Here is a 140,188-nt window from a genome sequence, read left to right as displayed (position 1 = left end):
TCTCAAAAATGTTGTTGATGTGTTTGTGGAAAAGCTGGGCGATCTAAGGAAACATTTTCCACATTTGGTATTTCTGGATTACGTGGTCAAGGTAACTAGGATAGAGGGTTTTAAAAAATAGTGGATTTGCATATTTCTCAATTGCTAATAACCATTTTTAATAACTCTGCAAATAGTGGGTAAGTTTCAAAAGAGGTTTTAGGTAAAGAGCAGAAGAAAAACAAACTCCCGTGTTTGACAAGGGTAAATGAGACACTTACAGACTTTCCCGTGGGCGACAATCACAGGCAAAAAAACCAAATAGCCGACCGGTAATTATCTGTGAGGCATCAAAGGAGGTTCATCAGCTCAGGTTTATGGAAAATAAGTGTTTTAAAAATAACCTGCTCTGCTTTTTGCTCGGAGGAGCAGCCGGATGGCACAGACCCGGACCCAGGGCTGAGAAACTTGGGTAGAAGTCAAAAAAAATGATGTTGTGATCAGAAAGTCTCACGCGATGGACATTTGCAGACAAAAGCAAAGCAGAAGCAGGACCGGGAACGTATCATTATCGCTGTACTTGGCAATTACACGAGTGCAAATGGGATTTTGTGTCCAGTCCTCACAGCCATCGTTCCAAAAAGATGCGAATGAGAGATTCTGGAGAGCGGCCACCGGAGGATGAGAGACGGGGAAACAGCAGCAAGAACCTACAAGCCAGGCTGGGGAGAGTCAGCCCAAAAATACATACAGCCCAACAAGTACATATGTTCAAACCCAGAGAAAAAAAAGAAAATAATAATAACAATAACAATAATAATAATAATAAAAACAACAGCAACCAAACTGGAAATTGTATCTAGGATATGGGGGATGCTTGGCCTCTGGGGATTTTAAAGTTATTTTAAAAATAATAAAAGACAAAGGGACAATCTAGTTCAGAGACGACAGAACTGAAGCCGCCCCGGTGACATGGGGATGTCACCGGCGCTCAGCAGCATCTACCTGGTGTGTCTGGAAAGGCTGCGCTCTGAGGAGGCTTAGAATAATGCGGTTAAAACCTTGGATTTCAAGGGGGTTTTGGAAAATCACCTTGCAGAAATGCCAGACGAGAATTTCTATGGGCAATAACTGGATGTTGGGTGGTTTCGCTTGCCCGGGTATCCGAGCTGCCAGCTCCCCAGGACACGTGGGCTTTGCGGCTCCCTCTGAACGAGCAGTTGCATAACAATATTTTTAAAACTCAGCTAATGAGGCTAAGGGGAAAATCCCCCATTAGTGTGTGGCATGGGAAGAGGGCCCAGGCGCTGGGCAGCTGCTCGGTCCCTTCTGCACCTCATTCTAAACCTGAGCTCAGCAGCCGGGACAGCCGGCCTCACCACAAGGGAGGACTGGGATGTCCATCATCCTCGTTACTGTCCGGCTGTTTGTAACACACTAATTAGTCTGGCTCTCTCTCACAATAACTTTAATAAAGTTTTATAACAGCTTATGCAGAGCTAACAATGTTTTCCCACCCGGTATTTTTCTCTAGCAATCCGTGCTGCCCTTGTTGTTCCCTGGCAATGTTTCCATTTGCTGCCGAGAAGCCGATTGTGTTCTCTCCTTTCGGTGTGTCCCGCTGGTTCTCTGAAGGGACAGCGCACTGAGAGGGTGCGCAGAGAAAACCTGCATCATCAGCTGTTAGTCATGTTATAAAGCAAAACCAAACCTCATTTTCTAAGCATTATCACTTCACCTTCTTCCGCATTAGTTTCCTAGGACTTTCCCTACCGCCGCATTTATGTCTCAGATTTTTTTTGTTGTTGCAAAATGAATTTACTTTTACCAAAATGAGTCCTAACTTTGCTATTTTCTGTTCACATGCTTAATCTCTCAAGTCCCCTGCCTTGCTTTTCCTTCTGCAATGGCTGATGTCTGATAATTTTCCCCCGCAATTAATACAAATGCTACCAGGACCCTCCAGCCTCTCTGGTTTCCCCTCTCCTGCACTCAGGGGTTTCTGTTCTCCCCCAGCCCGGCCTCTCCCGCCTCTTCTCTCCCGTCTGTAGACTACAAGTAGGCAAAGATGTTATATTATTAATCACAATGTTATGGTTACAGAATTACAGCAGTCTAAGGGAAGCTATTTCCTTCTGATTACTGAAATTAAAATCAAAATTATTATTGCTTTTGGGGAGACAAGCTGATTGACAATGTTCTTGTTCTGTCATCTGCAGTGAGGTAAGGAAATAACACGAGTGGAAAAGAAAATGATAGGCATCAAAAAAATGTCTTACATCATAGGAATGATCTTGGTGACAAGAACACTCTGCTCTACAAAATGCCCTGGAAAGTTGTTTCTCCCAGGCGGGAGCCCAAAAATGATGAAGTCCCTGGTAATTTAATTAAAGCTGTAGCTGCAGGTCAGGGTGAAAACACCCAGGAACTGCATCTTAGCCTCCGTTTCCTCCTGATGTCCGTGATGCTCTTCACTTCATGGCTGCAGATTTAGGAAGAAAAGCCCAGAACACTCTCTTCCCCACACAACCACAAGCTGACGGGTATTTTCTGCAGTAATGAGGTGTGCCTGGCTGGGAACTGTCCTGCCGCCAGGGCGGGAGGCGGCAGCGCTGCCTGGCAGGGGCACCAAACGCTTATTTGGATGCAAAGCCACTCAGGAAACCCATGTGGGGATTTCCAATTCAAATTCAAATTGAGATGCTGAATGTTCTTGGGTTGCAGAACAGAAAATTCCACCGTGAATCATCAAATTAGTTCAAAAGCAAATGCACACCCAAATGAGGAGGTACCCACTGTGCAGTTGGCTGAGTTTCTGCCTTGCCCTTCCCGAGCATCACTACAGCTGCAGGCATTGCCCGCCGCTGTAGCACATCTCAGCCCCAGCACATCTCTGTCCCCAGCACATCTCAGCCCCAGCACATCTCTGCCCCAGCACATCTCAGCCCCAGCACATCTCAGCCCCAGCACATCTCAGCCCCAGCACATCTCAGCCCCAGCACATCTCTGCCCCAGCACATCTCAGCCCCCAGCACATCTCAGCCCCAGCACATCTCTGCCCCAGCACATCTCTGCCCCAGCACATCTCAGCCCCAGCACATCTCTGCCCCAGCACATCTCAGCCCCCAGCACATCTCAGCCCCCAGCACATCTCAGCCCCAGCACATCTCTGCCCCAGCACATCTCTGCCCCAGCACATCTCAGCCCCAGCACATCTCTGCCCCAGCACATCTCAGCCCCCAGCACATCTCAGCCCCAGCACATCGCAGCCCCAGCACATCTCAGCCCCCAGCACATCTCTGCCCCAGCACATCTCTGCCCCAGCACATCTCTGCCCCAGCACATCTCAGCCCCAGCACATCTCAGCCCCAGCACATCTCTGCCCCAGCACATCTCTGCCCCAGCACATCGCAGCCCCAGCACATCGCAGCCCCAGTACATCTCAGCCCCAGCACATCTCTGTCCTCAGCACATCTCAGCCCCAGCACATCTCTGCCCCAGCACATCTCAGCCCCAGCACATCGCAGCCCCAGCACATCGCAGCCCCAGCACATCGCAGCCCCAGCACAACCCACCCGAAAATCAAATCCACAAGCACAAAAGCTGACTAGATCCAGAGAAACGCACCTAAAATAGACACACAGGAGATGGCCCCAGACGCCTGGCGGCAGGGGCAGCGTTGTGCATCTGTGCTTTGAACTCATGGATTTGGTTCCTTTTTTGCAGGAAGCACTGGGTAAATTTAAAAAAAATAATAATTAAAAAAAAGGTGAAAGAGGATGTCCAACATAAGCACAAGGACTTAGAAGGAGAAGGATGGGGACAGACTTTCTAGCAGGGCATGTTGTGACAGGACAAGGGGTGATGGTTTAAACTAAAGGAGGGAGATTCAGGCCAGACATGAGGAAGGAATTGTTGTCCTGAGGGTGGTGAGAGCCTGGCCCAGGTTGGCCAGAGAGGTGGTGGCTGAACCATCCCTGGAGACATCCCAGGCCAGGCTGGACGGGGCTCTGAGCAACCTGAGCTGGTGAAGATGTCCCTGCTCATGGCAGGGGGGGCACTGGGGGGGCTGGGAAGGTCCTTCAACCCAAACCATCTGTGATTCTATGAAATATTAGAGTTGCCTACCCGGGAAGACCCTTCTGGATGGTGATGTCCAACTTACCCATACAGTCATGGTCACACCGTCCTCGTCACGGTTATCTAAATGTTTGGTATCTCTGAAGGCTGAAAACGAAAACTGGAAGTGAAGCTTTGACCCCTTTGAAGCGCAAGGCCACTGACTGCAGCCAGCGAGGGTGACCGGACATGCAGGAGATGAGCGTTGCTGCTTCTTAAAGAGCTCTGGGAAGGGGCAGTATCCTAAAATATAAATCACAACTGATGTTAATTCATTATTTGTTACACGGTTTGTTTGCAGAGTCAGGGAGTCCTTCCAGGGCCTCGGCAGAGCCCCCGCCGCCCCCACCACCTGCAGCGCTTCCAGACTCGTGGAATTCTGCTGATTTCAGTGCATCTACTGCTGATTTATGTCCTACTAATTTATAGCAACATCGGGCTTCAAAACTTTGAGCTGTCAAATGCAAATGGCCACAAACATTATATCTCCCCCCCTGCTATTCTGAAGCTAACGTCAGTTTTACGATTACTGGTAAAACCTGGAAAATCCAGAATGCCTTACATTCAACTTTCCAAAAACTTTGCCAAATGAAAGGTTTTTTCTGCGGAGCGCAGGGTGCGGGACACGACGGCTGCTGTGGCCTTCGCATCCCGCTCGGCTCTGGTTTACTGCCCGAATCTTCCTTTTTGGCCAACAGAAGTGGATGGTGAGCGGATGGGACGGGGTTTTTTCCCCATCTGTGCTGCTTTCATGCTTCATTTTTTCATTTTCTCTGCTTTAATGATCAATGCCAATTTGCTGCTTTGTTCTCCTGAGGTCACATGTAGACTGATACCCAAATGGGAGAAATAAAATTAAAATGGAGTGTTTCTTCACATGCCAACATTCCCACCCTGTGGGGCTGCTCACAGGCTATTGGGGAAGCTAAATATATATATATATGAGTTCAGTAACAACGGGGGAAATTCAATGAAGATCCATCCATCCCACCTCCAGCCGCTGCTCCAGTGGATGCTCTATCAGCATTTTGAATAATTGTTGCTAAATCCCATTTTCCCTGCCCCTCTCTGCGTATGAGCACTGACCCCAGCAGAGCTCATTCCTGACTCCAAACAGTTCAGCGCAGAAGTGGTGCCAGAACAACCCTCCCCGAGGAATCGGATGGAATTGCTCTGGCAAAGCGCTGCACTGGGTGTACACACGCTAATTACCAGACAGCATTAGGAAATCCATCTTTCTCCCAGCGCACTGCGCTTGACCTCCCTCGTAAAGCCAAGATACAAGTCGCCGGTGGAATTCTGACAGCAATCATGGTTTCTGAAATGTTTTCCTCCCTGTAAAAAGGGCCGTGTCTGTCGTGCAAGTTCTTGAAAAGCTGCAGCCGGTGTCTCCGCCAAGACTGGGGCTCGAGGCTGGACCAGAGAACATTCAGCACCCAGCGGCTGCAGCGGGTTCCAGGCCGACCCACTGATGAGGAAGATAGAAGCGAAGTTATTAAATCTATAGACAATAGCACATGTTGAGGCGGTGTGAGAAAAGTGAGGACAAAACTAGAATTTAAAATGCTTTGACAAACGGAAAAAATAATTTAGAATTGTAAAAATAAGTGCAATTCAGTAAGAAGAAATTCAAGGTACCAGACCCAAGGAGGAATAAGCACCTTCAAATCAAGAGTGCAAGGGAAGAGTGACTACAATAGTCCCATAAACGAAAGCAAGCACGGCATATACTTACAACTAACTCAGGTTTAGGGCAATAGTTCACCAAGATGCACAGGTAAAGCTGGGAAGTTATAGAATAATATGGCTGTGTTCATCAGAAGATGAAATCAATCTCTATTTCAGACAAAGAGTTAAAGCAGAAATGCAGCAAACATCTTTCTACAGAGAATAAATGGCTATTAGCTGGAGATAAGCACTCACGCAGTCTCTAAATTTCCCATCTGTGCCATTAGCAAACTAGCATTTTCCCCACTTTTCCTATAAACCGAGTGTAAATCATGACAATAAAATGCCATTGCTATCAGAAGTGGTTACTGGGGCTGGAAAACATTTTCCCTCCTGTGGGTTGATGGGCAGGGGCTGCAGCTCAGCAGAGAGCCCCCACCTCCCCGCTCCATAAATAAAGCCCTGCTCGGCACCCACAGGGACAGTCCCACCAGCACATAAACAGGAATCCCATTTATTTTCATCTTGCTTTATTCCCTCTCCATCATAAAGAAGGTCCCAAAGATGGGACTCGGCTGGATGGGGACCCACCCATGGGGGGCTGCTCCCCCCATGTCCCCACCAGCCTCGGTACCCTCTGCTGAGCATCATCCCCCGGCCATGGCTGGAAACAGCTCTGTGTTCAGCCCTTTTATCTCCCATGGAGAAAACAAGTCCTGTCAACGGCACAAAAAATAGAGGAAATATCTTAGTAAAGAAAGACCTGGGGTTTCCTCAGGGAAAAAAGCCCCCAGAAGAAACCAAAAATCCCCCAACCAACCAAAAAAAACCCCAAAACCCAACAAAAACCCCTCTGGAGGTTGTTCTTTCCCCGCTCCAAAGATGTGATGATGAGTAAAGAAAATTAAAAGTATTTTAGTATTTTGACCTGAAGAGGTCAGGCGGTTGGACCAGATCGGCATTGTAGGTCCCTTCCAACTGAACTATTTATTCTATTCTATTCTATTCTATTCTATTCTATTCTATTCTATTCTATTCTATTCTATTCTATTCTATTCTATTCTATTCTATTCTATTCTATTCTATTCTATTCTATTCTATTCTATTCTATTCTATTCTATTCTATTCTATTCTATCCCATCCCATCCCATCCCATCCCATCCCATCCCATCCCACCCCATCCCTATTTCTATTTCTATTTCTATTTCTATTTCTATTTCTATTTCTATTTCTATTTCTATTTCTATTTCTATTTCTATTTCTATTTCTATTTCTATTTTTGTTTCCTGGTTTCGGTGTGAAGACGAGCATCCTTGAGGAGCCCCCGCGATGCAGGGAAGCCCACAGACACTGAGACAGAGAGACAGGGATGGGACCCCTGGGACAAAATCAATGCAAAGTGCAAATAAAGAAATAGCGTGAGAAGGTGGTAAGGGGATCTCTGCTCCTGGGGGGCGCGGGAGCCCCGAGCAGTGTGGTAGTAGTCACTACACTGTGTATTTTTCTTCCAGTAAATTAGTTTTAATTAAAGAATCCTCCTGTCTGCTTTGTATGGTACTCATCCCTGGAGTGAATGAGGGAGGTCTGCCCCATCCCAGTATTTTGGCGTGTCTGGCCTTCTTCGTTCACCAAACCTTGAAAAAAATACCAAACCCTTTAATTAAATCAACAGACTGCAGTGAAGGCAAGAATGGAAAAAATACCTTGTTCCAGTATCAGAGCAGAAGCTCTTCCAGTGAAGCAAAAGGAAGGGGGAAAGCAAAGACAAACTGCGCAGCATTAAAAGAGGTTGGCAGCTACAGCTGTTCATTATTTTTATATTTTTTTAAAAATGTGATCCACTTCCACATCAGCACCATCAGCAGCAGCCTTCCCCTGCACTGCTCCCTTCGTCTCAGACTCTGGAAGGTTAATTTGTATTCTGCTGTTCACCCAACGTCCTATTGCTGCCTATTGCAAAGCTTTTGCTTTTAATGCCAGGTCGAGATGCGTCCACCCTGGCAGTTAAAGAAGCGATCACAGCCTAACAAAGAGGGCTGTGCCTTCCTCCAGAACATTAAATTAATGGCTACAGCATACGGCACTGCTGGGTAATGAATCAGGGAGCCCCAAAGCAGGATTTGCTTGTCTCCGTGTAACAGCATCGCTGGGAGCACCGGGGGCAGTAACCGCCTGGAATTATCCCTGGGGCTCGACCCACGGGCAGGATGGCTGAGGGACCACAGACTGAATAGTAAACCTCTAATATAAGCTAAATTAGGTCACGCAATGAACAGCCGTGTGTGTAAAAAAGAAGGGGTACATAGCCTTGGTTTGCTTGAGATTAAAGATTATTGGGATATTTTAAAGCCATACTAAGAAAAGTGTATTATAAGAGCTCATGTTCCATTAAAAGGAGCTGATAAGAAAGATGGGGACAGACTTTTCAGCAGGGCCTGTTGTGATAGGACAAGGGGTGATGGTTTAAACTAAAGAAGGGAGATTCAGGCTGGACATGGGGAAGGAATTGTTGCCCTGGGGGTGGTGAGAGCCTGGCCCAGGTTGGCCAGAGAGGTGGTGGCTGAACCATCCCTGGAGACATCCCAGGCCAGGCTGGACGGGGCTCTGAGCACCCTGAGCTGGTGAAGATGTCCCTGCTCATGGCAGGGGGGGCGCTGGGGGAGCTGGGGAGGTCCCTTCAACCCAAACCATCTGTGATTCCATGAGATAACAGCACCAGACTGTGGTCACTGTTATTTCCCCCCTTTCTCTGGTTCCTCCTGTTCTGCTGGGGCTGCTGGTCCTGCTCTCCCTCTCAACCCTCCCACCACTCGTATTAAACTTTGCACGACACAGTGGGGACATTTGACAGAGCAAAAAGATTCGCACAGGCTAAAAGAAAGAAAAAAGCATGTGTGTGTTTCCAGCTCTTCCTTCATAAATGTTTTCTCAAAGTTTCAGTGCCAGAGAGTCAACCCTAGGTCATCTATAAGCTTTTATGAACTTCTTTTTGAAGTCTTGAATCGTTAATTCTTCCCCGAATAAACTCACACCTTGCGAAAATGTGCAGGTAGCTCTGTTTCTGCTGGAATGTAGGCAGCTAAAAATATACCCAATTATTTCTGCTTGAAACGTCAGCACAGACAGGTCTGTAAATTATTCTCTTCCCATCAGATTTTAAATAAACCTGTCTAGGTGCCTCTCCTGGCAGAAAGTTTTATCTGCTCCTGAAATCTGGGAGAGCAGTGGATGTGAATCTGGGCACGGGGCAGGATTCTTTGAGAAGTTCAGGAAGGAGGGGAAAGAAAGGCTGAGCTTAGGGAGTTAGGCTCTGTCCTAAGGGGGATTTCTTGAGCTCCTTGTGCTGCAGCACTTCTGCGGCTGGCGAGGATGGCCTGCGTCAGCATCAGAACACCCACAATGTTCCTCACAGCCAGAGCAAAAACCACACACACACTAATTCCTCCAAAACATTACAAATATATCTATTAAATATATATATTCTCCAGAGGCGCTGCTGCTGCAGGAAGACAGGTGCTCTCCCCTGGCATCAAAACTGCTGTGCATGGGGAAAGAGGAGGGGTGATCCTTTATTTCTGCAGGAAAATCGTTATTCTGCTTCTCTCCATCTCCCCAGCATTAATGGGTCCAGGCTGTGACCTCCCTGCTCTGCCGCCATGTCCCCGATCCCTGTTCTGAGGTCGGGATCAGGAAGATAATCCAAACCACCAGAAACATCGGGCTAAACGTGGCTGAAAACCTGATCTTAGAGCAGCCTGAGGAAGAGCTGGCGCTGGTTAGTGGGTATCTGTGCTCATCTCAGCAACTTCATTCGAGATGGAGAAGCTGCCCATTTCCATTCTAGGAGGCACGGCTTGTTTATGGATCCTGCTCTGTTTAACATGAAAGCGATGCTTCAACTTAAGCCTTCCATGTTTAATTTATATCTAATAGGCATTTTTCAGCATTTCTCACCATGTAACACCTTTGGGATGCAGTTTCTAAAGCCTACAGAAGACAGTGAATCTCATGCATTGTGCCTCAGTTTGCCAGCTGAAAAGTGGTGTGTTTTATCTGCTTACCAGCTGAAAAGCAGTGGTTTTTATCTGCTGGCGGTCAAGCCCATTGCCTGTGGAAGAAATGGTACTGAATGTGCTGCTGTGGGATTCATTGTAAATTGTAGCGAGCAGCTCCTTAGGGCTGCGCAAAAGTCTCTCTCCTCCAGCATCGATTTAGGCTGCTTGAAATACTCCTGCAGCCGTTTCTCTTATAGAATCTCCCAGCTCCCTTTTTCCTTGCTCCACACCTCATTAGCCCTCCCAAGGAAATAACGCCACGCTAATGACTAATATTGCTTTTCATGGAAGATCTGAGGCTAAGTTTACTGTAACCCAGAGCCAAGTGGCCACAGCGATGGCACCGCAGCAAGTCCCTGGTGCCACCGGGAGCCACAGCACTGCAGAAAACCACAAGTAATTAGCAGAAAACTGAAAACGTCCTCGCAATTGCCCTCGAGTTTAAGAAAAAACACCCCAGAAAGCAGCTCCTGCTGCACCTCCAAGGAAAGCCTGCATCCCGGTTTTACCAAGCGCTGTGCATCCCGTGGTTATCCGGGTACCCGCTGGCTGCATTCGCCATCTGTGCTCAGTCCGGAGCCCCGTTATTCCACCTGCCCGCGCGTCCTGTCAAGATTTTCAGCTGCTTCACCATTCAGACAATTATAAACAATATGATTAGGACAGGGAACTGCTGGAGAGAGTCCAGCAAAGGGCAACAAAGATGCTGAAGGGAGTGGAGCATCTCCCTTATGAAGAAAGACTGAGGGAGCTGGCGCTCTTTAGTCTGGAGGAGACTGAGGGGTGACCTTATTAATGTTTATAAATATACAAAGGGTGAGTGTCAGGAGGATGGAGCCAGGCTCTTCTCGGTGGCAAACAATGATAGGACAAGGGGTAATGGGTTTAAACTGGAACATGAGAAGTTCCACTTAAAACTGAGAAGACACTTCTTCCCGGTGAGGGTGGCAGAGCCTGGCCCAGGCTGCCCAGGGGGTTGTGGAGTCTCCTTCTCTGCAGACATTCCAACCCGCCTGGACACCTTCCTGTGTAACCTCAGCTGGGTGTTCCTGCTCCATGGGGGGATTGCACTGGATGAGCTTTCCAGGGCCCTTCAACCCCTGACATTCTATGATTCTATGATTAAAAGTTGGTGATGCTAAGAGTGTGCTGGGGGTGATCCATTTAAAAAAAAAGGGGCCGGAGTGGAATATTTTCTGGAAAAAAAAAAAATGGGATAATCTACAATTTTATACAATACATTAATTAGAAAACATAATTAGAAAATGGCAAATTGACCTTGCTTACGCAGCCTGGGTTTGCTCCCCCTCCTCTCTCTACAGGGTACAATGTTAATTTTAATTACGAGCTCCCGTGACGGTTTGTTCCCCACTCCCGGGTTTTTGTGCAGCGTTTCCTTCAGTGCTTTTGTCCCTTTCTGTTCAATTCCTTGCCTCCAGCCTTATTTACTGCACATAACTCAAGCTTTATTCCAGGCAGAAACTATACATTTCCCTCTGTGTTCTCCTGTCACGCCTGCCATTACGTTATCAGAGCTCCTCATAAAAGCTAATTGTTTTTTCCCAAATCCCTGGGAGGCAGAGAGATTTTATCTTCTCCTAATTTTACAGGCTGGAGCTTAAGACGGAGGGATTGAGTTCAGAAGTATTTTGAGAGCCCCATTTAAAATATCTGTCGATGGGATCTTGTAGCTCTTTGCGCTGTGTTGCATTGGATGTGTTCAAACAAGGGCCGTATCGACCGCAGCCGCCGCACTTCAGCCAACGACACTGGAATGCGGCAGCCCGAGCCAACAGAAACACGCAGGAAAATAAAGTCAGTTTGCTATGGTATTTAAAAGGCTGTAAGGAAGCAAACAGACCTCTAAAGCGCGGAAATGACAATACTTCTGAAAACACCAGCAACGGGACCCGCAGCCCCCACAACCTGCGCACACATCAGCACCTCCCAGGGCTCGGCACTGGAAATCCAGGTTGTTCTTCTCCAAAGAAGGAAAACAAGACGCATGGGTTTGTTTCTGGCATCGCTTCTGAAGGGCTCATTAGAATATTAATGTAGAATCTAATTTGAACATCTTGTTCCTCCTTCATTTCGTGTCTTTGCCTGGTGCGTCTCATTCATTCTGCTTTGTAGCAAAGATGCAATTTGTATCTGTAACATAATTTACTTATAGTTACACTAGCTAACTTTAAATAATTCAGAACGTTTACAAAGGCATTTTACAGCTTACTTGCACTTTCTATATGTCTATATAGGAACTAAAGAAAATTCAGTATTTGAACTGTGAAATCTAGAAGATTCCAAATCATATAATGTCTTTGACCAAAGGAGGAACTTTCACCTGGCTTTTCGCAATGGCCTCACCAGGTCAAGGTTTGTGAGCTCTCCAAAGCAAACAAACCAAGGAGGAGATGGGGACTCCAGCCTTAGAGACTTTAGGACTGACTCAAAATCACTTGCAAATGAAATGGAAGAGGAAAAAAAAAGCTTCTTTGTACTATCTCCACATAAGTGAGGGGAATGGAATTTAAAATGTACTGATCTCTTGCAAGAATAGTCTTGGAGTACTAGAATAGATGCTGAGACAGCACTTTTCCTGAGAAGCATTTCCAAGAACATCACTGCGGTGAATAAACTCACCTGCGAGACCGAGGGCAACTTGATACTGAGTCTTCCAGCTAATGTGCCAGAGTTCTCCAAATCTAGAGCTGATTCCTCTTTAAAATGCATTTTGCTCAAACACAGGAAATACGCGCTGATGCCCCCGAGCCTCCGCGCTACCAGCTAGCCTGCCCTTTGCTAAAATGATCCTTTCTTGCATAAAAATCTCCAGTTCTCTACGGGAAGGCACTACCAGTTGCTTTTAAAAGGCAGAGACACGCAGGCTGCTGCTCAGACTAAACCCGGTGGCTGCAAAGCCGGACCCAGCGCCGGAGGCTCTGTTCCCAAAGCCTGGCTTCCCAAAGCCTGGCTTACACCCAGCACCCGCAGCACTAACGCAAATCGCTCGCACGCCACGAGCGATATTTAATGGGGATTTGCGACTTGGTGCCAAACCAAATAGCTAATTTATTTCTCTTCATTAATACTGCGCTACAGGGCTAAACAGAAAGGGAACAGCTGGGAGTGGAACGTTGACAGATGAGGCAGCGACCGGCACCGCGGTGTGTCCTCCCAACCCCGGTTATGCAAACTTGGGATGAATATTCACATATTAACAGCTCTTTCCTTGGGAGGGAAAGGTTTGCTAAGCATTAAATCATTATCTGGGGATCTGATGGGCGGGATGCTCCGCTGCACCCCCGCATCCCGGGGCTGCTGTGCTGGAGATGCCGGACCCCGTGGCTGAGGGTCCCGCACGGCTGAGCCGGCAAGGAGATAACACTGTTCTTTCGCTAAACTCTGCTGCTTTTCAGAATTAAATCATTTAAGAGCCATTGCCAGGGATGTTTTCATGCAATATTCATAAGACTACTTATCTCTGAATTTGCTGAAAGCAAAGCAAGTCACCTGCGACGGTTACACGAGCAGATTCCCTCAGCTTTAACTTCCTTCAGTTTGACCTTCAAAACAAATTCCAGTGAATGATGGCAGTGTGTATAAAAAATAAAATGTGAATACAAAGCATAATTAACGCTCTGACTCCCATCAGGCAGAATTAAAGGACCCCAGATCCATAAAGGCCTTTTCTATTGTAACCAGGGGTATGGTGATACAAAATAAATTCTGTTCAACCTCACTTGACTTCCAATGTTTTTCTTTTATTTAGATTATACGGGGCTAATTTATTACCATGCACATCTTATTTATTTTTTTATTTTTCAGGAGATAAGAAAGCACAACATAAGGAAATACCCCAAACTGACTATGATGGTGTTCACAGCCATTTCTGACCACCCCAGTCAGAGGCTTTAACTGATGTAGAAACTCCTCTGAACCCGGGATGGGTGAATACGCAAACTGTCCGACACCCGATGGGTCCCAAAGTCACTGCATCTCCAGGAGACCCCGAGAAAGGGAGAGAAGAGAAAAACAGCTGTTTTGTTGCATGGAAATACACCATAAATCACGCAAACCCTGGGTGAGTTGGTGCCTGGGTTTGGTGCACAGGAGTGCTGGGACTCCGTCCTGCACGCCTCAACATGGAATGTAATTCATTTACGCTCCAGAGACATATAACTCCACTCTTCAATATTCAGGCTGTCTTTGCAAAGAAATAGCACTTTTTAGATAAAATAAATGGCCACTAGTTGTTATAGCAAGGCAGGAATTAGGAATGCATAACCAGATAAAATGAAAGGATAATTTGGATGTGAAAACCAAACACTGCACCCCAGGGCATCTGGTGTCTCTGTGCTCAGAGCAAGGCTCGGGCATTTGGAACAGGGGGTTTCCTCGTTTGCACAATTTACCTGCCAGCAGTAAGCTGGAAACTTCAAATTAATGTAATTAATGTGTGCAACCAGCTCTCGGGCTCCGCCAGCTTTCTCAGACAAAACTTTTCCTATTTCCTTTCAAAGTTACTGAGAATACGTGGGGTATCTATCTATCTATCTATCTATCTATCTATCTATCTATCTATCTATCTATTATCTCACTTTATCATGTCCATTTTATTTAATAGCAAATTATATTCCATGTTCCCTGACTCAGGACAGAATGAAGAGCACAATCAGTGAAACAGAATTCATTACGGTGAAGAAAAAAAATCATCTTGATTCACAGGGATGATCAAAAGCTATATGTTTATCAAGAATATATAGCTGTATTTATATTTATTTATATAATATATTTATATATTATATATATTATTTAATATATATATTTATATATATAATTATTTAATATATATTAAATAATATATTTATATTAAGTATGCTGTAACAACAGTACCTTTTAGAAGAAACACAGTCTGTGCATTAGGACGTGCTCTGTGTGGAAGGTTGTTTTCTCACCTGTACCTAACGCAGCATTTCTGGGACATCAATGAGCAATTCATTACACCTGCGGTAAGAAGGAAGAGCTTAAGATGCAGGGATTTCTCTTTTCCTTTCAGTTTAAAATTAGGAGTAAGCACTGACGTGCAAAAGCACAAGGAAGGAAATACCTGCTTTGTTACCTCCTTTTGGTACTCATAACTTCATAGCTTTCAAAACCATTTGTTCAGTTGTTTTAAATGCATGGAATATAAATCCTTCCGTTCTGCTGCTGCACCTATTAAATGCCAAAAATCTTTACTATACTTCGAACAAAACCCATTTCAAATACATTTTTCTCACATCTCAGACCTGTTCTGGAAATGTACAGTTCACCCTGCAACTCCTGGGACTTCATAATCGCAATAAATGGCTATTCCTGTATGTATGGGTTTGATTAAAAGCAAGGGAAGCCAAGACCTGTCACTGCAGAAACCAGAAAACCTGCTCTGGGTGGGGGGATTGCACTGGATGAGCTTTCGGGGTCCCTTCCAACCCCTGACACTCTGGGATTCTGTGAACATCTCCTCTCCATCAGCTCAAAGCCATCGCCCCCTGTCCTGTCACTCCATGCCCTTGTAAAAAGTCCCTCTCCAGGAGGGATTCCTCAAATTGAATTTATAATGTTAAGATTTAAAACGTTTGTATCAAAATATCCCAAACGGAAGCTCTCTAACTGTCCAGGTTCAACAACCAACAGAAATATAATTAACTCACAAATCTAAACTTCTTGTATCTGCTCGACTTCATATTCCCTGCAAAGAAAACACGACATGCGAAGTTTCCCTGTCTCCCTGATGAAACACGACATCGCCAGTAGCATCCCTGGAAGAAGCCCACGGCTGGTTATGTGTATGCATTATATTACACGTATGGATGGATGAATTCCACCCTCTGTTCTGGGCAGAGGAAGCTCTGGCCGGTCTGCGGCTGGTGATGGGCAGGGGCTGTGTTTGGTTTGATTTAAACCCATGTGGGCGATAGTCACCTCTGGAGATAATTTGCCTATTTCCATCACTACCTGCAATTATGGAATTCCAGCACACAGAGCCACTTCGGGGGTCAATGACAAATAAAATGATTAAGCTAATATTTATGACCCAAATTCACAGAAATAGTCCCCAAACCTGTGCTATGCAGTCCCGCTGCCTGGATATGGGTTTTAGGGCAGATCCTCCCACCCCTGCTCCGCAAACCCACATCCCAGTTCAGGTTTGAGATACCAGTTTGAGCAGCGGCGCCCTGGTGTGGGATTTGTCCTCGACCCCCAGCGAGGCCCCACGGGGCTCCATCCAAAAAACCCTGAAACAGACCTCGAGAGATTAAAATACACACATTTTTTAAGGAAAATAAGATGTAGGTTGTTTCCCTCACCGTAATTTTAGCTCTATAATGAGTCCTAATTATTAACATTTCTGAGAAATGCAAAAAAAAAGGAAAAATACCTCCATGGCTGCATTCATTACTCACAAATAGGTTATTTTATGATTCATTTAAGCGATTCACATGCTATAATTAACACAAGCTCTACAGTTAATTGCATCTTTGCAAAATAGTTTAATAATCAGAGTAGAAACTTGACAGTCAATTTTTTAATCGCACATACACGATCAATGTTTTGTATAAACTGCAGCTCATCAGAAACAAATACACAAATAGATGTTTCTCTGAAGACAACCTGAAGCAGGTAAACCCCGATAAAAGGGCTTTAAATTTTTCCCCTCTGTAGTTGCATGAGCAAGGATGCTGCTCTGGAAGAATTAATCTCATTAAATGAGACATTAACTGGTAGCAATTTGTAACTGAGCTGATCAAAGGACACTGTAACAGTGCAGAAGGATGAATCAGGAAACTAAAATTGCTGTTATAAACAAAATCATCATCATTTTCAACGCCATAATTTCTTTGTCAGTAACTCCAAAGTAATGCAGATCAAGGGGCACAATCTTCTATCACTCATAACACTCTTATCACTTCGCTTAACTTTCTGTAAGGCTTGAAAATTGAAACTAACAGTAAAATCTGAAATAATTCAACTTTGGCATATTATTTCTTGTGCAAAAATGTCTCAGGAATCATGTTCACTACACCAATGAGATGAACTGACCTCTCGCTCTCCTGAGGATTAATTTTCATTTATGTTCATAACTATTTTGTTTTTAACACACTCTTCCCCCTCCTGTCTCACCAGAACCCATCCAGCTGCCTCAGGATTCCAGACGCAACTCGGAAAAGGAAAATCCAACCACCATAATAAGACTAAAACCCTGTCGCTGGCATCACGTATTGTCTATCAGAAATAATTAGATTATTCCTTTTCTTTAGAGCTCCACAACCCTGTGCCCGCAGCACGGAGAGCTGGAGCAGGATTTAGATGGAAACCACTTCTTTCCCCCTGAATTATTAGTTTGTTTCCCCCAAACACAGATGGTTAATGCGGCATTCGGACACTACCCAGCACAACCGGGCAAACCCCAGCAGTCCAGCTGTGAGCGGCAGACCTGCGCTGTTTCCTCGGACTCGGACGTGTGGCCAAGCTTGGTTTTCTTGCACAATGATGTTTTGCAGGAAGTTCTGGAAAATTGAGCCTTAAATGCCAATGGACGGACAAACACACACGGATGGGTCGACCCGTCCAGCTGTGCTGCCGTACAGCCACCCCTCCATCCGCACACAGCAGGAGAAGCTCTTCTGCCCATTGCTGGGATCATATGTGTAAATAAAGGACCTAAAAATACAGGGGCTGTAGCAGAAAGTCTGTTTTTTTCACCATAGAAAAAATAAGTACATAGAGAAAAAGACAAGCGCACCAGAAGAAAACTAAACCAGTATATTTTAATACTACAAAAATGTATAAATATTTAAATGTACAGCAAATAGTACCGGTATACCATTCAATAACTATTAAAACATTGAAAACGTGTAATTTTTTAGCCACAACCTACTTTTATAAATTTAACTTATATTTGTGACCCCAGCACTTATTCAAGAGCCTTTGCGAGCGCATCCTCTGAACCACCACACCTCAGGCTGCTACTCCTGCTTTGGAAAGCACCCAGCAAATTCTGGTTTGAATCTAATAGAATTTGTATTATCTCAAGAGTACCGCGAGGCATCGCTTACCCAGCTGTCCTGAATAGGTGCTTGCAGAGAATAAATAAGAATAAAATGGGGGTGGCCATATATTGGAGTGATGGTTCTGGCTGGGTGTTGCTACGTGTTGGAGAATGAGTATGGGAAGCCACATCGAACCATGTTGCTGGTGTTCATACAACGGCTGGTACCTACTCGCAGGTTACACGTGGTGTGCTCTCACCAGCCATTAGCCTTTCAGCTACCCCAAAAAATGCAAACGGTGTCGTATCAGAGAAGATCTCCGTTTTTAAATAAGAAGAGCAAAATCAGAACATGGAGTTGTACAGCTTTTCTTCAAAGCGCTATTCATATTAGAGCATGACAAATAAATAAATCCTCCTAGTGACTGGGAAATACTTATCGGTAAAGAAACCCATCTATGCTGATTGGTGCAAATATTTCAGTTCTGGGCTTGCAGTGGTGTCCCCGACCTCCGTGGATCAACCAAAGGCGTCGGGAGATACAAAGGAACGCGGCTTTTTACAGCAATTTACGGTTCAACTTACTCTTCAAAACATTCATTTTGCTGGTGCCACCCAGAATTACAGCTCACTCTCATTTCATCAAAGCAAATCCTAAAAAAATATGAGAGCCAGCAGCACGCTCCCAGTGAAAACAATAAATATTCAGCATTTGTAGAGTTCTTTACATTTTAAACGCGTCGCGCAAATAGAAGTCAACCCTCCCAACGCCTTTCTGAGATGATTTTATACACGGGGAAACAAAGACCAACCGATGATTTTTGGCTGTGGGCACTGAACTCCAGACACTCGCCCACAGAGGCAACCGAACAAGTGATTTTAAAGGATTTTAGCCCAAAGGAGTTGTCAAGGCAACAGCTGAGCTCGGCGAAGGGCCGGGCCCAGGCGCGGTAACTCACGTCCCATCACCAAACCCCATCGCTCCCGATGCTGCGTCCGCGTTGACGGTGCCCTCGCCATCACCACCTTGCTCTCCGTAAATGGGGATTGGGGTGAAATTCCTCAGGAATGAGACCCGTGGGGTTCTGCATCCTCACCGGGGGGTAAATCCAGGATCTGGCCCCTCGGAGCGCACGGAAATATCCACCGGGACTGAATTTAACAGGTATTTCAGTGCTTTTTTCTAGGTCTGAGCATCATTTCCAGGCATCAAGTCACCCTGCTGGCGTGCAGACCCACAGCGATACCTGTGTAGGGACCACGAGGGCTGGTCCACCTGCTCCTGAATAAGTACAATCCTACCCATTGTTTTTCCATACCCAAACCCTGCCCGTTTTCTCTCTTAGAATCACAGAATTGTTTGGGTTGAAGAGACCCTCAAGATCATTGAGTCCAATCATTAACAAATAGTAACCTTTATAGTAACTCTGAGGAGAAAAATATTCTTCATCTGTTTTTGCGATTGCACCTCAGTTACACGTTGATTACACCATGTCATCACCTCCTGGCTACGACATCAAGAAAACCTCACGGGGTGGCTGTGCATGTGGCAAAAGCCCTTGGAAAGGAGATGAAGAAACCATTTATTATTTTATTTTCCTGCGTGGGGATTGGTGTTTAAATTGTTTGTGATGTTTGCATGCTCTTCCCATCAAGGAGAATTACAGTTTTGTGAGCTTTTAAGCCATATTGTGTACTTCTGTGGCGGTTTGAAGATGAGAACTGGAAGCGTTTGACCCACCTGAGAGCTGGGAGCCTGGACCAGTGACCTCCGAGCCCCAGTTAAACCATGACACTCCAGCTCCCGTGCATGCACACCAATCACTTTTCCAATTTAATGTCCTTCTGTTTTTCATTTAATGATGTGTATCAAGAAAGTATGGACGATCTATAAATTTATAATACGTACATATATACGACACTATTAATCCATAACAACCAGAGCATTATACAGAAAATACTGTCATTTTTTCATGACCTAGTGCATAAACAGACCTTGTGAGGAACTGTGAGTGAAATCATGGGAAACCATTTCTCCACTTACCTGTGCTGAAATTACACTGCGGCTGCTGCCCTGTCGTTGAGGTCTCTTGAACCCTCTCGGCAATGGGAAATTAGATTAGTGCTGAAAACCCAGCCCGTCACGCCACGGGAAACAGGACCAGAACATATAGGAAATGTCACCTGTATGTATAGGGCACACCCCACACCCTGCCGTGGGCTGGCACAGCATTGGTTCCTGCGACGCCTCCCACACGACTGTGTGCCACCAGCGCTTTTGTAATAACCACGCTAACAAAATGGTTAAGCCACCAAATCATTAAAAATATAAATAAGCATCTGTCGTCGCTATGGAAGCAAGAACACCCGGAGCCCGAACTGAGAGCCGGTCCAGTCCCACCCACGTGCAGATCCATGTCTGTGTTTCGGACAGGATGCAGGTATAATACACGCTGGTGCTCGAGGGCAGCAGCTCGGGATGGAGTTCAGACCAACCCCCAGTCTCCCCTGGTCTGGTTTTTGGCTCCTCCATCCCCAGCTCCCAGACATCAGCCCCAGCCGCTCCTGTTCCCGCCGCAGAGGACATTCCAGTCTGCACTGCTCTGAGTCAGCATCACTCCTCCTCCTCAATCTTGTTCCCATGTCTCTTGCTGTTGCCTCAATTGACTCAATTCCAATTTCCAAGGGCAGCCTTTGGTCAGTTTTGCTGTTTTTCCAATCACCAGATCCCATTTTTTTCCCCAGCACAAATCACAAAGCTTTTGCTCTGTCTGGCGACTTTGCTGCTCCGTGTGGCTCTTCAGCGAGTCCCCCTCGACACCAGAGAACAGCAAATATCCACCACATCACCCAGAAAGTCCAGCACCAACACACCCAGCTCAGAGACGCCGGCCAGGGTGGTTCCCAGTGCCGCTTACTGTCATAAGGCATTTTATATCAGCTCATTTCTCCACGTGAGACACACAGAAAACACCCCCCATCCCAACCTCTTTGGTGCAGGGTTCATAGAGGTTTCTCTGGAACCATTTTTGAGAATGTTTGCGTTGGTAACAGCGCGTGTTTTGACATGTACAGGCTCAGATGAGCTTCTGTTGGACTGTCACAGGTTTTAACGCGCAGGTGAAGAGCTGCCACGTCAACGACTTTGCTCTGACAGCCAGGATAAGGAAAGAGCTCCGGTGCCGCGAGGAGAGGAGGAGGAGGAGGAGGAAGAGGAGGATGAGGAGCAGGAGGAGATCCCGGCTGGGGCAGCGCATCTGCAGCAGCTTCAAGCGCCCAGGGTCATGTTGCGCAGCAGCCACTGCTGGGAACGGCCGTCCCCGCACTCCCGCATGGTGGGGACCATCCTGTCCTCCTCCGATGGCTCGGCCAGACACTGGTTGCTGTTGACGTGCCTCAGGGTGAGCTTCTGCAACAGAGAAGAGCAAGAGCTGCGGCAAGATAAAAACCAGAAATGGCATTTGGGGTCTTATTGTATTCTTATTCTAGTCACTGTACGAGCCAGGAGACAGCTCCTCAGCCCTTGTCGTTGCTTATACGGCTCTATGAGACCTCAACCACGCAACCTGCTGCCCGCCAGGGTGCCCGGGGCACACGAGCGCCTCTGCTGAGCCCAGCAGCGAGGAACTGCAACAGGAAAGTACAACAGCAGTGCGGGGAAATGTTATTTCAAAGTATGTCGGATGAAGGAGCAACACGAACACATGTGCATTTCAGATCAGTGGAAATACGTTTGCTAAGTATTATATGAACAACAGGAACGTGCAAGTGAAAACTCTTCTGTTTCTTTTTTCTTCTTCAGGACACTCACCTCTTTCTGTTTCTACACATGACACTGTATTTCAGAGGAATGAGAGGGTGAGAAGCGAAACAGAGCTTATGTTGAAGAAATAAAACATCTTCTGCTTGAAAGCACAGGGAGAACGTGTTTACAGAGAGATGAAGGGAAGTTAAACACCAAGTTGTGTACTCAGATAAATCCAGGCTGGGCAGCAGCTGCTCCCTCTGGGGCTGAGCTGGGGGTTTTACACACAAAACCACAGCAACTGAGCACACACGGAGGCGCCTTTGAAGTTGCATTTGCCAATTTACTATTTGCAAAAAAGGTCTTTCAGTTCCTGAAAAAAAACAACTAGAAGTGTATTGTATGCAAATCGCATAGAGGATACGTCAGGAGCTGGGCCAGAGCTGTGGAACCATATGTCGAAACACACAGAAGCACCCAGTGCTCCCCTGGGCAGACAAAAAAGGACAAAATAACCCCCCGAGAGCAGAGCCCGACCCAAATATAACCCCAAATATAACCCTCCATAGCAGAGCCCGACTGCCTGGTGTTCAATTAAACAGCAGGGAAATGTTAACGTGGCCAGCAAACGATATAGTTTTATTATCCAAACACATACCTGCACCACCATGCTGTATAATTTCCACTGCAGTTCACACCAGGTCGCCACGTCACATATTAACACTCCCAATTTGTATTATGAATATCCTTCTAATAGCTCATCCCTAGAGCTTCGCTCCTCAGTTTAAAACAAACTACTACGCAATTCTCAGAGAAAAGCCTGCAGATATTATCACAAATCACCGAGGGGCCGTTTGATATGCATTCAATGATGAATAGAAGGCATTTTTTCCTCTAATTACAAGAGGAAAGAATTAGTAGAGCTAACAGAAGTAGCTTGTTTACTAAATAGCACTGCTCAAAGCATCACTGATTCTTCACTTATATTGTTTTAAGTGCAATTAAGCTGCTATCATTTTCTGCTATAACCAGAAACGCAAACAAGTCTAAAAATGCTGCTGCTGCCTTTATCAGCTGCTCCTTTTAATTCAGTGTATAATTTCATGCTAGTCTACCATATCATCGGCATTTTTAGCCATCTCATAAATTTTTTCTTTCTGTGTTCTATCATTATTTATGTTATTAACAAAAAAAGGTCTTGTTTGCTTGGAAAACAATTAATTACAAGGCAATATGATCCTCGTACAAGCCAGCCTGGCATTTTTATTTTACTGAAATGCGAGAACACACAGAACTAGCTGTACAGACATGCAGATGCACAGGAGCAAGCTCCATGGTTTCCCCGCTTATTAAATATATGCAAATAATAGCTCTGGTGAGTGAAGATTCTGAATATGTTACAGCCAAATGATGGAGCGCAGATCCTGGGCTCCAGCATCGCTTTGCTGCCCCATCGCTATCTGCTGGATCACCTCGCAAAATGCTCTGGTTGGCACAACACTTTGATTCCTTCAGTGGTAAATGCTTCGAAAATACGTGTTGATGATTTGCAGCTATTTGTGACCAATATCTCCAGGACTCAATTACTTAAGCTTGGTAATTTTCAAAATGAACGCTTCTGAGAAACAGCACTCAACCGGCATTATTTCTATGTCTTGGCAGAGGGACCAAATCTCCAGCTATTGCAACGACTGTGTTGACATCAATAGATCAAGGTAGTTGAATTCATCTAAAATTAAGAATAACTAACATTGAACATATATACTATCATATATCTATATATATATAGAATCATAGAACCATTTTGGCAGGAAGGGACCCTCAAGATCATTGAGTCCAACCATAACCCACTCCATGTCTCTGAGAATCTCATCTCCACATCTGTTCAACCCCTCCAGGGATGGTGACTCCACCACTTCCTATCTATATCTATATCTATATCTATATCTATATCTATATCTATATCTATATCTATATCTATATCTATATCTATATCTATATCTATATCTATATCTATATCTATATCTATATCTATATCTATATCTATATCTATATCTATATCATCTATATCTATATCTATATCTATATCATCTATATCTATTCCTATATCTATTCCTATATCTATTCCTATATCTATTCCTATATCTATTCCTATATCTATTCCTATATCTATTCCTATATCTCTACATCTACATCTACATCTACCTCATATATATGTGTATCATATATAATCACCTGAGAAAACAAGAAAGGAATTCAGCTGAGTTTAACAGGCTGAGAACAGAGAAGCATTTTTCTAGGAACAGCTTAAGCCATGATGTGTTATATTCATTTTTTTCATACCAACCTCCAACCGCTTTGTTACAGGAAATAATCGGTGGGGCTGTAAAAAATGTTCCTAAAGACCTCGAGCCTGGTGTAGTTCCTGAGCGCCCAGGCCTGCAGGGCGCTGCCGTCACAAGCCTCCACCGTGGGCCCGCGGGTGCCGTCCTCGATCCTGCCGAGGGTCAGGCACGACTGCGTGATTATGTGAAGAAACGTATGGGTCTGCACGACAGAAAAATGGGGAAAATAACAAACAAAAAACAAACAGCAAGGACGAGGACAAAGACAAACAAAGGGCAAAGCAACAGATGGCTGGGTAAGACAGCAGTGAAGCAGATGAAGCAGAGAGCACTCTGATGGGAATGATGGATGGAGAATTGTGCTTATTCATGAACTACGGTTTAATTTCACAACAAATGTTCTCAGTGCTCTGCACGGAGGGACTGGTCCTTTTGAGACCCACTTACTTTTGCAATTTAGATCTCAGTGTGTCTCTGAATCCTCCCCCAACAACCATGGTGCCCTGTTGTGATGATGGTTTCCCACCACACAGCGAGGTTTGGGCAGAGATGATCACAGAACCACAGAATGGTTTGGGTGGGAAAGGACCTTCAAAGCTCATGCAGTCCAACCCCTGCCGTGAGCAGGGACATCTTCACCCAGACCGCTGATGCTCCCACTGCACTAATATTCTGTACTAAACACCCTGAAGCTTACTCAAGCATTACTAAATTAAAAATATAATGAATTAAACATTTACCTATAAGGAGATAAGAATTTTTTTTGCCAACTACAATTTCAGCTCTTCCTTTTTTGTGCCAATACCTGGTAAAATGAGATGCAGGGGAGCTTTTTTTTCCCTAAATTCTGTCCAAAGGTGCAGCAGCCGGTACCTGACGATTGCAGGTGCTGCCTGTCCATCCCAGTGATGATCCTCCTGCATCCTGGGGATGCTCCTCCTGCATCTAGAGATGCTCCTCCTACATCCAAAGATGCTCCTCCTGCATCCCAGGGATGCTCCTCCTGCATCCAGAGATGATCCTCGTGCACCCCGGGGATGCTCCTTCTGCATCCAGAGATGATCCTCCTGCACCCCAGGGATGCTCCTTCTGCATCCAGTGATGCCCCTCCTACATTCCAGTGATGCTCCTCCTGCACCCTAGGGATGCTCCTCCTGCATCCCGAGATGGTCCTCCTGCACCCCAGTGATGCTCCTCCTGCACCCCAGAGATGCTCCTCCTGCACCCCAGAGATGCTCCTCCTGCACCCCAGAGACGATCCTCCTGCACCCCAGAGACGATCCTCCTGCACCCCAGAGACGATCCTCCTGCATCCAGGGATGCTCCTCCTGCACCCCAGGGATGCTCCTCCTGCATCCAGGGATGCTCCTCCTGCACCCCAGGGATGCTCCTCCTGCACCCCAGGGATGCTCCTCCTGCATCCCGAGATGCTCCTCCTGCACCCCAGGGATGCTCCTCCTGCACCCCAGGGATGCTCCTCCTGCACCCCGACCCCAGCTCTGCGCAAGGACACAGGATCCATCAGCGCTCGAGTGTTTCTTTTTGAAGCTCAGTGATAAAAATGTTCCAGATCAGTATCACATAATTACAGCTCATCCTAGATGAGGCTTCTCAGTGAAATCGTCTTAGAATGAATTGCTCACTTCAGTCTTTTTTTTTTTTTTTTGGTTTGGTAAGGGAAAAAGTAAAGTACATAGAAAGAGGCCACTAAAAATACCAAGAACAAATGTCCTTATACTGTCACTTTCAGTAACCAGTGTGAACATCAATGCTTGTTTTGGTTTCATTATGTATTATTGCTTCGTGTTCACTTCTGTCTATTATACTATTCTTTTAAGGGAAAACAAAGGTACACAAATAAAATACTTTGAAATGTAACACTCTCTCTATATTGCATGTTTATACTATATTAAATGCCTACATTTTTTGCAGATTCTTCACACGGGTATAAATAGTACCAAGCATGATTTTGGTAATCCGACCAGGCTTTTCTCTGGTACATGAGAGAGCGAGTTTGACTTCTGTAAATCAGCACCGGCTTTAGCAAATCCATAGTAATGGAAGTGAGAAATCGTTTGTCCCCTTCACTGATTATATCCAACATCACTTTCTAAGAAGGTAATAAAAAACCTGTGACGCCTTCCCTTCTCATTTTTAAAGAACTAAACCCTTTCAAATACACAGTAATAAAACTGCAATTTGTAGCAATATTCACATTATTGACAATAATCTCTTATGGTAAAGTTAGTTTGATTACATCAAACCTAGCTAGTCCCATAACTTTAAGAAGAGAAATAGTGACAAAGTCTGTAATGGCTGGAAGGACGCAGACCAGTAGATGTTGACGATACGACGTGTATTTACGTCACTTGTGAACAATTATTCTGGCCCAAATATTCTGTATGTAGCACTAACAGCCTGAGATCTTCTACGACTACGTGACTGAAGCGGGTTTGGCAGGTGGGGCGGTAGGTTCGGGAGGACACTACGTCGGGTCGCGGTGACACGGCACTGCTGGATGCTGGAGGAGCGAGCGGGATGCGCTACGGGCTGGGTACCAGTGTCACCGAACTTACCTCAAAGCTGTATTCCCATTTACCAGCATACTGATGGAACAGGATAAAAAGAAAAGGAAATTGGAGTCAAACAGTGACTCAAGAAACACTTTTGTGAAGAGTCTTGTCTCTCCAGGAAGGCAAATCCAACAGCTTTGCACAGACGCTGCGTTTGGTGACAAATAACAGCAGTTACGCAAGATCAAATCCTGACGTCGTTATTCACACATGACGAAATGAAACTATTTTCTATCAGATGTGATGTATTTACAGCGTTATTTTTTACCTGAGATCGTTCACGTGTCACAGGTCAACACGATTTCATCGCGCCAGAGGGACAGAAACGTGCCGGGATGTCACAGCTCAGCATCAACCCCAACCCAATGGACCCACTGGGCAGCCAAACACCAGCTCTAGTAAACCCTGCAAAAATATCTCCCCCAAGCCCAGGGCCCCAATATCGGGGGAAAACACACACACAAATCTCATCAGTAAAACTGGAAAACACGGTTGTATTAGATAAGCAAAACCAGGTGCTGAGGGAGCAGCTCTGGCTCCAGCCCATCGTCGTCCCCACATCTGCTGAGCCGACACCGCGTTTCCCACCCCCGTTCCCAAGCAAACAGCATTTATGCTTTATAAATACGTTATAAAACACCTGCCGGTAGGAAGCCTTTGAGAGCTGGGAAATTCTAACTTGGCACATCCCATCCATAGAGCTGATTTATAGAGCCGCCCTTGCACTGTAATGGGCAGCTTGAGAAAGGGCCAGGGAGCTTAATGTGCTGCTCAAGAAGTAGGAGCGAAAAGCATTAAAATTCAATAATGGAAGGTAATGGATTAAAAAAAAAAAATCCTGGCAAGACATAAAAATATTAAGGAAAAAAAAGTTTAAAAATGCTGTAAACTGCTATTGCCTGAAGCGTTAAAAGGCATTTTGCATTAGAAGTGGAGACATGCTCCTGGTGACAGCGGGTTGCTTTATGTAGTGTTCCCTTAAATCCAGACACCATTAACATTTTGTGCATGTAACGGCTTCTATTTAGACTACAGAAATATCAATATCAACGTTAAGCTTTTTTTTTTCTCTTTTACAGATAATATCTAAAGAACTCATCCTATTGGCTTCGGAAAAAGATGCAGCTCAGTGAAACTGCCTTGGAGGAAATAGGAATAGAATACAGGTTTATGCAACCCGGAGCCATTTGTGGGGTCAGAGCCTGTACCCCAGAGCTGCAGCCGGAATAGAAAACAGAATTACAGAAACACCTACTTAAACAACAATAAAATATCCCTTCTTGATGGTAAATTATTTTATTTCAACACGGACTTCCACTTCAAGTAGATATTAAAATATAAAACTTTACTGGATTATCTTAATATTGGGCTTTGCAAAGACAAAAAAAATCAACTTGTTTTCTAAAACTGATGTAAAATATCCTCCGTATTGCAAATGAAATAACAAGCAATCCAGAGGTTATTGACACGAAGGTACTCTGAGCAGCTTTTCCTCTTATGCCAACTCCCTCCATCAGCAAATCCCTGCGAACCCCAACTTCAGTGTCCGCTTTCTGCAAGGCGGGACTGGGAACCACAACAGTCCCTTCCGTGCTATCTAATCCATCTGCCCTTTTTAACTTTATAAAACCACGTCCTTTTCTTCAATGATGTTTTTCAGTGACGCGACCTGTGGCAATCTGCTAATATTTATTAGTATCTCCGCAGTCACAACTGCTTTTGCTTCATAGAAAAGTAAACCTGGTACTATTTAGCATCTCCTCAGTCACAACTGCTTTTGCTTAATAATTTTGCTTATTTAAATTCAATTAAAACCCCGATGGCAAGTACTGCCTTATTTATCTGACCTGCAAAGACACCACCATCATTTTAACTCTGTCAGACATAATGCAAAATACTCTGTTTCTATGAGATAACTTTGATAACACACTGAGCAACTGATTTAGCGCTGGTGTTGGCTGGTTTACCTCAGTTACCAGCCGGCTGATCTCCATTATCAGCTGATAACCAAGAGGTTCATCACTATTTTAACCTACACAATCCACGCGGGCAGACTTTTTAAAGACATCGGACACTGGGGAAACCGTTCCTGCACACCCCCCTGTGTGTGACTGACCCCTGAGAGCGGATCCGCTGAACAACAACACCACCACAAATCGGGATTTCGGACAGAACAGCAAAAATGGTGAATTCTGGTGGTGCGGGAAATGCTGCTTCTCCCCCCAGTCCAGCACAGAACTAGAAGGATATAACCCCAATGCCCGTATCTCCACCATGGGGCTATTTGGAGGGGTGGGGGAGTGATTAATAAATTTCTTAGAGATTAATCAAAATGATTAAATGAGAACTATTTCCTGCATATGAAAACCAGATTTCTTCCTACTTCACGTGGCTTTTCCCGGGGTAACAGCAGCCACTGCGCACAGCAACGTATGGGCTGCAGCCATCAGTGAAAATGTATTAATATACAGTAAAAATGTATTAATCATTCCAAGTGCGACAGGCGTTTAGCGCTAATTCAGACGCTTTTGGTATGAGAAAATGAGAAAATGGGGATTTTGGAACAGCCTGCTCCAAAGCGATTAAATCTGATGCTTTCACAAGCAGCTACGAAAACATCCGAGATTTACCTTTCTTATCACCACCAGAAAATCCCCTCAGCTCCTTGTTTCTTGTTTGAAAAGATCCAAGTGCTAGGAATATCTATGACAACTGCAATATTATTGAGGGATGTAAAGTCTTAGAAAAGACTCGATTTTTTGGTATATTATACATTTAAATAGCATAATCAAAATAAGCTAGCACATTTTAGAAAATTTAGTAACAGTATGTAAATCAAATAAAATTATCTGAAAAAGAAGAATGGATACAAATGCAGCCAAAGTGTTGCAACTGTTTGTCTGGAAAAATAAAGAAGTATCACAAGCCAGTTGTTTTCTTGGGAAAAACCCCTCCCTGGGAGGTGCGTGTTTCCTCCTGCACAATGTCAATAAATAGGAAGGTACATAATGTGATGGGATGTCCTTTACACATAGGACAAACAGCAAAACCATTGTCTCCGAGACCCCTGATATATATAATAAAACCTGAAAGGGTATTTCTTTTTTATGAGCTCCATCTAATGGCTGATTTTGTTTTTACACAGCTACTTAGAAATTTTCCATTATGCCCAACATAAGAAGACAGCAGGTTCCACTGTTAAATATAAAGGGGAGTGTATTTGGTTGAAAGAAATTCAGCTTTTCCTGCAGAAAGGTAAAAGCGGCTACTTCTATGCAACATTGGAAATACTTTTTAAAAGGCTGTATGTCTTTCGAATCTACCTGTATTTTTCTGGCTCTGCAATCACGGAAATACGCCCATAGTAATGCAGCATCTTGAAACGGAGAGGAGCGGAGCAATGTGACCACACACCCTCTTAAAACTGAAAATTCATTTGCAGTAGCTTGAGCTCAAAATATTCAAACAAAAGCAACTGGTAGTGTGTATATATATATATATATATTTATATATATATATATTTGTTTTGATCGGGAACCTGTGGCACCAAGTCCATGTCCTCAGCCAGTGATCAGCACTACACTCCTCACCTTCTACTTAAACCAATCTAAAACCAATTAAAAATCAATTACCCTCTGTTGCAGGAATGAAACGAAGGAGGATAGAAGACCTTAAATCTTCCGTGCAAATTGCAGGCATGGACATCCTCAGAAATACCTCTAAATTATCAAAATATTCATGCATTTTGTGTAAGAAGAAAAATGATCTTTGAGACAAAATTAGTTTAAATTCTAAGATTAAACTCAAGAATGTATCAAAAGTTACCAAATAAACTGCACCTCAGTGGTAAGTATCGTTGTTGTTCTGCCTGGCAGTTCAATATTATGCAATGGCAGGTTTGTCTGCTTTTTCCTTACCATCAAATGTTATAAAGATCCGATCCTGAAGAAAACGCTCATACCCCTGAGGGAATTGCACCGTGCGAAAATGCACTTCCACATCCCAAAGCAAACGCTTCAAATGAGTGCTTTAATTTTCATCTGCTGTTTCCTGCCTCACTTCAAAAGAAGAATTATTCAGGCATAAAATCCTGAGATATTTGCACATAGTTTTTGTTAATTTTACGCATTTTCCTCAAGCCGCCCAATTTCTTGAAACTGCGCTCTCAAAACCCAGAAAAAGCCGCTTCCCATCCCACGGTGACGTCAAACTCAACAATACTCATCAATACTTAAACACAAGGGAAATGCAGAGTTAATATCTTTAAGATATACCGGAAATAAAACCTGTAAGTGAAAAATAAACAAATCTTGCTTTTAACTTAAGAAGTGCAGAATAGTTTGAATTTTTAAGAATGCAGGACAACTCCAGCTACTAGAGAGGAGCTCTTTTTCAGCAATAATGGGGTTTTTGAGCCCCGGGTACCTCGGCATCGTAGTCCCAGAGCTGGTTCCCCCGCATGTGGTGGCACTTGAGCATGAGGACGGGGCCGTTGAGCCGCGACACGTCCAGGCACAGGTCGTCCGTGCGGATCTCCTTGTCGGCCGTGTACGAGAACACCTGCCACACAAAACAACAGCGGTCACAAAGAGTGAGCAACAGTCCGCGCCGGCTGAGCATCCGGAATACACAGAATTCTCGCCCCTATGGAGCAGAACTACGCTCTTCGCCAGCCACGGAGGTGGTGCTGCCTTGGGATGCATGAGCGTTTCTGGCAAGTCTCTCTGCTAATTATACTTAAGAGAAGGAATATCACATTTAAGAAAAGAAATTTTACAGGACAAAGCTCAGGCTTTAATGCCTGGGAGTTCAACAGAATCAGGGTCTTCTGGAGGAACCCCAGGTTCCAGTATAAGTTGGGGAATGACCTATTAGAGAGCAGTGTAGGGGAAAGGGACCTGGGGGTCCTGGGGACAGCAGGGTGACCATGAGCCAGCACTGGGCCCTTGTGGCCAGGAAGCCAATGGGACCTGGGGTGGGTTAGAAGGGGGTGGACAGTAGGTCAGAGAGGTTCTCCTGCCCCTCTGCTCTGCCCTGGGGAGACCACACCTGGAATATTGTGTCCAGTTGTGGCCCCTCAGTTCCAGCAGGACAGGGAACTGCTGGAGAGAGTCCAGCGCAGCCACCAAGATGCTGCAGGGAGTGGAGCATCTCCCGTGTGAGGAAAGGCTGAGGGAGCTGGGGCTCTGGAGCTGGACAAGAGGACACTGAGGGGGGACTCATTCATGGGGATCAATATGGAAAGGGGGAGTGTCAGGAGGATGGAGCCAGGCTCTTCTGGTGACAACCAGGGACAGGACAAGGGGCAGGGGGTACAAACTGGAACACAGGAGGTTCCATCTAAATTTGAGAAGAAACTTGTTGGGGGTGAGGGTGGCAGAGCCTGGCCCAGGCTGCCCAGGGGGGTTGTGGAGTCTCCTTCTGTGCAGACATTCCAACCCGCCTGGACACCTTCCTGTGTAACCTCATCTGGGTGTTCCTGCTCCATGGGGGGATTGCACTGGATGAGCTTTCCAGGTCCCTTACAGTCCCTGACATTCTGGGATTCTGTGATTCTGTGAAATTTCACACATATTTTAATACAACAGATAAACCAAACCCATCGTTGGAAAAAGCCAAACTTTCCTAAACTAAGTCATCATCTTCCTACTTGCCTGGTGTCACACTGTAACTGGAGCAAGAAACACGGCCAAATAATCTAATACTCTGAAAATCACTGATATAATTTACAGCACTATCAGAGTTGAGTCTGGATTCAAGAATCACTCATACGTTGTACAGATATTTCATCTTTTACTGTGCTCATTAGTGTGAGATTTATCCATTACAATTTATCCTGAAGCAACTTCTAACTTTAATTTTCAACTCATTTGTGTTAGTTTTTTACAGTAAACATATTTGCATTTTCTTCCAGCCTCTGAGACGTGTTTTTAGCCTCAGAGAGATGTTTTCTTCTGTGTTTTAGAGAAAGTAAATACTCATATTTTGAAATGTGTTTCCATTTGCATATTTCTTTTTCCTCTCATCTTTGATAATTGCAATACACTGTTCCATTATATCTTTTGAAAGAATAAGTCATGTCTGAATTAACAATTACAGAAGCTGGGGTTGAAAAACACGCCGTCTCAAGAAAGAAAAATGAACGCTAATTAAGACGATGTAAAATTATCAGGCCGGCGTTTAGCTTCCATCCATATTAATTATAGATATAATTATATTAATGCCATATAAAAGCAGAGGGTGAGGGACATGCTGCAGTTTATAGCTAATTAAGCAGCGTATTTCAGGCCACACATGGCAGCCCAAGGCTGGAAATGTTGCTCCAAACGTGGGGCTGGTTGCAAAGCCTGAGGAGCTGCACATCCCCATGAAAATGAAGCTATTTCTAGTTTTCCCTTTGCTTTTCCAGACAGACACAGAAATATTCCACCCTCTCCCGCTTTTTGTGGAGCCGAGCAAAACAAAAAGGTACCACGAATTTTCCACCAACATCTTGTCTTTTGTAATGCTTGCAATCCTGACACAAACAGATTTATTGCCTACACACAGTAGCAGGTTTTTATAGGAATGAATGCATTTTGCATTCATTTTTTGTTAATATCCTTTATTAATACATTTCCATACAGCGAGTTCAGAGGCAGAAGAAAACCCTATAAAGCCAAAAGTCCATCAAAGTCAACGCTTGAGACTGAGACGTTGGCCAGACCAAACTGAGACATGTCTCACGTATCACCAGTAATTTCACTACTTCTTCCATGTGAAAAGCAACTAACAACATATTCCTCCTGATAAACATCTGAGAAATAATCAGTTGGTTCAACACCAGCGAAATGCCAAGCAGCATCATTAACTGGAAATCAGTCGGGTGGTCAATACAGATTTGTAGCCATTTATATTTGTATATTTATATATTTATAGGGGCTGCAATAGCCCATGGCCAGAATTTTGCTCTCTTAATATTTGGTTGTCCTTTCCTTTGGAAAACAGTTCACCAGGGTATTTTGTCAACTCAGAAGAAGTCTAATACTGAGAATATTGTTCATAAACTCTTAGTTTGCACTTCATAATATGGAACTAAATCTTGAGGATGAGTGTGTAGAATGAAGGAAGAAGTCTGCCTCCAATAAAGACAGTTATACACTGGACATAACTAAGTACTGAAAAATCTAATTTATTCTGACAACTACTTTACTTATCTACAGAACTCCCAAAGGCTTATTTTGAAGTCACCTTTCATAATTGGTTTAAAATATTCTAATAAAAGCTGCAAGGAAAGTGCTTTTCCTCTCCTCCTGTGAGTTACAGAACAGGTTTTTGTTCTTGCTGCTCTCTCCGTTTCTTTTCACCCTGAAGGAATATATTGAAACTGCACCCAAACAAACCCACTACGACAGTGTATCTTCCCAGGAAGACACTAAATCCACTCAAGGGTCATTTCTCAGTTTACCGGGTGACCTGAAGACGTGCCCAGCTCCGAGCCCCTCGGTAAATAGCTCATGGGTTCCCCTGGGGATGCTCTGGAAGTCGAGATCAGATTTATTTATAAAAGAAGAGATTATACCAATATCTTCAATGCCATTGAAACAACTCGTCCCATCCCACAGCCGTCTAAACCCACAAACGACACAGCCGCTGCCAAGACAGAAGTGACTTTCCCATTTTACAAAGTTCATACTAAACTTGTTCTCGACCTCTAACCACGAGTGCCAAGAATTCATTTATCTCAACGCTCAGCCCCAAGGGGAGAACCCTGTAATTCCCAGTGAATCACCCTCATCCAGAGAAACACTGTAATCACCACCCACTGGCACAGCCTGAACTCAGTGGTCAGAAATACACCAAATGGCCAAGGTAAGAAAAATAAAATAAGACAGAAGAAAACTGGTTGGTGGCATCTCCTGGGGACAGGCAGAGTGACAACCCTGGGGACACCTACAGTTGCTGAGGAACTCGGGTTTATCCCATTCAGAAAAATCCCCAGGAACCACGCTGGTGTCACCTCGTTGTGTTGGTGCCACCTTCTGGAGACCCAAAGCTTTGTCCTCCACCACAGAATCCTTTGTCCTTTCCTAAACTCTTACTCTATTTCAGGTGCATTCAGCATTTTGCACAGAAAGCAAAAAAAACTCTTATTTTTAGCTTCACAGGAGTGGGGGGAATGTGGGGCTTTTGGTGTGAGTTTTGTTTGGGGTTGGTGGGTTTTGGTGGTGGTGGTTTTTCTTCATACAGGATGGCTACCCACGTATCTGCAGCAAAAAGCTGTCGCGGGTCCAGGTCCTCAGGGTGTCCCTTCTGCTGTGCCAAATCCACACTTCTTAGCAGGTCCAGCAAACACAGATTCTGCATTTTACCTACCCAGCCGTCATTACCGCGATGTTACCCACCTAATGCTACTCTTCCCGCATTCCCTGGTGACTATTTCTGCCCATTTAAAGAAGCAGCAACTCAGATTTTCTGTAGACTCTAAAAATAAGGCATTATTCTCATTCTGATTGTGCTAAATAAAAGAAACTCTTATTTAACATGCAGGCACGGCTCCTTTGCTCCCCCTTAATCCCAGTTATTTGAAGGATGCTGAAGATCCCTGAGCTCTGTTGTTCTGCATCCCCAGCAAATCCAGAGTATTACACAGGTCCTGCCCCAAGGTTTATAACCTCAGCCCATAAGAACGATGTGAACGCTGTAAGGGGAACCATATATTGGCACAATGGGCTGACAAAATATAAGCAATAACTGGTTTTATTCATAATGGGTCTGTTTAGAAGATGGAAAGCTACAGAGAAAGGCGAGTTAGGGAAAAGAGGAGATGGTAAAAGGTGAAAAAGGCAGAAAGAGCAAAGAAGGGCTAAGTTGCTTTCTGGTAAGCCCTTACAAAACCCAAGCTATTTCAACTAATACAATCAAAGCACTGAACTCGTACAGTCGGTAGTGGGTGCTGCGTTCCTTACCCAGCGAGCTCCCCATGGGGATAATTCGGTTTGAGACCAGCTGCACAGGCACTGCCCAATTCTGCTTTTTGTGCCTAACTCCTATCAGTCACCTGGAAACGTGTCTCATTGCCACTAAACCAACAGTTTTGTTCTTGTGCATAAGATGCTTTTAGATGACTTACTGAACAGCTGCAGCTGAGAAAGTAGCTACCTAAAAACGTAAAGTCTGACTCCTGCATTAGTTCTCTGTGGCCCAAGAGCTGCGGTCAGACGGCTCTGCTGGCATCAGATACAAGTTGGTCGCGCTTACCACCACATCTCCCTCCTCCTGACCTGCCTTTAATTTGACAAAGCCATCAGAATTATGGGGAAAAACAGAAGAAAGCTTTTTCCAAAGGTAAAGCAAACCAAAGAGTAGAGAAATAAGGCTCAACTACATTCAGAAAGGTGCAAAGAAAAGGAGGTTGCAGCACGTTCTGACGAATTTCCAGATGAAGCCAGTGATGGGGCAAAGGGAGATGGGGCAGGAGCACCCGCGGCAGCAGCGCAGGTTCGCATCGCAAAACCCAACCGAACCCAAATTCATCAGCTCTGCTGATGGGCATCCAAGGCGTTGGAATATGCAAAGCTGACTGTTACTTATACAGAGAGCAGGTACAGCCATCAGTGGTGCAATGAGCTCAGTGATTTTACTCCCTTTCAAACATACCCAAGCCACAAGTGAAACGCCCCACGCCTCCACTACTCAAATTTCCACTAATGAAACAACCTATATTTGCATTAATATTCTGCATGTTTATATTTCATACACACATTTTAGAAAGAGATTAATTCAGCCACAGGTCATGTAGATTCTTACCCATTTCATTTTAAAAAACATTTTTCCGCAATGCCAAACAATACACTAAAATTCATGATCAGATTTTCTAATGTCAGTATCTGAAACTTTGAATGCATTTCTCTGCACTCTAATCAGTAGGAATCTATTCAATATATTCACTCGGATACTCCACTGGACCTATGGATTTGTACCCATATGTTTCCAAAATCTGCAGCTGTAAATTGAGACAATGGCTTTCTGACCACATCTAAAACCCTTACGCTCAAGATCTCACACATTTTGGAATTTTCAGTAATATTTTTGCTAACTGCTGCTATTGTTTTTTATAGCGAAACAACACGTCTACATCTGAGCTGCAGGACCCAAGCACCACTGAAGAGATTATTATACAATACTCTTTCGTTTGATGTTACCTGATTTCCTCCCATGCCGTGGCAGTTGAAGATGCCGACTTTTTCATTCTCCTTGCGGCCCATGTTGTCTAAACACTGGTTGGTTTCCACGTTTCTAATCTGAAGAAAGAGACGAAATGTTCCTTGAAGAAAAATGGCTGCAAATGTCATGTTTGTGCAGAAGAAAATACATCATTGCAGGAGAAAGTCCATTCTCTGTGCATTCAACTATCTGAATATATTTTAACTTGCAGTTGGTAAATGTGTCACACTCCCGAAAGAAAATGAAAATAATTACAAAGAGCATAATGAGATTTTAAATTACATATTAAGCGTAAGGATGAACAGCACGCAAGGACAATCTCATTCAATGCCTTGCGTTGTTTTGTTTAACAAATACAAGAGGCTTTTAGTTCTAAACAATGCCAAACTAATGGCTTGCCCAAGATATGCACTTCCAGTTTCTTCCAGCAGGGTCAACTCTACTCCAAGAGGGAGAAACAGCGTCTGAGAGCGCCTGACGTCTGGCTTCCCAAGCACAGGATTTGTAAGCAATTAGAAAGTCCTTAAATAAAACTTCTCCCTCAGAATCTCTGCGTCCTCAGAGAAGAACAAAGACACTTAGTGAACATCTCTGCTTAAACAAACTGTTTCTATATAATTTGTCCGTAACGCAGCTGGGATGCGGCAGCTTTTCTGTGATATTATACAACACCCGAGGTGCCGAGCTCCAACGCATACAAACCCCGGCATGTCTGTAATACATTTTTCTTAACCTTCCTCATCCGTCCGTTCGCACAGTTGTACGAACGCAGCTCCCCCTGCTCCTCCTCGCTCCCCGCAGCACGGGCTCGTTTTCTATCATAATTGTGCAAAGCAAAAATGCATCTCTGGGTGACTCTTTTGATAAAATCGTTGTGAAACTCTATTTTGAAATATTTCAGCAGTACTTGGTACCAGTTTCAGTCGTCTGCAGTTCCCTGTGCCACCTTCAGAGGGTCACCAGGGCAGAGTAAACCAACACCTCTAGACTGGGCTTAACTCAGGGAAACTTAACTTAACTTAACTTAAAACTTAACACAGGGAAAACGAGATCAGATTAATGATGCTGGGGAACGGCAGCTCGGCAAAGCTCACATGGTCACTTCTTAATCTGCTCTAACGTTTTTAATTACAGAATCACAGGATGGTTTATGTTGAAGGGATGTTCCCAGCTCCCCAGTGCCCCCCCTGCCATGACAGGGACATCTTCACCAGCTCAGGGTGCTCAGAGCCCCGTCCAGCCTGGCCTGGGATGTCTCCAGGGATGGTTCAGCCACCACCTCTCTGGCCAACCTGGGCCAGGCTCTCGCCACCCTCAGGGCAACAATTTCCTCCTCATATCCAGCCTGAATCTCCCTCCTTTAGTTTAAAACCATCACCTCTTGTCCTATCACAACAGGCCCTGCTCAAAAGTCTGTCCCCACCTTTATTATCATCCCCTTTTAAGCACTGGAAGGCCACAATAATGTCTCCCCACAGCTTCTGTTCTCCAGGCTGAACACCCCCAACTCTCTCAGAGTCACACAGGAAGCAATCACACCATCTTGTTCTGGGGAGAAATCTCACAGGGGCTCATGCTCTTCATTGCTTGATCCTCCAAGAGCTGCCCAAGGAAGGAGAAAGGCCCCCAGTACCATCTGATCATCAACCCTCTGGTTTCCACCACTTCCCAGCTGCTTTTCAAAGAAATGGTCAGTGAAAGAAAGCGGTTTTCTGTGGCTACAGCAGTAGGTGTTCTTCTGGTGTCACCCATTCCACGTGCCCATGACCAGCTGGAGCATCGCTGGCAGCAGAAACGCTGCGGGCACAGGGGGACGGGACAGCAGATGGACAACCCTCCTCCTCTTCCCCAGACCAAAGCCATTGCAGTCCCCAAACCACATTCTAACGATCAGCTTAAATGATAATCCCAGCTCAAAGGGTCATCCCAGCCTTTTTCCTTAAATCACCTTTTTGGTAGAAACAGTTTTAAGTATCTCATTACATTTCCACCACACTGTATTAAAGAATAATTTTATCAGATTTATTACCAAAAGCGACTCTTAGGAGCCAGCAAACCCCATTTCCCACCCGAGGGCTGCTGGGCATCGTGTTCTTGGGGTTGGGAGGAGAAGCATGGTCACCTCCTGACCGGTCACCTCACCCCGCATGTCCCATCATGGACCAGTTGGGGACTAATGATCCCAGCTACACCAGCCAAGGCAGACAGTTTGTCCTACCCGAGCCTAAAAGCCTGCAGAAAGAGAGGAAAATGGCTGAGAAGCACGCCTCTGATGTTTTAAAAATTGTCCATTACTGCTGATGGTACCTGAGCTTCACGTCTAAAAACCCACTTTACCGCTCAACTGGCAGCTGTAATAGTCAAGTCTGAGTTTTAATTCAGTGATCCTGCCTGAACTGCTGTTTCCATAGAAACTGGGGCTGTGTTGGTAAAAAGAAGGTGTTTTAATAACTATTTTATTACTATCTCATACTTTTGTTTTCCAGTCTGACAATACCATACAAAACCTTATTATTTGACACTTGTTAGATGAGTTCTTTCCTTGCTGTAAAACCATGTTTCACTTTATTTTGTCATAGTTAAACTAGAAACCCTACTGTGGCCTTTATTTTTCACTACAATCGCAAGTTTCAATAGTAAATTACTTCTCTGGATGTAAAAAAGCCATTTGCTCGTTTGATCACTATTCTAGTTGCAGCTATCTTTAAATCAAGCCATTCAAGAGCTTTTAAAAGTCGGCGTAGGTACAACTCAATAGAATATTTTAATAGTGAATTATCTGAATTTTAAAGAGACTTCAGTTCTTGGTGACACTGGAATCACCGCGTTCTTAGGAACGTGGAAAACACAGCGGCCAGGAACAAACACATTTCTTAAAAAGGAAAATAAAAAGCTTTTTCTATTCAACATATAAGTGACAGGCAGCGACAGAAAGTCTTCTCCAACTACTGCATGGTATGTAATAATCTCAAAGTATTAGTCACAAACCTCACTTTGCCAATATGCTACTGAATTGAAAAGATAAATTTGTAATGGCGAACACAGACATTCAGAATAGCAATGCCCCCTTACTCAAGATTTAGAGAAAACATCACCTGCTCAAAATAAAGGATAAATAAGATCCAGAGAGGCACCCAAGCACTTCACTCCTTTCTCCAAAACCACTTCAACTTCTCAGCAGTGCCTCCATCTGCATCATTTGCTTATTGCTTTAATCTAGCAAGGGGAACGGTTCGTACCTCACCCAGCGAGTAATAGCGCCGTGGAATCTGGGAGTCGGGGTAGATGTTTTCCAGGTACCACGAGAAGGGTTTACACTTCAGGTTCTCCCTCAGCGCTTTTCTGACGGATACATCGCCGTAATCCACCTTAACGACACCTGGAATGGTGACGAGAACAGATGATCAAAGCACCGCTTCTGTAAAGCTGCAAAGCACAAATCACGGCTCCTTCTCCAGTTGTCACCATTGCCTTTTTATCAATAGCCATTTGCTGGAATTATGGTACAGCAAGACGTGAATACATGTGCAGCTGCCACACTGTAGATCTCTAAAGCATTAAATAATTAATTCAGCAAACTGAAATGCTTGGAAAATTATATTTTTTTCTTTTCAGATAATTTATCAAATGAAAGGCAGGACCACCGAACTCTTTGCTTTCTTCACATTCCAAAATATTAAAGAAAGGGAAACAGTATCCGTTCACGTTGTTACAAACCATGTTTTCCACAGCCCTGGGCAGCCTGTTCCAATGCCCCACAGCCCTTTGGGGAAGAAATTGTTCCTAAATCCAACCTCAACCTCCCCTGGGCAACTTGAGGCCGTTTCCTCTGCTCCTGGCGCTTGTTCCTGGGGAGCAGAGCCCGACCCCCCCTGGCTCCAAGCTCCTTTCAGGCAGTTGTAGAAACAAATACAGGCCACAAAAAAAATTAGAATAATAATCCAGGAGAGGGGAAATCAGTTGGAAATCCTCCCTATACAGTGTGTTCTTATTTAAATTAAAACAATATATGGTGCTTTCAAAACTTACAATAGCTATTTGAGCAATCTGGTTATCTGTTGATGCTGTATCAGACACACCATATTCGTGCCAAAGAAAGAAAGAAAATCATCTATTCAACTTCTTAACTATTAAAAAAAGAAGTATAACAGGCAAATACCATTTCCATATTCTACCTGCTTATCAAGCCGACTTTTGCAGGAGTGCATGTGACTTTGTGAGTTTAAAATAATATTGAATCAATAACGTGCAACATCCCTTTCAACACCAACACACAGCCGTGGTTCTGCATCACAGAATGGAACACAGGCCAGTCTTAAGGTGCCTGGTCAACCTGGGTTACTAAGAAAATAACCAGTAAACCAAAAAGCATGGCAAATACTCTCTGTAGCGTAATTTAATTTTAGATGAGAGCTGTTGTCCAAAGAAACAGCGGTAGGCAAAGCAGCAGTAACTGCCAGCACTCGGCTGGAATAGCCTGGGAGACACTCCAGACTTGTATCTGAAATCCATGCTGCGTTTCCACCAGCTTCTGCTTTCCATTATTTATGGGATCTTATTTTGAAATCGTCATAGAGGTGAAACTCCAAGGATATCAGCATATTTTGCTAGGAAACCATGCTCTAAAGCACAAGACGGTATCAATTTTTAGAGAAATTCAGTGCACAGCAGCAGTAAAACTATTCATTAGATGAACAAAAATTTTGGATAACCACTCTTCTCCGTATTTCCAAGACTGGTTACGTCTTTAATAAATTAGATTTATGTACCATTGAGGAATTGTAGGATACGATGTAATTCTAGATAATTAACTAAAATACAGGATATTCTCCAAATGATTGCTCTGGGCTAAAGTCAAGGCAGGTGCTCCTGGGCAGCTCTCCAGCCTGAGCCCAATGCTGGGGCGACGGATGCTCCATCAGCTCCGGATCAGATAAAACTCCTCAGAAACCAAATGTGCTTCGCTGGTGCCAAGAAATTAAGCGACATTTACTCAGGCACCAGGAAAGCATGAAATTTTAAACCTCAGTACACAGAAGTATTCAAATAAACCCTTCAACCGTAGCCTGCATAGAGAAGTTACATCATCATAATGTAGGGGATGGTGGAAAAGCGAAGTCAAACCCAGGTTAAATCCAGGTGGTGCCACCCTCTAGCAGAGGCTGTTATTTAATATTTTGCTTTTTCAAATGGCAATTTTTCTCTAAGTACAACTCATGCAGTCACTAGTTTAACTTATACCACCTAAAACACCCTCTGCTTCCATCCAGTCGCACCCTCTGGCTGTTCCGTCGCTTTGTGACTCTGTATTCACCACGAAAGGGCCAAAGGAGACCGACACTCGGAGCAGAACCTCTGGACTTGGATGGGCATGAACATGAGTTTTGTTGCAGAGAATCTGTCATATGTACGTCCCGAAACTGGAAGACCAAGAACACCTGCCCGCCTTGGAAAGCTCTCAGTGCAATGTGTGCTCCACAGGACTGCGCTGGAAACAACTTTGTTTTCAGAAAAGCGACTTTATTAAACAACAAAAAAATTATGTTTTATGAGCAAGCTTTTACGGGCAAGGGGGAGTGGGGGTCTGTGATTGCAGCCTCCTCCGGATAAAGAGATGCACACACCGCTATTATTTGTGCTACTCAACCCTTATCTATAATTAAGCTAATCTTCCTCATGGGAAGGCACTGGAAGCATCAGTAGAACAGCAGTATTTGGGGTCTGTAGTGCTTCATTCCGTGGGGATCTGATGAAGCTGAACATGAGGAAAAAGGATATTAACACTGTTAGAGCAAACAACGCGGCCTTCCCCAGCACACGCTCACACTTGGACATTCCAGTTACAATCCAAATCAGAAATACCGTCTCTCAATGAAAACAACCTGTGGATTCACTAAACACCCTGTTTCTGTTTTGCTTTACAGCTCTTCCAGGGATTTCTATTTCCACACTCAGTTCAACCCTGCAACTGCTGGAATAGAAAACAACAAACCTTTTTCCACTCAACCCGACTGGACTTCATACCTGAGTTTTCTGCAATTAAACAAACTAGAGCAAAATAACCTCTAGTTTTACCCGTTAATAAAACTCCGCCATAGAGACGGGGAGTCTCTGGTGGGTTGGGCATGTTCCCCTCCCTGGGGCAGGTTCATCTCAAGGCTCTTCAGGACTCGGGATCCCACCAGAGATGCAGAGACAGTGGCCACCGTGTCCCCCCCTTTCCCAAAGCTCCTCTGTTACATATTTTCCTCATTTTGAAGGAACTCGGTAGCATTTATTCACCTTCACATGGCGACACCAGCACACTCACCCCGCTTTGTCTTCACTCATTCGTATGGATCTCCAGCAAACCTTCACGTTCCCTTCTGCTGCGTTTAAACCCAAGCTACGATCAGTCAATACCTATTTATTGCCACTGCTCGCTAAATAATCAATGGGACTCGGAGGAAACATAAAAATAATTAATGACTAATCCATCTGCTTGCGCTTAAATAAGAAAACGCAAGTAAGGTGTCCTTGGGCGCAGGAAATAAATGAAACATCACAAGAAGCTGGAGAAAGCGCAGCGTGCAAAAGAATGGATGGTAATAGAGATATCTCAGGCCAGCAGCAGATGGTTTGAGCAGCAGCAGATGTGTTTCCAGCAGAACCAATTACATGGTTGCAGCATTGCATTACACCTGCATGTTTTTAATGGGCATTCCCCGCAAACTGGCGTACAAGGGCACAGTTTCAAAACTGGCAAAGCAGATATTAATTCGTGATGATAAACATGAACATAAAATTCACCTGCAACAAAGCAGAAATTGCCTAAGTGAAAAGAATCTTCTTTATGTAAGGATAAGGTTTTGAAAATTGGTGTCAGGGTGAGCAGGGACTTGCTGCCCCCATCCACGTCTCATTTATATTGCCAAAAAATACATGTCACTCGTTAAAAAGCAAAACAAACAAAAAACGTGCTAACTTAAAAAAAATACCCTCACCACCCACCTTATTTTAAGATAAATATAATCCTCACCACCCACCTTTATTATAAGATAAATGCAGGTAGTGGTTTCATAATATATAATATGGTATGAAGACTCTGAGTGAAACGTCAGCTATAAATGCCTGGAGAAAATATGCTTACAATTCCTAACATAAAAAAATCTCCTCACTCCAGTCAAGGGGTCAATATTGCCAATATTTCCGCAAATAAAGCATTGCATGGTTGCGTGTCGCGCTTTTAAAGCTTATTCTATGGCAAAAGATTAAGACTTTAAACGTTGCTTTACCCTATAAACACACCTGTGATGTGTGATATTTAAACACACATATTTTAGAGAGAAAGACAGAGGCGAATTAAACTCTTACACTGCCAGTTTTCTCCAGACAATAAATAAAACAATATCAATTTCAGTGCAATAGCCATCAATGGGAACATTCCTATGGATACAACTCATCCTGCACGAGGGTGTTTCTCCAGCCCACGGCTCAGGAAGGGTTTCAAGAGACGACAGAGTCGAAAATAAACTTCCAGCTTTTGCTTTAAATACCCAGCACCAAGGAGGGAAAGTTCAGCGGTAAAATTACTGAAATACTTGAAGAATTTTGACAGGTAAGGAAAACGGTTTTCCTGTGAAAACCATGAAACCCTGTGACATTATAGCCCTTTTTCAGACTAAAAAATACGGAAAATGCTGTTTTCAAATGTAAACATCTGTTTTCTATCACCATTCATTGCATTAAGACCAGACAAACAGATGAGCCATCAATCTCTACTTTCTAAGTATCTTAACCTGGTCGTAACTACCATTTTTATTACTTAGAGCGATAACAACACATTCCAGTAGAGTAACACCAACCACAAACGGGATGAGGGCAAATACTTTAAAATCAAGAATTAATTCAACCTTCCACTTTTGTTCCTTTTCAGCACTTGTCGTCCGGTATTTTAGGAGACTCTTGACCATTAAGCGGTGTTTGAAGAGCATTACTCATTCATATATCATTGCCTTTGATTAACTACATCACCTGGGTGAACCTGACCAGCCAACCAAAGGCTGGATACCAGCACTGTACATGCATTTATGTTCCAAAAATCCCCAATTCAGGACACATGTCAGAGCGTTGGCTTCTCCAAGCTCAGACACCTCCTGTGCAAGAACCTGTGGGTGTCTACACAGACACGTCATTTTTCCTTGAGAAGCTGGGCAGCAGTCAATGACACTACGCAGCACAATTGCTTTGAGTCAATAGATTTTGTGTTTGTTTTGTGCGGTTATGTTTGTGGTTTGGCTCAGTTTGGTTGTGTTTTTCCCAGTGTGGTGCAGTTTGTCAGTGTCCCAAGCCCGGCTGAGCACGGGCCCACGGCAGGGCCCGCCAACCACCCTGCGGGAAAACTTGTCCGCAATTTGCTAATTGCTTGTTTTTTAATTTATTTTCCCACTGCCTCTTTTTTCCCTTTTCCCTCTTTTTTCCTTTTTGTTTTCTTTCATTTTTTAAATTTTCTTCCATTTTTCATCTTTAAAAATATTTTAAAATTTTCTTCCATTTTTCCTTTTTAACGTTTTTTCATTTTCTTCCATTTTTCGTCTTTCAAAATATTTTTCCATTTTCTTCCATTTTTCCTTTTATTTTCCTTTCTTTTCTTCTTTTCCTTTTTTCCTTTCATAAGCTTCTGTTTTTCTTGTTTTGTTGTCCTTTTTACTTTTTAAATTTTTCCATTTTCTTTTTAAATTATTTTTGCATTTTCCATTTTTTTACATTTTAAAATTTTCTTCTATTTTTCTTTTTAATTCTTTTTTATTTTTCCTATTTTTGTTTTAATTTTTTTCCATTTTTATTTTTAAATTATTTTTGCGTTTTCCTTTTTTTTACATTTTAAAATTTTCCATTTTTCTTTTTTATTCTTTTTTCCTATTTTTTATTTTAAAAATTTTTCCATTTTTCTTTTTAAATTATTTTTCATTTTTTCCTTTTTTACCTTTTAAAATTTTTCCATTTTTCTTCTTAAATGATTTTTTATTTTTTCCTTTTTAAAATTTTCCATTTTTCTTTTTCCTTTTTCATTTTTCCCATTTTTTCCTTTTTATTTTCCCATTTTCCTTTTCATTCTTTCCATTGTTCTTTTCCCTTTCTTTTTCACGCCCGCTCTCCTGCGCTCCGATGCCGCCGTCCTGCAGGTGACGGGGTGGCCACACAGATGTCACCGTGGGATCACCCCCCCATTAAGTGACTTTTCTTTGGCAGGAGTGCCCTGGTGGCTCTCGCAACCCTCCAGCACTATAATGTTAAACAGGTAACGGAAGAGTGAAAATGTTTATCAAGAGCTCTTACTTCCCAAATTGATACACTCATTATCAGCCTAATTATATAATTACACTTGAAAGGAGGATTGTGCATCATCTGTTGGGTAAATCTCGGTAAAACACAAGCACTTATATCATAATCCCAAATTAAAACTATAAAGTATTATATTTAAATTCTCAATAACGCTTTAAATACGGCGCTTGGAAAACAATGTAACTTTGCATTTTAGCCTTATTCTAATAAACTAGGTAAGAACTGGATCGTCACTGAGTATGAAGACGATAAAGAGGTTTTGCAAGGCACTAAGTGTTCAGAGAAACGGAACTATTATGTGCATTATCTTTTTCAGCTGACTGTGCAAATGCAAGGTCTATTTGGAGCATGTAATTATTTCCATTCAATGATTAGATACGGTATTTTAATGCATAAATTGACTTAACTGCCGACATTCAGGAATATACAGGCTGAGTGGGATGAGATATGCTGAACCAACTTGAAAAATAAGTGAATAAAGCTGCCAGGAATATTGTGCTGGTGACGGGAACAGGCTGAGAAGGTCCATACATGCAAATCTATCCGGGTATATACCATGTATGTGCTTACAGGGGTTGGAAATAATTAAATAATAAATAATTTGCACATGAGAGACAAAGGTGTTGGTTTAGTAGCAAAGAACTACCTGGGGTGTGATCCTGCCCTGTTGATTTACATCAATTACACTGAGAATTCAATGGCTAACGGTGAAAAGAACAGAAAGCTGGTTGCTAAGTATACTAACTGAGACTAGTTAATATTAAGCTGTAAGTTTGTTTTAATTAGAGATGTTGATAAAAGACCGATACAGAGCAAAGGAGAGAGAATTGAAATAAAGGAATACACAGCACCTGGCTTCGTAGCTTGGCACGTTTTGCCTCACCGGGATGAGGTCGGAAAGCACTGATTTTGGGTACTTTGCATGCCCAAGGAGTCAGGAAAGACCATTTCTTGCAGTCAGGAAAGGGCGAGGAATAAGTGAATAAAGCTGCCAGGAATATTGTGCTGGTGACGGGAACAGGCTGAGAAGGTCCATACATGCAAATCTATCCGGGTATATAACATGTATGTGCTTACGGGGGTTGGAAAAATTAAATAATAAACAATTTCCTACCAAATTGGGAGGAAAGTCTCCTCTCCCAGCTCAGTCACCCAGCACCATTTCAACCTTGTCAGAAACGAGATGGGCTTCGGAGCCACGAACAGCAGAACACAGGTGACACGCAGCAGCTCCTCCGCTTTTCAGAATCAAGTTTTCTTATTATTTTTTCCTAAGAAAGGGAATTAATTCCATTTGAAGTGTACCCAGTATTTCTGAGACTTTTCTAAGCGCTCCTGAATTCTTTGGCTCTGATGGCTGTGATCACGCTGCAGACTCTCAGGCTCCTGCCAAGAAAAACTCTAAACTCCCTATCAAATGCAATATTTCTACTAAAACAAATGGGAAGTATTCCTTATGACAACTATACTTTGTGATCTTGCTCAGGTTTTCAAACCCATCCAAGCCTCAGCCGCTTTTCACTCCAAAACACACAGCGAAAACAAAACTGCATCGTTGCCCCACACACCAGTGAAATACCCTACAAATAGCGTATTTTTTCTACAAGAATTGTTCCTCCTCTTCTCACTATGCGGCAAATTAAGCCTATTTTTCAACTCCAAATGTTCTGCAGAGTATTTAATCTGTATGGGCTTCCTTTTTTTAATTTAGGTTAGATACATTCGAAATTCTGGTTCCTAACTCATCAGAGCACGTGCCACAAACAGGCAAGAAACAGATACAGAACAGCCCAAAACTACTGACTTTTTCTCTTATGCACACACAGCTTCTACAAAGAAAAGGGAAGGCAGCAATTTCAAATATGTCTAAGACCACCAAAAATGTCAGATGGGCTCTTTGTCAGTGGTGCTGGATTTTTACAAGCAAACAGCATCAAGAAAGCAATTTACAACTTGTTTGATCAAGACTTTTACCTTGAAATATAATTACCAGGCGTGCACCCTAATTATGCCAAGAAATATATTTAACACGACGCCACCGTGAAGAGCCATTGGTTCCTCCTTCTCTTAGGACATCGTCTAAGGAAGCAAATGAATCAGGTCCCGGAGGAGAACGGGGGAGATGAGTGTTGGCTGATAGGTAAGAGCTTCAGAGACCTAATTACTAAAACGCAACTTTCTTTGTTCTCTAACAGAATTATCTAGAGATCTGTACTTTTCAGATTAATAAACCAAGAGAAAAGCGTGCCAGACAAAAGGATAAAAACCCAGCTTAATAATACTGCGAAATTATTTCTGACATTTAGAAATGACCTATCAAAAAAAAAAAAATCTACTACTTCCTATGCATTTTTATCAAGACTTTTTTCGTTAAAATGCTATTGCCAACTTTATTTTCTAAAACTTCTAAGTACCTGTCTCCTCCATTTGCTTTTTAATCCTGAGGACCATCATCATCATCACATTTTAACTCTCAATGTAGCATATTGATAAATTACTCAAAAAAAGATGAGAAAATGTAAAGGAGACATACAATGAAATGCTTTGCAGTGCCTGAAACAGCAACACATTTAAAGTTTTGATTCATATAAATCTTGTGTTGCCAACATCACTGTTGATGATGACAACAGTTGATTACTGACCTAATGCCACCTTTCTCTTTCAATTAAATTTTGTCCATAGGTTCTCTATTTGAATTACATATCAAAATTTTGTGCAAATATGTACGCGTAAAAAAGAGACCACATTCAGAAGCACTAAATTTCTGCTGATCTGTGCCCATTTCAGAAGTTAATTGCACTTTGTTTGCAGAAGGACTCTCTGTCTTCTTATCTTCCCTCTTTTTGGATGGAGACGGCATTTTCAGAGCCACCTTGGTATCACACTGGTGTAAAAGAAAGTGCATCCCGCTGGATGCCAGACTTGAAAAACGGTTGTTAAAGACAGTCTCACATTTACACCTGTGCTCTGGAGCCTAAATTAAAATGGCCTGCGGAAGGAATTGGTCTGTTCAATGGGAGAAGGGATGTCTGCTCACCTCGGAACCCGGCTGATGAAACGCAGGCTAGAAAGCCTTATATTGGACATCCAAGTTAAAAAACATTGTTGACAAAATCCTCCCCCACTGCTCGCTGGAACCTGGGAAATTGTAAAGGGAGGCGCAAAACTGACTAATCAAAGTGATTTCAGAAGCTAACGTAACAGGGACCAGACTCTAGTGCTAATGAGGAAACTTCAGAACGCACATTCCTTTGGCCTCTATGTGGCAGGTGTCCTTCTAGACAGTTTCACCATGGCTTTGGGCATCAAAAGCATCGGCATGATTCCAAACATCCATTTCGGGTACTTTCTACCCAGCTGAACCGCAGATACTGGCCAGTCCAGAAGATGACAGGTCAGTATTCACCACTCCTCCAAACCTGGAGAGCATCCATCCATCCATCTACTCATCCATCCATTCATCCATCCATCTACTCATCCATCCATTCATCCATCCATCTACTCATCCACCCACCTACTGCTTTGACTGAAGAAGGCCATACCAAGTAAGTTCTACATTCAAACTTAACCTTTTCCTCAGTACTAAATTCCTCACTCCAGCAACTCAGAATAGCTCAGTAGAAATTATTTGGAAATAAAGGATTAAAAACCAAACAAAAACCAACCAAACAGGTAACAAAATCCAAATGAACAAAAAATCAAGGCCTATAGGGACTCCTGCCACAACCAAATGGACCCTTGTTTAGAAGCCCCCAAAACAAAAAGAAAAGCAATGGAAGAGAGAAAGAGTGAGACAGAAATAGTTCCCATCCAGGATTTGGAAATGCTGCATTTAGGAATTAGAAAATCACAACACAGCCAATTTGGAAGTGTTTCTTCACTGAAATATTAACACATTTTAGAAAAGTATCCAGCAGCAGTTTCATCTGGCACTTTTCTTAAAACTGAAATTATTCTACCATGTATTATATATCAATGTTCCTATCACCTCTAAATGCACTTTGCTAATATCTCATTTAAATTGTATTGTATTTTAAATAGCCCTTAGTACGGTACTTTTAGAGCTTCAGCTCACCTCAATGCTTCAAAGCAACTAACTCCTAATCAGCTGAGAAAAACCTGCTGTCAAAGCAGAATATAAAAGCACGGAGAGCGCAAAGTATTCACCACATACATTTTGTGGTGAATATATGTTGTTAGTATTTGCATGCCTCACGCTCAGATGAAAATGTACGCTTTCAGGGTAAATTATTAGAAATGCATTTCATTCAACAAAAATGCAATGGGAACTTGCTATTATGAGACTGCACAAAATAAGAACTTAATAAGGGAGAAGTGAATTAAGGAATAGCTAAGCCCATGTGATATATTTATGGTTTGAACTTGACTGCATCTTTCATGGGTTTTGAATTCACTTTTACAAAATATTAGACATTCATTTGTCAGCATCACATTTATTTTTTCCAATTTATTCCCTTCTTCTTGCCGAAGAACAGAAACCAATTATGTTACAAACAGTCAGCTGAATTTTCTGTCACACGCCCCATTCTTTCAGCTTTAATTGGGTAGATATAATTACCAATTATAAAGGGCATGATCCTGCCTATCTCACAAAGTTCAATTTCCATATTTAAGAGGATGCTCTCACCACGGTTGTTTCTCACTCATGGTATGTTTATCCTCTGCGTTTTGTTAAATCCAGTACAAGTGGAACCCATTGTGCACGTCCATCAGATGTGGCACGTGGTGTCCGTTTAGTTGTGACAAACGCCAGCAGCTTTCACTGTGGACCTGTTCTTCCACCTGACGGCAGCAACTCATCCTCATGGTGACTTGGAAGAAGCACTGACAGCAGAGGACAAACAGGATCTGGAGATACCAACAGGTTCTGGAGCCCCCGCTCTATAAGGGGCAATGGGTACAAACTGGAACACGGGAGGTTCCACTTAAATATGAGAAGAAACTTGTTGGGGGTGAGGGTGGCAGAGCCTGGCCCAGGCTGCCCAGGGGGGTTGTGGAGTCTCCTTCTGTGCAGACATTCCAACCCGCCTGGACACCTTCCTGTGTAACCTCAGCTGGGTGTTCCTGCTCCATGGGGGGATTGCACTGGATGAGCTTTCCAGGGCCCTTCAACCCCTGACATCCTGGGATTGTGTGATTGTGTGAAAGCACTTCTGCTGTTATGTCTCACTGGCATGTGCCATACATTTAACACTCCCTTTTTCCAGACAGCTTTAGAGAACACCATACGACCAGGAAATAATCTCTCACCTGGGGATATGATATAGAAGAAGTCCTTGAACTCGTCCATCCAGACCTCGGCCAGCCTCCTGTTATTCTTGTTGATGACGTGGCCGGTGCCCCCGGGGAAGGTGTACGGCGTGGCCTTGCGGAACACGTGCCCCACGTGCGAGCAGGTGACGATCTCCAGGGAGCCGCCGCACTGCCAGATCTGGAACCCAAACACGCGCGGAACGGTGAGCCAAACAACTAGGAAACACACCCAGCTCACAGCAATGCCCTGGGGGACCGGGAGCGGCTCGCTCCTGATTTATTTTCCCCAGGTCACAATTCAAACAGGGAATTTAAAGTAAAAGTTTATAAGGAAAGAGCAGGGGCACAACTCTTGGTAGCAATGGAAACGCTTTAACTGCAACGTGGGCGAATGGTTCACATGGTTCTGTGGCCTCACAACATAAATATACACCAGCATGGCCTTAGGAAGGAACCAGGCTGGAGTGGGTTAATGTTAGGGGAGGGATGTCATCTGTGTATTTGAATTTTCCAGGATTTAAAATTATTAATATTAATATTAACATTAATATTAATGTTAATATGAATATTAATAGTATAGTATATTCTATAATATTATTGATATTATTGATGATATTATTATTATTATTATTATTTCAAAATATGTAAAGAAACAGAACTTTCACTTTTGTACATATATATAAATATCTATCTGTCTCTATTTTTGAAAGCAGAGCGATGTTGATGCCCACCCCGAGCAAAGGTCCAGCAGATCTGGGTGAGCATCACAGACAGCGACAGAAAGCAGCAAGCACAGCTACTCCGAACATCACACAGCCACGAACATGACAAAACCACAGAGGTGAAGCACGGACACAAAATGTATGTTCTCTGGTTCCTATGCTGGTGAATATCATAATCAACTCAAAAAACCCAAAAATAGTTACAGGCAAAGAAGAGAATTTGATGAAGTTTTAGGTGCAAACTGTCCCTTTCTGCTACTGGAGACAAAATCTGTACTCTGAGTAATCTTGGTGCCTTCAAGATGTCTGCACAAATATATATATATAAAATAAAATAATTCTGGGCTATAAAACCCTGTTGATAACTGAAATAACCTATGTTCCTGTCAAATCACTAGTGTTTTGGTCTGATATGAATCAGTGTGCGTATTAACCACTGCTCTGCAACGTTCCGTCTCTCTGGGCTCTGAACAGAACTACGGAACAAGCCAAAGGCTGACGGTCCAGGTTTGCAGGACTGGAGACACAACACGGGCAACACAGCGAGGATTTCCATGGGATGCCCGCAGTGTTCGCGCCTCTGCTGTTCTGCCAGACAATATTTATTCCTCAGGATTCACTCCTCATTAAGTTTCACTGACATTTTTGGCACTCACCAACTGCCCAGTTCCTAATTTAGGCTCAGCCCACCCTTTCCTTTAGTCTCTTCCTAAGCAGCCAGCAGGACTGACATTTACAATACCTCTTGGTAATAAAACAGAGAGTTTAAGAACCATTGGGTGTTTTAAGCAGGAACGCTGGTACAGCCTTGTAATTAGAGCTCCTCCACACAGGCAGAAGTTACCATAGTAACTTAACGCAGATCTTACTTCATCAGGGCAAACCCTTTTATATAATTTCATTAGCATGCTAAGTGAAATACTCTGCTGGGATAAGCAACGACAACATCGAGATATCCTTGTGTTTAACATCTTGTGCTTTGTGGCTCAGTGACAACCAGTTCAGGTGAGACCTGGAGCTGCTGATGCTGAGGAACAGGTGACTGTGCCAAAAAGGGAACGTGCACCAAACTGCCATAGATGCTACAGGTTCGTTATGGCCAGGGCACTAACGAGCACATGAAATTATAGGAGCTTTTCGACCAAAAGCTCAGCATTTCCCCCAGGCTGCTCGTGCTCCCCACTCCGACAACCACCCCAGAAATCCCTCCCACGCCAGCATTGTTTTAAAGATTTGTATCCCTGTACAGTTTTTTAAGCCCACTTTTAGCTCTGATTGTACGATCTGCTATCTCCTCCAGTTGTCACAGGATTGCAGATGAATCTGCAACTCTGTTCACAAGAAAAGGGTTTTTATCTTTTCAATATTATTAAAAAGGCAAGCCAGCATTCCTCGGTATTCCCTGGGAAAACGACTCCTATCACGGTTCGGGATGGTGGGATTCCAGAGCTGTGTTCCAGCACAGAGCAGACACACTACAGTAACACATGTGATCACTCCCCATCACAACTATGCTGAACACCAGAATTGTCCCCGATTCTTTGTGACTGAAGAGTTTTTTGCAGCCAACACCACAGTTCAGGTATTTAATACCCACCAGCAGCTTTTTACTGACACTGCTCTGTGTAATTCTCCAAGAGTTTTTGAGAAAAACTGCCATTACATTTTACGGCGGTCTTTTCAATTTTAATATTAATAACATTTTTTAATCCAGTAAAATTTCCAAGAGTAGAATCTACTTGATCCAACAGCTTGGGAATCAGATTTTTCTGATGAACTGTATCTTTCCTCCAGCATGCCCAGATTTTCCGAACGTGGCAATGACTGTATGAATTATTGCTTTATTACAGTCCTTCTCATCATCCCAAAGTCCTTGTGTGAACCCCAGCCCTGGGGGCAGCAATATTCCCGTTCACCGACCTCCTTTCCACCATAATGGCCAATACAGGCCCTGGTGGTGACCAAAAGCACCGAAGGACTAAAGACAGCCAGGCTGCAAATATTCCTGCATGTGATAGAGGTATCTCATTAAAAAAATAGTGTGAACTCTAATTTTCATGCTGTTTCATGCTGTTCACCAACCAGTTACTGTCACATCGTAATTTGGAAGGTTGAAGGTGCCTCCCTTCCCCTCTCCTCTGGAGTTTAACCCTTCTCCTTCCCCCTGGGCGAATTCTCCCAAATCCACTAACCATGGTACTTCCATCAGACTTCAAACCCCTGTCTGTGTCTTCCAACCCAGCACATTCCAGGAGTTTATTCCCCACCGTTTGTGAAAAGTTATTCAGTGAAAATAAACCCAAATCCAGCTGCAACTTTCCAGTTCAGACACTCTGAGCGTGCCCTGTCCCCCGCCTGACATCTCAGCCTTCAGCATCACCAGTTCCCATGCATCTCTATCTCCTCCCGACTCGGGAGATTATTTCCAAAATGCCCCTTATTGAAATATTTTGCTGCAGAACATGCAGCAGATCTGCCCCATTTCCTCAGTCTGGAAAACGAGCAGTCAAACCCAGCAGGTTGTAATTGAACTTTTAATACGGCAACAGGAGATTAACTCATCTCCTACTTCTCTTTTTGCTTACAAATACTAATTCCTTCAGAGTTTGTGGTAAAACATTGCATGCCATAGAATTGAAACTAAGGCTTGTATTGGCCCACATAAATGATCCCTGTTTCAATATAGGCATGAATTATTTAGAACTACCTTTGATTTCACAGACATTTTAAAACCATTCCCATTACTGCATAAAACCACCGCATCAAACTGGGTCTGACCTCCCTGCAGCCCGCTCTCAGCATTTGCTCCTTTTCTGTTATTTTTGAACACTGAGTCAATGCCAGTTCCCGCAAATCTCAGAAATATTTAAGGCTAATAATAATTTGCAGGCAAATAAAAAAGAAACAACTTTGGGGCTTTACTCCTCATCTTAGAACAAGCAGTAAAAATACTCATGTAGCTCTGCCGATGTTTGCGTGTGTTTGGGGGGCTGGAGGTTTAGATCGGATATCAGGATAAACTCCCTCAGGTTACAGAAACACCAAAAGGAAATGCTTTACATGTTAATAATTCTATTTATGCCATTTTAGAAAATATTTTTTGACATAAAGGGGTCCTTTTGGTACACGAGTGTTTATTGACGATGGTGTCAGATTAAACATCTTGTGTACACGCACAGATCAAAGCTACAGTAAAACAACCCCAAAGACTAGTGCAGGCAGCAAGCAAGCAAACACGTACACACAGTTAGGTTAAATGAGTTAAGCTTGCTGGCTGCTATACAGGGATGCGTGAGTCAGAATGAGGAAAAAGAAAGAAATCCTGAAAACTGTAATACCAAAGATGTCTATAACGAAATCGACCGGTATATCTTGATTCCGTATAGAAACCCAAGAATCCTGACATACAGAAAAATTAATGCAGCCCAAAGGAAGGGAAAAACGTGTGCTTTAAATGTAAGCATACAAATGTATTTTGAGTACAATCTCTGAGCAAACTCTGCTCCTAAAGTTAGTTAATATAGTGAAACAGCTAAGGAATATTGAAAAGCAGAGAGAGAGAGATTTCCAATCTGCTTGCCAGGTGATTGTGATTTATACACCCCAAATTCCGCTCGCCAACACAAAAAATTAATGTCAATGTCAGGGTGAACTTCTGAAAACAATCTGGCATGAAATTTACATGTGCTAACATATCAGTATTTCCATGGATTGAATACTACACTAAGTTACAAGTGAATTAAACGTCCTTGCTCATTATTCATTTACTACAAGACTTCCTACGACAGTAAAGACAGACATTTCAGAGGTGGAGAACAACATATGAATAAACCACACCGCTTAGGAAACGTTTGCACACCCTCTTCTGCATTCCTACAGCTGCCGGAAAACCGAGAATACCCAGCAGTTCATTCCTGTTGGGGTAGAGTGGGCATTTCCTTTCTCCAGCCTTGCTTTGGCCTATTTGGATTATTCTAGCAAATAACCATTTTTTTATTTATTCTTTCTTTTTTTTTTTTTTTTCTGATGAACTGATTATTTTTAATCCCCTTTCCAAAGCTATTTGAGCTCCTTTCTGACTATCAGGTTTTCAGGGTATTCTCTGATTGGGAAAAAAACGCTGACAGAATTCAACAGCAAATTAGAACTGTGGGTTTGCAGGCGGCGGCTGGAGGAGCCTCCCCAGCCCCTCCATGCTCTTTGCTACCAATTTTCTGCATGTGTTTTACAGCAGATACATTTTTTAAACTCACAGGCCTTGGTGTTTTGTTGATCCAGCCATACTTGATGTACTCAACTATTTTGGTGATTTTCTTTACAGATGAAAGCTCTAAATACCAAGAAATTGCGTGGTTGCTGGCATTTCCATGGTCATCTCCTGGCACTGGAAGCACATAATTGTATTTCTGGTTTTGCCCTCTTATTAGGCTGATGCGCGTGTTCCAGGCTGGTAATAACTCTTGAAATTCAACTGGGAAAACCTTCTGAGCATATAATGTCCTCTAATAGTGCCCCAAAACTCATGCGGTTCTTCTCCTCGCCCCCTCCGCCTCAGTTCTAACAAATAAAATAAGAGCAGAACTGCTTCCCTGCTTTTATCCCTGGGGCTCTCTGTGGAGAGCATGGCAACCCCTGGTCTTTGCTTTTCCACATATTTTATACTGACATTTTTAATTTAAAGACAAAATTCAGATCGCATGACAGCATCCTCTCTAAATTGATTTAAGTTAAGCCCATCGCTGGCTTACTCACACAGGCATTGAATAGAATTCAAGTCCAATTTGAAGTGAGACTCAAGCAATGATTATTTAGGGGAGGAAAATAAAACCATAATAAAAACAAACCCTCCAAATATTATTAATATTACACAATCCCCAAATCATCCCACCCAGGAGCTGAATGACCCACACCAGGAATCCCGACAGAGCAGAACAGCATGAGATGAAGACAGAAAACCACCATTAAATTGCTAAACGTAAGGTTTTGCACATCTATTGGCATTATTCAAGCAAGAGCGTGCATTAAGGATATGGAGTTTAGGGCAGCTGGAAGCTGCAGATTTGCTCACATGCTGCTCTCAGCTGAAGATCAAACGCTTTCTGCCAAAATGAATCTATTACACCAGGGAGCACGAAAAGGCCGTGGAATTGGAAATTGTTTTATTCTGTTGCGCTTACAAGGCCTGACAGAAAAATGATCAATGCTCGTATCTTTGTTAACAAAAATAGCCCCTGCCAAAAGGAGCCCACAGAGAATCCACTTCCAGCTATTAATAAAAATCTCCTTGTTTGCCCCTTTTTATTAAAGCTGTTTTTTTCAGGGAGTATAATTTTGATGATGTAAACCCAGTGTTCTTCCAAAAAAACCAGTTAAATATTTTAGACCCCTCGCTAATGAGAATTAGGACCTTTAGCAATAATGACACAAAACTGGTCCTGAAAAAGTGACAACAAACGCCAGCTTTGAGATTCTTCCCTCTGCCAGGGTTTAATGTGCACCAACAATTCTGATCTTAACATTTCACTAAACTAGGTGAACATACTGCACGGAAATCACACACTTGGTGAAAAATAAGCAGCAATACACAGATTTAGTCTACGAGAGGCACATCTTTAACACTTTAAAGCAGTGCTGGGCTGCCAGGATCACTTCTAAAGACGTGCAAAACAAGCTTACTAAAGGGCTTAAGTTAAAAGTAAACTCCTACATAGGGGTCTACATACATCCGAGGAATATTCTTAGGGATCTCTACACCAAAAAATGTGGAAATCCACTGATCTAAGACGTTAATGCTCAGAAGAAGTAACTCTACCCTTCTGAACTATTACAGCTTACAGAAAATGGCCTGAAAATGCTTGCAAATTGTCAGTTGATCCTCTCTAGAAATACCTGCTTCATAAATATCTTCAAAAGAGCTTCTGTCCATAGAAAACAGTCCACAAGCCCAGCTGGACAGAAAATATGAAATAAAAAAGGAGGATATCCCCATGATGTGCTACGAGTGCTACATAGGCACACCAGGGTTTATTTCGCATATTTACTTAAAATGCATAAATTGTGACACATCAAAGATGTTCAAAGTAATTTCCAACATCCTTTCTAACAATTACTTATCAAAGGCTCAATTTTCCCATTCTCCTTTATGTCTGAAGGACAATGACCAAATGCATTTCACCCCAAGAGATTTGATCCTTGTCATGGGCAACACCCCTGTCCCCAGCGCAGCCCCTTTTCTGCCAGAACTTGCAAGTTCATAATGACATACACTTTCAAAAATTGCTGTTAAAATACATATTTGAATTTTTTAAAATTATTTTTATTTATACTATACAAATGTACATCTCGTTTAGGTCAGTTAGCATTTGCACTAGCTCACGGAAAGCCTCGTTTCTTTTATAAAGGTATTACTAAAATAGGCATTATTTTGAAAGTGTAAAAATCGCCAAACAGTAATAAAACATTTCATGCAGTAAAAAGGACCAAAATACTATAATGAGGCATTGCCAAATATCTGGAGGATTGACATGAAGCCATGACTTGCGTGACAGCTCAAGCAGAAGCGCCCTGTCCGCAGCGTTACAGCACAACTGTGGGGTTTGACAGAAAATGAAGGAAAACGGCAATTACCCTAAAAGACATTTCAAGATTCTCGCCACCCCAGATATCCATTCCTGCATCGTAAGTTCCTATCTCTTCAAAGTAGTTTCTGTCAATAGAAAATAGGCCACCAGCCATAGTAGGGGTCCTAGTTGAAAACAAAAAGAAAACAAAACAAAACAAAAGAAAAGAGGAAAAAAGAAAAAATACCTTTTGAAAGACACTGTGGAATTTATTCAGTGACACTACAGTACATTTCACTACCTCAGACATTTTGACTATAAATAAATTCTACGTACAGCAACTTAAACATCAGCGAGGAGCAAGGAGGAGGCTCTGGCTGCGCCCCGTGCTGGGGGCGGCAGAGCTCCCCGCAGCCGCCGCCCGCAAAACCCCATCTCCACAGCCACTTCAGGAGCACTGTCATGGGAAAGGGGATGGAATTTTGGCCTCCTGCATCCCCAACAGCAGTGCAAATCCAATCTGAAATGCTTAGCGGAGAGAGTTTAATGCCTCAGCTTTGCCTTACAGGGAGACTAAATGTGCATAAAATTACCAGGCGTAATCTCTCCTAACAGGATTATAAATCCTTACAACGGGCAAATCCAGTCAGAGTGCAACTTCTCTTTGTGTAAAGATGTCCTGTTTCCCTATAAATATCTGCTTTATGGTTCTTCTGCATTTAGAGTTGACATGAAATGAAAAGCATTCACCGCAGTTGGCAGGAACAGGGCTTGGAGTTACTGCACCAATGTGTGCCCACCAACTCACGGCTCTGACACACCATGTGCACACCAACTCACAGTTCTTACACACGAGGTACCACCAACCCAAAGCTCTTACACGTGATGTACCCACCAACCCAGAGCTCTTACAGACGCTGTACCCACCAACCCAGAGCTCTTACACATGATGTATCCACCAACCCATGTCTCTTACACACCATGTGCACACCAACCCACAGCTCGTACACATGATGTATCCATCAACCCACAGCTCTTACACGTGATGTACCCACCAACCCAGAGCTCTTACAGACGCTGTACCCACCAACCCAGAGCTCTTACACATGATGTATCCACCAACCCATGTCTCTTACACACCATGTGCACACCAACCCACAGCTCGTACACATGATGTATCCATCAACCCACAGCTCTTACACGTGATGTACCCACCAACCCACAGCTCTTACACATCAAGTACCCACCAACCCACAGCTCTTACACACCATGTACCCACCAACCCATGGCTCTTACACACCATGTGCCCACCAACCCATGGCTCTTACACACCATGCGCCCACCAATTCACAGTTATTATACACGATGTACCACCAACCCAAAGCTCTTATACTATGTACCCACCAACCCACAGCTTGTACAGATGATGTATCCATCAACCCAGAGCTCTTACATATGATGTACCCACTAACCCATGGCTCTCACAACACGTACCCACCAATCCACAGCTCTTACACACCATCTACCCACCAAGCCACAGCTCTCACAACATGTACCCACCAACCCACGTCTCTTACACACCATGTGCACACCAACTCACAGTTCTTACACACGATGTACCACCAACCCAAAGCTCTTATACTATGTACCCACCAACCCAGAGCTCTTACACATGACATGCCCACCAAGCCACAGCTCTCACAACATGTGCCCACCAACCCACAGCTCTTACACACCATGTGCACACCAACTCACAGTTCTTACACACAATGTACCACCAACCCAAAGCTCTTATACCATGTACCCACTAACCCAAAGCTCTTATACCATGTACCCACCAACCCACAGCTCTCACATGATGCACACACCAACCCATGGCTCCCACACGATGTACGGTACACACACAGACATGTTCAAGTGCACAGCTAGAGGGGTTGCCCCAAAGATGGGTTTTAAGACCAAATGTGTCCATGCAGAGCTCCATCACGCAGATGGGTGACAGATGAGCTGAGGTCTCAGCATCCTCATAACTACAAGCTTGGCCAGTGAGGACCTCTGGGGATGTTAACGTGGCAGTGGATCAAGATTTGCCAGTCAAGTATTGGTCATGTTTGTGTCCTCAGATTCAAAACCAACAGCAAAGTGGGTGAGGTTGGGTTTTGTAAAGGCTCAATGCATCAAGTACAACCACACACGAACATGTTAGTGGCCTTGGCCTGTCTGCAAAGGATTCGCTCACCAAAATTAACTCGTTTATTTGGTTATTTGGTGAACCTCTTGTGAAGCCTGCGCGGAATATCTGATGCTCAGGGGTCACATCAGGCACCTGAATCTCTGCAGTGCAACGTTCCCAGCACTGGCGCTTCTGCCCAGTTACAGCTCAGTTTCCGTGGGAGCTCCTGTGTTTGGAGACAGCCTTGTGCAAACACTGATCTAAAACAAGCTCCTGGAATTTTTCCCAAAAGCAAGACAACGGGAGCGGAACGGTTTGCGTGCAATGCAGGCAAACACCAGAACTGGGCTTCACGGGCGCTCCCACCCGTGGCAGGACAGAATCACTCGGGCACTTCCCAGATCTTCCTTGAGCGGCTTTCATGTGTCCTACACACAACATTAATTGGCTAACGCACACCGCTCTGCGCACACGTCATTACTGTGTCAGGTTATGGTTGGTGTGGGTGCTACACCCCTGCACACACACGGTGCAGACACTCAGACCCGCAGGACGGTGCTGGGCTGCAGAGGCTGAGCCCTCACTTAAACACAACAAATCCAGGTAATTTGCCTGCTGTGCAATTAGTTCCTCTTCTGCAGGAGCTGATTAACATTACTCCCAGAAAAGTAAGCGGTTTAGCAATGCAATAAGACCGGACCCTGAGTTTACCAACACTTCATTCCTATTTTTCTCCCTGTGCTCCCGGCACTGCAAGTTCAGTTAATTAGCTGTCCGTCATTTGGATGGGGCTAAACCTCCCCCGGTCCCCAAGCTGCTTTGCTGGGTTTCTGCCACAAACGATCCTGCGGGTCCCCTCAGCCACCCTGAGCATGGAGCAGGTGGGGACGCCCGGGTGCTGTGCCCTGACACCGGTATCGTGGCAGATAAACACCATCTAGTGTGGGCAGCACAACACAAAGCTGACTCTGAAATCTTTCGGAATGGAACTGTCCACGTGCCAGATGATTACCGAGGCAAAAATAGTGTATTTAAATGAAATGTCTATTATTGATTGTCTAGAAACTCTGTAAGTCTGTGCAAAACTACTGACACTGATCCCAAAAGCTGTGTCGGTACTGGGGTTATCCACCCGCTCGACAACCGGCCCAGTTCCCACAGGACTCTCCAAACATTTTGGAGTCACAGAATCATTTTGGTTGGAAAAGACCCTCAAGATCATCAAGTTCACCCGTTCCCCCACCCCTGTCCCTGCCCCATGTCCTGAGAACCTCATGTCCATCTGTCCAGCCCTCCAGGGATGGTGACTCCAGCACTGCCCTGGGCAGCCTGTTCAATGCCCCACAGCCCTTTGGGGAAGAAATTGTTCCCCAGATCCAACCTCAACCTCCCCTGGGCAACCTGAGGCCATTTCCCCTGCTCCTGGCGCTTGTTCCTGGGGAGCAGAGAACAGAAACTGTGATGAGTCCGTGCCCAGCGCTGTGCGAACAAACCCCAAATCCCAACCTCCCATCCTCACCAGCTACTGACGTGAGGAGCGGCACTGGTTTCAGGCAAAGAAAACCATCCCCACTCCTGTCTGCAGCAGGAACCCTCATCCGCTGCCTCCTCTCCTTCCTCCTCCTCCTCTTTTTCCCTGCAGGAAGAGTCTTTGCAAAATTTCCCATTCTTGCAAAGATTCAGCCTTAAGCGATTTTGGAATGAATTGTACACACAGATCTGGATTCTTCTGAAACAGCAGCTGTTTATGAAAAACAGTGTTTCCCTAATATTCACTAACTGAAATTAGAAGTGCTGAGTTTCATGCTGTAAAATGTAACTATGCACCAATATACACCACAGATTTTCAAACAACTGAAGAGTGGCGGGCAGCTACTCTCTGTTATGTAAATGTAATGTTCCACAAACAGATCTGCACAGCTCCCACTGCAAAACCAGCTGAAAAAGTAACATTAGAAAGTGTACAGGTCCCTACAGCTCCTTTCTCAGCTTTGTGCCTATTAGCTATATTTTGCCTACACGGAGTCATTCTAACTAATATAGTAATATGTTATGATTAACTCTAATCATCATTCAAACCCACTTTTATTTTGGACAGAATGTCTGCTTCTCATTCCTGTAATTATTGGCAGTAAGCAGGATGCCCATTCCCATTCCCATACACTTTTAACTCCCCATAGGAGGAGCTGCAGAACATCACAGTATCTCAGGAGCATGGGGCTTGCTGCATCCCACCGCTGTGGGGGGACAGCAGGGTGACGTGGAGCTGTTCCTGGGGGGTGCTCAGGTCACATCCCCAGGCTGAGAGCTCCCCAAAGCCACATCACGTCACAGGGACAACCCCACTAACGAACAAGATTGCTATTTATATAGCTTGGAATAAGGATCATACACCAGTTTCAAGCACTGATGTACATCATCCAGGCAGTGTTAAATGTAGTCAGCTCTAAGTTTAATCTGCCCTGGTAAGAAGATAAATACAATATCCTCCTAATATTTGTTCTTGTATTTTTTCTCTCAATAACTGATTTATACTTGAGAAAATATTTTTCTGGAAAAAAAAATACAGTTTTGTAGTATTTATAATACTAGCCTGGACTGTCTTCAGCTTAAACAAATAAAGGGCAAGTATAGAATCACAGAACAGATTGTGTTGAAGGGCTGTTCCCAGCTCCCCAGTGCCCCCCCTGCCATGACAGGGACATCTTCACCAGCTCAGGTTGCTCAGACCCCGTCCAGCCTGGCCTGGGATGTCTCCAGGGATGGTTCAGCCACCGCCTCTCTGGCCAACCTGGGCCAGGCTCTCACCACCCTCATGAAGAATTTCTTCCTTGTATCTCATCTACATCTCCCCTCTTCCAGTTTAAAGCCATCACCAGAAATAAGCCATGCAGAGCCTGTAAATGCCCAGCACAGAAACACTTCATGTCTTCAATACTGCAGATGTAAGAAGACAAGATGTTTGTCAACTGATTTTAGTCAAGTTTCCTGTTGCCGCAGGCAAAACCACAGAAGGAGAAATGAGTTCACTTGAAGACAAAGCATGTTTTGCCATATACAGATAATGTGCAAGGTTTTTCCAGAGGCAAAAGAGGAATGAAAGGTTTAGCAGGACCATTGGTTTTGCTGACCCTACCCATGAACAGCCACCACAGGACCGGCCCCAGCTGAGCGGGAGCTGCACTGCCCACATCCTCCCAACTCCAGACCTCCCCACATCCGCGGATCAGCTGCTGGAAGCTTCAGCTTTAAGCTCCACCTCTGCACAGGGCAACCATCCCAGTTTTGCACCCGGAGAGCCCTCTGGGAACAGAAATGGGCTTTGCACTTTAAATAACAGATTTTGGAAAGGTCTAATCATTTAGAAAGTCCACAAAGCCGGAGGTAACTCCAGTGACAGTGGAAGTTACAGCACTGACTATATGGGAACAGGATAAAATCCTGAAGTGCCTGAGGACAGCAATGAACAGCCTTTGCTATTCAAATGAAATAAAAATACATATATACCCAGTGATGTGAGTCCCTGGGGTTTCTGTACCCTCAGGGTAAGGAACATACCCCTAAAGCTACACCTGGCAGCTCCTCCAAGCTCCACAGCTCAGGTCACACCAGCACTCAAAGCCACAGTTCAGACTTGATTTCTGCAAATCCACCTGAAAAAAACACATTTCACCTGATCCTAACGAAGCCCACAGAACGAAACATTCGCCTTGACCAGCTCTGTCTCCAGGATCAACCCTTTCTTCAGGGATTTCTTCTAAGCAGCCCCTTCCTGTTCTCACCTTATAGTTTCGGTCCTAGCGAAGACACCTTGTGAAGTGAAAGCTCCCCAAGGTTACTTTTGCTTCTGATCATTGTGCATGTAAAAAAATTGTAGGTACATTTAAATAAATAAAAATCCAGTATCTGATGCCCACTGACTTCCATCCTCTCTTTCCCCAGGATGGGAGATACTGAGAAGGGCTCGGGGTGGAGGTCCAGGACTCGCTGCCCCATCAGTAAAACTGCCCAGCCTTACCCACCGCCTTTAAACTGGGACCATCTGCAAACTGGAAAGACTTTGCTGCCCTTGCAAAACCTGCGATTCTTTGGGGAAGAGCGACCATTTTGGACTATTGTGGGAAAGGTTATGCTCTCGTGGTGATCGCTGGCCTGAGAGAAAGCTACGTAAGGGAGGGAAAAAACCCATGAGCACAAGAGAAGGGATGTCAGACTGGGGTTTAAGAACCTGAAGGAGGAAATAAGGAGCAAAAGTGGCCGGGACTGGTGTGTGAAGAGCAAGAGCAGCATCCACACAGGAATCTGGGATCAGAACCCCACCTGCCCAGGGCAAGGCATCACTAATTAGGATGAGGGACACTAATTAGCATGAGGGACACCTCAGAATCCCCACCTTTCTGTTTGCTAAGAATACGCCAAGCAATGTCCCTTTTCTGCGGGGTGTGGGTAAGGAATCAATTCACCTTTTCCCTACTAAATCCAGAGATCCCAACATAGGCAGCGACTTGACTCAAATACCTAACTTGGCAATCTAAGAGTTCCTTTGGGTCCCTCAGCAAATGTCCGGGAACTGGAAAGAAATTCCAGCACCTTGTCATCTGAACTGAGCTCTCGGCCATGAGCCGTCCTGACCTTCGCCGCAAAAACACACCCAATTATACAGAAATAATACATCTGTATAGCAAATAACTCAAGAGCTTGAAAATGCACGCCTCAGGATTTTAAGTGTAGAAAGCAAAGGCAGGAATCTACGAATGTTATTACGAAAGAGAAATATTTTGAGTAAAACTTTTGTCAATCACACGGACTTTTAGTGTAACAAAAAGCAGAATTTGCGTGCAGCTGCTATATTACATATTTATGCAAACAAACACGTAAGCCAGTGATGTTTGTATATTCTAGACTTATTCCACTGATCACAAAGAAAGATACGAATAAGGACATAATCAATCTGCACCAGACTGAAATGATGATACAGAATGCAGAAAGCAACACGGCACGAAAACAATGGACTCACCAACTTGGTTCTACATTTTTGGTATGGGTTTGGCTTTTTTCATCCCCCCCCATTTTCTGAATACTCGGGTGGCCTGAGCTGCCAAAACCATTCCTGACTGGCACAAGGGATTCTCCCGCCTTCTCCTCTGGGGATGCAGAATCCGTGGGTGATTCTGACACCTCAGGGCTGATGGTACCTGGAGAATCCCAAAAAGGCCCAGACAATCCCCAGCCAGAAGCTGGTGGGGGAGAGGGAAAAAAAAACAGCTATTTTTTTGTTTTAATAATGTTAAGAGTCAATTCCATGTCTGATTCTGGATTAACTGTAAGTAGGACTCCGTTACAAGAGAAGGAAAGAAGAGGCGGGATGCTCCTGGGACCCTGTTTGCTCCTAACAAGAACCAAATCTAAAATGCAAAACAATCCAGCCCTTCCCCTGACTCCAGGCTGTGAAGGACATAAAATGACAGATTTTGGCTATTTTCTGGCATAAATGAGGTTTGAAATCATTACATCCACTTGTGAGAGCTTTTTTTCTTGTTTTATGAAGACCACAGAAGCTATTGGAGCTGAGCAAATAACCCATTGCAAGTCACTTATTCAATGTGCTCTGTTTCAGCTTCATTTAAAGATTCCCTAGAGGTTTTGTTACAGCCCTTGGTTTGAGCAATTAAACAAGTCAGGAACGACCAGAGGAATTCCGGATATACTCTTAGATCATTCTGAGTTTGCACGGTCATCAGTTTGATTTCCTGGGCACTAGACACATGCATTCAAAGTGTAAACCACCATAACCGAATACTTGGGTTCAATGTTCAAAAACGTGTATTTCCAAAATATAGTCTAATATTTGCCTTAAGTTATGAAAAAACAGTAACACACAAGGTCAACAGGCTATTTGCAGAAACAGGGAGAATTTAAAAAGCAGGTGGTATTTTAAATTTATGAATGTTGAAAAGAAGACATAAATGAGTTTTCTCAGCTCTGACAGCTACGTTGCAGCATTAAGGATGGTCAGACCTTGGTGTTCTCTGCCCTGAACAACGTGCCACAACTACCTGATGTGTCCTCTCCGATACCGCAGCAAAATCTTAGCTATTAAGCATTATTATCTACATAAACAAGTGCTCTTGATCTGTTGTCCTTACCTGACGGGCAAGGTCCTGTCTCCTTTCCTCCTGTCCATCTCCCGCTGGGGAACCGGGTACCACCGAAAGTTCAGTTTCCAGTTAAACCCCCCGTACGTCATATCAGACCCGGCCATGTACTCAAACGTGTCGTCGCTGATCACATCAATGATTGGGCACACAACGGTTTTCCTGTTGGAAAAAGAAAAAAACCAAACAAATAATTGGCTCTTTTTAAAACAAAATATTTTTTCATGTTATGCTGAATATTGGGCTTATTTTGAGGCTTCTCCGATGCTGCTATGCCCAGCAGAGCAAGGGCCGCGGCTGCTCGGCACCGCTCGGAGACACGGCCGGTTCCAGGTCTCACCTGCAGGGCCCTTTACGTGGAAAAAAGGGGGATATTGCAACACCTTAAGTAAGAGAAAAGGGAGGGGGTTGGGGAGAATAAAAGAAAAAGAACAAGGAAAGCAGGAAGAAAGAGAAAAGAGGAAGGAGGGAGGGAAGGAGGGAGGGAAGGAGGGAGGGAAGGAGGGAGGGAAGGAGGGAGGGAAGGAGGGAGGGAAGGAGGGAGGGAAGGAGGGAGGGAAGGAGGGAGGGAAGGAGGGAGGGAAGGAGGGAGGGAAGGAGGGAGGGAAGGAGGGAGGGAAGGAGGGAGAGAGAAGAGAGAAAACAAGGGAAAAAGAAAAAAGGAGAAACAAGGAAAAACTGCAGGAAAAGCACAGAAAACTGTGAAAAACAGTGAAAAAGGAAAAAAGTGGAAAAGGAGAAGCGAAAAAAAAGAAAACAAGTGAAAAAAAAAAACAAGTGAAAAAAGAAAAGTGGGGAAAAAGAGAAAGAGGGGTTAGAAAAAAGGGGGAAAAGGAAAAACGGGGGGGAAAGGAAAAACGGGGGGAAAAGGAAAAACGGGGGGGAAAGGAAAAACGGGGGGGAAAGGAAAAACGGGGGGGAAAGGAAAAACGGGGGGGAAAGGAAAAACGGGGGGGAAAGGAAAAACGGGGGGGAAAGGAAAAACGGGGGGGAAAGGAAAAACGGGGGGGAAAGGAAAAACGGGGGGGAAGGAAAAACGGGGGGGAAGGAAAAAAGGGGGGGAAAGGAAAAAAGGGGGGGAAAGGAAAAAAGGGGGGGGAAGGAAAAAAGGGGGGGGAAGGAAAAAAGGGGGGGGAAGGAAAAAAGGGGGGGGAAGGAAAAAAGGGGGGGGAAGGAAAAAAGGGGGGGGAAGGAAAAAAGGGGGGGGAAGGAAAAAAGGGGGGGGAAGGAAAAAAGGGGGGGGAAGGAAAAAAGGGGGGGGAAGGAAAAAAGGGGGGGGAAGGAAAAAAGGGGGGGAAAGGAAAAAAGGGGGGGGAAGGAAAAAAGGGGGGGGAAGGAAAAAAGGGGGGGGAAGGAAAAAAGGGGGGGGAAGGAAAAAAGGGGGGGGAAGGAAAAAAGGGGGGGGAAGGAAAAAAGGGGGGGGAAGGAAAAAAGGGGGGGGAAGGAAAAAAGGGGGGGGAAGGAAAAAAGGGGGGGGAAGGAAAAAAGGGGGGGGAAGGAAAAAAGGGGGGGGAAGGAAAAAAGGGGGGGGAAGGAAAAAAGGGGGGGGAAGGAAAAAAGGGGGGGGAAGGAAAAAAGGGGGGGGAAGGAAAAAAGGGGGGAAGGAAAAAAGGGGGGAAGGAAAAAAGGGGGGAAGGAAAAAAGGAAAACAAAAACAAAGAGAAAGAAAAGAAAGAAAAAAGAAAGAAGGGAAAGGGAAAGGGAAAGGGAGAAAAGAAAAAAGAAAAGAAAAGAAAAGAAAGAAAAGAAAAGAAAAGAAAAGAAAAGAAAAGAAAAGAAAAGAAAAGAAAAGAAAAGAAAAGAAAAGAAAAGAAAAGAAAAGAAAAGAAAAGAAAAGAAAAGAAAAGAAAAGAAAAGAAAAGAAAAGAAAAGGAGGAAGCACACATGTCAGAGAATATTAGAGGTCACACAGAGTTGTGTCTGGTAACACAAAGGGACAAAGACGCCCCTCAGGGTGGGGGACCCCCAGAGCTGGGGGAAATAAACGGCAGAAGTTGGTATCATCACTGGCATTAGTATTCTACTGTCAGCAACAGAAATCCTGCTGTAGGAACCAAAAGCTTCTGACACATTTATTTAGAAATCAGATTTTGTTACAAATATTAGATCTTCCCGATAAATTAAAAAAAAAAAAAAATCATTTTCAGGTGAAGGAATGATTTTACCGTCTGTTTTCCCGCCGCCCACCTGTCCTCCTGGATCCGCGCCAGCAGCGGCTCCAGCCAGCCCAGGGTGCACTCGCAGTGCGCGTCCAGGAACGTCAGCACCCGGCCCGACGCGGCCGCGGCCCCGCGCAGCCGCGCGCGGATCAGCCCCGACCGCTGCTCCATCCGCACCAGCCTGACGGGGACGCCCAGCGTCTTCACGTAGTTCTCCAAGGAGGCCTTCAGGAACTCTGCCCGAGGGCGGGGAAGGAGTCAAAAACAGGAAAAATAAATTAACATTGACATTGAAAATTAAACTAAGAATTAAAATAAAATAAAATAAAAATTAAAAGTAAAGATTAAATTAAATTAAAATTTAAAATTGAATTAAAAATTTAAAAAATTAAAATCTAAAATATAAATATAAATATATAAAAATATAAAATAAAAATTAAAATATAAAATAAAAATATTAAATAAAAATATAAAATAAAAATATAAAATAAAAAATATTAAATAAACATAAAAAATATAAAAGAAAAATAAAAATGTAAAATAAAAACAAAAATAAGAATAAAAATAAAAATTAAAATAAAATAAAATAAAAATTAAAGATAAATTAAAATTAAAAATAAAATTTAAGATAAAATAAAAATTTAAATTAAAATTAACATTAAATATAAAAATAAAATTAAAATTAAATTAAAAATTAAAATGACGGACCCCATTATTCTTAGCTAAGCTCAGCAACTGCCAAGTGCTTCCAATATAACAAGAGAGTCTACGTGTTGTGCTGGGCCCTCCCAGGACTGTCCTGCGCGGACTTTGCCAGAACACGGGAAACGTGTTTTGATACATTTAGAGGTTTTTCCAAGAGCGAGAGCTGCGCTGCTGCGGTTCCACGGGACACAGCCCGGACACACACACGCACACGCACACACTCGCACACACGCGCGCACACACACACACACGCGCGCACACACGCACCTGCTGGAGCATCTCGCGAAAACCTCCCAGAGCTGGTAAAAAGCCAGGATTGCTTTCCTTGCAATAACCCATCAATGAACAGTGAGCGCAAACTGATCATGCTTTTGCTGGTTTTTCTACAGTTAAATACAAATAAGTGTAGTTTTGACGAATTTCACCTTTTGAGCTGTTTAGGAACCCAAAACTTTGCTTTTAGGAAAAACTGTAGTTACTTAGGCTAAAGTCTTCACGGAGAAACATTAAGCCTCTTTGTTTCCTGAAGCAATTAAGAGTTTTGTTAACGATACACAGGGCAGAAACAGACGAGCTTGGCTTGCACCCTCTGTCTCTGAGCAGTTGCAGCTATATGTTTTATTTGCCATTATATACATTTGGCTACTCCAGGAAAATTCATTGTTCCATTAATTCCATTCCCAGAATGCCACGCAATTCCTCTGCAGGTAATCTCGGTTCTACCGGCAGACTGTTTGCCTCCTAAAGCCTGGGTTTAAAAGAAGAAAAAAAACGGCAAGACCAAAAGAAATGAATCACAAATATAGAGGGAAATTGGCTTGGTTTGGACATCAGGAAAAGCCGAAGCACAGAACGGGGGTTTGAAGAGACAGCGACAGAAAGAGACGTGAAAAAGGGACTGTCTTTTACGGTAATGTGAAATGATAAGCCACAGCGCAAGAAAGCATTAATAGAACTCTGGACGGGAGCACCGTATATATGATTTACAACCTGATAACCAACCTTTGGCTCCATTACTCGCTGTAAATGCATTTTAACCCCTTCTGTACCCCCCAGCCTGCTTGCTGCAGCCCCAGCAGCCATGGGTCCAGCCCAGCCCAACAAAAGCCACCGCAAGCTTCACCCTCGTCCCCGCGGGACCCCCAAAACGGCGCTAAACCACCCCAAAAACCCACCTCTCTCGCTGGCGTCGTCCACCAGGATGATCTCGGCGAGGAGGCGGCGCGGGGAGCGGTTGATGACGCTGTAGACGGTGCGGAGCAGCGTGCTCCAGGCCTCGTTGTGGAACACGATCACCACGCTGGTGTTGGGCAGCTCGGCGGGGTACACTTTGCTCTTGCACCTGCCACGAAATACAAGAACAGAACCAAACAAAACACGGCAGAAAAGGAGGGTTTCAGTTTCAGTTACAATTTGTCTAACTAACAGCACAGCAAGGCAATCTTTACCCATGATCTGTTTTCCAGACAATACCTTCACTTGAGCAGTTTAACACAAACTTTCTAGAGAATGCAGTTGCATCTAGATCAAATTATTTATTGTTTCCCCAAATATATCTTCTTATTAGCTGATCAACCATTTTATATCTTGTCCTCTTTCTTAGGTTTTTACTCCACTTTCCAGGATTTTCTGGCTCCAATAATTTCTTGGGAATCAGACTCAGCAAAACCATGGATAGCAAAATACTATGTGCTCTATCCTCTGTACTATGGATGTAAGGGGAAGGCTTTGTCTCAGTGATTCTAGGCAAAAGGAATTAATACACTCTAACCTGAATTAGGAAAACAAAAATGAAACAGTTCTCTAGACTGAACACATTTGTCCCTGGGTATTGCAACACATAATTTCAGTAATAATGATATCAGATTTTCTACAAGATTCTAGGTGCCTACTTTTAAAACAGTTTAAAGAGATGTGGTCCTCAAATACCACTGGCACCTAGCTACTTACCTTCTGTATACTTTTTTTGAAAATGAAAATTCTTTTCCTATGTGTTTCTATCCAAGTATACAGCTGGCATAATTACAAAAGTAGTAGTGCATGCTGTTAGTAAAACCTTAAAATAGTAGAATGTCTCCTTTCTGAGGTAACAAGTTATAGGACTAGAGGAAACAGCCTCAAGTTGCATTTAATTAACCTTTAATTAAATTCTACTCCTGGGACAGCCTGACAAAGGGGTTTCAAGCCTGGTGAGCAGAGGGCACTTCAAACCAGTTGCTGGCCTCTTTGAGCCAGAAGCCCCAAGGCAAAAGGGAATTTCAAATCCTGTTTTCTCGCTAAGAAAACACGGCAGAGCATCCAGAGACACGGTCACAGCTCTGCTGGCTGGAAACAGCGAGCAGCCAACCAACAGGGCCTGACATCGCTCAGCTAAACTGCCCCAGGACGCGGGGCAGGGAATACAGAGCGTGCAGAGCAGTTACGCTCGGGTCAAATAGTCCTTATTGGGACAACCCCCAAAGTCTGTGTTTTAAAGCACACAGGCATCTGAGACCTTCCCGCCTTCGGCAATTTCTCAAGAAGAAACAAAAAATGACTATTTCTCGTACACTCTATATGCCCGTTCATTGGAAGAACAAGAGGTCAATAATTTCACCTGGTTTTGGAAAACATAGAAATTAAGGCAAAGTGAGCAACAGATAGTAAATATTGATGCTTTTGTGGAAGTGAAGTAAAACTGTTTGCTGTTTATAAAATACAGCCCAAAATTGTGCAGATTTGTTACAGATCTTGGACGCATTTCAAAGATTCAAACTCGCCTACATCAACCTGCCCACACAGGTCAAGTCACATCATTTAAACACACCTAATATGGATCCTTAACTATTGTGACTTTAAATTATCTCCACTTTTCTATTTCACTATCATACCATTTTCTGATACTCTAAAGCAAGAAGAAATTATGTACAGCTCTTTAGTGTATTTCTTGTAATGACGCAAACTTGAAGCTTCTCTAAAAGAAATTCTAAATTAGTGAATTATTCATTAGCAGCCTCCTCCCTACAGAAAACTTCTCTGTCAAGGGCCAAGGAACAAATTAATAAGGTCCCTGAAGAAAAGTCACCTTGTCCATCCAGTTTCTTTCTGAAACATCATCTACCATAACAAAACTCTTTAACCTTTTCTTCTGCCACGGTGACATTTAAAGAAAAATAGATAAAACAACATCGTGACCACCCTTTTCAAAGTACAAGGTGAGGAGAGAATAGAGAAGAATACAATCACCGGCTTCTGTGGCACAGGTAAAACGTTTATGGTGTACATATATACACACAATGGCATATATATTTACACACATCAACAGGTAATATGAATATATATATATATACATGCTTATATATACATGCTTATATATACACATATAAGTCATTAGTAACTAGATCTGACAGCAGAAAGTCCAATGCTAATAGTGACTCTCTCTCTCTATATATATATATATATGTATGAAATTATATATTCCCCACACACACATCCCCATCAGTCTTGACATCAATTTGCTAAGGACCACTGAAGTTTGCTGGGAGCCATCCCACCTTCACAACTCCAGCAATATAATTAATTTTACAACTCTCCATCAATTGCAATTTCGATTCAAAAGTTCAGACAAACAAAACTCCTTGACTAACTACCATGCAGGACCACACCCTCTGTTTACCCAGAGGCACCTCAAAAAGGATGAGCCCAGCAGGACAACATGTCCAAAAAAGGGCATTTTGGATTCACGTTTTTCCTCGCAGACGTTAATTGTCCCTGGAAGGCGTCTCATGTCACCCCTGGCATCTGAAATCAGATATCAAGGACTGAAAACCAGAAGGGCTGTTTACACTCGGAGTTGTCTTCCAGAGCTCAACATCCCACTTGGAAGTATCTACACAGCTGGAATAAATCCTGCTTGTCCCGAATGTCACAAGGCATTTTATTTACAGCTAAAACAGACACAATTTTTGAAACTGGAAAAGAACCACTGCAAAAGATTATGTTTAAAAATATTCAGAATCGCACGTCAGTAATGAAATGAGACACGGAAAATATATTCCCTTTTTTTTGGAGTTCAACACTAATTTTGCAGTGCAAATGGAATATTAAGGAACAGAATGTTTATCATCACGTAGGATTTGCCAGGATCTTCAGTCCTTTAACTGTCATTCTCATTATTCTCCAAGGTATCTTACGGTACCCAGAGAAGTTCCAGGCTGGATGAACTGAGGACACTGATGAAGAGGCCGCACATCCAACGTTTTTCAGCAGACAGAGCAATCCAAATTACCAGAAATCAGGTCATGAAAATCCATGAAGAGCATCCTTTCCATATGTCCTGCTTCTAAATTTTCATAATGACTCCACATCAGATATTGTACCATAAAGTGAGGAATTCTCTTTTTATGGCATTTGCCTCTATCCACACCAAAAGACTCTGCTGCACGTCCCTCCTTAGTCTCCCAGACAATTACAGGTGGGATTACCCCCTCTGGAGGAGGATTATTCCATTTCCAGATCAGTTTGTTCTGCAGGTCTGTTATGTATATTTCCCCAGGTACACCAAGTGACGTACAGGGATTTGTTGATATCTCATCTGCTCATCAGAGACTAAATTAAATCCATCCGCTTCTTTTAATTTGGGTCATTTGATTTCAGCAGAAAATGTAAATGCTGGTAGTTTGTCTCTATGATACCATTAAATCCTCGTGTATCTATAGTTTATTAGATGTTACTGCAGCACTTGACGCACCAAGGGGAATGTTTAGCCCAGCCTTTCTGGCAAGCCGTGCCCTGTGCCGACCTCCATAAGACCCAGCAAAGCAGAGAGCGGCTCCACAACCATTTTCTTCTGTTTGCTGGGAGTTTCTGGACCCCCACTTGTGCTGGTTTTGCAAATCAGAGGCCAAGGGCGAGACGTTAACCAGGCACTGTTAATGATGGGCGCTGCCATTCTCGCTCTGGCACCAGAGACCTGCTGAGATTTTTAGATATATTTCTGGGTTGTTGATATTTGTGTGCACAAAACACAGAGTTTTTTGTCCAAGTTTTTGGGCTCCCTCTAAAGCCACAAGCACAACATAGACACAATGGCATAAGTTACGTGGGCACTGTAATGATTTCGGTCGCTTTGCCTGCAAGAGGAATGTGAAGTATAACAGGGCAGAAACACATTAATTGTAGAATCATAGAATTATAGAATCATTGCAGTTTGAAGAGACCCTCCAACCATTAACCCAATGCTGTCACTGAATCATGTCCCTAAGAATCCCACCTTAAAGAGCAGCAACATTTCGGGGCAGAAGCTCAGGGTGTATTTCGTGTTGCATCATTTCATGTTTTATTTCTTATAGCGCATTCCTCCCTCCCTCCCTCCTGTCCTCGGAAGGTTTCCAGCACAGCAGGACAGTGACTTAAGGACCACATTTTCAAAAAGCAGCTGCTCTGGAGTTGGCAAACTGTGCACAGACAGAACATCAGTAGAGCTCGTTAACTGATGAGTGTATATCACAGCTGACTCCTGCACTGGTCATTGGGATGATTCGAGTGAAAACACTTATCGCTTGAATTAAGCAAAAAACATCCCTAGCCACATGGTTAAAAACAAATGGAGATGAAGGAAGGAGCAGACAGGAGATACAGAAACTGAAATATCTATTGTCGCAAGGCTGAGACTGCTCCGGTTTGGAAGCGTTTGCTTTTACCAACAGCCCTTTGCTCTCTGGTGGAAGCGAGACACTGATTAGTTTTCACTAAACTCACTCAAAGCAATTTTGATGAGCGTTTGATTCACTTTAAAAGTTAAACAACGAAGATCAGTAATAACGCAGCCATACAGTGGGTGTATAATCACTGTTCTCGCTCTTAAAGCAATTCCCGTTGCCATCTGCAAGATGTGCGATGGAGAACAATCGCAATCCGTAAGAATGTGACTGATTTGTACCCTGTCCCACGCTCTGAACCCCATGCTCAAAGAATCACAGGATGGTTTGTGTTGGAGGGACCTCCCCAGCTCCCCCAGTGCCCCCCCTGCCATGAGCAGGGACATCTTCACCAGCTCAGGGTGCTCAGAGCCCCGTCCAGCCTGGCCTGGGATGTCTCCAGGGATGGTTCAGCCACCACCCCTCTTGGTGGAGCACGACCCATGACAGGAGTGACATCTTGGGGATCTGGGCCCTGTTTTCCCCATGTCCTTCCCCAGGGAAGGCTCAGTCACCACCTGTTTCCATCCTGCCCTCCCAGCTCACCTCTAACGGGCTTTCAGCCCCAACCAGATCCCCTGCTCACTTGGAAGTGTTTGTAACTGCACAGAAGATAAAAACCTTTCCCGTCCCTTTCCTGAAATGACAAATGACTCACGCTGCATTTTTTTCTAATTCAAAAACACACCACGTGCTGAAGAAACAATAAATAAGTCATGTGCTACTCACAGGCTATGGAACACAAGGACTCCCTCTCCGCCAGCCTGCGCAGTTACAATGCAGACTGATTGTCCAACATGCCCCGACACTGAAACTCTTCCCCAGAAACACTGCTTTTCTCATGCAGTCATCAGATGTTTCTTTATGAATACACATGAAGGAAATACAGCTGTTTAAATGTGAGAAAAACACATTTTCCAAGATCAATAACATGGAAACAGAGCGAGATGACCTATTTGTCATCCTGCCCATCAGCCGTGCGCAGGCGATGTGAGCGCGCGGGTTGCACAGTGATTTTATCCCTTCCAGAGCTGGGCTGAACTTCTCAGGGAAGAAACTCAAGGTAAAAGATCATCCGTGAAAGCAAAGTATATGGAGGGAAAGAAATGAGAGCATAAATATTATATAAAATTTATTAGGCAGCATTTTGTATATGATGCATTTGGGAACATACAGAACCGTGTTAAATATTTGTAGTTTATATGACTTGAGGGATCTTGATGATTATTTAGTCATTACCTTTTATTGCTTTGTTTTAGTGAAAACATAAATGACTAACAGCCATAAAGAAAAGGCTGGTAATGCAGATCCCTGATGTGACTCCTGTATGTGACCAGATTTACCGTACACTCCAGTGCCAGCAGCGCACGGGAAACCAGTCTGTAGTAGAATTATTCAAGTTAGCTAGGAAACATAGGTTTATATATATTTACAGAAGCATGTATGTAGATGGTTTATCTATACATACAAAAGAACTGACATATAGGCACACAGGCAACCTTAACTTGTGTCTGTGGGTTAGCCAGGTCTCTCTCCTCACAGGTATTTATTATTTATGATGAACAATGTTCTGATGCAACACTACATTCCACTGGAATTTGCAGCATCACAATGTACGTATGATTGTGGGAAAGCATTAATACGTGCAGTAAGTAGGAAACATCTGAAAGAAATGTAAAAGTAATGGACATTAGGAGCAATTTCTTCCCCAAAGGGCTGTGGGGCATTGGAACAGGCTGCCCAGGGCAGTGCTGGAGTCACCATCCCTGGAGGGCTGGACAGACGGACATGAGGTTCTCAGGACATGGGGTAGAGGGGGACTTGGCAGTGCTGGGTAATGGTTGGACTCAATTATTTTAAAGGTCTTTTCCAACCAAAATGATCCTATGATTCTAGAAGCTCCTCACTTCTTCTCTGCCTCAGTGACACGTAATTTCTCTTTTTTGCACTTGTTTCTCTTTTGCCCCTTAGTTCCTGCCTCTTTCCCCATTGAATTCTTGCATTTAAAAATCAGTCTGGTTTAAAAAACTTGCTCCATCACACACAACCTGTTGCTGTATTTCTTTCCAGCTAACATGATCATCTTGAACCACAAACCACCCGTTGGTGCGAGGCAGAATCACCCCCGTGTCCGCACGCTGCCTCCACCCTTATCGGTAAAAGGGCATCGCTCAGAAACTGAAAGCAGGATCGAGACACGGGAAAAACTCACTCCTAATGTCACAACGATGCACATAAACCCATAGCAAAAAGCAGCATAACCAGAAGTGATAAATTAATCATTATGCAGCATATCCTCTGCAAAAGTGCCTGTTAGAAATGACAACGCTGCAGTTATGCGAACTGCCAAAACATCGGAAGTTATAAAGCAAATCAATAAATTCATCTTTCACAGGTGTGGTCACCTTCCAGTGAACTTTATACTTTGCAGTTATCTTACTGTCTTAATTTAGCATCATATTCACACATTATTTTTGAAGAATGATCAAGAACAATTTTAGACAAAAACTGATGAGTTCACCTTTAAACAGCTCATCGCACCTACCAAAACTACTTCATCCCTCCTCTGTCACCATCCTTCATCCCTCCTCTGTCACCATCCTTCATCCTCACCCCCCACTCCCTGCACCTTCCCAACACAAACAGATGGCAAAACACACCCTGAAGGAAAGATTATGAAACAGCTTATCGTGATTGACTCCTTCTAGGTTATTCTGGTGTTTAAATCTCGCAGCTGAGGGCTGGTGTGGCTTCGCTGCTCTGTAATAGTGCACTTTCTCTAACATACGGCTCTCAATAAAGCCTTTAAAAAACCCAGATTGCCCATTCAAGACAAGCAGCTTTCCCTCACAGGGGCTCTGCTGCACCCCACACCAGCACCGGTTTTGCCACATGAAGAGCCCCAGTCCAAGGTCAAGAACCAGCCATCCCTGGGACCCCACAGCCATGGGCATTTCTTCAGCAGGCAGTGACACCTCCTGAGCCACTGGATGCCCTCAAAAAACAGGCAGGAACAGCCTGAGATGTTCCCATAGCACCCACCACCAACGCTGGCACCTTGGGCATGTACCCCCCTGTTCCCTCTCCAACATCATCCCACAGCTTTGCGGTGCAGGAGCTGAAATCCAGGCACCCCTCTTATCACAGAATCATTTTGGTTGGAAAAGACCCTCAAGATTGAGTCCAACCATAACCCACCCCTGGCACTGCTCCCTGTCCTGAGAACCTCATGTCCGTCTGTCCAACCCTCCAGGGATGGTGACTCCAGCACTGCCCTGGGCAGCCTGTTCCAATGCCCCACAGCCCTTTGGGGAAGAAATTGTTCCCCACATCCAACTTGAGTTCCCCTGGGCAACTTGAGGCCGTTTCCTCTCGTCCTAATGTTCTGAAGAAATGCAGAAAGCCTGAAATCGGCCAGTTCTCATTACCCCCAAGAGCAAGCCTGGATGCCCAGGTGTCCCTCGCCCTTGCAGAGATGAAGACATTGCTCCTTAGTGAAGCTGCAGCCACTCATGTTTTCCTTATCTCCCTCCAGACCCAGAACACGCCACCATCACGCTCAGATACCTCACAAGATGCCAAATCGCATCAGTGCGTATCGATTATATGCCAAGGCACATCAGGATGCTTTATCCTATGCTAATAGCACATAACGAATGTTGTGCTTTGCTGCATGCTTTCCAGAACGCACTTGTGTATCGCGTTATTCCAGTGGGACAGCGGTGGTACCCACAGAAATACTCAACGTGTTCCCATCTGCCTCTGATCTTCAACAGCATTTAGAAACAAAAGGAAAAGGTGCACTAAATTTAAAACATATCCAGGCAAAAAAATCGGCATATTTGATGTTCAGTGGTAGTGGGAGGCCACTTCTGGTTTCCCTCTGCAAAGAATGGCAACAAAAATCTCCATCTCACCTTGCTAAAGTGGTTTTGGAACCCCAAGCACCTCCTGGGAAGCCAAATGCAGGCTGGGGTAAGTCCAGCCATCAGAGCTGCTGAAACACCCACAGAGCCCTCGGAAGCCAGGCCGGGCTTTCACAGAAAACTGCGTTTAGAGGACAGTTCCACATCACAAACTCCCCTTTCAAAGTTCTCAACGCAATTCTCACGTGCAGGTCGCCACTGTTCGGGTTCGGTTCTGCTTCCTAAAAGCCCCGTGCTGCAGTCCAAGTTCGCTTCCACAGTGAGAAATCGTTTGTTTCCAGAGTAAGCAACAACTCTCCTACTACAAAAATCCTACTGCCTGAAATAGGCTCTTCCCATCTAGTTTAAATAAGATCTGTAAGTTACCCAGGGAAATGGTGAAGATGAACTCTATGGTAGAGCATTATGAGCAGAAGACAAGGCAGCCGAGTGTCTGAGTTCCCTGCCCGAACAGCACTAGCACCTCAGAGCACGCAGCTTTAAATGCTGCCTTCATAATGTAAACTGCACCAGTTCATATTTTAAACTGAAATCTATGCAAATGGAAGGTAAACAGAAATTAATTGAACAAGAATTCATTTCACCTAAAGCAGAGCTGTGTCGGAACTGCATCCACATTGTCTTACTGAATTTCCCTGTATCAAAATCCTCCCAAGCTAACCAATTTTTATATCCGGCAGATGATGGATGTGAAAATATCTTATGAAAATTGTTCTTTGGTGTTCCATTACACAGTATAAATAGGTTTGCGGTTTGTAGGAGCACAGACCCTTCACTCACACCTTCAGCTACCGCTGTTCATAAAGCTCCGTGCACAGCCTTCAATATCTAATCCTCTTTGGGGATTTTCAACCCCAAACTCCATTTTAATATTTCAGAAGTTACTTCAGCAGTCACTTACTAAACACTCAGAAGTTCTTTTTATGTTTGATGAGGAACACGATAACCCGGCACTGTATTATAAAAAGCAAGCAACATAGAGGACACTATTTCTTTTTCAGAGGACGATACTAAAGGCCCCTTTGTACTTTCTCCACTTTTTCCAACAAAAATCAAAGATCTGTAATGGTAATTACAGTTCAGATCAGGCTTTCTTGGATGGTTTTTGATCATGAATTTTGTTCTGTTTCCAGTGTCACTTTTCATTATATCATTGCTGAATCTCCTTTGAAATGCACCGAGCTAAACTCAACCTAGTTAAGCAATTTTGAAAATATTTTAACAAGTATGAATTCTGAATCCCCGAAACACCTTATATGTAATAAAGGATGCAAGAACCAAAGCAATCATTTTCACATGCTTCTGCTTTCACAGGGCTCCGGAGGCCCCAGCTAAGGGGTGAAGTTCTGCACATCCCTGCACCTCCACCTTCCATCTGCCACCCCAGGGGGATCGGTCCGCACCACAACGCAAGTCAGCACGACTTCTGGAAGCCAACAAACACAGCCTCTTACATTCAAAGTGCTTTTTCCAGTCTGCGCAGACCACCACATAAATTACTGAGAAATTACTTTCTCTTATTGTGTTCTTACTTGCAACAATAATGCATGAATTTTCAATGGCGTTCAGGGGATAAGGGGGAGAGCAGCTGATTTCTCTGCAGGCGTGCACAGCAGCATGATGCAGAGCTTCCGTAGGGAGGACGCGAAACAGGAGCATCGTTATCCACGCAGGCTTATTTCCTGGCATTCTCACAACTATTTCAGATTCCTCCTTTGCCACAAAGTGAATTTCCTCTCCATGCCACAAGCAGCTCCCCAAAACAAGACCGTGCTGTCGGCAGGGTGGGACAGACACCCCAAAACCAGCAGGTGCCCAGTGCTGCGTCTCCTCATATTCAGTGCTGTACTCCAGAGCAGACCACAGTCCACACCAAACTGTGTCAAACAAGTAGGTTTATCTTTCTGGAAGGCCAACTTCCAAATGTTTGGAACAAAGGACATCTTCAAAGATACACGTCTATCCATGCCTACAAATAAATTCCAAGACTAAATACAGAGAACTAACTAGGTCAACAGCCAAAACCACCGACACAACCTCCAGACCCAACCCCTTCTCCCTAACAGCATCTCAGATGCAGATGTGCACCTCCAGATGCAGAGAAGCTTAATCCATTTTCAGATTAACCAGGGTAAGTTGCTTCCATTTAAATGAGCTGCAGAAATAAACCTCTGCTGAGCCCTCGCATTTGCTTCTCTTCTCACACACGGGTGCTCTGCTGATGGCGTTTGGATCAAACATCTTCCCTTTGCACCCATGACTGTCCCGTCACCTACAGCAGGCTTCACCTGGCACACATGTATATATAGAGAATATTCTCACTTATGCATTAAAATCACAAATCACTAACTGCCAGAGCCCTCCTTGCATCCATCACCCTCTATCAACGCTCTGACAGCAGGAGATTTTTAATTGTAGGCGCAATCCTGCGTGTAAGAACCTCGTGGAAGCTGCTGTTGCTTTGGCAGGATGGGGGAATCGAGAGTTCAACAATTAGAAATAATTTAAGAAGGCAAAGTCAGTAATAAAAGGGCTATAAGCATTTCTGGAATCTCAGGCTTGAAATGGGCACAGCCACAATACGAGTAATAAATAAAAACCTGGTAAGTTAATGTGGTCCATTATGGTCGCCTTTAGAAACACCAGCTACTCAATGGTTAGAAAATATATTTTAAGTGGAATTTCCCCAAATATACCAAGATGCTGCACAGCAAGGACACATTTTGCAAAAGCCAACTTACATTTATCTGTAAATGTGACCAAACACATCTCCTCTCCTTTCATTAGCTCAGCTAATTTCACTTGAGGCACAATCTCCAGCCAAGTCCTGCCTTGCCCCCCTTGCAGGGAGAGTTACGTGATATACATATATATACATATATACACACATATATATAAGATATATCTCTCTAACCCAGCACGGCGCAGCTACAGCAGAGCTGAACACCAGAGCGGAATCAAAGCCCAAACGTTATGGGAGAAACAGCAGCAAAGGGGAAATAGCAACTAATTTTAATTGTTCCTTTTGTTGTGGGAAAGTACAGATGAAAGACTCACAAACCCAGTTGAGAAGCCACCTGTTGACTCATGAACATATTTTTCTCATTGCTGGAGAATTACTTTTTTTAATCTTAACAGTCTTTAGCTAATTTATACATTGGGAATTGGCTTTGATCTTACCCAGATTACCTGTGTGTACTTTCTCTCCCTACCAACAGTCACCCTGGGCAATTTCCACCCCAAACAAGGTAGAGTAATTTCTAAACTGTCACTTCAAAGTAATTTCTAAACAAAACTAATTAGTGATTTCTCCCTGAGCTTGCTTGTTCATGGGTGGTTTATAGTTTTGCTATGCGCGACTATATACACAGAAAAATCTGAAAAATAATTAGCTTTTCATTATATGAAGTTGCAAGCAGACAAACCTGGTAACAAAGGAGCTCTTATGTACTTGATCTGCCACGACTTAGAGCTGGAAAAAGAACTAATACAACGCTTGCTGTTGCAAAACAAACGGATTAGACATGAACAACACGAAACAAAACAATCTACTCTCCTTTATCAGGGCTAAATTGCTTGAAAAACAAATAGTGGTCTTGTAAAAACAAACACCAAATCTCATCAAGCCTCCTGCCCTGTAACACGGAGTTCAAGGCACTTAAAGGATGTTTCACAAAGGAAATTTCCACGGGCACTGATTGCCACTTCTACTCTGCTGCTTCAGAGCCTTTTCCCCCACCCTGGGACCACTTGTCAAGGGTTTTGCTTTGAAGAAGCCAACACAAAACTATGGAACCGAATTTAAGATACGTTACAATTCAGGAAAGAGTAATGGCGAGTTCGTTTCTGATCAGAAACACATCCTCCTAAGCACATACACACACACAAGGCACCAGCTAATTTCAGCCTAAATTTCAGTGATAAGAAAATCCAATTATAATGGTTTAGCAATTTGTGGAACAGCACTTGCAACCTTGCTCATCCAGAAAAGATCGAAAATGGATTTCTTCCCTTGCCACAGAAAATGCTTACAAATAGAATTAAACATTTCTATGTTGAATTAAATCGGGTTTAAGGTTTAATCAATAGCTACTTCAAATTAGACCTGACACTGATTAAAATCTTCCAGTGGGCCATTACCAACAGAACTCAGGCAACCGAGGGACATTCTCAGGTAGACGACACGAGATGCAATGGGGAGCGAGTTAAAGTGTTTGCATGACAGTCGAATTCGTCAGCTGGAACTACAATATCGACACAGAGCAGAACACGATGGGACTCGACGGCACGCCGGAGCTGATTTTGGAGACCTTGTTCCTACAGGTGTCAGAGCAAACTCTGGTTAAGCTCAGGACATCACCCCAGGTCTATCCACAAACATCCCTGTGTGGGAGAAGGATGAGACAAGAGACAGATGCCATATTTCCCAAAACCATAAAGGGAGTTTATCATTAGCCAGCAACCAACTCAGCCTTCCCTGCCTTGCTGAAACTCATAAAATCAACGTTTTTTTAGAAATCTAACATTCTTCCTTTGGGGAAAAAAACCCTCTCTCATCTTACAAACACAAGTACTGTGGTTGCAGAATTAGCTGACAGCCACCAAACATTTAATCAGAAGCAGAAGGTCATAAAAAGTTTCAGGGGCTCTTTCATGCGCTAACGTCAAAAAAACTAGGATCCTCTTGGATTTTTTTCCCCCGCTTAATTTTGTTTTTCTTATTCAGACTCCGATGCCATTCGCACCCACCCCCTCCATTGGCCACAGCACTACTTTGATCATTTGGAGGCACAAAAGCAGCGACGATCCCGAAGACAAGGGCTCCAGTACTATGAATATCTGCCGCCGTGGGATGCGAGAACCAAACTGAGGGAGCGACAAGGACCGAGCAGCATCTCTGAGCCTTCCTCCGGGCCCGTGCACTGCACACCGACCCCCTGACGCACAGCAAACAGAGGACAGCGGCCTTGGCAAAGCAGGAGAAACCTCCACACGCACGTCAGGAGGACACGATAACATTGTCTGCGTGAATAAACATGGGCAGCGAGGAACTAAGAGGGGAAAAGAATGAGGAAGGCCAGAACAGCAACAGAATGGGAATGGATTATATACACATATATATAGAAAAATAAAATTACATATAATTTTAAAATAATAATATATTTATATATAAATTATTATTTTTATATATATTCTATATATATAAAAATATATATACACACACCTCACAACAATGAAAAAGCTCCCACATCACTGTACTACTTGCCTTTCCCTGCCCTCTTCCCAATGCCTTTGCCAGCAACTGTGCTGTAGCACGACTGAAGAATGAATTCCTAGAAAGAGAAATTGCAACAAGACTCTTCTTTTTCTTGGGCTGTTTCTTGCCAGAATTCTTACGCCTATTTGTAGACATTCTTTTGCTACATAGACATAATATTATCATGCACAAAACTGAATAATTCTCGTAGAGCTATAAAGGCTGTGGGAAGTGTCACCAGATGACACTTTGCATTTAGGGTTAAAGCACAGTTGAAAACCATAAAACCTCCTAAACGCAGGACCAACGTGTAAGCTGAGCTTATCTTTTCATTGAGGACAGGGTGTGGGAAGTCAGACACATCATGTTCTGCTTTAAGCCTCTACTTGACAGCACCGAGAGCAGGAGGGGACATCACTGAGAGAAAAACCAGATGCATGTGGTGACTTTTCCAATATCTCAGTCTTAAACCAGCCCCACACTGAAAGTCGCTGTGTCCATGGGGAGATGCTGAGCTCCAAGGGATGATCCCGGCTCCACATTCCCCAATCCCACCCCAAAACCTCCCAACAAAGTTCTGTCTTCAAGTTTTCTGCTGCGTTTAGCGCATTTAACACATTTACACCGTGACAACACTGACCTTATCACCAGCTGGTAATTACTCGTGCACAGCACTATCCACACCTACATAGGTTATTATGAATTTCCCACTACACAGCACGTCCAGCAAGAACATTTCTTATTTTTCTTTCCTTCTGTTCATCTAATTTTGCCACAGAAACCTTCCTGGCCTCCAAAAGAAACGCTTGCATTATAATACAAAAGGCACAATGAGTTAAGACACCCAATGCGAATCGGATGCCTCCGTCCCCTACGTCAATAAAAATATGTCCTTCTGTCACAGACTAAATATATTAACCATAAAATCATATTCTTCCTTAACAGCAAAGCATTATAAATTGGCTTTCAGAACAATTTAACAGAACAATTTAATACTCCCTAAAGATGGGATATGTACAGAAAGCATCTGTCTGAAAAGGAAAATGAGATTTTTTTATTTTTTCTTTAATAGCCTGTGCTTTCAACAAAGAATATTGAATTTTCATCAAGAAAATGCATTTAGACAGATTCCTCTCGGTATTGAATAGCTAATCGCCCTTAGACTGAGCAGAACTATTCAACGAGCTGAACATTTCACCTGTTTTTCCAAAATATGCACTTTTTAGCCAAGGTTTGCTCCCAGGACAAGGCCAAAGCAAAACAGAGCAGGAGGCTTTGCACGTGGCCCTGGTTCTGGCGTGTGCAATTGCCGGGTTTTGTCCCTTTGTGGGCTGCAAAAGTCTCACCGGCGAGCGATGAGCACGTAGCGCATTTACACACACAGCCCAGGGGACAAAGCATTTATTTTGTCCTAAATTTCATGGGAACCTGAGGAATTTCATTTCAAACAAACCATAATAAGCAAGATTTTAGCTAAGTGATAATTCAGGTTAAAAAGCAAAAGTAATGGGAGATGTTAGAAGACCAAACCACTTGTATAGAGCTATGCTTATATTTCTCTACATTTTTAATTGTTATATGCTGTAGTACCTATAAATCAGACCATTCACGTAGCTGAGGTAGAACAGGGGAAAAACTGAAGTGGAAAAAGGTAAGTCAATCAATAGTAGGTTTCTATAAAAAAAGAAATAATTGGAAAATAAATCCCCCACCTCTAAAAATGTATTTGCCAAAGTAGGTAAGTTTGGATACTCCCCCACGTAGGCAATTTCAGCCGGAGATTCTTAGGAGAATGTCCTTTTATGCAAAAGTTTCAAACAAAATAGCCCTGGCAGCCTATTCTGTCAGCTTTAACACTGCTATGGGGAGACAGGACAAAATCCTCCAATGGCTGAAAACAACATCTACAACAGACCTAATTTTTTAAGTACCGTGATTTGTTACAGATACTTTAGATAGCAATCAGAATCGCTATTTAAATGGAGATAAACATGCACGTTTGTACTTTGACGTCAAATATACGTGTAAACACAAGGGCACTGTTGCAACTCGGAAAACTAATCTGGAAATTCCATTAAAAAAAATAATTCAATGGATTTGGTGAAACACCCCCCAAGCTGCTCCTCAGTCTCAAAGTCAACACACAGACTTCAGGCTTTACTCAGAAATAACGATAATAAGTTACTAGACTTAAAAACAAAATAAAGCCCCCATAAAACGCCATTCGGTTTTGGTATCATTGCAAAACATTTTGAAAGATGCTCTATAAAATTCTGCTTATTCCAGGAATGCCTATGGGTAAAACTAAATGGAAACTACGTCCCGCAGGTAGTTTTTAGTATTGGTAGCATTTTGTCTTTACCAGCATTAAAATATCAATTTCTAAATGCCGACAACATAATGATGAAAATTTGTAAAGTAGACATCGATAATTTTATCATTTTAAAACCGTAAAAGTGAAATTTTCCCTGAAGAAAAAAATATTGAACTGATTGCAGGTGATAAGACACACCAGAGGGCATTTTGTTACATGCCACAATGTAAAATATTTGCTCTAAGCTGGCAATTTTCATCTGTTCACAAGATATATCACCCAGGATAATAACGCTTGCAATGCAGTAACTCTTCTCCTAAGAAAGCTTGCATGAGAAACTGAACCTAGAACCGGTAAATCCTGGTGTTTTCAAATAGATTCCTTTGGCGACTGCTAATGACGGCAGCTAACGAACCAGACTCACCCCTCCAGCCTCACATCGGGCAAACTGCGGTTGAGGGCGATCAGGTCGCTGGCCATGAGGTTGAACTGGTTGATTTTGAAAAGCTCCTTCATCTTGTCCTGCTCGTCCCTGGGGATGAGAACGGCCTTCCCCATCTCGCCAGGTCCCTCCTGGTTCCGAGAAATAACGGCTGGAAGACAAGAGAGCAAAAGGTGACTTTTACCACGTGGGCGGCAGTTTTGTTCTTCACCAACCGGGTTCCACCGTTCTTGGTGTTCAACAAGGAATGTTAGAAAAACAACAATGCACGATTTTCCCTGTGCTCCGCTGTAAGGTTTATCTCTACGTGCAGCTGAATTTATTTCTAGTTACTTTCTAAGATGATTAAAAACCCCAGATTTGGCCACTTGCAACTTTTGGTTGCAATCGCAACGACAGTAGATCACCGTTCTCAAGAGATTGACACCAGCATTTCAGAGCACAGCACCAGGTTCTCTGTGAGATTCCACAAACAGAAAAGGTTCAGAAGACACATTTATAGCTACTGAAAATATTTGAAGAATATTATATTAAACTAATTCTAACCAACTATTCTTTTTAACTTAAAGTACCAGGCATGAGATAGCATCACCCCATCCCTGGAAGTAAATAACTCCATCAGTTTTCAGTGACAAACAAAAAAAACCCATCCTGAAAAATAGTAGTATCCCAACCTTGGCAGAGGATCTTTTACATGTTATTAGAGTAGGTTTGATAAACATCTGTACAGTCAATTTGGAATTTTAAGGAAAATCATAGTATCACCTCGCACAAGCACACAAAAATGAAAGAGACAGGGCTGCCTTTTTAGAAAACACTACGTGAAATCTGTGAAATTCTGTGCCATAGTCCAACATTAGCATTTTGTCTTAATAAAGGGATGTAGCAGTCTTGGTTTTATTTTGATGTGATCACATTAATTTTTCATCTTTTGTATCAAAATTACTTCCAGACACTTGATGCTAAATATCTTGAAAGACTGTCGCTAAGGAAGGCTTCTTTATTAGCTGAAGAATAATTCAATAATTTATTTTTGCAATGAAAAAAATAAGATGCTGGCAGAATAAACTCTTGTACAACATGCACGGGAAGGAGCCTAAGTGACTTTTTCAGAAAAGAATGTATGATTTTTCCAAGCAAATCAGACACCAGGGTTTCCTACAACAACCTCACAGAAATTTACATAAAAGGCTTTTTAAAAATAAACGTTACAGACTCTGGGCACAGAAATTTCATTTCAGCAATACTAGTTCACGCTTTGGTTGAGCGAGGAACATTTTACAGTATTATCCGGTATATTTTTCATCCTTCCCTTGGATGAGAAGCAACACCTTTACATGCTGCAACAGGAAGAAATGATGAGTTTTCGCTGTGATTACTTGCAAAGATGAAATTGCTCTTGGGTAGATGCTTAAATCTTAAAACACAGTGACTCCAACGCCCTCTGTGTCCAACGGGATCCCCAGGGATGCGTGTTGTGGTGGGCAGCGTCCTTTCTACAAGGAGTCCCATGGAGAAGACACGGAGCAATGGGTGCAAGTTACTGGTGGGGAGATTCCGACGGGACACAAGGGACCAGATGATCTCCAGAGGTCCCTTCCAACCCCAGCCATTCTGTGACATTTTTCCCGTTGAGAACAATCAGCCACTGGAATAACGTCCCCAGGGAAGTGGTGGAATCCCCAATGCTGGACACTTTAAGAGTCAGTGGGCAGGGTGCTGGGCCAGCCTATCTAGACCAGGCTTGTGCCAAGAAAGGTTGGACCAGATGATCCTTGAGGTCCCTTCCAACCTGGTGTTCCATGATCCCACGATTCTCACCTGGCTTTGGGAAAAGAATTAATGACTACACTGCCATATATGTTCCCTAATAGGCTGAATTTCCTCTTAGAAATACACCTCACAGTCAAAACCATTGACAAGTGCCCGTGGAAAGAAAGAAAGTAGGAGAAGAAGAGCCGTGCTGTGCTTTTAGCACAATCCTGCACCTCCCCAGTGACGCTTCACCCCCAGAACCACTCAGAAACCTGCTCTGCACACGTACACACACAATTACATGCTATATATGCTACTAAATTCCTCTTGGAACATTTCATGAGGTGTATTTATGTAATGCGTAATGCAAACATAAAATATTTGGGCTTAATGGCCGGTAATTAAGCTCTGCTCTATCATCACTTTCTGGAGAAACGACGAGGCTCCTCGGAGACAGCAATTTGCAAATGGTGTTGGTGGAAATAAATTCTGCCTCTTTTTTGCTGGAAGAGGCAAAGAGCGCAAATTTATCTCAGTAGCAACGGGGAGCTGGAAAAATAAGAGTCGAGTTGTTCTGCTGAAACCATGGAAAAACGGGTAAATCACAGAAAGGAGCTTGGCCAACAACGTTCTCCCCAAGAAACACAACAAATGGAAAGGAATTCCTGAAAGAAAGGGATGAAAAAGGGAGGAAAAGGAGTGGTGGCATCCTTCAGTCTCATCACCTTTTGGAAGGGGAATTCTTTAGTTTTCTGCCTCCAAAGCTGCATTGAAGAGTCTGTACTGGGGAGCACAGTGAGGCACCCAAACCAAATGCAGCACACCAAAAGAGTTTCATTTGCTGCTGAAATACCTCGGGATTGGCTAAAAATATCTCGGCGGCAATTTTCTCCTGCAGAAATCAGAAACTGCTCATTAAAACAAATTGTTTAGGGGAAAAAAATGAAAATAACCGAGCAACCCATTATTTGCATGGTCATTGTTACAACAGTAAATTTGCTGTTTCTCCTTATACTAAACCAACAAACTCACTGTAAATTCATTATTGTAGAAACCCCAGCTCATTTGCAGTTTCCATCACAGAGACTCGGATTAAACTTGGTCTGAAAACTTCTGTTTATTCAGCTTGGAAGCACGAGTTATATATTCCTTAATCCGCAAAACTGATTTTCATTACAAGATTCTGTGTTTTTCTATTATTTACCAAGGTCCATCAAGATACAACTTCAAAGAGATTTTTCCCGTCCTGAAGTTTAATATAAAACTAATCAGAAATTTCCTAAACAGCCTTTCCACTCTCACAGTTTTGTTCAAAGCAAAGTATTATCAGATTGAATTTCAATCACAGCTCACACATCTCAGTGATGGAGAAACAGATTTAATTCTGCTACGGTTAAAATGCAGCCACCTCAGCTTATTAAATCTTCAGAGAAGATGCACAGGGTTTATGAATGAACAACCACATATATACAAACATTTTCAGAGATGTACCTTGAATCCATACCCAGGACCGTTTCTTCTTGCATTTTCTCTCCCATTTTTGAATAAACAAGTTTTGAGCCCCGAGACTCTGTGACAAACCATCTCAACCATCTCAAACCCAGCAGATGCAAAGCACACAACAATTCAACCGTATTCAAGTCAGGAGAAATATCACCTTCCATTTTCCAAGCCGTATGTCAAATATTAGAATGAGAACGAAGTAAACATCATAATACCAGAGATGGCAGGACTAGTTAGCAAATCAAGAGCTTTTGCAAATACTCAATATGTCCAAATTTTTCTAAGAAAATTGAATTTTTGGTAGCACCGCATAGTCTTGAGAATCTACAGATGGTGTCAGAACATCGCTAACTCGAGGTATGTCACCAAAATTGTCTTTCTAGAAGCACAAAGCCACTATAAATATTCCTTCTGAATGTTCTATTTTTTATCCGAAGCAAACAAAACAATGTTATTGTTTTTCCAAACATTGATATTGTGGTTTCACCGGATTTCCATGCTCTGCTTTCCCCTTTCTCTAGGCAGAACAGCACACCTCATTCACACAGCACACTTCAAATCAGGCTGCTCAGAATATTTTACGAAACACCAAATTTGTATTCAAGTTTCCATCCCAAAATCTTTATGTAAAACGCACACATGCACTCCTCAATCAGAGGACATAAACATAATGCAGAATCCCTTCATCTAGAGAATTAAAGAAATAAATCTGTTTATTAGGTATTCAGAACGTATGAATGGTAAAAGAGGCAACAATCAGCAAACACACGCTGCTGATTACGAATTTCTTCACCTGCACTGGGGTTTATGAGCTAAAATGAGCACCGCAAGCAATTTCCTTACAGAACACATCTTCAAAAATATCACTTCGAATTTGCCATCAAAACCACCGTTTCTACACAGCTTTTATACCTCTTTTCAATAGCACAGCAAAGATAATTGACTTTAAACGACTCCGCAGTGAATACCAACTGCATCCCACTGCAGCGCGATGGCAAACGTGCTCTGCTCTGCACGCAGGGGCTGCCCAGGACCTGCAAATCATTCCGAAAATCATCCCGAAAATCCTCCAACTTGGAAAGCACATGATCTTCCAGGCCCTGTTGCCTCCAGTTTTCTCCCCCGAAGGAAAAGGGTGGTTCACCCCACAGAAATCATCAGGTCCCCACAGGTAAAAGACTTGAGCTCACCCCCAGGCTCCTATTTTGAATAACCTGCAGTCGCAATGGGGACCTGAGCAGGACTGGGGGCAGCCACGATCCTTGAAGCCAGCATGGAAGAAGCTGACACATTTAATTTTTTCTATATAAAAAGAATTATCAATTGTGGGGGGCTACGGTGGGTCCGTGGATTCCCTGACGGAGGGCATGGGAACAGAAATTAGTCTTGAAGATATGAAGGCCTACCCATGAGAAAGACAGGAGTATCCGGAGATGTTAAGGATGTACCCGTGAGAGAGAAGGGAGTAGAAGAGTAACATTGATGACAGCAAAAATAGCCAATGACATGTTACTGCTGTAACTTGTAACCAATAGTGAAGAGACACATGAATTGGTAAAACTATATAAAAATGCACTTGTGGCAATAAATGGCATCTACTACTTTCATCCTGAAAGAACTTGGTCTCTGTCGTTTGTCCGTCTCAACCACGACAATCAATAAACTCATTAGCACGTCTGATCCATAAATACTTTGGCAGTGCTTCTGCTGCCAGTAAGTCGAGAGTTTCATTGAATACCAAGAACCAAGAGGAAACAGAAAACTTGGACTCCTCTGTTATCTGCTTTTCCTCTGCGCTGAACACCCCACCTCGCTCACCAGGTTTGCCCTTGGACAACACTCCAGGGTCCTGCTTCACCATCCTTTGCTATTTCTGCCTCATGCTGTGATCTGATGGGTCTCCATGGGCTTGTGTTGGTTTTCACCCCACTCCTTGGGCATTTGATGGAGTTGTTATTTGCTGTACAAAACCTTCCTGAGCTCTAGGGACAGGTGCTGGTAATTTGGCCTCACGTTGTACTTCATCTTGACCCTCAGCACCGGGATGGGCGGCAGTTTTGACCATACGTACAGAAAAAAAATGAGGAAAAATAAAGAAAAAAGGAATTTGGGGAGCTGGGCAGCATCCTCAGCCACAGCACAGGCTCCTGGGAACAGCCTCCAACATGGGGGGCAGAATGGGACATATGGAAAACCAGTGAGGATTTATAAGCTGAAGTAACTGGGGAAATCATTTATGTATACCAGATCAATTCACTTTTATGAGCACTTAATTAGAATACCATATTTTGATTCATAATATTTCTAACTTACCTTGACCATATTACCCTTCGCAGAGTGAAACGAGTCTCAGCCCATCATTAACAGTTTTTTGCCAGCTCTGTAAACACGAATGTTTCATAAGGTTTCTCTGACCTACATATATTTTAGTGCATTTAGAAATAATGTCTTAATCCTCAGCAATTATCAAAGCTCAATTATTTTTCCTGTATACTGGTTACACGAGATGACGCTAAGTCAAAACCATTAACTTCCAGATATCTGAAATACTTAAGGGAATACTCCACCACCAGGGCAAGTTGAAGAAAGTGAAATATTTCAGAAAATAATGTGAGTACTAGCATCAGAAAGCCCTTCTGCTTTCGGTAGGGATGAGTTTTGGGCAACACGCCTTGTGGATCTGAAAGGCGAGTGTCCATCTCAACATGAGGACACACTGGAGATGCACCCAGTGGTCCAGGAAAAGGGCAGGAGGAAAATACTTTCACATATGTATGTAATTACATTTATACCCATACATATATTTATACACATCTTAAATAGTAAAGAAAACAAAGAGAAGGATGGCTGCATATAGCTGCTATCACATTAATCCCATTGCAGCTGCCAGGTGCCTATGACAAACACACACATTTCTTCTGTCCAAAATGACTGTATTAGCTCAATCTTCTATTATTAAGAATTCACCCTGTGAAAACTTTAACAAAACAGAGACCTCAATTCCTCCTCTCCCCTGTAAATCACATTGATCAATGAACTTGAGCTTCAAATTTAAAATGAAAGAAAATGAGAGCAGAACAGGGATGGAAGTGGATCTCAGAATGTGACCTGAGCTTCCCCCACAACACGGAAATCAAATAATTGGACTTAATTGGGTTACTGGTTTTGGAGTGTTGTGTTTTTTTTTTAATTTTTGCTTTGAAACCTCTGAAGATAGAGTTTTTACAGCCTGCCAAGGAAACCTCAATGAAATCCAAGCAACGAAATGAGTTATTGAATTATACTCGTACCTTGATAGACCTGAGGAAATAGAAGAATCTTCAAGAGCCAAACTCCTAAAAACTGCAGAACTGATGCTCTTTGAGAATATTCAAGGGCTGAGCCCAGGTGGAAAAGTACACGGGGGACCTGAGAAATCTCAGCTAAAGCCAGAGAAAAAGGGCACGGAGGAGCTCAGGCTTCTACCGACCGACACCAAATCTGCGCTGACGATTCCACAAATTAATAAAAACGTGTTTGTCAAGTAATTTACAACAGAACTATGCAAAACACAGGAACAACAATACCAACAGCAGAACTGATTAAATGAAGTGTCTTCAGTTCTCTTCCAGTTTTTCCTCTTATAATTCAGCAAACCAAAACCCAAAGCCCTTCCCTTGTTTTGCGCCCATCCGGGAAAGGTTTCCATTAAATCACAAGCTGATAAATCCTTTCCTAGAACAGGACAAGGGTCTGTTTGGCTCGGTACAATGTCTCAGAGCAACCAATAGATCATGGCAGAAAGGATGAGATGGGTTTTAAAATCATTCTTGCAGAGATGTTCCCTTCGCCCTGCACGCAGACAGGTGTTTTTGACAGCTGGCCATTCACTTGCACGCTCCCTTGTTAAATCCATTCATCTTTTGCCAATGAACTGCACGAGTTACCTGAGCATTGCGTCCTTTTATTTGCTCTGGAGTTGCTCCCTCACATTTTCATTGGCTTTTACCCTGGGAGACAGAGTGAAGCCCTAATCAACCTTCTCTGCCTGTTTATGCCTTTACAAATCCTCCGTTTAGCCTCCTTTGCTTCTTGCTTTTCCAAGCGGTAGAATTACTTGATTTAGTCTGTCCCCACAGAGAGGCCAAACTACCTGAAATCAGCCTTGTCTGCCTTTCCTGAACCATGGGTTTCACTCCATGAAATCGAGCTGGGGTTGAATCAAGTACCAAAGAAAAACCAATAATCAACCAAGCGACCAACCAAATTCATGTACTTCTAGTAAAGCTGTTTTAATTTACAGCAAAAGCCTTATTTTGTGATTATCTTCCAGGATCTCAAAAGCAAAGTCATCTGCAGAGTCCCCCACCTTGTTGTGATTTGGGAAGGATCCACATACACGTAGACATTCCACATGCATCTGTATGCGCCTCACGGTGCCTCGGTTAACTCTATTTAATAACTGTAACTAAGAAGGAGCAGTGATTCAGCAGGTTTGCTTGTTAACTGACTGAAGCGGATTTCAAATATTTTTGAAGTGTGTGTTTTTAAAAAAATAAAATAAAAATACGCCTATCAAAAATAGCTTTGCCTCCAAGCACCAGAATTAACAGCTCATCTCTTCAATGACCATCTTGGTGCGCGCGGGGATAATGGAACTGACATGAAGCATGCCCACAAAGAATGAAAATGCTATTTTTCCAGCATTCTGCCTGCAGACATTTTTCATCATCTGTCAGCGCAGATAGGGCTCCTTTGGAAACAAAAACAACCCCCTCGCAAGGGCTTATTAGAAGTGCCGAGGTCTTTGGTGGAGTGGAGAATAGCAAGCACAAAATTCAAGATAAAGAAAGGGGGAGGAAGCAAAGCCCAATAGATTTGAAAGCATTCAATTTATTTAACGATTCAGTCAAGCACTGCACAGGGGCTGTTGCACAAATAAGCACGGCAACACTCAGAAGATGCAAGGACTCGTCATCTGTGCCTTTTTTTGGTTGTTTTTTCACCCCAAATGTTCATCTTCCTTCCTTATATTTTGGTTGCAACACCTACACTTTGGTTTTGAGTCACAAATAACACGGCAAAGATAGCGATGCTGTTTTGCAGAGAGCAGAGGGGACCGTCCCCCTAGAGCTGGGTCCCCCCTGCCCGGGAACACCCCAAAAACCTGCTCTGCAGCACCGTGTACAAACTTAATGGAAAACACCCACAGCACCAAAAAGCATTTTGCTGTTCCAGAAACTGTCCAGGCAATAAGTTATTCCTGTCTTGTTCATGTATTATTAATTGGTAGAAATTTCGAACAGAGGAAGTTGGAAATACCGCTTTCTACTTAGCCATGACAGATAACAAGGCGAATCTTGTTTTACCCCCAAGAACAACGATCCAACTGGAGATCCTCAGAACCACCAGCACGCTGAACGGCTGCGAGACACCCTCCAAAATCCCAAATCTGCCTCCGTAGGATGTGTTAGAGCCCTGCCCAGGGGTTACGTCCCACCTGTGCAGGGAGGAACCAGCGCATGGAGCTGAACAATGTCAACAACAAAGCAGAAAACTCCTTTTCTAAGGGTCTGGCTTCTCCAGCTGCCAGGAACAAAACCTATTGGAAAGGAAAAATTCCCAGCTCTGGAGCTTGGAGAAGAGGAGACTGAGGGGGGACTCATTCATGGGGATCAATATGGAAAGGGGGAGTGTCAGGAGGATGGAGCCAGGCTCTTCTCAGTGACAACCAGTGATAGGACAAGGGGCAATGGGTGCAAACTGGAACACAAAAGGTTCCACTTAACTATGAGAAGAAACTTGTTGGGGGTGAGGGTGGCAGAGCCTGGCCCAGGCTGCCCAGGGGGTTGTGGAGTCTCCTTCTCTGCAGACATTCCAACCCGCCCGGACACCTTCCTGTGTAACCTCATCTGGGTGTTCCTGCTCCATGGGGGGATTGCACTGGATGAGCTTTCCAGATCCCTTCCAACCCCTGACATTCTGGGATCCTGTGATTAAATTACTTGTATAGCATTTCAGCTCATTAGCTTCATTGCTTATTTTATATCCTTTCATTTTTCCTTCAAACAAGGCGGCTGAAGACAATAATCCTATTTACAGCCGTGCGCTGACAGCGCTGCCTCCCGCCACGGGGACACAGCAGCACTGACCCAAAATCCAGCAAAACCCCCCAAATCCTCCCCTTGCCTTCAGACAGCTGTGATCTCCTTGCCATGGGTATCACGGAGCTGCGGGAAAAAAAACCAAGAGTCACCTGGTGCATCTCATCAAATCCACCCCCACTGGTATTTTGTATTTCTGTCTGCATCGCTATCTCAGTCAAAATAACCTTTACCAGCCTGCTACACAGAAATGTGCGGGTTTCGGTTGGTTGATTTCGCACTGTTTTGTTGGGATTTGCTTTCTTTGCTTTGGGTTTGTTTGGTTTGGGTTGATTCGGTTTGTTTGGGGTTGTTTTGTTTTGAACCTGGATCCTATATAATTCTGTTTAAAAAGCAAAAGTAATGGGAGATTTTAGAAGACCTAACCATTAGTATATAGCTATGCTTATATTTCTCTACATTTTTATTTATTGTAAGAATCTCAATACCATCCTGATATTTTATCACAAATAATTTGTTGGCATAAACACCAAACAGAATCCAATAAACCAAAGGATCAATTCACAGTCCTTTGCCATTGACATGATGTATCTCTGCTGCTCAGAACTACACGCACTTATCTCAATCCGGAACATAAAGAATTCTAGTTTTAATTATGCAGTAGCAATAAATCCTGTAAAGTTGTCATAAACATCATTAAATAGATCATTCACTTCACAGCATTTCTCAACCTAAGAGTTCCATGAGTCTGGAAAAAAACCAAACAGATGTTGCTTTCCAACACTAAAAGCATCAGAACTCAGTGTAACTTCTGCCATAAACACACTTTTTTAGCATTGTTGTCTAGAGACACATCAGCCAACCCTGATTCTGCTACTGACAGCCCGGGGCAGAAAACCCACAGGGGACGAGGGGTCTGGAGTCAGAGAATAAACTCAACATCACGTTTTTAAAAAGATGTTATTCCATTTAGGATGGATGTGAAGTCTACTTACTGAAGTCTACTTACTGGCTGCCATTTCCAAGATATAGTATCCAAAAGAAGGCATCTTCTCACAAAAAAATACCAAAACATCAACCCTCATGAACGTTCTTCATGAATTCATAAAGAACCTACACACAGTTAAGTGATGAGATCTAAAATCAAAGGTCTCCGCAGCTACCAGCCTTGTTTACTGCACTGTGGTAACAGCTACTGCTGGATCTCGATAACAAATTCAAAGTCTAATTAAACACCATACTAGTTCAATGCCCTTCAGGAACTTAATTGCTCTTTTTAGCAAATCAGCTGTCATATAAAGTTAAGAAACCACAGACATTGGACTGAACAAAGTGTTTTTAAGAGGATAAAAACAATGCTGCATTCCAGTCCATCCCCTTCCAAATACCAGTTAATAAACAGTATCTTTATGAACGTGACAATGAAAAGCTCTCTCTAAAAAAAGAATACAGCACCTCCAGGTAGTAGCTCTTTATTTTGAAGAATTCACTGGTACAAATTAAGCCCAAAATATCTGAGTAACAAACGTAAGATGAACAGTGGCAGCCAAACCAGCGTTCTGCAAGACAAAACTAATCAGACAGTAACTGCCTGGAATGAGGGGAAGAGGCACTTCATTTACTTGTACGTTTTCAACCTTCCCTGACACACCTTGGCTGTTGTTCCAGTACTTCAGAGTTGCCTCATAGAGTCAAACTACTACTGACACATAATTGTTTTCCATCTCAGTATTACATCCACTTTTATTACCAGGTGTGCTCTCCTCACATTCATGAGAAAAGGCATGTTTGATAGCCGCCTGAATTGATTTGCACGTATCTTCAGTAAATCCTTAGTAAAAGATTCTTTGTTATCATCTGTGTTTTTTTCCTGCAGGGCTGAACAGTTTGATATTTTTAGTGTGCCATGCTATACTTTAAACAAATTTTGGAGAGAAAAAAGACACCTCTTGCATTTTCTTACCAGTTTTGTGAAATGTTTTGCAAATAAGTCCCCTGGGAAACAGGGGGGGGATGCTGAGAACAGAGCAGCATCCTCCTCCCCACCGCCAACCTATGGTGCCTTTTGCCGTCCCAAACTCAGCAGGAACCTGCTGAGCATCCCCACATAAGGTGAGCCTGAGGAAAAGCAATTCAACCCATGCAAGTCCATTTAGTTATGAACACCGGGATTAATTACTTTCAGGACAACCGCCACTTGAATTGACACACGGTGAGCCAGCAGGTAACACTGCGTTACCCTAATTGGTGTTTGATAGGAGGCGTAGGGTGTAATTATGTACTTTGGCAGCCTTGCACAGAGGCTACGTCCTTTGGTCTAGCCCAGAAAATGATATTTCAGTATAAAAAAAAAAAAAGAGCTTATTTCTGAAGAGCCACTGCCTTGTGAATGAGCCTTAAGATATTTGCTTTAGAGGAAAAAAAAAAGAAGGAAAAATTCATATAATTCGCTAGCAAGGGGCAAATCCACCTACAGGTGTGAATCCAGGGAGCACAAGGTCCTGCCGTGCTCGAAGAACATCAGGAGAGACGAGTCCTCCCTTGGCAAAGAGTCAAAATGGGACAAACAGCAGCGTGGGGAGTTCCTGCTCCAAATCACAGAATCACAGAATGGATTGGGTTGGAAAAGCCCTCAGAGATCATCAAGTCCAACTCTTGGTCCAACTCCAGTCCATTGACTAGATCATGGCACTAAGTGCCATGTCTAATCTCAGTTTAAAAACCTCCAGGGCCGGTGAGTCCAGCACCTCCCTGGGCAGCCATTCCAATGCCTGACCACTCTCTCTGCACAGAATTGCTTTCTCATCTCCAGCCTCAATTTCCCCCGGCAGAGTTGAAGCCCATGGCCCCTTGTCCTATTGCTGATGCCTGGGAGAAGAGACCAATCCCCACCTGGCTAGAACTGCCCTTCAGGTAGTTCTAGAGAGTGCTGAGCTCAGCTCTAAGCCTCCTCTTCTCCAGACTAAACAAGCCCAGCTCCCTCAGCCTCTCCCCATAGGGCTTGTGTTCAAGTCCCTTCCCCAGTCTTGTTGCTCTTCTCTGGACCCGCTCCAGCACTTCAATCTCTTTCCTGACCTGAGGGGCCCAGAACTGACCACAATACTCCAGGTGTGGCCTCCCCATGTTTTATAAGCAAACTTTGCAGAGCCGTGTCCCCCAGCAGCAGCAGCCCCGGGCAGCCTGGCGCTCAGGTCTCCATCTCTGCATCCCGCAGCTCAAACCGCTGTGTTTTCACACTGCTCATTGCTACCCTCCACTTGGGGTTTTCTGCAGGAAAAACAGTTTTAATGAAGTGCTTCATTACTGCAAAGAGGCTGGCTAAACTTGACATGATTATAAAAATGGATATGCCTTTTAACAAATATTACGCTTTGTTAAGTGTCATGAAAACTAAACGCAAAAAGGAAATTTTGCTGCACCCAAAAGGATCATAGTTCAGTTTCCCTTATAAGAAAAGCTACTGAAAATTTATGAAAATTTATACATTACCAAGAAAAACACTTCCCTGCTTAGGCCTGTTGACCTAAATCATGGTGTCTACTTGGTGATAAATCTTATTTTTATGACTAGTTTAGACTCACTAACTTGTGCAGGCTGTAATAAGTCCTGTACCACCATGTCACAAATCACTGCAACTCATGATTTACGCTAAAGAAAAAGGGCAGATTGCCAGTTCCCACAGACGGTAAATCACACTGGTCTAGCAAGTGACACCTTTTGAAGTTTAGACTTAAGTTCGTCATTGCTAAACTCGCACCACATAACTGAGAAAATAACTATAAAATAATAAATAATAAACCACCTGCGGTTCATCATGTCTCCTCCACAGCCAGGTCACGCTTTGGGCAAAATCATCTATTAATCCAATTAGTCACTTCCTAGCAAGAAGTAAAGGGATCACACACCAGGATTTACTGGCAAGAAAAACACTAAAGAGCCGGATACTGAAAGGAACCTGGAAAGAAATTATCTCATCTCTAATTAAAGGCCAGGAGAAATGAAAATAGATTCATAGGCATGTGTAACAATTTTACCATGGCTTATTATTCAGAAAAACAGAAAAAAAAATTAAAGACTGTAATACAAAGAGCTACAGAATTTGAAATGGACTCAGAATGGCAGAGGTGGCCGTTGGAGCCCCTGGGGACCATCAGGACACCTCCCAAAAAACCTCCATAGTCACAAACATCACCAGCAGTTCCCATTCACGACCCAATAACAGGGCACTAAGGGCCACGCTGGTATCAGATGACATCTGATTTGGCCTTAAATGACAACAGTGGTGACATCTTCAATGACGTCTGTGGTGTCACAGATGCTTTTCTAACTTGCAGGCATTAAATGCGTCAGGTTATGCTATTTGCATCAAATTTGAAACATCAGCTTTCTGGCCACACGCACGCACCTTTAATCCTATTAGCAAAAGCTACCTAAGGATGGAGAAAGGACAAGATTATCCTTTTCATAACAGTAACACACCATCAGTGACTGATTGAATCCATAAATTCCCCCTGCATAGACCAGCCAAGAGACTGGTCTGTACAGAACATGAGAAATACACATATAACATTGTACAGCAGACGTTCCAACTGCTAGAATGGAAAAGAATCAATCTTAAAAACCAAAGCAAAAGAGTCTTTCAATCTCACCATTCGGCCAATTTACCACATGCAAATCACAGTCCTCACATGTTCCTCATTCAGTATAAAATCTCTATTAGTAACATCAAATGAATTAACTACAACGTGCTGCTGACATAACCCTCACACATCTGAGCGGGGAAGGGACCGTCCTGCACCGCCTGCAGAGTCTGGGCTTTCAAAATACTACTTACTATTTACTCCAATGTGCACGAAGATACAAGTTTGTCTACTGGCAGAAAAAAAATAAAAATAAAATCTTAGACTTCTTAGAGGATCAGACAGTGGTATTTAGATCTTAAGAATGAAGCAGCTGCCGAGGGACGGACCAGATTGGCAGCGATGCCCATTTGTCACTCGGTCCCTGGGATGGACACTTTGCTGCATTAACGACGGCCAAGAAGTGGCATGTACAAATTCCACAACATACAACCAAACAGAGGTAAAATTAAAAATCATACACCTCTGGTGAGAGACATTAAGATGATAGAGTTAAAATACCAAAAATTCCACAGAATATTAACCTGGTTTAGAAAAAAGTGGGTATATATCATAGAATCATAGAACTGTTTCAGTTTGGAAACACGTTTAAGATCATCGAGTCCAACCATTAATGCAACACTGCCAAGTCCACCTCTAAACTATGTCCCTAAGAACCTCATCTATAAACATGTATATAAAGAATAACCAAAGAAGATTTGAAAGAATACAGTGGCAAAAACTAATCTAGAAAGGCAGAAGAGGGATAGGAAATGTGCTGTCAAAACCAACAAATTTAAAAACGCAAAACCAGAAACCCAGTTGTCAAAGGTGATCGGATCTCAGGAAAAAGGAACCCATGAGCAAAGAGGGTTTCACAGCGCAGGAATCGGCATCAGCGCGCACGCGTGCGGGCAAAGAAACAAGAGTAAATTTCCACACAAACTCATTTTAATTACGTTTTAAACATGTGCTTCCAAAACTCCGTGAAATGTATTTGCAGCACAGAGCGAAGTCTGCAGGAAAACAGACAGACTGCATTCAGAGGATACATAAATATGTTTATTCTTCTGGGGAGGTTTTGTGGGGGCGTGACATCTTGTGTGTGTTTCAGCAGTTACGTATGGCTGCGGCAGATGAGAGAGCTGTAAATCTGGAGCAGCATTAGCTAAATTAATGGATGTGTTAGCAGCATCATTATGGTAGCCCATGGCATAGGGTCTAAAGATTAAAAAATGTCAAATTTAAACCCATCAGCTCCGCAAGTAACTAACACAACAAAGAGTAATAACTTGTGTTCCCTGAAAATAATCCCTTTAAGAACAAACATTTTCAGTGCGAGGAAATGAATCCTGATTAAAGCTGCGATATCCAGGGGCCTTTCACACACAGTGAAATCAAGCACAAAGAGGCCTGAATCAGGTGTTTAAAACACACAGAGATGAGGTTCTCAGGGACACGGGGCAGTGCCGGGGGTGGGCTATGGTTGGACTCCATGATCCTGAGGGTCCCTTCCCACAGACATGGTTCTGTGACTCCGTGAATTCCTCCTGCAGCACAAGGGAGCCGTGCAGATTTGTTTCCAAACGTTTCAGAACAGCAATTTCAAAAGTAAAACGCAAAGGTTGAAAACTAAATTTAAATTAATTTGGATACTATTTGTTTAATCAGTAGGTTAATATTTTGCTCCTCACGAACACCAAGAACATTTCCAAGCAGCTCAAACCACGGGAACATCAAACCACTGATGTGAATGATGCTCCTACACAACCGCAACTACACACACAGATGTACACCCTTTCCTTCAGGTAAAATAAAACTAAATTAATCCCATTTGCCTATATCTGATGGCCTCCTGAGTTTACTCGAGTGTCCCAAGCTGGCCACGCAGAAAGACTTTTGTCTCTTTCCCCTTTTTTGTCTCTCCTTACTATTATAATTCCTATTAAGCTAGAACTAGTAAAGCCACCATCTGTTGACAACCAGAGCAGCTCTCATAGCCGCGAACGCATGAGCACTACAAGAAGTCAGCATTGCAGACCTACACTTTGACATCTGAAGAAGGACGACTGTGTCCTCCAGAAAGCACCTTCCCAGAACAAGAAGAATCTGATGTCACTTTGGGAAATCACTTCAGCACCAACCTTCCCACGTCAGGTACCTATAGACAGCTCAGCGCTAACGTATGGCTGATGTAAACACAGTTACCAGGACTGTTTCACCCTCTCCTCCCAGCAAACACTTCTCCTGGGTCCTGGGGTGCAGGACACCCCGATTCGGTACCCACGCTTTGCCCTGGCATCTCAGTCTTCTTATGCTCTTTGCTTGGGGACAGGATAGACAGAGGGACACAAGGACGGACTCCAGAACAGCCAAAGCTTCAAGAGACTCATTAATTCACCTGCTCTCTTATAAACGCATCATGGCTCTGTGCATCCACCAACTCTTTACACTGCAACAAAAATACCAGGTAATACACAGACACCAGATTTGTGTGCCAGAAAATCTTAAGAGATTGCTGCCTTTTTTTTTTGTTTAGCCTCCTCCCCACATAACCTGGTGTCTGCATTAGGCTATAATAATAAATCCCACAACAACTTAGCAAACACAAGGAGTCCGCGGTTGATGAACAGAAGGTCCGTGTGCCGCAGAACTGGATCATAAGCGGATCACAGGAGCACATCCCCATCCGTCTGCACCTGCACCCATGACAGACGACCCAGCACCAATTAACAGAGGCGAGCGGCTGGTTGCAGCCCTCTTCCACGTGGAATTAATTATGAGATTATCACTGGGGAACTCCCAGAAGCACTTAGGTAAAAATCTCATTACCGGCCTCTCCATTTGCAGGATAAAACACAGGTTTTACGTTTACAAGACGGTGTTTTCAAACGCTGCGTCTGCCACGCTTTCTGAAGGCGCAGACAGAGCAAATAAGCCAAGACAACATCGATACCCCTCCTATTTGCTTGTTTTAAAGCCAAGCAAATAAAAGCCTCGCCTTACCAACCTGCACAAAGCTTTCACAAAATACATCCTTAAAAGCACCTTGAAGTGACCCACGGAGAGGGCTCGTTCTGCCCCATTTCAGCTCCACGCTTTTGCCTGGAATAGATTCACAACTGCACAATACCTGAATTTTATAAACAAACGAGAAGGTTTCCATCACAGCACACACTTCTCACGCACACTGACTGACCGTGTTAGTCTCCAATCTTCAGCCCGACACACAAAATCTCAGTTTTAACGAATAAAGACCAAGCCCAAGAGGTGACTGGGTTGAACCAGCTGAACTCCTGAGCTCCAAAGGGAGCGAGCGCTGCTGCCAGATGTTACAACAGCTCTGCTGCTCTGGAGTTGCACTTCATTTGTTATTGATACTATTTCTTCATGTATTTATTTCACTCCAACACAAAGCACTCTATGGAATAAGTGTATACTCTGGAACATGAGCAAAGAATGACTAAATGCATCCCCGGAGGAATCTGCAAACCTGGTAGTTTTGGGCAGTTTGAAACGTGAAGTTTTCTTACATTCACAAACAGAGATGAGCACGCAGCAGCGGTCCTGGAAACACCCATGGAAATATTTCCCTCCCATTGCCACCATTCCACCCACAACTTTAACTAATCGCAAGAGTTTAAACTTTTCCTACAAGCCAACCAGAGGAACATTTAAATTTCCAACCAAACTGCACCCCAAGGTATGGAGCTCGCTGCTGGCAGACTAAACCAAATTCTCCATATTGTTCTAACTTACAATTCCTGCTGTTACGGCAAGGATTGCACATCACCCAGCCTGTAGATCAATGCCATCCTTAATTACAGAAAGCTCAAAGGGAAAAACATTTTTAATAAAGAGCCTGTGTACAGGTATTTGCGAGCTAAAGTTAAAACTTACAAATAAAACTGATGGTGGCATTTATCTACTCCTACCATTTCAAGAGGTCGTTTTAACTGTACGCTATGTGACAATTTAGGAAGATTTTTCCTTCTTTTTCCACATTTATGGTCTAGCAATTCTGACTCTAAAGCAGTAGGGATCCGAAAATACAGAGTTGGGAGCTCCAAACTGCCACTGAATGCCTGATACTCTCCTTTGTTGTAGGTCACCTTGGTATAATAATTCACATTAGCAATTAGACTTTCACTCTGGCAACAGGTTTTAATTATACCTTACAGTATTACAAAAGAAATAGGCTATTAACTCCTACTCCCAAAATTGCTGGCTTTTTAAAATGTTATTCAGAAATGGCCACCTATCCATGGTTTACTAGAAGCACCTGACAGTCTTTAGGAAGAGAAGTCCTCAAGTCTTTGATGCTCACTATTTTCTCATCATACCACTTTCGCATTTACTTGACCTCTAAACTGTTCGTTCGTTCTCATGATTTTCCCTCTTTCATTTTCCCTCTGATTTCAAAAGAACCCGACAGAAATGCAGAAATACAGAAATACCCAATATTTAAGGTTTTATAACATTAGTTGTCTACACTTCTAAGTGGAAGGATGTACATTCATCACACTTACTGAATGAGTCATTTTAGCTCATTTTAATTATTTAATTATTTGTTTATTTTAATCCTCCTACCATGGACTAGCATTAAGAAAGAATACCCCAGTTTAGTTTAGAAGTTAAATTTGCGATGCATGATCTGCATGATCTGGGAAAGCAGTTCTTACTCTGGGACTTACCGTGTCACCACATCACAAAATTCAATGCAAGATAAACAGCGTTTACTATTGCAGCATCTGCCTTGCCTAATGTGTAGTTCAAACTCTCAGTTTTTTTCCTTTTTCTTCTCTTTTTTCCCTTTTTTTACTAAGCACACCCTCAGAATATCAGAGCAGATTCTGTATCTACAGAAAGCCCCAAACATTCCCAAAAGGAAATGATTTCAAGCACAACCTTTTCATTAAAGATGGCATCACCAGCAGCTGGAAGGCAGTTGAAGAAATCCCCATTGTACAGACGGCATTATGCTCTCCTTGAACACCAGCATCCGCAAATCCGCAACAAAGCACAAAGTAACACATACGAAAAACTAGCTACATTTTCTATAAGAAAAATTGTAACTACAGGTATACCTGAGCTTCCTGGCAATTTTCAATACACAATTTAAAAAAATTTGGATGTGTTTTAACACCCCCACACCCTTCTCCTCCCCCTCCAGAGGGTGAATTGTTGCAGCTCAGCATCCATAACACAACCTAATTGCTCACACTTAAAACAAAAGAACTAAGGGATTATTGAAGTATAGCAAACACAATATATAAATATGCTTTTTACATGGCATATATTTCAATTTCATTGCCTTGTTATGTCGTATAAAAAAGGATTAAAGTACCGAACGCTCAGGGCTATACAGATACCTAAATAATGAATACCATCCCACACAGTATCCTTGAGGACATTATATTAAATGCTCAGATGAAACATTTCTTGGTGACACAGATCTTTAACCTTCAAATCAGAAACAGACCTTTGAGTAGCCAAATCAACAAAAAGCCAACAAAAGCCTCTTCCTACCCCATTTTTGCTCAATGCAGCTACTTTGACATTTCTCCTCCAAGGAGACAACCCAACCCCTCACCCTGGAGCACCCCAGGGCTGACACCAGTGACGGGACAAGGGGTGGTGGCTTTGAACTGACCCAGGAGAGATGCAGAGGGTGTTGAGAGCCTGGAACAGGTACCCAGAAAGGTGGTAGATGAACCATCCCTGGAGACATCCCAGGCCAGGCTGGACGGGGCTCTGAGCAACCTGAGCTGGTGAAGATGTCCCTGCCATGGCAGGGGGGGCACTGGGGGAGCTGGGAACGGCCCTTCAATATAAACCATCCTCTGATCAGTGCCCTGACCCATCCCACTGGCCACACACAAGTCCTGGTGGGGAAGGACCATCAAACTCCACCGCGATGTCGGTGACAAAACGAGGCCCAAGGTCCACAAAACCACCCGCAGCTCTTGGCCTCCAGCAGCTCCACTCGTACCAGCCGCTGAACCACCCGACTCAGAATTATGACTTTCACCGAGTCGCAAAATGAGGCAAATTGACATTTTATGGAGTTCAAAATAGGATAATTTAATAGAGTTAAATTTTAAGACTATCAAAAGTGGAACCAACCACTGAACCCGCCAGTGCTAAGTCCCAATACGCCGTATTTAAACTTATGATTTCCACTGGAGTAGCAAATAAGGGAGATTGCCACTATATAAAGCCTAAAGCAGGAGAATTTAACATGGTTAAATTATTCCTAAACCATGGAAGACTGACAAGTTTTTATTACAAAGGGCTCTTATCGCTTAATGGATAAAGTCTTTTATGACTCAAGTTTTATTTGGTTTTCAGATATCAACATTGCACAAAGAACGTTGTTTGTGTAATTCAGCACATTCTGGAGAGCAGAATTATCTCTGTGCAAGAGCCTGTGACATTTACAGCAGAATTCACCAGAATAATTACATAGGATGTTTTATTAGGGAGGTCTATGTGGTTTTGGTGCGTGTTCCTGTTGATTTTGGGGGTGGTTGGTGTGGTTCTGGGGGATTTTATTTAAATGTTGCTTTCATCATTTCTGCCAAGACAGCACCACCTCCATGGAGGTCCCGTAACGTTAAACAGCAAAAACCCCAGGGCTTTAAAGGCTACGTGCTTGGAAAGTGCCATTTCCTAAATAAAATACTAGTGGAAACACCAAATTGACAAAAGTAAGCAGCAGCCCATGGGCTTCTGAAGTAAAGAGCACTGAAAAACTGCGGTTTAGAGACAAGCAACCACCACCGCAGCCTTTAAATCACCAGACAAACAAGAGCCACCCCCTCTAAATAAACTGCATTAATCTATTTCATTGCTGTCTTTGACCACTCCTTGCTCTTCATAAATATTCTCAATATTTGCTACTCATAAGTTCCTCCATTTCCCTCACATGTATATATACCCCGAGTAAAACCTCACCTACTTGTAAACCACTTTAAAAGATTATTTACTTATTTTACGCATGGTACATTAATTAAACAAGTTGAATCAACTGAATAAAAGCACAATTAAATAAACCAGTAAAGCACATGAGCAAAGCAATATATAAGTGTCTATTTCCCCATAACAAGCTGGTACAAATCAATGTGTTGTCTGGCACACAAGAGGATTTTATATCCCAGATAATTCCACTTTGTCCTAAGCGGGATTCTGGATTTTAAAGGACCAAGTGATGAAGAACTCACTGCGTGACAATGGCACAATATTCCTAAATGGTGCACATAACATCTTTAATAATTATTATTCTGTGGAATAGGTCTTCATTTGCCATTCCCTAGGAGGAGATCCAGACACACTAGAACAAAGTGATTCATTTTGCCTAAAACTAAGAGGGGAAAAACAAAAAATCAATTTTTATCATTACTTTTGGCATATTACAAAAAGAATGCAATGCAATGGCAGACTGATGCAGCCTTTGCACTGTTATGGTTTTTATACCAACTGTACACACGCTCATGTTTAAATGTTTTAAGTGCCCAGTTCAACTTCATTAAAAAGAACAAAAAAACCAAACCCTCGCACACAGTAAAATAATCCACTTATAAAAGGAAGTGAAATTCAACAAAAATGCATTAGAGATGAGAGATCTAATCTACTTTGTTTTGCGTCAGGAAAAAAACAACCACCAAAAAAACCAACATATTATGCTCCTGTCCAAATGTATTGACTGAAATGAAAACACCCCAAAGTCTATAAAGCTCAAAACAAAGACATGGCTCCAGTTCTTTGGAAGAAAATCTCAGGAGACTCCATCCAATTTTATAATACATACCAAAAAAAAAAAAAAGAGAAAAAAAATCCAAGTTTTTGAACTGAGGGTCCAAAGAGAATTTCCTGCACACACCTGCCTGATGCGCTTGGCAAATAATTATAAACAACAGCTCTTAATTAGTTATGATAAAAAAGAGAACTCACAGGTTTTCAACCATTTCATCGCTGCCCAATGGCGAAACAAGTTAGAAATTCAGTTTGAATAGGGAAAAACAGAAGCGAAGCATAAATGTATCTTTACATTTCTGTACAGAGGGAGCGGTCAGGCATTGGAATGGCTGCCCAGGGAGGGGCTGGACGCACCGGCCATGGAGGTTTGTAAACTGAGATTGGCCATGGCACTTAGTGCCATGATCTAGTCAGTGGACTGGAGTGGGACCAAGGGTTGGACTTGGTGATCTCTGAGGTCTCTTCCAACCCAGCTGATTCTGTATGAAAATAGAACGCTCCTTTGCAAAATACAGTATACCCCTCCGCACTAATCTTTGATACGTTAAAACATTCTATAACATACTACAGCAAATATTTTCCTTCGGCATCGCACGGCAAAACCTGCTGCTGACCACGGCAGCTTCACAACAGAATTTGACCAGTTTCATCTAAATTCATCTAAAAATTCAATTAAATTCTAAATTTTGCAGATATTTTCTTTCGCTGTCTCTCAGTGCTGTAGCCAAAGCATACACCTAGGTACTGTGCGTATAAAAATACTCTTTGGATGATTAGATTTTAAATTATCTCACATTTAAGAGCAAGCTGTGCAAACCACAGGAAAAATTACTGAAAAGCCCAACTTTTCCAGGAATAATTCCAGTGGTCCCAGGCAGCACGTGGGTGGCTTGTTCTCAATTGCTGTCTCTGCTGTAAAACAGCACAGCAAACGAAATCCACACCAACCGTGTTAACACAGCGCTGGCTCCACGTGCACAGGAACTTAACACACTTGCACTGATTGACACAACCGCATTAAAGAGGGGAAAGAAGGAATTAAACATCAGCTTTATTCTTATTCCTCCAAGCCTACGAGCAAAACTTGCCTTATAAATGAACTTTTCTTAACTTGTACATTTGTACTAGACTTACCTACCAAATCTGTATTTTAATTTATTTGAAAACATTTCTTTGCTGGTCAAATGTTTGTAAACTTGAAAGTGAGTGTTACTATTCGTACTATTTCTTGGTGAAAGAGGAAAACGCCACCAGGACAGATCACAACACAGCCCATTGCAAAACACTAAATGTCATGTCATGGAGAAAACAAACGTAATGTCATGGAAAAAACAAACAAACTAAATTAAAAGGGAAGAAAAAGAACATTTGGGGCAGGTACACTCGGCATTGTAGGTGCAGAAAACCGAGCAGTTTAGGAGTTAAATGCTTCCAATTTATTTCTAACCTTAATCAAGCCCTAAGAATAAAGTTATAAAAATTCACTGCAAAAAGATGAATTTGCACAGTAAAATAAATTATAAGATTCTATCATGCTTTAAGTAAACCCAGCCAATATTTATAGTGAAAAAAATGCAGATAAGCCAGGAAAAACAGTTCGAAAAGAGAGCAATGTGCAAGATCTAATTGATGGCAGCAGCTCCTCTGGGCATGGGGAAAATGAACTTGTGTTCAGCCCGAACCCACCGATCCCTCAGTGTGGGGGTCAGAAAAGAATATCAGTGTTCACGGTTGTAGGATAACAGCAAAATCGAGCGCAACACGCTGCTGACGCATTCCGCTTTTTAAAGGGAAACAAATACCCGTAAATTTAATAGAAAACGTGCAAAAAGACTTTAAGGTATGAACTGGGGGTGAGTATTTGCATTAACAGTTCTATGCGTACGCATGTCAATCAATGAAAAAATACTTTTCTGTGCATTTGCAGGTAGTTTTTAAACAGTTTGGATACATGGATTAACTGTTCTATATTTTCTGGTGCTGTTTAGGCTTGGGGAAGCTTTTAGCTCTTTAGAACACAACTCAATATTGGGGGTCAAGTCCCACCACTCGGCTGCAGTAATTCACTCTAATGCACCATCACACCAGGGCCACACAACTCAGGCTTGAAACACCTCCTAGATTTCATCAGACAATGCGCCCTTTTTAGCCCATACTAAAGGTAAACGACACCTTTCTGCCACCAGCAGTTGGCATAGCAGAAAGGGCACAAAATACCAAATCGTATTAATTTCACTCACATAAATGCATTTTTCTGCGCGGCAACTCAACGGAAAGAACCCGGTTTGGTGGTTGTTTATTTGCTTTAATACAGAGTAGGATCCCAAGGACAAGAAGGACGACATTGGAATGAATTTCACTCCGATTCTTCAGTCTTTATTATGCAAATGAAAGCTCATTTTAGCTTGTCAGGTTTGGCAATCATAGGCCCTGGAGAACATGTGTAGCTGAAAACTTTCATTACCCAGACATGGATACTCCGCGTGACATCTATTAAAACAATCTCAAAGGATGGCATCCGGATAGAGAAACAATCACTGCTTTACAATAGATATTATGATTTCTCATTATTATTCAACTTCTATTCTGCACTAATACTGACAAACACAATTTTAAAGTATTTCTTACTGATAAAACCGATTACTATTTATTTCAAAAGTTGCCCCAAAACTCATTGCTAGAAAAAATAATAATCATAAAAATAGTGGTTTACAGCTGGCATAAAAATCCCCTATTTTGCAAAACAGCAAAGTTGCAGCATCCAACTCGGCGCGTCGCTTGTTATTCTGCACATCTTCTCCGTAATTCTGATTTCCCCAGCGTTTTGTTGTATTTCTTACAACCTCTACAGAACTCAATCAAGATGAAAAACTCTGCTGCGCTGAAGCTTCAAACAGTAAGGAAGAGAATCGAATATGGAGTGTCATTTGTAGAACGATTTAAAGCTTATTCACCACGGGGTTGGGAAGGGCCGGAGGCAGCCTGGGCTCCCCTTACAGGGATCAGTTCTCGCAAACAGCCTCGTGCGCACTGACCCTAATTTGCAGACTTTTCCTGAAATCAGTGCAGCCTCATTAGCAGTCTGGGAATGTGGCATCAATAACAAGAAAGGAGTCATAATTTTTAGATAATATCCATTATAAAAGCTTCTACCATCAGGTAGAAGTACATGAGGTTTCTGTGAAACTTTTCCAGTTTCCATAAAACTATTTTCTCCCGAGGTGCCGATTGTCAAGAAATTGTGGAAGCAAGTGGGTCCAAATGGGGACGGGGGCTTTGCCAAAAGAAAAGATAACACCTGAGAATTCCCAGTAATCTTAAGATCCATCTGCTGAACACAAAAAAGTAAACTATAAAACCTAAAAACCTTCAAAGCAGCCGAAAAGCGCATCCTGCCCTTCCAAAGGAAAGCTCGTCTTCCACATTCTGGGTTGCTGTTAATCCTCATAGGGATGACTTGACATTTCTCAACACAGCTGAAAGAGCAGCTACTTTGTTCTGCCTTGCAATTTACACACCTTGCCATCAGAATAACTGCTCTGGAGAAAACTATTGGTTATAATGCAAAATCATCCCCCCTGCATTGCATCTTCATTTCAAACCTGCTGCCCCTCAAATGGCATCTCTAAAGTTTCTAGAAATGATGATACATTTTCCTGCCTTGCACATTCAACCATCGTTTCCCTTTAAGTATTTTCAGCTTTTTACAGGTCCCTGGGTTTTGTACTTAAATTTTTATATTGTACCTGCATCATTAAAACCACTAATACTTATCAGTCTACCAGAGTAAGCAAATCATCCCCAATTTAGATGGAAACTACTATTCTCTTGTACTAAGAGACATAAAAATTTAAGCTGTTAATGGGAGAATACATACGTTTGTTAAACCTATGCAGCCCCAAACATCAAGACATATCTATGCCTACACATCATTCACAAGCTCTGCCGTGACAAATGAAAGCAATGAAACAAAAGCATTAAAAACTTAACTGAAAACATGGCAGAAGAGCAAAGTAAATTGAAAGGAATAAGGAATGATACAGCCTGATAAGCTGATGGAGTTCAGATGAGCCAGGCAGTGCTCTCATACCCAGCGCGCTCCAGAAACCCAAATAGGCTTTATGAGGACACCTGGAAATTGTTTGGGTACCAGGGATAATATTGTCAATGTGACACAGTTTTTGCACTTCAAAAAAGTGAGAAATAGCAAAAATAACCAATCCCCCAAAAAACCCAACAGTTCATTGCTTTCTCAATTAAAATCTGAAATGTTATGTAAAATTAACATTTTATTCGTACCTCTAGGAAACAGACCCGTGCAAGCTTTTCACACTAACAATTTAGTTCCAATATGACAACCAAAAAGCTAAAAAGCATCATTATAAACCACTTAATGTATCAGGGGAAAACATTTTTTTAAAATCCCATTTTAACAAGTAATCTGGGGACTGGGAAGCGCCAGTTTCCAGGCGGCTCTAAAGCACAGTTCTGCAGTTACCCAACTTCTGGCAGCTGGGGAGAACATCATTCCAATGATGTCAGCCCCACGTCAGTTTTCTGTCAGCTACCACAGATGGAAAGCGCTTCTGACACCTCCCAATATTCCTGTGTTTGCTGTCAACAAGGTAAACTGCAGTTCTCAATATCCCCCGAACAATTCCCATGGATATTTGTTCACAAACTCCAATCACAACCCAGCTCAATAAACTGGACACATTTAAGATACTACGGCAGGAGTGGGTGATGCACAAAAACGCTGAAATACACACAAACTTGAGTTTTTAATTGTATCTACTTCATAGAACAAGCAAAGTACGTGTAAATAACTCAACAAGTTTTCCTCAATAGCAGCTCCAAGATTTCCATATTGGTTTCTGATACAATGGTCCTTCAATGGACCTGAGCAACTTCCAGAGCTTAAACATGTGTACACAGTGAGTATATACATGTGATACTGCATAGTGTACAGTACATATAGATATATATATACACACAGCACATATGCGCTGTACAAGTTCACTCTTAATGAAAAAATCTGAGAGATTATGTATTTTTTGTTTGTTTAAACTGGGTCTCTTGAGGCCAAGTCCCCGTATTTCTGACGCGTCCCCGTATTTCTGACATGTTCCCGTATTTCTGAGCACCAGAAGCAGCAGCAATTTTCTGGTTCTGGCACAAGAAATACATATTTCTCTTTTTTCTAATCCTGCCGGTCCTTCCAAAAGCAGCACCAGGGGCAGCACAACTTTGCAGCCGTGACCATCGTACGTGGCACCAAGAGACCTCAGGAATTGCCTCGTACTATCTGGTATCTGTCGACACTTCCACAAGCTTCAGAAAAGCTCTTTTCTTGAACTGTGTGATGAAGACCTATAAATAAACTTAATGTGCTGTCACAACATCCAAATCAGCGCTTTGAAATTTTATTTGTCAACAAATTGGTGACAAGATTTCAGTGCAACATACACACTCATCCATCCATCTATTAAATCTTTACGGCGTGCTATTAAAAATATTTGCTGCTATTGTTACTGCAGACAGTGCAATGCACACAGTCATCTGAGAGATAAACACGTTACTATGGAAACTACCCAAATGAACGCCTTCTTTTCTAAACTTGGCCATAACCCCAAACTTCTAGCACAGCAGCCAAGTGTTTCATTCACTTGCTTTATATGATCATAACACACAGCTTTTCGCTTAAAAAAAAATACATTATAGGATTTGAATAAATGAACCATCCTCTTCTACTGAGTTTTCTTCAAAATATCATTTTAACAATTTCTACTGGTTTTATGACAAAGACTTTCTGCAGCTCTTGAGAACACAATTAACACAGAAAGTAAATCTGCATAAAAGCATTAGACACCAAAATGCTCATCGCTCACATACATTCGTTTTAATTAATCACACTTTCTTCACAATTACTGTTTTGTTCATGGCACTTGCTCCCCAGTTTGTTATTTGGAAAGCAATATTTTACTTCCCCTGAACTCACTACATATTTTAATCTCAATCTGGACAGAAAACTGCCAAAAACAAGTGTCTCCAAAGACAGCTTTCCAAACAGCAAATAATACATTTCACTAACATATTATACTTGAAGTTGAAATTAGAGATTAGTGGGTTTTCTGCAGTAAATACTTTTCCAAAGAAGTGCTGCTCTTGCACTGCTCAGGTCACCTTATTAGACACGTTACGACACCCTTGGTGGCAGCTGGCTTTATTATTACGTATGTAGCAAATATCTACAGCTCTGGTAATATTATATATACATACCATTTATGAATTTGTTTCAGGGTGTAAAACCCTTCTCCCAGCTATTTAGAATTATGCATCAATTATGTGTTGAAGAGCACTTCATTTGTGTGTCCAGACAACTAGAATTCCAGAGTTAATAAGAATATTTTCACTAAATTGCCATAAGACCAATAAAGAGAACACTCAAGCCATTTTTTCCACAAAAGGACCGTGGCTCCAGCTTTTACACACTGTACCTTCTTCCATACCTTCATCACAAGGCACCTGTTAATCTCGCACCTTGGAATTTAATAGCGTTCCAGTATGGTTTAAACATCTTCTTCATTGTAAGCTCAGTGTGCTGAGTAAATTGTGCATTAAAGAAAATGCTTCTACTTCCCCTCCTTTCTGCTTATCTGCCATTCTGCCCATCCAGTACTTTAAATAAGATGTACTTTGAGTAAGACCAGATACATTCCCACACACACACACCTTACCGGGAAGAAAAAACAAGAAACCCCACAAACACAACAGACCTTTCCTTGAGAAAGATCTGAAACAGCGTTGTCATTAACCCTGGCACTGAACGTCACCAAGTTGCACAACTCTTCGCTGGAAGCCACACAAGAACATGGGACAGAACAAGCACTATCCCATTTCTGTTTGGGGAGGAGTCAGATCCAACTCCCACTCAACATGATGCTCTCCACTAAACCTCCCTCTCTCTTGTAGCTCTTCTGAAATGAAACCTCCCTCTCTCTTATAGCTCTTCAGGCATGGTCAGACCTACTCCCAACCTCCTGAAATTCGAGGTAAAACCTGGGTTTCCAGGTTTTGTGCAGCTTGCTGCCCCTCTGGGAACGTGATGGGACCACGATGCTGCTTCTGCATTATCGATGGCTCTGGGAAGAGCTTCCCAAGAGTCTGTTTGATGCGTGTCCTGGGAAATAACCCTCTGTCACCTCCTCAGCATTTATCACCCAAAGAACCCTGTGTTGGGTACCCAAGGAGTGTTCACACTGCACCACAACCTCGGGAGAAAGGAGCAGAGGCACAACCCGACCCTCCGGATGGGGACGCAGAGCTGCCCAATCATCTCATACGCAATAATTACAACACAATTACAGCACGTTTACCTCTTTCACCTCTAAACACCCCATTCTGCACCAGCAGAATCTTCCTAATTAATGACAAGGGTGATGGATTAAGTGACTTCAAACGCTGGATTGCCACGTCCCATTCAAATTTCTATTAGTATATTGATTCTTGCTGCGACTTTCCTTACGGAAATACTGTAATTATGTCACTTTTTCTGCTCACAGTTCATCTGCATTCTCAATTAGACGTATTCAGAGCCTGACAAACACACTATTAACAAGACAAAGGTGATGGCACCCAGGCAGGTACTTTACAGCAAAAAAGCAGCTCCATTTCAACTTAAAGGCTTGTGCCTTCAGTAAACTGCTGGATCGGAAGATAACGATTAAAAAACTCTTCTAATTATTCCACCAGAATACAGGTAATTCAGCAGAAATAAATGAAGACATTTTGCTAAATCTCCGTAACAAAGCAAAAAAAAATAAATATATCATTATGATGATGTCACATCAGTATGCATATCTACTATAACAAGAAATATTTAGGATAGTGGAAAAAAAACCCAAAAGTCAGACAAATTAACTTTGAATGTAGCGGACGGGAATACAAGTTTCACTGCAGAGCACATGCACTCATTTGGAACAGCCTGTACCGTGTTTAAAGTCTGTGGATACACCAACATGAAACCCCACAAAGTACCTGCTACGTTACCAAAACAGTTACAACTGACAATAAGAAAAAGTGGGTTTGTTGCAATTCTTTCTGCAAGTCTTTGTTCAGTGAATTAGCAGCTCCCATCTACTGAATAATGTTTTTCTAAAACCAAAATCTTTTAGATGAGAATGTTCAGTGATTCTTGTTTACAGAAATTGCTGTAATTTAATGTCATCAAGCAGAGTAGAGGTACCAGTGAAGTACGTGTTTTTAAACATAAGAGCATTGCTTTATTTTATCTTCCCCTTTTAAAAAGAAATCAAGAACTTATGGATAAAGTAGATTAACTCTGCTTTTTTCAGTATGTTCCTTTGTGGCAGAAGCCATCTGGAATTTCAGCAATCCCACCAAAAAGCCAAGCAATCAGCTTCCAATAAAGCGGCGCTAGTGTCCCCACACATCGCACACTTTATACAAAATTATTAAAGTACATGATAATCAAGTATCCTTCCAGGATCACAGCAGAACACGCGCAGTTGTAACACACTCAGTATTGCTTTTGCCAGGCTTTCAAGTGGAAATAATGTCACGTTTTCAATAAGTGCTTTCTGAAAACGAAGAGCTTCTTAGAGCTTCTGTGCGGAAAGCTCGTCTCTTCAGAACACGCACAGCATGTGAAATCCAGTAAGTTAAATGTAAAGAAAGAATAAGTCACTTCAAGTAGTTCAGGCAGCAGAGCATGTCAAAATAAAGGCCAGTAGCGCATGGTGTTGTGCTGACAAAAACGGGTCAAAAAGGTGATTTCAGACTGGCGAGCTGCAGACATTCCCATTTAAATGTGAGTCGTGGTAGCAGGGACACGCGCTTATGGTTTGGGGTTTCTTTTCAGCCTGCATTGACTTCAGAGTTGTTTAAATAAAGTCTATCATTCTAATAGTTCTCTTTACAAATTACCCAATTACACCGCAAAAAATACAACTGATTAAAGACCTATCCCAAGGTGTAATCAATCCTGAGAAAACTCCGAGGTGTATTTCAAAACCAGTCTATGATCACTTTTCTGCAGCGGTGTAGGCAAAATGGGTTGTTTTATTCACAATATGCCAGATTCTTGCCTAATATTTGTTTAAAAATACAATAATTCAATTAAACAGGGGGAAAAAAAACCCCAACAACTATAGCAACAAACAGCATTTTTGTTTGGAAAAACAACTGAATTGTTCTTTTAATTTTTAATACCATGTAGCTACTTCTATGATTGGAAGTTCAAAGCACAGTGTCCCAAATACAATCTGAGTGAGGACTACCAGGCACAAACCCATCGCTGAATGGTATTTTCATTTCGAATTATTGCAAAATGATCAACTCAAGCGAACCACAGCCCCGAAGTGCTTTTAGAGGGATGACCATGATTTATCCTGCAGATAAATCCACCTCGGGATGGGTGCTTCAGCGTATTTATGTATCTATGATGAGAGGAACAGCCTCAGACACAATTTTTGTCTCTTGTCAACACTAAACACGTTACAAAAGCAGCTGCACTAGTTGTAATTAATCTTGTTTCAATCCTATTAGAGATTCAAAGGCTCCTCCACCTCCCATATGCCAAACCTGAACTTCTTAACAATAGGATGTTAATTTACAAGGAAAAACAAACACCTGTATTTCATAAATATTTCTTCTTCTTGTGAATTTCCCATAGATTTACTTATTTTTATAGTCTGAACTGCATTCGGGAGCCCACGTTACGGTTCCTACAGTCACGTCAGGCTCATTTCAAGCACTAAATCACTGCGGCTGCTCTGGAAATGAGCAATTATGAACGTGAGAACTCGTAGGGCCCACCAAGGCTCAGTTTCCACGAACTCCCCTTTAGTAAATGACATTGCTAAAAATATTTGGGTGAGATGAGACTCTCTGCTCCAACTGCATTGGAGACTTGATCCTCATGTTTTCATGCAGTAGAAGGAATCAAAGCATCTTTTATAATGATAGTTTCAGGCAGAGTTTAGAAGCAAGCTTACAGGGATCTTTCACCAATTAAAAAACTGCCTCAATTCTCTTGTAGGTTAAATGACTTCTGATAACAATGGTCCTTAATGTACTTACTTTGGTTTTCTCTTCCACATATCAGAGTTTCACCGAGGAAAACATCCAAGACTCAGGCAAAGCTCAAACACTAAAATAAACTGAAACTAATTCAGAAACCACTAAAGCGCTATGGAAACAAAGCACTTCAGATCCTGGTATTTTGTCTGTTTGAACTGGAAAAATGACGTAGACAGCAGAGAGGGATATATGGAGTGAAATAGCCCAAGCGGGCACTCACCCCTGAGCGCGGGCAGCAGGGACCGCTCCTTCTTGTCGTCACATTTATTGCACTCGCTGAAGTAGAGCAGCAAGAAGACGTCGACGAGCACCCAGACGAGGGAAGTGGCCAGGACCACCTTGCAGTAGAGGAACCTCCTCATCGCTGGCGTCTGTCTGTCTGTCCGTCCCCCCCGGGAACAGGCAGGACCGGCCCAGCTGAGTCACGGCCCCGCGGGTGCAGCCCCACAGGGGAGCAGGGACGAGCATCCCACTGCCGGCAAAGAGACGTATGGATTAGCTATAATAACAAATACACAGATCACACTGAAAAACGTAGAGCAAAGTGCAGGGTGGAGATGGTTAAAGCACCTGCTCCTTCCCATAGATGCCGGAATTTTCTGGTTTCTACCATCCTTCTACAAATACCATTTTGACTTCCGCATGTCTACATAACTTCCCTTCATTTAGAAACACATATAATGTATATACACATATATATTTATCCCTTTCATGCAAGGTAATAATTTGCATAAAGATTACACAAAAAGACAAAGCAACGCTAACAGACTATTCTAATATTCACCATTTTACTTCCCTTCAATTAGAAACAAATATTATACATATATATGTATATATATATATATATACACACACACATATATATTTATCCCTTTCATCTAAGGTAACAAATTTGCATAAAGATTACACAAAATGACAAAGCGACGCTAACAGACTATTCTATATTCACCATTTTACTTCCCTTCATTTAGAAACAAATATTATATATTTATAGTTATATTTATTTATCCCTTTCATGCAAGGTAACAAATTTGCACAAAGGTTACACAAAAAGACAAAGCAACGCTAACAGACTGTCCTGATATTCACCATTTTATTGAACATTAGACAGAGGAGCGCAAAGAGCAAAGCTGAAATGTTCGTTTTCCTCAAACAATATGTTTGTAATGCTATTTTAAATACAGCCTCTGAGCACTAAAAGCGATTAACTCTTACCTGGCGGAACAATTCTGAGCACCACCTCGCTACCGCCTTGCGCAATTACGCCTCACTCACCACCTACATATCTGGAGTCCTGCCTGCAACGCTAAGCTGGGTCACCAAGAGATAAGCACAAGCGTAAGTCTAAGGCAGATTTGCAAGTTGGATGAGGGTATTTGAGCAGGTCCAGAGAAGAGCAACAAGACTGGGGAAGGGACTTGAACACAAGCCCTATGGGGAGAGGCTGAGGGAGCTGGGCTTGTTTAGTCTGGAGAAGAGGAGGCTCAGAGCTGAGCTCAGCACTCTCTAGAACTACCTGAAGGGCAGTTCTAGCCAGGTGGGGATTGGGCTCTTCTCCCAGGCATCAGCAATAGGACAAGGGGCCATGGGCTTCAACTCTGCCAGGGGAAATTGAGGCTGGAGATTAGAAAGCAATTCTGTGCAGAGAGAGTGGTCAGGCATTGGAATGGCTGCCCAGGGAGGGGCTGGACTCACCGGCCATGGAGGTTTGTAAACTGAGACTGGACATGGCACTTAGTGCCATGATCTAGTCAATGGGCTGGAGTTGGACCAAGGGTTGGACTGGATGATCTCTGAGGGCTTTTCCAACCCAGTCGATTCTGTGTGATTTAAACGTGATACTCACCGTTATGGGCCGTGTCCCACGTGCAGGTTGGGAGCTTCACTTGGGCCATGGCCCCGAGCACTGAACCGCAAAACCTCCCAAGCGCCTAGAAAACAAAACAGAAAAACAAACGTCCTGGCTGCCTTTTCTAGTACATGAAGACATTTCTTATATTAAAAAATAAAAAAAAAGCACGCATACATTTTGTCCACATTTTAACCTGCCTATCTTAATTAATTTTATACATCCTGTTTTTTATCTGAGTTCTGAAAAACCCTCAGCGGTATCACAAGTGGTAGTTTTCCTGGCTTAAGTCGCTGCTGGCCCAGCTTTACCATCATCACACTCTTGCCACATCACCTCACTCAGCAACGTCACTTTGGAGTGACACTGATTTCTGTCCCTCCCAACGGGGTGTCCCCAAGGAACACACTGTGACATGAACTGCGGTGGCACACGGGGACATGAGAACCCAGCAACTCCTCCAGTCTACCTCCTCCTTCAATCAGCCGGTGAAAAAACAGCCATCTCCATTTTATATAGTCCCTAAATAAAATAAATGTATATTACAATTTAACCACAGTTCATTTGAACCAATAAGATGGAATGATTTAAATAGTTTTTCAAATTATTCTTGAAGCGCTATTTTACTATGTAATCATTAATAATTTTTTCCGCCTGTCTTATATATAACAGCAACCTGTAGCTCTTTTTCTTGCAGAAGTGATTTACAGTCAGTTGATTTAAAATGTCAAGGGCTCAGGAATCCTTGGCTCAGGTTAGCACAACTCATTTATATGTTAGTCAACGGGAACAGCTTAATTATAGGAAATTACAAAGGAAAAAAGATAACAGAGATCTTTATTAGGAAAAAGAGAAGGGAGCCGAGGGGGCTGGAATGGGCTCTCGTGGCGCTGAGCGGAACAGGATTTGTCCAGCACCAGCTGGGACACAAAGGCGCTGCCTCCCCAGGCTCTTCACAACACACAAGAAATTCCTTCCCTTCAGCCGTTCTGGTTTAATAGGAGCGAGCAAACCTCATAAGGGGGCACATTCACGGACCGGCCATCGGAAACGCCTATTCCCAACGCCATGCAGTTTTTAAACAAATGGCACACACAGAAGCCGCAGTGTTTGAATCCAGCTGGTGCAACAGGCTGGGAGACAGCAGCAATGATGGAAAACACACCCCCCGTACACCCAGCATCTCACCGCGGGGACGAGATGCAGCAAAGTGCCTTTGCCCTCAAGCTCCAACCATTAACCCAGCCCTGGGCTGCTCTGCTATAAACGTGAGGATTACCCATGGCAAAGAGCCAAGCCTCCTACTCCGCACCCCCTAGAAATAACTTTTTTAAAAGAAGAAACTCAATAAAGTATTTCATTGCCCAGAGAAAATGCACCAGCAGGTATTTTGTTGGCCCTGAGGATGGTGAGAGCCTGGGCAGGTTCCCAGAGAGGTGGTGGCTGAACCATCCCTGGAGACATCCCAGGCCAGGCTGGACGGGGCTCTGAGCACCCTGAGCGGGTGAAGATGTCCCTGCTCATGGCAGGGGGGGGCACTGGGGGGGCTGGAAACATCCCTTCACCCCAAAACAGCCTGTGATAAATATACCGGGCTTTTGAGCTACCACTTTAAGAATAAAGCAAATTTAAAAACTAGGAACCAGTGGCAACAAAGCAAGGGAAATTCCTGCCCAAAAAAACCTGCAGTTTGGCAGTGTTACAAGCAATAAAACCAGGGGATTGTAATAGAAAACAGTATGCAAATTTAGAAATCATCTGCATTGCCAGCCTTTCCTAAAATTGCCACAATAAAGTGCTGTGGTAAGAGAATGTTATGGAGGTTGCAAATCCAAGCTCTGAAAAACTGGCAGAATTAAAGATAGCTGCAAACCCTGGACCTGCCTTTCTCAGGCACTAAAAATACACCAGCCCCTCTGCAGAGCACTCGCAGACCAGACCGGGGAAAAGGAAGCGCTTGTTCAGGATTGCTCATTGCGACTCACCACACAGCCCTGTGCCCTGTTTATTTTATACCACTCAATCCATGCCTAGAATGAACAATATTTAATTTTCTCAGGGGCTCCAAGCCATGGCCCTCATCACTGCTCTATCCAGTTGCCTCAAAAGCTTTCAATTCGCTTTAACAATATCTCTGTGTAATAAAAGAAAATATCTATCTATCTATATATGTATTATCCCCTCTGTAGGGCACAGACTTTCTGCTCCCCAGTGATGTTCCTGGAGTCCCACCCGACACGTAGCCCAGGTTAGTGCATCGATTCAACAAAAGCCCGAATTCTCGAGCCAGTATTTCCCTTGTGGTGCTCAAAAGGGTCCAGCCCGCAGGTCTCACTTGCTGGGACCCCTCAAAGCCATCGTTCCCCTCCAACGCTGCTCTGGCAGGACCAGCATCCATTCCATCCCACCCTGGAGATGCTCCCCAGCGCTTACACCAGAGAGACGGAGAAAAATGAGCATTGCCCAAGTGAAAGAGCAGTCTGTGAAGCCAGAAGCATGATCTTCACATCTTGTGACTCAATGGACTGAAAGTATTAAAACTAAAACCAGGCTGCACATAAACACTTCACCTCAGGTGTTACCTGAAAGCCCCCAGCCAGAGGAACACCTTTCCGGAGCACTGAACGTGGCTTTCTGTACCATGTCTTGCTCTGGGCTCCTTTAAGGAGCATCCACCTGTTTCACAAACCAGTGGCTTCCTCCAGCTGCTTTTTAGTCTTTACACTTTGTTGGGGAGAATTGTGGCAATTCCAGGCTCTGCTGTGGGCTTAGGAGCTGTAAATTGCAGCAACACGGGGTGGGGGTAAGAGAAGGTCCAACACAGCAGCGCTTCAAGCACCACAGGCAAAAAACCCGTCCAGAGGAAACGTAATCAAATTTTATCTCCACACTTCTTCAAACAGCCAGTTTCTGTAAATTAGTATCAGCACATCCTTGAATGGCCCCTTAATCTGTTGCCACTCTTAAGAGCCAGCACGTATTAAGTGTCCTAATCCTTGGGCAAGACAGAAATAAACTGTTTACAAAAGTTCCTCCAAAGAAAACCAGAAGAAGTGCGCAATTTATCACTCAGCATTTTTACTGATTTACTACAGAAGCACAGTTAGAGTCCCAGAGCCCATCTACACCCTAGAACTGTGACTACATCTTCCAAATTAATATCAAAACTACTCTGATCTCAGCCTCATCTACCAAACCTGCAAGACTGCAACTTGTGCAAAGCACCTTCTGTTGGCCACGGATACCCCCCCGACCAGCAAAACTGACTAATGACTCCGGATGTTTAGATTCAAAAGGATACAAACTGCAAAACATTATTATTACGAAAGTACTTGTTTCAAAACAAACCAGTCAATTTCTCTAAAATAGAGCTGAACGTTACTTTTCAAGTCAACACTGATCTTAATGTGAGCTCTAAAAGCTTAATGAAGTGCCAACAGGAGCCAGGCCCTGAGAAAAAGGCGATTTAATCTACTGGGTATTGCAGGAGATGTGAGGAGGAACGCCACACCTCCTTCTCTTGCCAGATGTGGCCACATCTGCATGCATCTCCAGTGAGCTGCGGTGCAGCATCAGGCAGCGGTTGCCTAGCAACCAGGGGATGCTCCTGCGGGTACCCGGCTCTGCCGAAGCCCCCGAGCTGCCCGCTCCCCCACCACGGGGCCCTCCGGACACCAGCCTGGCTCTCCAGCAGCGGGGTTTGGGGTTCACCCTCAGGGAGGGGGTTCCTTTTTCCCACTGCTCCTCCAGCCTGTCCCAGAGCTGAGCCCACAGCACCAGGGGGATGCACTGGGCAATACCCCACGGGATAACAAAACACCCCAGAATCCCACCAGCAGTTGTTGGGATGCACCAGGCGATACCCCAAGGGATACCAAAATACCCTAGAATTCCACCGGCAGCCTTGGGGATGCACCAGGTGATACCCCCCGGGACACCAAAACACCCTAGAATCCCACCGGCAGCCTGACACCTGTATCGCAGGAGAAGAAAAAAGTGACCTGAATCTGCCTCCTGGTCAGGGCACACACAGACAAGTTCCACTAGAAGAGCTTTAACCAACAGGACGAGGCCAGGAGAGGAACAGAGAACCCAGCAGAACGTGCCTTAGCGACACCAGCACTGCCACGATGGGGCATGGGGCTGCGTTTCCATTCCCATCGCAGTTATTACTGCAGTTAGGCAGCACACGGCACAGATGCAACACTTTACGGCTGAAAAACAGAATCAAAAACACCTATTCCTGATAATCTGTCATTTGCATGGGTGTTTTATAGTATAGGTTTGACTAAACAGCACTGTATACAGCCGCATATTTCCACAGAGACTGTTTCCCCAATACCCCTGCAAAGCACCAAACCACACACAGAACTCCTCCCCCTCTCTTCCTTTACATCCCTCTAAATGCACAGTATTGAGGGGGAAAAAAAATACACTGCTGGGGGAGGAAAAGGGGGCAGAAAAGTGCCTTGGTTGACCTTTGGGGGCACACACCCATCCCTGTGTGCAGCTTTCAGACAGCAGGTGCATTAGAAAGACGAGCGAGTGGATGGAGATACGTTCCTGCTCTGGCTCCAGGGGCAATTTCCAGCCTTTTCATTATCTAACCGAGGCACGCTGCGTTTGCTGGTGCATCTGCTATTTGTCACGCAGACCGTTCTTTTAGCGTATGCGACTTCACACCTCCATCAGCACTGAAATTTATCCCGTTTGACATCTCTACGTGCTGGCAAGCATCTCAATTCACCACCTTTCAAATACTCCTCTCGTACGGACTTGAATGATTTCAGGCTAAAGGCAAAGAAATAGAAACCTTCAGATGGCCGTAGATGCTGCTCTAATAGTGACCACAGGAGTGCTATAGACGAGAATACCAGATCATTTTATGGACCAGTTAACTCAGACACATTAAATTACCGCTGTTGGCAAATCCTTGTTATAATGCAACATTTGACACTCAAGTGATGTACATATTAATGAGCGCTGAGCTCGTGATAGCAGCAGAATACTTAATTTTTAAAGAATGAATGCACCTCGGTAGTAAAAGCATCCACAAAGCCCTGCGGTGAAGCAGCGTTTCCAGCTCTCAGAGCCGATCTACCCACACGTCTGCTCCGTCCGGCCCGACCCTGCGAGGGGCCACCAGGTCAGCACAACAGTGAGCACAAACAAGTTTGCTGGGAGGAATTCCCGGGCAGAAACAAGAGCGATCGCAAAGCCTCGGGCAGGCAGAGCAGAGCTCCGCTCCTCCGAAACCTCCAGCTCCCAGCCTTCACCTCTAATAAGTCAAAGCGCGGTGCGCCTGTCCTGCCTCCCGTGGCTCTGCTGCGCTTCCCGAAGCTGCAGGAGTCACACCAAACAATATTTAAGCGCCGGTCACAGAAAGATCTGGCGTTGTTATTTTTGTCAATCTGTGCAGAACCAGCGTCCGATGCCATTCGGTGCAGTCCTGCAATTAGCCAGCAAGAACTGATAGACCTCTAATAAATTGTAACTTCATCCGTGGTATCACAGAATATGATCTCACAAGCTAAAGTCCACTGGTTAAACTTTGGCTACAATGTGCTACATCGCATTATAAATTAAATTTATCAGAGCTGCTACAAGAGCAACTGCCATTAAAAACCTGAAGAGGCAAGCTCGCTCTAAAAACTATTAAGGTTTGCAACCCTACCTTTCTAAAGCACACCTTAATTTTAAAATAAATACATTTAAAAGATATCTTGCCTACAAAAATCATATTACTACATTGATCTAACCAAACCTTAATATGTACTACAGCCTCCAAAAACCATGAATCATCATTTAATAATATGAGCAGTTTATTAATTCATGTACAGCTATCTGAAGAACTTCTAATGCCAGAACTGTAAATCTCCAAGATCAATACAGGAAGCTCTTTCACATTTAGCAAGAAGAAAAGAAGTGAAAAAATGTCAGGTATCTCCAGTTAAAGCCACCCAGTGTTTTGTGTTTTAAGAATTAGTTTCTCCCCCTCTTTCCTTTCCTGAAATAAGCTGCTTGACATTTAAAAATAGACCTATTCTTCATCTTAAAATGCATTTCCATGACTCAGAAATTCGAGTGGAAAAGGATTAATTTATCTGCACCGAACGTCTCTGTAAGAAAAGCCTTCCCTTTATTTCGCGTTGCTTTGTTCGGACTAGAGCTGGGTGAGGACTAACAGCGGCTCCTCCGGGGATCGATCCCCAAAGCGTCACATCCCACCACCCAGGCAAGAGAAGCTTTTTGTGCCCAGAGACACCTCAGAGTCACTCGGCTTGCAAATAACGTCAGATTTGTGAAGGATTTATCTGGGTTCACTCCCTCTAAACCCTCTGCTTTCAGATACTGACTTTCTACTAAACCAGGCTGTTCCTACCAATGCGGGGGCACAAAGCTCCACCAACATAAAGCCAACTAAAAAAAATAAACACCTAAAAACCTATGGGCCACCCAGATATCAGCAAACAATCCCAGGTGCTATAATGTACTGGAAGAAATCCAGAGTCCTCCTCTCAGTCCCTTTTCCACGTTATTCCCTCAAAGTGCAGCTCAGCTAGTAATAGATCAAATAACCCCGAGGACTTGGGGACCAACCCCACTGGGTTCTCCTCACCTTGATCTGTATCTGCATCCCACCACCTCACAAGCTGCTGCACGACCTCATCACAGCTAATTAGCAGACAAACCTATTTATTCTGGTTTCAGGTGGTGGGTGCCCTCCCACACACCAGCCAAATTAAATAGTAACGAGTACTTGAGTGGTATTGACGACTTGACAGATACCACCCTGGGTTTTCCAGCTCTTCAAACAAGAAGAAAATGCTGGAACAAGCCAGGCGGTGACACAGTGACCGGGAAAAAGCCACGGGACATGTGTCCGAGGAAGAACTTGGGCTACAGCTGCAGACCAGGGACTTCCCCACCAACCTTGGACAAACACAGCCCATGGAGACAGAGGAGCTGGCCAAGCACCCCAAGCCCATTATTAACATCACACTAACACCAAAAAAATAACTGACCACGTTGCACCAGTCCTGCTGATCACATGGACCAAGATAATTGTGCATGAAGGGACTGGAACTGGAGACTGGTCAAGCAAACAGTGACCACAAGGCAGGGGAGGACATACCCACCACAAACGCGTGCGGCTGCGTCAATGGAAAACGTGTATTTCACCTGGTTTGTGAAGAAAATGACCTGTTGGTTCTTTTTATCTACATCACAAGGCCAAAGGAACTCACTTATAACACTAGGATATCAGAACTCCCGCACTTCTTCCCATGCAACAGAACAACAGTCTTGAAAAAAAGTTTGAGAATACTAAAGAGGCCATTTTCGACAATAAGCTGTCACATCACTCTTGCTCCAATTTAAAACTGATCATCACAAAAGCAGTACAGTCTGCACTGTCCAATCCCCTTTTCTGTTCCCCACTCATCCCAAAGTTTTTGAAGAGAGCAGATCTGTTGCAAGTGCACAGCTCTCGCTATATTGGATTAAAAAACAAGCACACAACAAAACCTGTATTTTCTTATGTTCGTAAAAGTGATGTACAGCCAAATGGATCCCAATTCTCCCATATTTTCAGGAAAAGTATTCTCCTGAATTCACCTGCTTACGTACAGAACCCACAAGAATTGTGTCTTACACAGAAAAAGATTACAAGGTTTCCCAGTTTTTTACTTGCAAGCAATTCCGCTTTTCTTCTTCAGCCTTAATTTTTCCATCACCTGACAGTGGGGAATTGGTAGATCTCTCCCGTATTTTGCCTGAACCCAAAACACTTAACATTATGAGGAAAGTAACGCAATCCAATTCCGCACATTCCCAAAAATAAATCGCTCATAAGCTTCTGCCACAGCTGGTAAGGAAGGTAAGACCGTGAGCCCGGCTCTCCCTGCTCTACCAGCACCAGAATCTCCGGAGCATCGCTCACCCCGGGAACTGGCAAACACTCATGGCTGTGTACGGACACAGAGACCGGAGATACAGCACACGCTTTGTTTTCTGACAGTACTGCTTTCAGCACAGAGCCCTTCTAAACCTCAAAAAAATCACCCCGGGGGAACGCAGATATGTTACACACTCTCGGTTTAATGCCATCCAAACCCAGTTTTTTTCTAAACAAGAAAAAAAAAAATATCCTAAAGCATTTGTAGCACCAGGCATGGCTAAAACATTACCAAAAGATAAAGTGCCACTTCTCAAGTTATACCACATTTTTAAGCTGTCCTCATTAGCCTCAGCACCTTTGTGTGGTTTGAGTGGCAAATGCAGAACACGATGGATGCTCAGCGGTGATCAGACCTGCTGCCAACCCAGGGCACAACACGGGAAAATTTAAAAGACCACCTGAAAAACATTACAAGCTTTAAGGCCCCGTCTCCTTCCTCAAAGCCCAGTAACCATCAACCAGTTAAACTAATCTTTGCCTCTTGCTTTCCTCCGCATGATTCTGAGCACAACTTAATCTCTCATTAATCTTTTCCTTTACTATTTCCAGCCACCCTGGAGCACCCAAACAAATATTCAGCCCGTTCTCGTGTTGCAACAAAGAAGAAATAATGACACCTCTAGCAGCTATTTTGTTTCTTTACTATTTCAGATCAATTTCTTACCTGCAAAATAAACTTTATTTCCTGTTAGCTCGGAGGAAGTTTTTTACCGGATTTCTGGGCAAACAGTTGGCGTTCTAACTTCACGGCGTTCTGAAGAAAAGCCCCAGCTCCAAAGCAGCTGTGCCCGGTCTCATTTTCGCTGCGTTTTCCTCGCTTCCATCCCCGCAAACCAGCGGGAGCGGCGGGCAGAGCCGGCGCTGCCGCCCCGCGGATCCTGCGCTGCTGCCCGCGGACACAGCGCAGGGAGAACGGCAACAAACTGGGCTCGGAGAGCTCGGGAACCCGGAATTCACAGCCCAAAACGTTACCACCGTAAACACACTCTATGTGTAGATGCACAGCCTCGCGTCTGTGCCCGCAGCCTCACAAAGCGGAGCCGGCACCAGCTCATTAGGGACAGACCTGCAAGCCAGGGCTCGGGTTTAATCACAGTTTAGCACGCATCGCTGCCTGATCGGCGCCTCCGTGCTCGGCGAGGTCTCTACCGGCTAAAAACCTGCCTGGAATCCGCGGGGATGCGGTAAGGACGGGTTCATCGCGAAGCGCCTCGCCGCCGCTCCGCTCCGCTCCCCGGGTACCGGCCCCGGCTCGTCCGCGGAGCCGCCGCCGCGCACGGAAAGTTGATAACGGAGCCGGGGACGAGGCGAGCGGGGCGACCCCGCTCCTGCCAGGGACCCGACCCCGCTCCTGCCAGGGACCCGACCCCGCTCCTGCCAGGGACCCGACCCTGTCCCCGCTCACCTGCGGCGGGACCCCGAGCCCGCAGCGGCTCCGCCGACACCCCGCGCTCAGCAGCGCCGCCCGCCCGGGGCACAGCGCGGGGCCGCCGCCCTCCTCCTCTCCATGGCCCGGCGCGGCGGGACAGCGGCCCCGGGGCTGCGCTGCGCTCGGCTCCGCTGCCTCGCCGGGCTCGGTGGCCGCGGCTCAGCCGCCGCCTTCTCCTTCTCAGCCGCGCCGCCAAATGGCTGCGGCGGCGCGGGCAGCGCCCGGTCCCGCGATACTTGCGGCTCGGCCCGGCGGAGCGGGCGCGGCGCGGGGGTGTCCCCGCAGCGGGGCGGGCAGGGGCGGCTCCGATACCCGCAAATAGCGGTGGCGCGGAGGGCAGCGGGCGGGGTCGCCCCGCCGGGAAGCGATCCCGCTATTTCGGGGCGGATTTGGAGAAAATGAGCGTCCCCCCAGCCCAGCCCAGCCCGGCCTCCACGGGGACAGTGACCCTGCCGGGGTGTCCCCGTTGGCTTGTGCGCGTCGGTGACCGGCTGGTCACGGGTGGGTGCGAGGCAGCTTGGATCTCAGTGGAATCGTTTGGGTTGGAAGAGACGCTTAAGATCATCAACTCCAACCATAACCCACCCCTGGCACTGACCCGTGTCCCTGAGAACATCTCCGTCTGTCCAGCCCTCCAGGGATGGTGACTCCAGCACTGCCCTGGGCAGCCTGTTCCAATGCCCCACAGCCCTTTGGGGAAGAAATTGTTCCCACATCCAACCTCAACCTCCCCTGGGCAACTTGAGGCCGTTTCCTCTGCTCCTGGCGCTTGTTCCTGGGGAGCAGAGCCCGACCCCCCTGGCTCCAAGCTCCTTTCAGGCAGTTCAGAGATCAGAAGGTCTCCCCTCAGCTCCTGTTCTCCAGCTGAACCCCCCAGGTCCCTCAGCCGCTCCATCACACTTGTGTTCCAGCCCCTCACCAGCTCCATTCCCTTCTCTCCACTCGCTCCAGCACCGGTTAAATGCCAAAACGTTGTATTTCTCCATTCAATAAACAAATAAATAAATTACACTTTGTTGAAGCATGTTCACTGGAATTGATGTATTTCGCCATTTTCAGGTACATTTCAGAGACAGGACCTGCCTCTTCCAGAGTCTTTATGTCCCAGCAGAGCAGCCCCCACATGCACACCTGGTTATGGTGGTTTTCAGACCATCAACCCCCGATCCTAGGGGCCCAACCTCTGGCAGTACATTTCCAGGCTTGGCTGAAGTTTTATTCCTTTTGTGAGGCAAATCTCACTTATTGCAAATGGGAAGCATAAGAAAAAAGCCTGTCCATCCTGTTTACATGAGTAGCCAGGGACAGATTGCATAAACATCCACTTTTTTCTCAGGGGGTAGCAGATAAACTCTGGGAAGTTTTGTATTTTGATAAAGCGGGTTTATCTTGGGGTGCCCCCTTCCCCGTCCGTGTGTGACCAGACGTGGCAGTGAAAAAGTCCTGTCTTATTTTATTGCCAGTTGAATAATATCTTTTTGCCACTGAAAGCTAACCGCATAACTATCTGCTTTGATATGAGGATGAGAAGCCTCTTGGCACTTTGTATTCCTTGTTCCCCCCACAATATACTTAATAAAAGCATTTTCAGTATGTTCTAAAATAACATTTAAAGAAATTATTTGGTGACCTTCGTTTCTCTTCTCATAACATACCAAAAGGCCGCTCAGAATCTTTTAACATCTCTTTGCAGTACAAGGGATGTTCAATGTTATGATATAAAGCCTGTAAAGTACTAAGCGACTCCTAAGGTAGACTCAGTATCAGGAAAGCAGAGAACTGGGTCTAGCACTGGAGCGCAAGGCTGGAAATCCCCCGTTGTGTGCTGCTCTGAGGCCGAGCAAGGCAAATTGTCTGCATTGCAGCTTCCTTATCTCTAACCTCGCCCGGCGATGGAAGCATTAATTGCTTCCTGCAAAGTGTGTTAAGATGCAGAAATGGCTGTTGCCTGGAGAAGTGCGAAGTATTCTTTATTTATTTTCAATATTAAGAGTAGCGTGTTTGTTCCACGTGGGAAAAAGTGAGCTATCGTGGTAGAAGAGAATAACAATCCACCAGAGTTTGGCACCCTTAAAACAATAATCTCCATCAAAAGTAATAACTACCAAAAGAACCAGCAAAATTGCGTGAGTGCCAGGTTCGTTCAGTCCTAATGCTGTGTGGACATGCCACCTCCTGGAAAGAGCAGTTTAAAAGCACTTCAGAGCAGTTTTATCTCATGGAGGGACTTTTTTCACCACCAGATTAGTAACCACAAACTGTCATAGAGCAGAAACATTCACTTCTTGGTATGGGTTTCCTTTTAGTTCATATCGTAGACAACTGCTGTATTTATTCATGAAAATAACAAAGCTCCAGATGTTACTAGGACACTTTCAACAAGCTCCTGACAGTACAACTACACAGATCCTTAAACTGAGGTATAAAAGGCATTTTCTGGATCAAAAAGATTTTATACCACATTTTCCCCTGGCTGTTCAGAACTGGGCTCCTCCGCAATCGCGGTTATTTCCCCATGTGTGCCAAGGCTTCTGTCTTTGGCCCCTTAAAGATGTTGATCGTTCCCAGCTCCAGATGATTTGACTACAACTGTGTGTATTAAGCAATGGTCTTGTCAGCAGTTCTGCACTAACTTATCTAATTTGTCACCCCTTATTTTCTGTTTTTTTCTATCCCTTAATATATCATGGCCAAGTGATTCATAAGGCCAGGGAAAGGCTTATTTCTCCAAACTCACATTATATGGAGTTATATAGCATTAGCGTCCTTTTAATACAATGTATTCCTGACAAATTAAGAATGCAAAATAAAGCCTCAGAGGTATGAGAATGAACAAAACACGCAAGGGTATGTACGCAAACTTTAAATGTATGGCTTGTGTAGCAGCGTGGGGTTTGCACCAAAGCATCAGGTTTATAATGTACTGTGAGTGGGCCACATGCCGGTAACTGCGACAAACGGAATCCCATTTTTCAGGAAAAAAATATCCGTAATACCTAAAGTCTGATGGTAAAGGGCACATAAGAGAAGAATGGACATATTGGATTGGATCAAAGGTGGTGATCTGGAGTGGAGGTTTGGAAAACAGTATAAAATAGAAAGTGAAAATATAAAATAATTATTGTCTCAGCAATCTGTGTTTCCAGCAATTAGCAGTGTGGCCTTTCCAGCGCGGGGGCTGCATTCAGACCGTCACATTTAACATTTATTTTTAGATCGCCTATGAATTTCTCTTAACATCTATTTTAGTTTGGTTTGACTTTTGGTTTGAACAAGAGCTTGAGCCACAGAGTTCCAAGGTTAATTATACGTTTTGTATAAGAGTAGCTCAGCTTCTCCCCAGCAGCTGCACTCTTGCTGCTTGGCATTCTTGCTGGGGGGTCTTGCATTTGTGGATTCCCAGCAGCAGTGGACAATCATTTTAAATACCCTTTCTTACGACATTTGTGATTTCACAGGCTTCAGTCTTTCTTCTCCCTCAGCTTTTACATGCAGAAGAAAAGTCCAGGTCACTTCAGTTTCCCCTTATACGAAAACCGCTCCACCTCTCCACTCATCTTTCCCCGCGCGTTTTTTGTGTGCTTTGGTGTGTGGTTGGTTGGTTTGTGTGCTTTTTTCCCTACTAGACTTTTTCCTCCCCAGAGAAAACAGGAATACAGAGCATCCCTTTGCTTTCCAGATGTGTAACCGCTATCACAGTCAGGCTGGGCATCAGCAGTTCGATTGTGCAACCTGCTTAAGTTCACGTCTGCTCAGCCTTTACAGCCTGGAACCAAATAGCACTTAAATAAAACCTGTGCTTTTTCTTGGCAAGTGCTTTTAAATATTGTGCTGCGTTACTTAAAATGCATATATCGTTGTGCCAAAAACCTGTATTCCTAGCTCTACTAGAGTATCTACCATGACCTTATCAGCAATCTGTTGTGCCAGAAGGTAACCTCCTGGTTCTGGCAGGTGAGGCTGAAGAAAAAAAGAAGTATTTTTAATATATTTCTGTCCTAGAAAAGGTCCTTTCACTTGTGTGTGATCTTACACAGAAAGGAAAACAAAGCTGAAGGAAGAAGCCAATTCATTTTTGTCTGAATTTTACATCAATAATTACACAAAGTATAGAACTCTTTCCTACCGCCTAATAGAAATAAAATGGGCTGATAGATAACAGGCTGACAGTTATAGCATGTATACTGCCTTTCAGGGTAATTCGTTTAGTATTTGTTCGGTAATAGCAGCCCGTACTGTTCTACTTACTCAATTTTATTGCTTTTGCTGTATTACCTTTTCAAATTCAGAACCAGAGGTAAACCAAATGTAACTATTCATCAAACCCATGAAATATCATTGATACCATTAAAGCAATTCCAGCTAATGCATCAGTTAATCCCATATCTCCTCTGACAGAGACTGACTCTACGACTACGGGTAAAACCTGGTTTTACCATTGGAAAAGAAACTGGATAACCTTTGAGATAAATTTTTCTGCCCTCTATGAGAAGGTTGAAATACCCTTGCATTTAAATACTTTATGTCCTGTACTCCCTTTATGTTTCCAACACAATTCCTAGAGCTTTTTTAAAGCAGGGTAAGACACTCGGTCCACTCAGCTGCTGCAGCAGGTGTGTGTAACGATAAATCACATGCATTTGGCAGCAGTTCAGTTACTTCAGACTTCAGACAAATGTCACCTGGGCTTGGTGATTTCATTTCCTTTTTTCTTGCACATCTTTTCTTGTACATTTACAAAGAGTAAACCCGGGGCTGCTTCTTGCTAGCCCTGTCTTTCTGGAATCATTTACCTCCGCTTCTGTTTTCTTAATTAAAGAATAGAATACATTTCTCTGGCAATGGAAGTGAAGTCAGGGCATTAGCATCAATACTGCTCTGTGTTTTGCTTATTATTTAGATGAACCAGTCTGCTTCAAATTTAAAAATATGAGTAAGATCAGTAAAGCTGGAAAACACATGGAACAGGGTCTAAAGCTTGACACTGAATTTGAGTCTCTTTCTACAGCTGTGGACCCTGAAAGAATCTCAGATCTCAGCTCAGTACCAGTCAGTGATTGTAAAAATCATGGTCCATATTCCATATTTCAGTTTGAGGGTGAGGACGATGAAAAGGACACAGGCACTTCGGGATGGAAAGAGCTTCTGACGCAAGAAAATATTCGGGAAGATCCTTTTTGCCCTGAATTCAGAACGCTGTTATCCAGGTGCACCTGTATTTGTCATTACCAGAGAATTAATTTTGTCATCAACCTATTTCTTCATGTTTGATAAAATTTCATTTCAGAAATAAAGGATTTATAGCTTACTTTCCCTCAATGCACATTACCATTTATATAACTGACAGCTGCAGTTCTTAAGAGCAGTACACGAGGTTTTTTCCAATAAAGGGCTCACATCTTGGTGACATTTATTACAAGTTTATTACTCCTCTACCCTTCCCAGCGAAGCTGCTTCATTCATTGTGGGAGTGGCTGAAGTGGAGATTTTTCATTACCCACGACTTACCATTACCAGAAGTGGTTTCGTTGTGACTGGTTGTTGAAAACACAAAGGGCATAAAAACACATTAAGTCAATTAAGCTAAGAAAACTCATCTGCGGTGGAAGAAGAAGGTTGGGTACATTTTTTTCCCCAGGTGATGTCTACCTTTTCAGAGCAGAGAGAAGGTGGGGTAGCCAAGCTTTTGATTTACTTTAGAATAAAACTCACTTCCTAGAAGACTGAGTGAACTGGTTATGTGACGCAAAATATTTTGACTTGTGTATCACCACTGTGGCCATTATATTAAGACAGGGTCCTTAGCTGAGTGCTTAATTGAGAAGCATCCTTGTCCCAGATGGAGAGTAAATCAAATTCTAAAGGACGTTTCTGCACACGGATGCTAAAATTGGACTGTGTATTCACCTGTGGAGGAAGAGTGATGGTTTTGTAATATTTGGTTTTAATTCTTAATAATGTTCTAGGTGTCAGATAAAGATCTGCCACCTTGCCAAACCGCAGCAACAATTTTGATCACGTCTGCTCTAATCATTTCTTCTAGCTTGTTCATAGGAAAACTTCTATGGTAAATGCAGGCATCATTTTAGTAAAACTCAATTTTCTTTGTCAATACAATTTATCTTTGCCCTTCAAATGATCTCCTTTTTAAAATTAAAACTTCTGTTACTAGCATTATCCTATCAATTGTTTGGGGTTTTTTTCCTGCAATCTGTGCTTCAAATCTCCATCTGCAAGAAGGGCAAATTGCAGTTCAAAATCTTATATAGAAACAATGCTTTATGAATATTGGAAGTCATATAGCTTTCTTATTAGAAATAAAAAGTGTCTTGAATTCCCACCATAAAATGGCCTTTGGGATTTCAGCACATGTTCTCCTGGAAACCTCAGAGGCATTGATGGGAGACATTATTGTCTTTTTGCTCTCAACTCAGAGGAAGAATAATGTTTTGCAAACTCAATTAGAGTTCTGGAAAATAAAGTAAAAGTGTTAGAAACGGCAGAGTCTTGAATAGCGAACATGAGATGGGAACAGGAGTTTGATCTCGCTGCCTGCAGGTCACGCTTGAAACAACACGTGAGCCGCAGGAGAAATAATTCACAGCGGGCCCAGAAGTCTGGCAAACCCAGGCACATCCAGTTACTCCCTCGGCAGCGAATGAGGACATTTATCTTCCTTTGGGATGGCAATGGCGAAATGTAGTTACCTGTATTCTTTTTTTCTCATTTTTCTTTTACAGCTGCTTTTGTATCTGTAACCTGGCAGTAAAATGAGCATTCTCTTTAAAATCAAGATCACCCATCCTCTGACTGTGAGCCAAATGCTACTTTAAATGCGCTTGGTGCTTACAAAAAATAAAGGTATCAACAAATACCATGTGATAACTGGGTGGCGATGGGGCCAGTGCTGCCTGGGAGGTCTCGTGGACCTTTCTGAGCATCTCAACAGGACTTCACACACTTACCTGCTAATGCCTTTCAGCCAACCAAGATGGGGGCAGTCGGGCTCTGCTCCCCAGGAACAAGCGCCAGGAGCAGAGGAAACGGCCTCAAGTTGCCCAGGGGAGGTTGAGGTTGATCTGGGGAACAATTTCTTCCCCAAAGGGCTGTGGGGCATTGGAACAGGCTGCCCAGGGCAGTGCTGGAGTCACCATCCCTGGAGGGCTGGACAGACGGACATGAGGTTCTCAGGACAAGAGGCAGGGACAGGGCTGGGTTATGGTTGGACTCAATGATCTTAAAGGTCTTTTCCAACCAAGGTGATTCTATGAGGGTGACAATCTCCGTGCTGTGTCCCTGGACGTGCCATCAAGGGACGTCATTTCACAGGCTTCCAGTGAGCAAGCCTGGGGCCAAGTCCCCTCTCTAACAGCTACTTAACAGGAGAAAATTAACCACTGATTGGAGGCAAGCTGAGGACCCGACTACCCACAGCATCACCCTACCTGCTTTCTGGCTCAATTAATACTTAATGGCTCCGTACAAAGCGATACGGCTTGAATAGGATGGACTGAGAGAAATTTCCTTCCTGCCTCATTAGGCAGCAGCCTCCCAGGAGACGGGAGAGCAGGCTGGGGCTCTCTGAGGCACAGGACGAAATTAAATCCAAGTCCTCACATCCCACTGGAGCGGGACTGTCCCTGTGGCACCAGCGGCACCTCTGCTCCCCGCCAGAGGATCAGCGCCAAATAACAAAACCCACGGCAAATTCTCCACTGGATCATATATAAACACGTTAGTATGTGCTAAACGTCGCATTCTTAACTTCCAGGCTCATATTCATGGAGCGTGAGTCGAGAAAGCTACAGCAATATTTTAATCAGAATTATTCACCTGAAGTAGCTGTTAGATATTTGTGGCATTAATTCAGGCTTAATGGCTTTCTGCCTGGGGAAATATTTCATTTTAATAACACATCGATCACATCCAAGGGTGACCTCATTCATATTTGGAAAACAGACACTCTATACGCAGTGTTTTCTGGGGTTAGTTTTGCTTCTGTCAGTAGCTGCTGCCACATATTTAAATGAGATATCACGTTTTCATATGTGTAATAGCGGCCAGCAGTCTTTTTGGCTCAAAAAATAAATGCAAACGTTCTTTCTTACAAATAAATGAGCAGTCATTACCCATTGGGTGTAAACTTGGTGTCTCGCACCCTTGCATTTTCTGCATTGAGAGGCAGAGGGGTTTGGTTCTCTTATAGTGATAACAGAAATATTACTTGTAAAGAAGTGAAGGGTACTATAAAAAGAGAAGGAAAGGAAAACCTTTCTAATTCAGTTCTTACACAACAGGGTGCATTATTTACAGCTGAGAATTAGTTACTTTCAGACTTTCTTCCTACTCATTAACTGATTCAAGTCAGATTATTGACATAATCTGAAATTATTCTATTTTATCTGAACATAGAGCAGCATATAAATTTTTCTGATTTAAAAGAATGCTGTTTGCATCTGAACCCAAACTATGATTTCCTACTGCAAAGCTGTAACATTATTCATTCATTTTTAATGCTTTTTGACAATTTATCTTGTTTGCTGGGGAGACGGCATCAGCGTTTGTTCATGTAGGAGCAAAATAACCCAATCTGATCTCATTACTCTGTGCTTACCAAAATGAGTAGAGGAGATGTTCTCAGATGTCTCTATGTAAAGGATAATTTAATATTTCCCATAATTTTTATAAGCCTTTTGCATCATGTTCATCCTATTGTCAAATTCCTTCTTCTCTCCCTGGCTTTTCTGCCCATGACAAGAACACTGCACGTTATGGCAGGAATCCATGAAGATTCCTCGCACAAATATTGCTCCTTATTTGATTTTTGAAATCAGCATTTCACACCACGTTCATACAAAACATCCTGTCTGCTTTTCTACTCTTTGAAGGCTATTGACATTCTTTTTTCTCAATATGTTTTTTATAAAGGGAAAATATTAATACAATGTGGCACCTCTGATTTCCCTATTTCATATCTCTAAAAAACAGTTACCACTCGGAAATGCATTGATTTGAAAGAAAACTATTCCAGTCCCCTTTGAGTTTCATTGTGGTGTTTTGTTTTGCTGACTGACTTAAATATTTTGGTTTGCTTTGCACACTGCAGTAGACAATTGGTTAAAAGACACCATCTTAGTCATTCCGAACACCCAAGCTTCTCTCTTTATTCTCTTTTGTCTTCCAGGTGTGTTCTCGCTTCTCTCCGCATAGATCCACAACAGCATCTCTTTTCTATTTCTGCTATTCTTTTATCCACGGGGGTGACAGTGTGGCACCGCTGCTCTATGTTATCTATATCGTTAAATTCACACATTCTGTAACAGCTCCTTGATGCTCCATGTTGTTCTAGAGCAGCATATGTACCCTATTGATTTTATACCAATGAAACAGCCATCGGGAGCTCATTGGAGCTGGTGCCTCCAAAGCCACCCCAGGCTAACGCAATGGTGCAAAAGTATCTATTATATGGTTTCAATTCTTATTTTCAGTCCCCTACGTAAGAGGATGGCAAACCTGCTCGCCTCCGTGTAAAGGGAGATCACAAACACAGCAGATGGATGTCACCTTATTTTTCAAGGGAGAGCAGGTTCCTATTAGTCAATAAAGAAACTCAGACACCAAATCGAGCAGAATCTGCTTTCCCAGATCGCTCCTGAAAACCTCTTCAGCTTGATATCCCTGAGAAAAACCAGTCAAAGCTGGCAGATGCCCAAAGTGATA

At 43.4% G+C, this 140,188-nt stretch overlaps 1 protein-coding gene across 1 annotated transcript; it reads right to left on the bottom strand.

The window, feature by feature from the left end:
- Nucleotides 1-21,048: 21,048 nt before the first annotated feature.
- Nucleotides 21,049-130,541, bottom strand: GALNT13 (polypeptide N-acetylgalactosaminyltransferase 13). The gene is made up of 13 exons (XM_082055870.1): nucleotides 130,445-130,541; nucleotides 121,077-121,161; nucleotides 119,451-119,702; nucleotides 87,394-87,562; nucleotides 70,970-71,136; nucleotides 69,118-69,325; nucleotides 66,922-67,092; nucleotides 58,670-58,787; nucleotides 51,318-51,498; nucleotides 39,962-40,101; nucleotides 36,701-36,799; nucleotides 30,942-31,076; nucleotides 21,049-21,262 (listed from the first exon to the last, which is right to left on the bottom strand). The coding sequence occupies exons 3-13, from the start codon at nucleotides 119,590-119,592 to the stop codon at nucleotides 21,122-21,124; spliced, it is 1,671 nt and encodes a 556-aa protein (XP_081911996.1). The 5' UTR covers nucleotides 119,593-119,702; nucleotides 121,077-121,161; nucleotides 130,445-130,541; the 3' UTR covers nucleotides 21,049-21,121.
- Between the last annotated feature and the right edge of the window lie 9,647 nt (nucleotides 130,542-140,188).

This window comes from Streptopelia decaocto (genome assembly GCF_964273445.1).
Source record: "Streptopelia decaocto genome assembly, chromosome: 6".
NCBI classification, from domain to species: Eukaryota; Metazoa; Chordata; class Aves; order Columbiformes; family Columbidae; genus Streptopelia; species Streptopelia decaocto.
This window is presented reverse-complemented; position numbering and strand designations above follow the sequence as displayed.

What these genes read in the sequence shown, in the direction of transcription:
- GALNT13 (XM_082055870.1), bottom strand. Translation starts at nt 119,592, where the DNA reads ATGAGGAGGTTCCTCTACTGCAAGGTGGTCCTGGCCACTTCCCTCGTC. An exon ending in GCGCGGATCCAGGAGGACAG is followed by an intron (nt 67,093 to 69,117) that starts GTGGGCGGCGGG and finishes TTTTTCCAACAG; the next exon opens with GAAAACCGTTGTGTGCCCAA. An exon ending in GACAGGACCTTGCCCGTCAG is followed by an intron (nt 58,788 to 66,921) that starts GTAAGGACAACA and finishes GTTTTCAACTAG; the next exon opens with GACCCCTACTATGGCTGGTG.